Source organism: Chinchilla lanigera, unplaced genomic scaffold, assembly GCF_000276665.1.
Source record: "Chinchilla lanigera isolate Chin_1 unplaced genomic scaffold, ChiLan1.0 scaffold00009, whole genome shotgun sequence".
NCBI classification, from domain to species: Eukaryota; Metazoa; Chordata; class Mammalia; order Rodentia; family Chinchillidae; genus Chinchilla; species Chinchilla lanigera.
Genome location: NW_004955410.1, coordinates 2423449 through 2536661, shown reverse-complemented (window position 1 = coordinate 2536661; position 113213 = coordinate 2423449). Strand labels below are relative to the sequence as shown.

Genomic DNA, 113213 nt, shown 5'->3' with positions numbered 1-113213 from the left:
AATATTTAGTATTATTAGAAATTAAGGGAATAAGTAAATTGGAAAACAAGCATGGTGAGAGAGCTGAAATACATCTTTCTTGTTTTGTTCTCTGTGCTAGATGCTAGAGAGGGTTGATAATTTGGATATTGGAGACTTTACTTTGTTTCTAATTAAATGTTTGCTGACATTGAGGTCGTCATATAATGTAGAGGAGTTCAAATATAAAACTGCCGGTTGGATGATCTCTTGTTGGGGAGAAGTCAGGTCTTCCTTCTCAGATCCCTAAACTGTAAAGGATTCTGGGAATTCCTCTTATCCATCCCAGCACATATAAGTAAGCCTAGTGTCTGAGTCTGATTTTTTTTTTTAAATGTGAACTTTATTTTTTTTATTTTTAATTTTTTTTTCTTTTTTTTTCCAGTATCAGGAATCAAATGCATGACCTCGTGCTTGCTAGACAGGCACTGTGCCACTGAGCTAAATCCCCAGCCCTGTCTGAGTCTGATTTTAAAACCCTTCATGTGAAATACATATTCTTCATAAGGATCTGTTATGGTACATAGAGTGACAGAAAATTCCTCTCTCAGACTGAATAATGTTGAATGTTGGTTCAGCACTTTAAGTTCAACTAGCGGTGTAAAGTTATTGTTTGGATTTCAATGTTCCCCAAAGGTTCATGTGTCCAAGGCATGACTTTCAGCTCATCGTGCTTCTGGGGAATGGTGGAAACTTTAGTGGATGGGTGTAGTGGTTGATTGATTATGTCAACTTGAGAACTTTAGAAGCATAACTAAACTTGACTCAGCAACTGGCTCAGCAGTTGGCTCAGGTTGTAGAGGAGCCACCATAGGGTGTAGAAGAGCCATTCTAGGGTGGCTCATCACCTAGATAATATAAAAGGGAAATGAAGAAGGACAGAGGTACCTCCATTCCTTGTGGAGGAGCTCCAGGCTTCACCTTCAGCTTGGACTTCGTCTCCTGGCTTCTAGTGCAGACTCTTTGGCTTCCACCTTGGATCCTTCAGCCTTCCAATGCAGACTCATCGGCCTTCTGGTACAGACTTGCATGGAGCGCTGCAGAGAACTCCAGACCCTGGACTGATTCCTTTGGTCTTCAGTGTGCAGACACCCTCTGCACACTTCCCCATACAACTCTCTGGCTGACCGTCGTAAGCCAGTCTTGTACTTTCTTATGCATTTGTACATCTTGTGTTATATCTGTGTCTCCAACAAAACCCTGACTGATACAGTGGGGCTGTGTGTAAAGATACCAGATGTTTAGAGTCAGAGTGTAAAAGAGATACTGGGTGCCCCCTCCTCTCCTCTCTCTCTCTGCTTCTTGGTACCATGAGGTGAGTAGCTTTACTCTATCACGTGCTCACTCCGTGGTGTCGGCCTCACCGTGAACCGAGAAGCAGCGAATCAGCTGACCGTGGACTGAAGGTTGTGAAACTGAGGCAAAGTGGACCTTTCTTTGGTAAGTGTCCCCAGCAACCGAAACCTAAAATAGCAAACCAGGGTTTTTCCCTTGTCAGTTCTGATACAGGTAAGAAAGTCCTCTGCTGAATGACATATTTGCTGTAGCAAAGTTATTTTTAGCAAAATTCTTGCCTACTTTTGAAATTTAACGTTGCTTTCTATGTATTAAAATAGCATATTGTTTACATTAGTAATAATTTTGTATACACCTAATTTTGGTGCACATCATAAAGGATTTTTTTTTTAACTAGAGCATTCACATCCTTCAAAATAACACAAGGTTTTGTTTCTAGAAAAATTTCCTACTTTATTATTAAACTGTGTTGAGCTTTCTTCTGGCTTTTATTGGTGACAAAGACCTCATTCCAAAATTTTCAGTCAACAGTGATTAAATTTAAACATTAAATTCAAACACTGAAGAAGCTCTATTTTATTGACAGGTAAAATTCTGTTGGTGTCTAAGGTAGTTACAGACAGTGACAGGCCATAGTCCCTGAAATGTGCATGAACAGGTGGGTAAAGGGGTAGAGGAGCGAGGCAAACAGTGATGAATGGAAATAACCTTCATGTGCTTTCTGCCCTTTCATTGTTGGGCCTTTCCAGCAATGATTCTAACTATAGCACTGAAACCGCCTTCTCACAAGTACAGTGAAATTCTGCCTGCCCTGTGTTGCGGGCCTCAACCTGGTCAGTGACATTGGACTGTGGTTCCAGAGACCCTTCATCTTTCCAAAATCACCCTGCAGTCTGGCTGAGTTGCTCAGGCCTCCATCCTCTTATTTTTAGAAAAACACAGCAAAACAACAAAAATAAAAACCTAACAATAAGAATCCAGGCATAGCTTGCATTTCTAAAGCAGTTAATGGGACTGGGGATTTAGCTCAGCAGCAAAGCACCTGCCTGGCAAGCGTAAGGTCGTGAGTTTGATTCCTAATACCAGAAGAAAAACAAAAAACAAACAAACAAAAAAATAAAGCAGTTAGTGTGCCAAGAACTACATGAGAGTAATTTTGGGGAGGAAATGCTGAGCCCCAATGGCTATGCCCAGCATTAGCTACAAATCATAGTGAAGACTATTTGACCAGAAATCTTTACTTTTGCATCATTTTTCAACATATGTTAGAATTTCTATACAGCTTGAGTGAGATTTCAGCTCAGATTTATAGAGAAGACAGCTTGGTGTAGGATCAGAGAAGCATCTTTGATCATAGATAGATCCCCTGAGTTAGAACATGATGTGGGCACGGGGAGGAGAAGCTCACTGTTTTTCATCTGCTAGAGTAAGGAGGCTTTCTATCCGCACTTGTGATGGAAAGGACTACATCTTTGGCAGGGGTGACTGAGAAAAATCAGTCATAGGAGGGAACAGAAGGAGGAGGCCTCTGGTCTTTCAGGGAGCAGCGCTCCGCCATTTTCTTACTGGCCGGTTTTCTTGATCAAGAGAAAGTGACCCATTTATTGTTACTAAGGATGTGGTTTTGTCTTTAGGGTAGGAAGAACTTTCTTAATGGGCCATCGAGTGCCATAGTATAGGCAGAGCTAGGATGAACTGTGCGGTCTTTAGAGCATAAGGAAGAAGAAAGGAAGAACTCAGTTAAAGAGTGGGCCTGGGCACAGAAAAGGGGAGGGCACGGAAGCCTTGCTGAGCTCCCTGGGGAAGCCTGGTCCTGTAACAGGTGGTGGGAGTGAAAGCCCAGCAGGGTGCTGGGCCAGATGGCCGACTTGAAATCTGCTGACAGACCGCTAAGCCAGGTGCTGTCCTGTGAGCGCGCAGGACAGGCGGGGGTCTTCCTGTCTGCTAAGTGCCCAGCAGTCATGGTATCCTGTCTTACTGTGAGCCGTGGTGCCAGATTGTATTCTATCTAAAATGTTTGGGATGTCAGTATCTCTAGAAGAACAATAGAGTCCATGAGAGTCTCTCCCTGTGTCGTATATTGATTGAAAAGGCCATATAAACACCATGTCACTTTTGGACTTTTCTGTAGTGTTTGCAATAGTATATTAAAATATGTCAAAATGTAAGATGATCAAACAGCTAACTCCTCGGGGAACTATTAACAAATGGGTGGCCATATGTAATACATAGGGATGGATGTCTCCTAAAATGTGTGTGTGGTCTGTTCTTCCAGCGCTATTTTGCTAAAATGCAAGGAGTGCTAGGCTGGAGAAACTGAGTGCCTGTGTTTAAATTAAAATCGTGAGGTGCCACTGTCTCAGAAATAGATACTAACAAGCACATTTAGGCTTTCGTGATTCATTAATCTTGAACTGTGAGTGAGTTCATCGTTTGCAGCTGTCACAGGCAAAATTCCACTTCCGTTTCAACCAGCTACTGTAGTTAAATTCAGCACATCAGCTCCCAATTTAAGAACTTCGTCGTCAAATAGCTCTTATGATGAAGAGAAGAAGGCAGATCAGGCAGGTCTCCAAGCCTTGAGGAAATTATCTTTTATTGTTATATCATTCAGCTTAGGCTTTTGGAGTTACAGCTTTTCACTCTGGAAACAGCACAACGGTGCTTCCATCGAGACCATGTTTGTTTCATAAACTCTGTTTGTGCATCTGCGTCCCCAGAACCTCCAGGACAACTCAAGCCCTGCCGGCCCAGGTGTACAGTGGGACCCCCCCCAATATTGAGCTTTACTGGTTCGGTCCATGAACGAGGCCCTGGTCTCTGTCTGCTTTAGGGGAAACTTCTACATGGCCATGGCTCCTGGATGTACACCATTCAATCTGAAATTACAAGATTAAAGAGATCACATTTTATTTAAAATATTTCTTACCTCAAAATTCATTTTTTTTTTTTTTTTTTTTTGGTTTTTCTCCGGTACCGGGAACCGAACTCACGACCATGCGCTTGCCAGGCAGGCGCTTTTGCCGCTGAGCTAAATCCCCAGCCCCTTACCTCAAAATTCTGATAGGGTATATTTTATAATTTAAGGCTTATTTGTGGCGTATTTTGTTTTGGTTAGTTAGTAGGAGGCGAGCTCCTGTAGTTCATCTCACTGTAGTTTTCTTATGTTTAGGATTGATTTGTATGCAAACAAATTTTCTGAAATAGCGCAACGATGATTAAGAATCTCACACCAGTTATTTATTCTAGTTATTTATGCAAATCGTTCAATGTTACAATTCAGCACTGAAATTGTTATTGAAGAATTTTCTTTATGTAGTTATCAAAGAATGTTGCAGTCATGCAAGCAACTGGATTATTTATTGAATAAGAGACCAAATGCAATCTTTGAGCAGTTGTAGCATATGAAAAGACATCAAGTGATCTTTAGAATAAATCAAGTCCTTATTATTAAGATATGGCTCTCCAAATGATTTTTAATTGCCTTTCTTAGCATACTATAATTGAGATGAAAACTAATTGACATAATTTTAATGTGTTCCAATTCTACAACACTAATTTCCCATTAAATGCAATAACCACTCAGAAATCTAGCTAATTAAATCTACCCACTGTAGGATGGAGTTTCAGCCTTTGCTTAATTGAAAAGTCTTATGTAGTACTTAGAATATTATGGATGCTAAACATATAATTGTAAAAAGGTATGTGAATATTTCAACATTCATATTTATGAAAAACTATAAAATACTGGAATAAATAATAGATTGCATGTTTAGCTTTGGGTTCATATCTGTAATACAGAATCACTTTTATAGTTAATTTTCATATCTCTGTTGGGGGAAATGGTTTATCTAGATCCTTCTTGATATGGATTTAGATGAAAATCTTTCTGTTTTCAGAATATAGAGAGGTATTTTTGTCCTTCAATAGCAAGTATAAAAATAATATAAATAATCAATGTGTTGACTGATTAATTATTTCTTAATTTAGGCTTATCACATGTGATTCAAGAAAATACCTTGTTAGAAGCCTCCACTTTTAAAAAAGGTAATAGCATAAAAACTCAACTAGTTTTTGTTTAGGTTCATTGGAACTTTTTCTAAATAGGTATAGATTTGAGGGGGCAACTCTCCCAAATAGCACAGGCATCTCCTCCCCATGCACTGAGCAGTCATAATCCCAGAGCTCACAGAGGAGAAGCTCAGTGTCTCAAGGGAGATGATTATAGCGTTGAAGGTGACTCTTTTTTAACACTGAGCTCCCGTCTTTACAGGCCTTAGTAAAACCATGTAGAGGTGCTGAGGACTTGATCTTTTTACACTTGTATACATCAAATTCCACCATCACTGAATTGACACAAATTCCCTGGCAGTAATCCTTACTTCACAGTTTGTTCTACATAGCAAATGAGGGAGGGTATTATATTAGTTTCCTAGGGCTACTGTAACAAATTCCATCATACTGGGTGGCGTGGAACCGTGGGAGTATATCATCTCACAGTTCAGAGGGCCACAGCCCACAGTCAAGGGTTTGAAGGTGAGCTCCTTCCAAAGGCTCCGAGGGGCAAGCTGTTCCGTGTCTCTGTCCTGGCGCCAGTGGTCAGCACGGAAGCCTCCGCGTTCCTGGGCCCCCGGACCCATTGCTCCGATCCCGGTCTCCACGTGCACCTGCTTGCTTCCCTGTGTTCCTGCAGCCTTCTTCCGTCTTTGATAAGAACACATGCAGTGGATTTAGTGGAGTGCAACACAGCATTAACTCATCTCCACCCTTAATTCCATCAGCAAAAATTGTGTTTTAAAGTACAATCACATTCTCAGGTCCCCGCTGGACCTAAATTTGGGCAGCAGATGCACCATTCTGTCTACGATAGACAGAAACAGTTTTTTTCACTGGAAAATGTTATAGGGAAAGACCTCCTTCTGTCTCTAGGTATTAATGATATTGACAGTTTAGAAACCTTACAGGAAGCAGGCATCTCACTGATGTACTCACTTATTCAGTGCTAGGAAACCCTATGAAGTAATCCTGATCTTATCATCTCCAGTCCACACAGGAGGAGACGCAGAACGGGATTAAAGATGTCTGCCAGGTGCTGCGACACACGAAATAGCAGATGGGTGAGGCAGCTCTTGTCGTCGTTCCCCATTTTCCTGATGAAAGCCTGCAACTAAGAAATAGAAAATTCCCCGAGGGCTGTCGGCTAGTTAGGATTCAGACCCCGCAGGGGCTGCCCTCAGGCTCGTTGTGCGGGTGGCTTCCCTTGTGTGCGTGATAATGGGGTCCAGCGTTTGCAGACCGAGGGAGTGCACTGCGTACTTCTAGGTGAATTAACTTCCTGCTTCCTAAAAGGATCTGCTGTGGAATTGTTAAAAGAATCGACTCCGTGTCTTCTCAATTTATAAATGATTTAATCATATTTTCAAAATGCATCTGGCTATTAAATATTTTATGGAAAATATTGTCGTGCATTTCCAATATGCGTAAGAAGTGGAAAACAACAATGAATATTTTATAGACTGTGGGGAAATAGAAAATTAACAGATTCAGGAAAAATATGTAAAATTGGAATATTGTTACTATTATGTGCACGTGCACACATACATGTGTTTCTGAGGTCTGAAGATGTGTGCTTCAATTATAAGATTTCAAAGTAATGATTTAATTACACAGCAATGAAATAAGTGAACAGGCCATGGAGCCAGCTTCTTGCTTCACTCCCATGAACATAAGATTGGAAGTGAATGCTCACAGGTATTTCCAGCCTGAATAATTTAGAAACCAAATGGAAGTCATGACAGGTGAAACGTCTCATTTTTTGTACTGAGCACCTTATCAGGGAACACTGACAAATAGAAAATATTCTGCAATATTTAACTTTTAAAAGTTAGTACTTCGTAATTTAGAAGCACAAAACTCTGCTTTCAAATCACTCTAGGAAGGTTTCACCCTTCCGTGTACTTTATTTCCACATGGCATCACCACCACAGAGCGTATCCTGTCTTTGCATTCTTGGCATTAAAACACCTTTACATACTTTATGGAACATGGTATACTAATAGAAGCAGTGCAAATGTGAAAAAAAAATCATTAATTTTAGCTTGGAGGGGCTGGGGATTTAGCTCAGCGGCACAGCCCCTGCCTGGCAAGCACAAGGTCATGAGTTTGATTCCTGGTACCAGAAAAAAACCAAAAAAAATTTAGCTTGGAATTTCCTAACCAATCATGTCAATCACTACAAAAGGAATAAATGCCTATAAGGTATTTTTTTGGACATTGAATGAAAATAAAATAGAATGGTATATTTACAGTTCTTACTTGAGCTTGGACATTTACGAAATGCTGCAAATTGGAGACATGTTCTGAATAAACACTTTGTAATATATTCAGTTTAAGATTCAAACGTTGTGTTTCACTTATTTATACAAATTATAGAGATGTTCAAAGACTTTAGGGGAAATTAATACATCTACTGCAGTATTCTCACTGAGAAGACCTGGGTATAGTTACAGTTAAAGTTGTCTTTGTCACAGAAGGGCTTCAAAAAATCCATAGTGTTAAAAGATTTATAGCAGTACCTCCGAGGGAGTGAAGCCAGTCTTCTTGCCATTTCCCGGCTCCTTCCACTTCCCGGATCCAGTTCCTTGTTTACCCCCTTGGTGGTTGATGGCACATTCTTGGGCAGTTAGGCCAATATTACAATGAAACATTCGCCCCTGGAACAGTGCAGAATCACCAATTAAGGCAGATTTAACATTACAGTCTATACCTGAAGTTAAATAGTATTTATAATTAAATGTGTCAAAAATGTAATCACTCTAATCAAAACATAAAGTTAAAACATTTAATAATTACCATGGAAGGGAAGAATGTTCATAGCAAGAAAGAGAATTTTGATTTCCTGATGAAAACCGTGTTGTAATTTTAAAATTTGATTGGGAGTTTTATTTTAAATGTGCATATTAGTTGATAAATACTTAAAATTTCTGAAACTTCGCTCTTACCCCATGACAACAGAGTAATAAAAAGACTTTCAGAGGCTTGCTTAGGTTGAATTGCTCCCAAGGCGAGGCGGGAACCGTTTAGCTCCTGGTTCCCTCGTGAGGCTGTTTCCTTGGGATCAAACGCTCTGAAAGGGAGGGAGAGGATACAGGCTGAGCTGGTCTGAGGAGGAGGCTGCGCATCTTCCTGGGTACCCTGGCTGGTGCCAGGCGCACTGGAGCCAGAGCAGCCCGCAGGAGTCGAACATGAGATAAAGTTCTCAAAATGGTGGTCTGCAGAATAAGCCTGCTGATGGTAAGTTAGGTTTGCCTTTCTTCTCTTCCTATGCACTACAAATTCAATCAGTAGCTGTTTTCTACCTTTCTTGGCAAGAATTGCGTTTCATAACCCCATAGATCTTCATCTTGGCCATGAAATTGTTTGGGCATCTGAACTGTTACGGACTTGTTTCAAGAGTAAGAACTCTTGAATGCTTAGCTGCTTTCTCTTTCCTCTCAGCAGCAACTAACTCAGGCTGGAATTAGAACATGGTGGTGCAGATAAGAACCAGGACCAGCCGGGTGTGGTGGCACATGCCTGTATTCCCAGCCCTTGGAAGGTGGAGGCAAGAGGATTGTTGTGAGTTCAAGAACAGCGTGGGCTACAAAGTGAGCTGAAGGCCAGCCTGAACTGCATACTGAGATCCTGTCTCAAACAAACAAACAAACAAACAAAAGAACCAAGACCATAGCCAACCTGAGGTGTTCATCTACAGTGAACCAGAACAAACATTGTCCCACAAATAATTGGTTTCTTCATACTTTTACTACAGCATAAACTCATGTATTCTTATAGATTTGCAAACATTTTATAACATAAAACTATAATCTTCCCCTCATCAGAATATCAGATACTCTCAATTCCACCTGCAAATCAGTCAGAGTGCACCCTCCAATCCATCATGGTATCCACAGCCCTCTGCTCTGGGCCTGCCCTGCGCAGGAAACCATGCTTGCAGCTTTGCCCCAACACTAACCCTGTCGCTCCAAGCCCGGCGTTACACGTGAATTCCACCTGTGAGTGCACACGAGCACACGTGAATGTGTGCACCTACGGGCCTCAGTTATCACCTGACACATTTGAAGCTTTTCCATTAATTTTAGAAATACAACAAGTATGCCCCTCACTTACTATGTATCCATTTTCTAGGAATGTGAAGCAGTTCACAGACACATGAGGGACACGAACACTATAAAGGAATGTGCAAAATTCTTAAAATTTGCCAAAAACAACTGTACCAGTAAATTGCAGAAGATGTACTAGGATAGCTATTAAAACTAGTGTAAGATAATTTTTGTATACAATGAAATATACCATATTCTAATACATTCACAATATGTAATAATATAGTATGATAAAAAAATTAATTTCCAGTTGGGTGTGGTGGCACACACCTGTAATCCCAGCACTTGAGAGAATGAGGCAGGAGGATCGTTGTGAGTTCGAGGCCAGCCTGAAATGCATAGTGAGACCCTGTCTCAAAATAAAAAGAAAAATACGTTTCCAAAGAAAGTACTACAACTGGGCAGGATGGGCAGTGAGAGAGGATGGATGAAGGGTACAGGGGAACAGCTGAGTGTGAGGAGTAACTTCCCATGGGCCGCAGCACGGTCAGGTAACTGCAGTTCACAAAACTTCAGTGGACATTTCATACCAACTTTGGTAGTAAGGATTGTGAATGCTTTACATACAAAGAAATAACAAATGTTGAGGTGATACAGAGGCTAATTACCTCACAGATCATTGTAAATTATATAGACATGTATTGAAATATCAGTGTCATATAAACATGCTACGATTATGTGTCAGTTAAAAATAAAAAGAATTTAAGAAAAAAAATACGACATAAAGTTCCTTTGGAAAAAGGAAATATATCTTTTTTGTGAACTCCTCTAAATTATCCCTAGAGATATTGAAAAAACAGCTAAGGTATCCAATATTCTTAAATGACAAAATTCAATAATGTGAAAATAGAAATTATCAACAATTAATTTATATTTAATTATACTATAATAAAAGTTGAAAGATTATTTTAAGGTAGAAATGATAAAGTGATGCTAAAATTATACTGACATACTACGAAAACTGTAAAAATGAAAAACAAGGAAAATTATGATAAAAACATAAAATCAAAACATGTAAAAAAATTTAAACAAAATAAGGGTGGCACTATCTGAAAGACAGGAAGATCAATAAAAAAAGAAGAGAGATCCAGAAAAACAGAAGCATTTAATGGGAATTTTCCAAGTAGGATTTTTTAAATAATGGATGAAATGTGTAAGTATAGTTAGGATTATAAACCCACAGCTTGTCAGGAAAGAAGCCATGAAGATTAGATTCATAGAAACATAGACCCTTCAAAGCTTTAGGACAAAAGTACTAAAAACATAATTAAAAGAAAAACACTATGTAAAAGTGTTTATGTAAGAATGTTCATATTTTAAAAACAAAGGAATACTTTTAAACAAAATAAATGAAAAAGTCATACCCAGGAGAAGAAGAGACAACATGCATAATTGCAATAGTGTAGTGAAGAATCTTCATATTAATATAAAAATAACATAAATGAGCTTAAATAACATAAATGAGCTTAAAAATAACATAAACGAGCTTCCTTTCTATAAAGGAAGATACATTTGTCCATTTAACTGGAAAATTTCATTGTAACTGCATTCACTTGGCTAAACTATATTGCCTGTTATGATTTCAATTAAGAACACCCTCCAAAACCTCATGTGTTGAAATGTGGGGATTTTGGAGGGGTGGATCACGGTGTATACTCATCAGTGCAGTGTGTACTCAATACTGGTATGTTGGAAGCGTTTCACTTTCCTTTTGATTTTTACAAGAACTCAAAGCTGAGCTTGTCTTGAGTGTTAGAGAAGACTTTGTTGTTTTCAGCAATGTTGGAACTGTTGAGAGTTTGTGACTCTTAGAGATGGACAAGTGAACTATGCATCATGAAATGTATGTGAGTCTTTTGGGGGTCATGAATGGAATGTTATGATTTCAGTATAGAATGTCCCCCAAAAGCCCAAGTTGTGGATGTGGGGCTATTTTGTTGTAGTGACAAGAAAGTAAAGAAGAGAACATTTGAACTTTCTCTCTCTAATCTGTATTCCCATAGGTTGGCTTCAGCCATTGGGATGTTTCCAGAAACCATTTCCTCATGCTGGCAAGGGAGCTGCTGGTAACTTCAGGGAACAATACTACTTTCCTAGCTCTCCCTGGAAAGGCAGAGTTTCCCACAGTAGAAAGTCTCAAATAAGCTGTAACTGGTCTGACTGTGTCATGTGCTCATCCTGGATCAATCACGAACGGGAGGAGAGTTCCCATTGATCAAGCTGAGTCCCATGCATCCTCTCATGTGAGGTCAGTTCACCCAGCCAAGAGCACTGATTGACAAGAAGACCGGCTTCTCAAAGAAGAGTCTGTTCACAAAGACGTGAGGGTTGGGCCAGACTGCAAAGGGCTTCTCCAAGTGTGAATATGAGCAAGAATGACAGCTTAGGAGGAGCTTTCTTCATCTCAGTTTGTGGTAAGAGCAAAGGGGAAATAATCGCAAGGATGGAGGAATTCCCTGTGGAGGCCTTGGGTTCCGTGGATAAGGGCTCACGCATGGCAACCTGCCAGTCAGAGGGACGGTGGTTTCTGCTCCACGACTGGCCCGGCCCGGAGGAGACTCAGCGCCTGCACCGCGTAAGGTGCCCTGTGAGGAAGGCTCACTGCCCGGAGCTGCAGGGCCCGTGCTTTTTCCTTATTGTGCCTTGGCCTTTTGTTCGATAGACGAGGCCAAATATAAAATGCATCATTTCATAGATACCAAATGACAGAAGTGACAAAAAGGAGGTAACCAACTATAAATGAAAAATAATATGCACAAATAAAGAAGCAGTGATGAATTAATGAAACATTGAAAGATTTTTTTACTTGCAATGATTTAAAAATTTATGCTATTCTAACTGAGGAAACAGAATAGCTCCTTTTAGATACTATTAAATGCATTTTAAACTGTTGGTATTTCTGTAGTGCAACCAGGCATGAATTTATCATACTTTAAAAAGTAGTTTCCCCTTAAACCATTAATATTTATGTTACTAAAATATTATTTTTAATATAGGAGCATTTCTACTTATCAAAATGTATGACTACATATGTAATTGAAATAGGAAATGGATTATCAATGATGCATTAATTGATGAGAAAGTAGAATAGTGATATATTAAACACTTAATTGATATATATTTCCATGGAAGAGGTTGTACTATGAATTTTGAATCTGAATTTTTAAAGTTTTGATTGTTAATAATTAGAATTCACTTTGGAGAATGAGTGGTTATCTCTATTTTTACTTATTTTTAAAGTATTATTTTGAAAGGTCCTAGTTTTTTTAACATCCAGAAAATGCATATGTCCTTACTCAATTACAGTCACTATACTTTGAGAAAGGCTACACTGTCAAAATTCTAAGGGTGTATATTAAAAAAGTATATAGTTAGATTTCTTCATTTTGGAAAGAAAGCATTTGGCTAATACCACATGTTCCAATTTATAAATTTATGAGGTGATGTTGGAAATATAATTCATGGTCTGGTCCCCAAAATACTGGAATCACACATTCTAATGAAACACATATATTATATAATATAGTTCATGTATATTGTTTGGTACCTCACATTGTAAGACACAAAATCACCAGGTTTTTTTCAATATATTTAAAGGAAAGATACATTAAATTAATAGCCATTATGAAAACATTAACTCATAAAATCATAAAATTAAGTAGACAACGTCCTAACAGCAGCACTTTGCATGAAACATGCTGGCAAAGTCCAGGATGACCAAGAAACCCAGCCAAATAAAAACTAAAAAATTCACAGATGCGCATCAAGCATATATTTAGCAAACATCTGAAGTTGAAAAATTATAAATCTGAGATGAGTTTTTTAAGTGAAAGAAAAATATGAATTACTTTCTATTAAGTGACATTTTCTCACATTAATTTTACAGTAAGAAACAATAAGTCTGAGAATCCGGGGCCATGATATTTTTCCTCAAATATAGAAAAAATTTCCTTTTGTTTCTAGGAGGCCAGGGTATTTTGGCATATATTTTAAAGTAAAATAATTCAAATTATTTTTAAAATAATATTTCTAACCTGGATTAGAGATTAGATTTTGTTTTTGTTTTTTTTTTTTTCTTCTCGTACCAGGAATCAAACTCATGACCTTGCACTTGCCAGGCAGGTGCTGTGCCACTGAGCTAAATCCCCAGCCCTAGAGATTAAATTTTTAAAAAATTAAGTGTATTGGTACATTTAGAAATACATAATGATCGTATTCATCACAGGGAATTTGTACCTGTACATGATACATTTTGATCCCTCTTTTTTCCAATCCCCTCTCCTCTCTTCACCCCCTTTTCCTCCCTTTATTTACAAAGCTGTTTCCATTTTATCCTTTTTTTCTCACATTGATTTTCTTTTTCTTCCCATTCTCCCTCCTCCAAGTTCCCCTTTCCGTCTGAGCAGTTACTTCCCATCTCACGATACCCAATATGCTTTCAGTTTCTCACACCAGGCAGACGATGCAGTATTTACACGTATGCATCTGATTCATTTCACTTGAGAGTATGGTCTCAAGGTTCATCCATTTAATCATAAATGTCTCAGGTTTACCCTTCTTTATGGCTGAGTGGTACTCCTTTGTATTAAGAGCAAACCCACATCGTTTTTATCCATTCATCAGCTAATGGGCATTTGGGCTGTTTCCAAGATTTAGCTATTACAAACTGTGCTGCTATAAACATGGGTGTGCATGTATCACATTGGCATGGTGTTTTTGATTCTTTTGAGAAGATACCAAGAAGGGGAATATCTCAGGCAAATGGAGCCCCTAGTCCTATAGATTAGATCGTTACTACTAACTAATAAAGTTTTGCGAATTTTGTTCTCCTCTGCGTAATCATTGCAGTGATGGTCCTCAGGTTGGATTTTAACTGTGGGAAATGATGCTTTTTCCTGAGCAGTGAGGAGTGAAAAGCTTGAGTTATCTTCCTAGATACTGCTTCCACGTGCAGAACTAGTCTTGTTGACTGACTTACTGACTCAAGCATTGCCATGAAAGGTTTCCAGTACCACCGCCCATGCAGACCAAATGCCAGGGTTATTAAAGACCCGGGAAATGGCAAATCTGCTTTTCCTGCCATTCTCACTGGGAAGAGGCAAAAAACACCCAGCAATTGTAACATTTCCTGAACACATTATTCCCTAGCACTTTTAGTTCTGCACAGACATTGATGTTTTCATATGTACAACCAAAAAAGTGTAAATTTAGATACTAATAGGAATTTTTTCCATGAAACTTAATCTTAACAAAATTTACAATTCTCCTAAGTTCAGAATTAGAAAAGGGTTGAGTCACAGTTTTCACACATGGTCTGACTCCAGAGCCACTGCGCATGTCTAATGCGTTATATTTCCCTTGTTCGACAAATAACAATATTCTGTGTTTTAATTGATATTTATAGTGCTCTGGAAGAATAGATGAGGACACTGTGAATTCCTTTTTGGGAAATAATGCAAAATACATTTTATATTAAAAATGTATTTGTGTTCGGTGTGGTGGCACACACCTTCAATCCCAGCACTTGGGAGGCTGAGGCAGGAGAATTTCCACAAGTTCAAGGCCACCCTGGCCTTTAAACTGAGTTCAAGGCTAGCATGAACTGCAGAATAAAACCTTGCCTCAAAAAAAATTTCACTTGTGTGTAATTCACCCTGCTCCAACAGTTTCATAATAGTGATGAAATATGAATAGCATCTGAGGATAATTAGAATTGTAGCATATGGGATACAAGCCAGGGCAATTCTAGATAAACATGTATCAAGAGAAAAGATACATATGTGTTCGAGGAAGCACTGTTGCTGAGGGTGGGAAGCTAAGCTGTATCTGTACTGGGCTGTTGTAGCTCATGGTTTTTGCTTTCTCTGTCTCTGAGAACCCCAGCGTCTCATGCATTTAGGGATGACATATTCATAAATAAAATTATAATGTAATTTGATAATGCTAGAATAAGTGTGTTTAACATACAAATAAGATTACCACAGTAAAAGGCACTAACTCTTCCATTGCAGCATAATGAGATTCTGTGGATATTTGATTATTTCCTTACAGAAAATAGGGAAAAGGCCAGTATAATGCAGAGCCAGTCTCATAAACAAAGTCATAAAAGACCGAAGAAGCCCTTGCATAGAGAGCACGCCTTAAATAGCATATGTATTTAGACGAGATTTGGGTGTACGACCTGGGCTGAAGGAGACTGTCAGACAGGTAGACTTCTGTGCTAAGAAGCGCAGTGTCTGAAGGAAAGATACCCGATCTGCGTTCCGGGGGGCGTGGCAACGTGGTCTTTGCAGGGCAGGCAGGATGCGGAGCAGAGGAATGGGGTAGGGGAGCGTTAAGTCAGTAGCACAGATTTGAGACGGTGAATCTCAGCAAAGGGCATTGGTGAGGGGGTTGCAGGCTTGAGTTAGAAGTGCACGGGCAGGGTGGGGATCTTGGGGGGGGGCTGAGGAGTTCTTGGGTGCCACGGATGGACCAGCCACATGGGAACAGAGGAGGTGCCCAGAGCGCACTGCGGCACGTGGCCATGGCCAGCCTCAGGCAACCATGCAAAAGTTGTGCCAGCGGCTGGGGAGCACGGGGCCCCTGATGCTTGAGCCACACTACTCCACTCCAGCCCTGCTGGGAGGGCACCGCTTGCCTCCTGCTGCTGGCACCCTCCTCGGTGGCTTGTCAGTGCTGGGACCCCTTCAGCGTGTCACACCTTCTGACTGTGCTCCGTCCTCACTGGATTTACCGTCCATAACAAGCCCTTCGATGGGCACTGGACAGTCTTGGTCATCAGAAAATGACAAAGCAAATCTTGGATCCCCTGCGTGTGCAGAAAGAAAAGCCTGATTCCAACGTGGGTGCTCGGGAATTAATGCACCCAACTGGTCAACCCTTTCCCTGTGCTAAACCAAAGGAGGCGCACTCTCGTACCGAACTCCAGTAGGGATAGTCCCAGGGGAGGCTGGAGTAAGACCTCTCTCTCTACCTGGTATAGTTTTACTGAAGATCAAATATTGTATTTGTGAAGGCAAAGGTACTTTTCAGAATGATACAGACCAGTTTTTGTTATTATCACTGGAATTGCCATGGCTGCTGGTTTGTGGATCACACTGAGTTAAGGCCCTTTCCGTCCTGTGCCACTCAGCCTACCCCCTGCTTCACGGGTTCACCCTCTCTGACTGCTGCGTCATCCCAGGAAGACTGTCACTGGCTTTGGTGGCAAAATATCGTGGGATTGGAATAAATGAGGGAAAATGTGAAGGAAAACTTTGACTTCAAATGTCACTGCTGTGAATACTAAGTTGTACCATAAAGTACTCAAGGAAAATTTCTCTGACATTGCCAAGGAAATAAAGTGCTAGCACAACACCACTTCTGCTTTCCAAAGAGTGACACCTTACTATAAAATCCATCTCTAAGTTAGCAAATGAGCTTGTTTTGATTTTCTCTCTCGACAGGTTCTACGAGACGTTACTCACTGGCAAAGCAAGAGTTTAGGAATGGTTTGATCTCACCTCATTGCATTAATGACGAGGGTGTGGAAGTTAATTTTTATAGTTTATAGTTCAAAACATTTACAATTCTACTCTGAAGTCAAATTTCAATTTTCAGTAAAAATGAGACAAAAATGGATACCGCTTCATAATTCCAGGCCCAATGTCTTCTATGACACTAACGATGTGCTTTGACTCTGAATGCAGTTTAGGTTAACAATGTGCTTCTCTACTAGTAGTGAGTCTATACCTAAAGTATGTTCAGGTTAAGTCAGAGGTGAAAGATGATATACTCGCTCTCTATTCTTCAGTACACACACACACACACACACACACACACACACACACACTGCCCAGCGGCGCAAACATAGAAATAATTAACACTTGCATTCAGTTCGCAATTCCCCCATTTTCTATGCACATACACCAAGTTCCTATGCGGAATGATTTTTTATTTGTTTTTGTTTTTTCTTTTTGAGACAGATTTTTTTATTTGTTTTAGTTTTTTCTGGGTCTCGCTATGCAGTTCAGGCTGGCCTTGAACTCACTTTGTAGCCCAGGCTGGTCTCAAACTCTCAATGTTCCTCTTGCTTCAGCCTCCAGAGTGCTGGGATTACAAGCGTGCCACCATGCCTGGCTTCCTACACAGAATGTGATCATCACATACTAACAACATGTATAATAGAAATACATTATACACATGTTATACATATAAAATATATAACTATATATAAATGTTATGTATATGAAAGGGTCTGGGAGGGCAGGGAGCAAGGGGAGGACTTGAATAGGGCTTTGTGTTCCTTTTACTTTTCCACGTGTTCATTTGTCCTTGGTGTTTCTCCTTGACCTAGGGTCTTAATCTTTCATTTTATAGGAAAAAAAAAAAAAAGATGAATTGCCAAGCAGCTTATAAAAGACTTTAGTTGTGTAGTGGTTTACTTTTCAAACAGGACTTAAAATACTCTACTATTAGAAATTATACTTAAAACTTTAAAAAAGAATTAAGAAATGTCGCATACATATACCAGCTCCCTAAGATGAACATAATCATTACGTACTATAAACATGTACCAGTAAAATATATTAAAAATAACTTGGAATCAAAAATGGGAAGAGTGAAGACACACAGTGGGGAGTTTTACAGCCCCATGCGTGGGGGACAGGCGGTGCCCCTGCTGAGGTCTGGATTATTTCCTTGCAAGAAGCATTTTACTCATTTTCCTCGGCTCCTCCTTCCGTTCAAATGTGAATTCATCCGTCTTTCTTTCCCTTGGCCATAACTGAAGAGAGCGTTACAGCAGTAACTTTCCTGGGGCATGGAGTCCTCAGAGGTTGTCCAGGACTAGCGTGAAGCTCTGAGTTCTTAAGTCTCATCATTATTATTTGCTTATTTGCTTTAAATTTGAAATAATCAAAGGCTCCCGTAGTTCAAATATCTAGCTTTCTGGCAATTAAATTTCTCAAATCACCGGACTGCTGACTTGCTTTATTTTAATTTTGAATATACCAGTAATCGCACACCCAAAGTTCTTCTCCAGATGTAGTTCTCAAATTTCTTTATTTCACTGCTTTTCAGCAACTCGCTTCTATCTTAATTTAAAGGTAACGGCCTCCATGTGGCAAGTGAGTGGGAAGGCCATACATACCCTTAATGACTTTAGCCTTGATTTATTGGATCTCTCTGAGACATTTTAGTGGGTGTTTGTTGTTCAATACTTTAAAATTCTATCATCAACTGCAGCTGCTTTTTTCCAACTCCAGAAGGGTCATAGAATTTCAGTACTTTTTATTCCATTTTACTTCTTCCACAATGGCTTGTTTATTCTGGAGTTGCTCTCTTTGATGGTAATACCTTGTTAAATGTAGTCAATAATGTTCAATGTATAATAACATAGTGGGGTCCTCCTGGATGGGATTGAATTTAAAGACCCACCCCCTCTACCCTCATGCATTGCCATTGAAATGACTACATTTCCCCCAATTTCCTAAAGGAAAAACTTCTCCATTTTTCCTGGTGACATAAATTTTCATTTCTTTGCGTTCAGTCTGTCAACATTCTGTCTGAATATTTTCTTTGCTTATAGTTTGATCTCCTTGCATTGGGGGAAACAATATTTCACTGTTCTTTCTTTAGATTTTGCAAGTGGGAAAATTGCTAGGGAGAAAACACCTGTATATAAGTAGATTCTTTAAGGTCTTGGTCCTATTATTCTATTACAAGGAATAAGTAACAATAGCCGTAATAACTGATTGTACTTTCCTTAATTGTTTCTCATGACTGGGAGACCCAAAACCCAGAAGCTAAAGGATGAGGGGTTTATTCTGGGTCACAGTCTCACGATTTTCAGTCTACATTCACCAGGCTGGCACACAGAAACGGCACGGTGGAAGGGCTGGGCAGAGGAAACCTGCTCATGTCATGGCTGCCAGGAAGCAGAGAGAAGAGAGCAGGAAATAAACCCTTCTGGGTGGTGTGACCACCGCCTCTGGCCAAGTACCACTTCCTGACAGTAAGTCAGCTGTGTGGCTGCCATGATCCAATCACCAATCACCTCCCAAACACCCGCCTGCCGCATGGGGGGCCTTTCCAAGACACTGTGATCCAACCCATAACAGTACTGATTGGGCAAAGCCAGAGCAGGTGCTGGATAAGACCAGGCTCCGAGGCCTTGAGGAAGTGGGAGCACCTTTCTGGGATGATTGTTGTTGTCTGTCACTGCTGCTTAACTCTGAGCTTAACTCTGAGGTCTGAGAAGTGACAGGGAAGCAGTTGCTAACTAGTCAGGATTATAAGTAGGACTTGTGAGCCCTTGTCAGTGTCACAGTGCAGCAAAAGTACCCTGCAGAGGGTGAGTCTTTGTATTTACAGGTCTCCACGTCGTGTCAGTGCTTACCGCGGAGCTGTTCACAGAAGCAGGAGCACCATTCGGGCTCCAGATCTGCTCCAGCTTTCTTGTTTCTGTCGTGTGTTCTGGCCAACATTCCACGTTTAGATTTTGACTCGTGGAGCGGATACCTGAGACTTCTGTCTTTGTTTTGGTAGCACTTATGCCACGTCGAGGATTTGAATGATCCCGGTGGCACTGAGCTTGTTTCTCTCCCCAAAATTTCTGATTGTAGGACTTAATTATTGGAGATTGGTGCAAAAAATTGCCACTTCATTCTTACAAGAGGATTTTTTAAAAATGTCTTCAATTTGTGGACTCATAATTTTGAATATTTTTTCTTTCTTGGTTGGCATATCTGGTTTTAAGTACTGCATTTTTTAACCAATTCAGTAACTTTAATTTTAGTGTCAATCAGCAAAAATTCTCATTGGCTTTCCAATGTTGTGCCTAGAGTCACAATTATATTATTTTTAACCCCACGCACACATGTGCATACATAGGCACATGAACACATATGCACATACATGCACACATACACGCACACACATACATAAACATGCACATGCATGCACACATACACACATGCACATGTGCACCACACACACACACCTGTGTGAATAAACAATTTTTTGCTAACATTGAAAAATCAGTAAATGTACTCTCTCTTTAAATCTAAAATAGTCACTTTAGGCCTTAAATCCAAAAAGATTAGTCTCAAAATGTAGTAGCCATAAGCCAAATGATTCTATGATTCAGCTTGTTTAACATGTTAGGAAAAACTCTAAAAATAAACATCTGAAACAAGTAGAATTACTTACTAACATTTAAGAAAAATAGAAGAATCACTTCAACCCAGTTCTAAGAGAATCAGTACCTACACATTAAATTTTTGCATTTGTGATTTTATATTATCAAAACTAGAAAGTAATAAGATTTCTATTTTCACATTTTTAAGTAAAAGGTTTTCTTTTTCTATTTACTTCTGACCTTTATAATGTCTAATTCCTGTGATGTATTTCATTACATCATTTCATTTTTATTTTGAGAAGTTTTTATTAGTCCATGCTTGCAGTACATAATGATCACACTCATTATGGGGAGTTGGTACATGCACATAACAAGTCTCAATTCTGTTTTTCCCTTACATCATTTTATAGTGTAGGTAACTGAGACACTCATCCTGCTACTATAACAACTATCAGATCTAGTTTTATTAGAAGTCATAATATATTTAGTGTTCCAGAGTATTTCCTAAGAAATAAAATTCCTTATTCTTCGATAATAGTAAACTGTGTAGTGATTTTTTTAAAATTTTATTTTAAAGGAGAAAGAATGGAAGCAAAATAACAAAACTAAAGAAAAAAGTGAAACAATACAAAAACAATAAAAACAATACAGAATTTCAAAATAAGACGATAGGAAATGAACAATGGTGGTTGTATTATATACTATTTTCAAAGTAGTTGCGCAGATCAACAGATACAGGTATGCAAGACTGGTCGAACAACTAAACATTAACCGTTCCTCTCAATAAACTAGACATCGGATTGTCTCCTCAGTGTAGGAATCTGCAAGAGTAAATAAAATCTGAAAGGTGCAATAGATATTGTGAAAGGGGAAGAAACTGTTCAAAAAGAATAGCTGGGGTGAGGGAAGGGAGAGAGCAAGGAAAGAAGGAAGGAAAAAATGCATAGTGATTTTGCAAATGCCACTGAATGCATCAATTTATCTGCTAGGAAAGCTCACTCCCTTGTTAATACCCACTTTGCCAGATTAAAAGAAGAAAACAGCCAAAGAACCCAGGATCACAGAGCAGCAGACGTGGGCGGGCTTCTCCGTGCATGAGTTAACCGGCCAGCATCAACAGACAGGCGCTACGCGAGGCCTCCTTCCGCAGCATGAGCTCCACACCGGCTTCTCTTTCAGACCACTGAAAGTGGTTTTCAGTGTTGCCTGTGCTGCAGGTTGAGAAGAACTTGAACTCCAAAGGCAGCGTGCTCTGCAGGGGAATACCTTTCACCGGGCCTGTGTGGGCATGGCCCAGGAGTCAACATTAATATTATTCTTTCAAGGGTTTTTAGCGTATAAAAACATGACCTTTTATCGACTCATTTACGATTCTTAGTGGAAATCTTCTAGTTCATGTTACAATAACTGATCTTTGGGGATTTGAGTGGGCAATTACTCAGCTAAATAAAGCAATTGCTTTTCTAATCTGCTCATGTAATGTTTAGTTAACCTGTTCAAAACCAAGCATGGAGGGACGCTCTTGCTTGTTTCCTTTTCCTTATGAGTCGTAGGGGACTGTCAGTGCATTCCTGCAGTGCCTGTATAAACTGGATCTTAGCAATACATTATGTTTGAAGTTCTGTGCAAATATCACAAATGCGAAGTAGAGAACAAATTTGGAAAGTGTTATTTTAATATTCCAATTGGCAAAGCACATTTTTCAAGACTGAGCAGGAACATATTTCTCTCCTGATTTTAAATTTGTGATTAAATGGTACACTTTCCCTGTTACACCAAGGAAGAAAATACTCAATTTGGGAACTAAGTCAATATAGGAATTGTCCACATGTGTTGGAGACATAGACATCTTCTTGGAACTTCAGGAACTAGTACTGAATTTAAATCACTTGAAGTGAATGTTCTGAACAATATATCCCCACTGCTGCTGGAGATTTAATCTCAAGGTAGAGATATGAATTGGGTGAGAGGCTGGAAAGCTTTGGATTGCATGGCTGGAGCAGAAGAAACAACGGGAAGGTCATGAATGTGTCCTGACACTAGTTTGGTGACACAATAAACAAATCAAAACAGTGAATTTGGTGAATTGCAGACAGATGGGAGTGGAGATGAGGCATCGACAGAGCCAGGACAAACCGTGCGGCTCCGGAGACCAGGTGCTCACTCCTGGTGGCCCCGGGTAAGCTGTGAAGTTACACAGCCACACGTTTGCTTGCACACCAGGATCAAGGAGCCAGCTCTTAATGTTCTAGGGCACTGGGCTGTCTCATGAGAGCTCACTTGAGGACTCTCGCAGATGATGTGCTTTTTACCGTCATCTACAAGGGGCAATTTTCAAATCTTTCCCTTTTTCTGACTTCCAGACCCAATCATTTCTTTAGTACTTCATGATACACAACACGACTCTGCAGAAAGCTGACTTCCCCGTCACCTCATACGCATCTTGCCACACGTCTTACCACTCCCAGTGCCGAGATTTCTGCCTTGGCTCCAAAGGCAGTTACACAGTCACTTAAGTGCAAATCATGGAAATGAGTCAGGAGGAAGAAATATCAAGACTGCAGAAATCCAAGAAAGTGGATGTTTTGGTACATAATAAGGGTATATTGCTTACATTGAATGCAAGGCATTCAAAACTTACTGGTAGAGCAGAGATTTTAAGACAATATACACAGGATAATAGGTTGGCATGTTTTGGTACATAATAAGGGTATATTGCTTATATACGCAAGGCATTCAAAACTTACTGGTAGAGCAGAGATTTTAAGATAATATACACAGGATAATAGGTGGCAAACACTAAACAGTACACTCTAATTCCTACAGAAGCCTGTTCTTCAGAGTCTTCCCTCCAATACAAATCCCTGGCTGATGGACCCGTCACCTCTTTAGCTAGACCAAAAGCCTTTCATCTGCACTTCGTTTTCTCAGTCGATCGGTACCGCTCACCTTTCTCATTGCTGCAGTGCCTGGCATACACAGGTTGAGGAGCAGAGGCTTGATGTGGCTCCTGGTTTCAGAGGCTGCAGTCCATGGTGAGCAGGCACCAAGACAGGAACATCATGGCAGAACAGGATGCCAGAGCAAAGCTGCTTAGCTCGTAGTAGCTGGGAAGAGAGCGGGGAGAGAGCCAGGGAGGAATGGGCCAGGATCTGTCTGTAGGACTCCCATGTCCATGACCCACTCAGAGCGAGCTTCACTAACCCGTTCCAGGTTTCTTTCTCCCATCAAGCTGGCAAAGCAGGAGGAACACTTGCCCCGTTCTCCTTTCTTCTGGTATGTTTACAGCCAAGCCGGGAGGGGCAACTCAAAATGTTCTTCGACGTTACAGAAAAGATGCAGTTGAGTGCCAAGCTTTGTCTTCTATGTAGGACACTGGCTTTGAGTTGCTCAGGGACCCTTTTTGATTGTGGGAGGTGGTGAAGAAAGTAGGAGTAATGGAGAGATTGGGGAGATAGATACTCAGCAATCACACCCTTCTGTGTAAATACTTCTTTGTGCCTGTGTGTGAGTGTGGGAAGAGGCTGAGAAGAAGGCAAACTGTCACATGTCCCTTGGCATCTTGGGAAAATTGAGGCAGATTTGAATGGTTTGATCACGAGTCCCCTTGCACACTGTGCTCTTGTGGACAAGCCCCTCCCCTGCCACAATACTCTGCTGGACACAAGGGACCGGCTCGAGGCTGCTGATCTCTCAGTAGTGGACTTGGGTTTCTCTGCCAGTGTGCTGAATTATTCAAACCTGGCAATATTCTCCTGTGGGAATCAGGGGTCCCTCATCCGTGTGGTACCGAAAGCCTGCTTCCTCCTGACCCTGGCTAACCGCAGGCGGCCTACAGGAGTGTCATCTCTGCTCTCTGCAGGGTGTGGGTACACAGGACTGGAAGCCTACTGCCACCCTCATCTGTCCGGGGATGCTGTGTGTGTAGTCCTCCCGACGGCCCAAGGAAAGGGCTCTCTATCACCCCAGGGAGGACGAGGAGGAGGCAGTTGAAAGAAGGCATGGTGTGGACCAGTGTCCCAAGTGCTTGGAGAAGCAGATTCAGACACTCTTCTCATTTAGGGCTTGGAAAGACATCCCCGCAAGAAAGAGGAGCCAAGCACATGGGGAGACCTTGGAGGCAGAGGCAGTGGGGCGTGGAATCCCTGCGTGATGCAGGGGGACAGAGTTCTCTGTCCCCGACTGGGCTTCCTCAGCCAAAGTGTACCACACAAACATTATCGTCTGTGGAGTGGACAGCACGGATTGGTGCGGAGTCTAAAAGTGCGAGTCACAATCCGCCATTGCTATGATTTGTTTTCTGCTGTTTGCTGCTCTAAGCTGCCTCTTTCTTGATCTTCCATGAACCCATGCACTTCGTTTCTTTGTTTCTGTCTCTTTTCTTTTTGGCTTTTCCTCTCAGATTTAGCCCTTAAACGGTCAGACACATCGTGACTCTCTTCTGCTTATTTATCATCTTGTTCTAAAAGTTCTCACTCACTGCAGTGGCTTTAATTGCTCTAGTGGAAACATTTATCGTAAATTCGTATGTCTCAGGCCCAAATTCCTCTCCTGAGCTCCCCATCTTACACTCCAGGGCCCACAGAGTATATTCACTTAGATGCTCTACGGCCCATCAAATGCAGCATACTGTCTCTGAGTATTCCCAGACTCCCTTCTTACAGTTTCGGCTGCTCAGCTCTGAAATGCTCACTTACCTACTCTCTCCTACCTCCGCTGCGCAAGCCACAGAGCGCTCTTGCGCTGTGTATCAGCTCCTGTCTCCGCGGTCACCTGCACCTGCTGGTCCCCTCACTTCTCACTCGGGCCCGGGTTTGCCACCCTCACACTTTGGGGCGCCCCTGTGCGGCACCTGGGCCGGTGGCGGCCGTGCCCCTGATTTCTCCGCGTCCTGCCTGCAGTACTGCTCTGTAGTTACTCCACAGTACCCATTTTCTTCCCTTTTTTTTGTCCAGCCATTGTGAGTTTCTGTTAACTTGCTAGGCCAGTTCTCTCCTTCAAGGTATTTAGAGAGACTCGCACTCTCACCTTCTTCATGAGGGCTTCCCGCCGGGGCTCAGAGCAGCCTTCTGCTTGAGGCAGTGCCTCTGCTGCCGAGCCCGCGGGGCTGCCGCGTGGGACATCCTGGAGCTGCGCTGTCACCTGTGGGAGGCGTTTATGGCACGGGATGGTGTTCTCCTCCTCACCCTCAGCCTGTGCGCCCCAAGCCCTGAGAGCGGGCAGGGGGCTATTCCACCACTGTACCCACAGTGCCTCCCCCATACTAAATTTTCATTGTTTAATACTTTTAAATTAGCAATTAAAAGAATATATGAGATATTCTAAATAGAAAAGAACGGAAAGGTCAGGTGCTGCCGGTTTGGTAGTTCCCGGGGTGCAGGGGGTGCCTCGGGAAGGTGAAGGACGGAGGTCACGGACTGGCCTGGCGGGAGGCTGCGGGGTCAGGGACAGACGCGCGTGTGCCTCCACCCGCCGCCGCTTGCTCCTCTCTCTCTTCTTTGCAGTCTCAGTTCCTTTGCCTGATATCCTTGGAAACCGCGCGAGAAGGAAGCAAAACAGTCCCATTAAATCGTCTCTCTCCTGTTTCCCTTCCACCTTAAAGTTCTCCCGTTTGCTCGCCTCTTCCTCCGACCCCAGCCAGGAAAACTGAGAAGGTATGCTGGGAAAAGTCTCGGTTTACCGATTTAACTGATAACATTTCTTGTGAACTTATTGGGAGGGGGTGGCAGTTCCAGGTTATCTTATGTAAATTATTATTCATTACCCGTTTTAAATATAAGTGGATCAGATATGTGTTCACAGTAAAAAGCAGTTAAAATAATTTAGCTCCCTTACTGCTAACTTTTTAATGAATTTTAAATCAATTGTAGAGGTGTTGCTATGTAACTGTACTTAAAAATATAGTATAGTTGTTATTTCATCAGGATCTTGAGCATCTTAATGTGTAACTGTAAGCTGTGCTTTAAAGAATTAGATTTTTGTGGAAATCACATAGGAAATGTAGGGCAAGAGTGTCACAACTACAGGAGTGTTTGCACAGTCTGTGCTGCACGGCTTTCCAGACAACCCGAGGAAGGGGAGGGAATGTTTGCGTTTTCTGTACGGTGAAAGCCCTTTCGGCAACAGCCCCAGGTCACAGGCACACAAGGCTCCACCGCTAGGCTTGCTGCTCAGGAAGCTGATGTGTCCGTCCTCATGTCATGTCCCAGGTTCTCACCTTGAACCCAGTGCTACTCAGCCCATTAACCAGTTTTGCGTTTAATGGAAAGTTGGCGTGAGAAGTATATTTTTACATATATTTATAAACTTCGATAGTATCCCTTATTTTTTTCATGGAGAATTGTCAAAATTAGCTTTTTGGGGGAGTAAACTAAAACAATTGGCTAGGTATGCTATACCACAACCATGCAAGGCTCCTTTGTGTGTGTAGATAACACTTTCTCCTTCCAGATGACAAGTCCCTTCAGACAACCCCATATTCCCAAGTGCATTCTGGACAGAGGGAGGATTTTGGAAAAATCCATGGAGTATCTAATCACATGCCTTGGTAAGGGATCACTGTTTGTACACGTGTGTGTGTGTGTGTGTGTGTGTTAAGGCAGATGGGCACCTGTACCAAAGTGTTAACTGTAAAATTATTGTATGGAAAGCCATTTGCATCTAGGCACTGTCTTCGGGGTGCAGTCCTTGTCTGGTTATTTCCTAGATGACAGTATTTAGTACCTCACTGTCTTAGGATGCTCTTCATGCAGTGATTTTCTTGGCACAAGATAGATTCTCAATAAATATCTGTACTGAATTTGTTTTATAGATGTTGTGAGTTTGAAGCTGTGTTATTCCCAGATTTCTTTCTTTTTTTTTTTTTTTTGGTACCAGGAATTGAACTCAGGGTTTTGAGCTTTCCAGGCAGGTGCTGTGCCACTGAGCTGCATCCCAGCCCAATTGCTAGATTTCTGTTTCTCATAATGACAGAAAAAGAACAAGACCCCCCATCAATCACTTTAACCAGGGGACGAATGACCTGGTGCCGAGGAAGAAGAACTGCATTCCAGTGTAGTGATTCAAACTAGCTTGAAAATGGAAACAAACATTGTGGGGCATTTTATGTTGTGATTTACAGAGGCACTTATGTAGAGGGTTGTGACTTCTAGGTGCCATGTCCAGTAAGGAACTATTCTCTTTGGGTGATTTATATTAAAATATAATGTCATCTTTTAATTTGAATTGACAAGCTATTCAGATTCATTTACTTTATATGGTATTTTTATATTAATAGAAAAATAGTTGTAGAGGGCTTTATGTTGGTATTTGAAGAGATTTTATCAGCTAAGTGCTTTACTGATCAATTGCATAAATATTTCTAACTTGTTTTATAAATATTTTAAATACATCATAAAATTAGATTTTTAAAATCTTGAAGCTCGTATTATCATTTGGAAGAAACCTATACTCTTGGTCTTTAGTATCCTAGATGCCAAATGTATTATTATTCTTGCTATTTTTCCTTTCCTTAATTTCTAATATTCAGCAATAAGGCAATGAGCTAAAACAAATATGGATGAACAAAACTGAAAGGTTTTGGAACACTAAATTAATCACGATTGTAGTCATGGCAACACTTAATATGTCATTATTAGGCATAAAGAACGTCATGAAATCTCCCCTCAGTGCAGTCAGAAGGATTCATGAGTCTTATAAGGAAATATTTCTGAAAATAGAACTTTACTTCTGGGAAGAGAGACAATAAAGAAAAAAATAAGGCAGTGTTTCCCCATTTATTTCTTACTTTTTCCTTTCTTTTTAAGAAGTAGCTTTAAAATAGTGAGTGATTTTAAGAGAACAAACTAAGAGGGAAAAAATGGCATCGAGGCTGAAACATTTTGAATCTCCCCCAAAAGCTCTCTTATTCACATTTTTTGCCTTATATGGTGACCCCAGATTTAGCTACCGCACACGGAAAGAGGCCAAGGGAACCCAAGCGAACATCTCTTGCCCTCTTTCCTATAAGACCCAGCCTCGTCGATTGCAGCTGGAAGTTTCTCTGGGTTCTGTGGGGAGGGCTGGTTTCTGTTTCTCCTCCCTTTTCTTTGCTGCTCTCTTCACGTCTGTCCCCTGGTCCTCTTTGCAGGGACAGCGGGACTGCGTCTTTCCTCCTCCCCCGGCTCCCTGGGAGGACCTTGGGCAGGGGCCGCAGCCAGCCCCCGCTTGGGCAGTGCGGACTTGGCCTCAGGAGTTTGGCCCAATGGGTGCCAGTCCTGAGAGCACAGTGTCTCACCCTTCCACCTGCGAGCCAGCTCTCCTGGGTGTCTTGCTTTGGCCTTCCCAGTGTTTAGCCTCTGATCAAGAAAACCCCACAGACTGGATGGGAGGGGGCCCCAGCAGAGCTGAGCTCTCCCACGCCCAGCCCCTGCTCACGGCGCCTTGGTGGGAGCAGTCTTCGTGCAGGATGAGAGAGCCCCATTTCCTCTTGCCAGCCGAGTCCCTGTGGTCCCCTCTTCTGCAGGATGAGTGGAGCCCATCCCTGTGGACCCCGGGAGGCTGGGGAATGCTGTATATCCACACCCCCGACGGTCGGTTCTGCCTGTCGAGTTGGCACACACGCTGGCACAGATGTCTTTCTAGGTCTTCTGGGGGTGGAAAATCTCAGAACCTGAGTGTAATAGTTATTGGACCGATAGAAATTCAAATGCTGAGACCTCACAAAAGAATCTCATCTGAGAATGATCGTGGGAGACACGGAGAGTGACTGAAAGTTTTATTCTCCCATGCAGCTCAAGACAGCCAGACAAACAGACAAACAAACACAGACAAAGAGTGTGGTCAAGGGATCAATGAAAAAAGTTAATCACATATCTAAGGCAACACAATTGCTTTCTACTTATTTGGTCAAGTATTCTGACTTTTTGTTATTTCCTGAATTCTTAAGTAGTGAATTGTTATGACAAATGACTAACCCTTCAGTGAGTCTGGAGTATCTATCTGAAAACACTACCAAACACCATGCTTGTAATAAACTTGTGCAAATATGTGTATTCACGTGATCTCCTCCTTTGGTTCATGTACTAACTACCTGCAAGTCCCTGGACATGGAACTTAACGAAAATTCTAATCACGATCTTTATGTACTCAATTTCATGAACCAGAAAATGAGTTGACTTCCAGGGCCTTCACTTAATTACTGCCCTACACTAACACATGCTAATGTATTCATAGATTCAGTTTTTTTGGTCAGTGTTATCAAGCTACTCTCCATTGATGGCTATTTATGAAAATAAATAATACATCACATTAATGATAGTAAGTATTGCCTGTACCACCACAAATATGATTGATAATCTTTTACTCACTTTCCTGGAGCTCTGGTATACAGAGGATTTTTGTTCAGGGAGAGGAAACAGGTTCAGCATTCACAGTGATCCAGGTTTGGCCTGTGAAGATGACATGGGTGCAGATGAGGAGACCGAGGCTCAGAGGAGCAGAGAGGAAGCCAGGTTGCTCCCTGTGGGAAATGGGCAGGGGACAGGCAATCGCTGTGAGGTGATCACTGGACTGGAAGCCGGGGGTGTCTTTTTGCTGTGGACAGAGGAAAGGGGTGGGACGACACGCTCAGGAAAGATGCCAGAGAAGATTTTACAAAATGTACAAAGGGAATACTTGGGGCTAATTATGCCCCACCCCTGTCCAAATGCTCCTGCATGTTTGGTCATTTTGGTCTCTGGTTGTTACCCACAGTAAACGTATGAGCTACATAAATTATTTCCATGGTGCAAATGAGGAAAAAAGGATGAAGATGCCGCTCCCAGGGGTTCTGCAGAGCCCAACAGCAGGCTGGTGCCTGGAGCTCGGACACCTGACCTCCCTGCTGTTCAGGGTTTTCTTTTGGGAAAAGGAAATGGTTACATCCTGGGGTAAGGGTGGCACGTGATGGAAATAGATGCTATTCCCTTGGCACAAGTGTGCGTTGGTGGTGAGTATGTAGCAATTCAGAGGGAAGCTTTGTAGATGAGCTCTTGGTGTCTTACTTATTTAAGAAGTTTAATTCCATGCCAAACCGTCTGCTGCAAACTCAGTGACAAGCAGAGCACTGTCTCCTACAACAGCTCTCAACTCGCTTTTCGTCTCACAGTGCTGCTTTTGAAAAACTTGCAGAGTACATTCAGTACTCCTGCATCCGAGCACATACAACTTCTAGAGACAGCCGGTTACAGAGAGCTGAGAGCTTACCCATATCGTGTTTAGTTATTCATTAAATTAACTTATATTTGATCATAAATATATTGGAAACTTTTTGATATAGATTAATGATATAGATTAATATAGATTAACTTTTGATATAGATTAATGGTTACAACAGTTTATAATGTGTTGTTTTTTAATTTGAATCCTTACAATACTTGGAAAACAGATTAAATTTTTTTTCCTAATTTTTTCCATAACCCACTGTGTTTAGTCCACAAATATGTTTGCTTATGTGTTCTTTTCACTTTCCCTGGAGGTATTAAAAGAAAGTTAATCAGTAAATTTCCCACAATTGCCTCTTTCAGAAATAAACATCAGACTTTTATGGCTATGCTTAGAAAAAAGTAAGAGTATACTATAGGTTGTTATAATTTCTAAAGTTAAAGAGTCTTAGTTTTGCAGGTATTTTTCCTTTTATTACTTTGTCTTCTTCTCTCCCTTTCTGTGCTAGCTATCTGACTAAATTTGATATGACTCAGGGAAGTTAATCTACTCTGGTAGGAGACAAGTTTTCAGTTCCAATCTGAAGGGCATAGGCAGTTAGCACTGACTCACCCATGAGAGGAGCGTGAGGGATGCGGTCTCCGCAGAGCCAGCTGCTGAAGGGAGCCTGTGTGAGCACACGGCAGATGGAGAGTGAATCACGGCCAGAATCGCGGCCATGTCCATGTCGGCCACCTGAGTGCTCAGCTGCACCGGAGAGCCCTAAATTATGAGGGGTGCTGAAAAGTCTGTCAACGAAGTCGCACGCCTGGAGTGACCAAGCTTTCATCTTCCCTTAGATAAACAAAATGAAGATCGATCTTAATATGATTAGTAGCTTAAAGGGACTCCTTCAGGTCACGACTTAGAAAATAGATGGTGTTTGCCTTTATATCATTTTATAACTAAAAGATTCTTTGTCCCATAAAAATTGGCTAAATATCAATCTCATTCAAGCTAAGAGTTAAACATGTAAATAACTAGGATTTATAAAATAGTTCTTAGAAGTCAGATTAGTAGCCAGATTAAATGCATGTGATAGAGAAAAAAACAAAATACATTCACAAAATTCAAACTCGTGGAAGGAAAATACGAGCTCTACTCTTAAGTTAAAATGGGACAGTCCAGTTTGTTGATGATGTTATCTAATTCTTAACACCCTAAGGGCCCCCCAGGCCCTAGATGAATTTCCATGATACAACACAAAGAAATGGCATTCCTCCACCTTTTTTATTATTGGGAGCTTGTTTTCTATTTTTATAGCTTCAGACACCTGTGCTGCTCCTCACTTAGGTAAGTTTAATATATTACAGTCATAAAGTAATGCTGATGCTTGGAATTTGATTCCCGAGAGAAGATCTACACAGTGAGCTTCAGAATTTGGCTAGCAGGTTCAGCTGTCCCTGGGCCCAGCTCACCCTGCCCTCTTCCAGCACCTCTAGACTTGTTATGCTGGGATCACCCTCAAAGGCCCAATAACATCATCAAATTATATGCCAAGAGCAGGAAACTGTTCCAGCCATCAACTTTGCTTGAGATTGACCTTGCTTCTTTTTAGTGTTATACTGTTCCTGAAGGCTGCCCTACCAATGAGCAATGCCCCTAAGCCAGACAAATAATGCCTGTCCTTAGGTTAACAAAATTCTTCCTATGTTATTTTGTAGTAGAATTTATGCGCTGTGATTGGCTTGGCATTGGCCTCTCTTTCAACTCCTCACCGCACTCACCTTGCTTTGCCTCACAGTATAGTTATACTTTTACTTATTTTACTGAATCATTAAGTATTGAGATCATAGAGGGAAAGGAGCATATTTCACTCCCTTCTCTACCTTTTTGCATGCCCATCCCAGAGCCTGGATCAAATGCTTGTGACTTTCACTTAATGCTTGATTTGGTGAGTAAATTTTGAGAATTTCATCGTTTTTTGTTGTTTTAACTAGATAATTTTGCCCTTCCCCTTGCAATATGATTACATGTGTTATGGTTTGTGTCTGGATGTCCCCCCAAAGCCTTATGCAATCATGGGGTGTGCTTAGAGTTTATAATTGATCCATGATCCAATGCTGGGATTATGGGTGTGAGTGCTACATCCACCCTGGGGTGGATAGTTTGCATATGTAAGAGAGAGAAAGAGGCTGCTTGCCACCACTTCTTCCTTTTCTTTGGCTGTTTTTTTTTTTCTGTTTTCTGCTGCTATGAACTGTTGCCCTCCGCCATGTGCCACTCTGCCTTGGAGCCAGCCAAGTATGGACTGAAACCTCCACAAACTGTGAAATAAATAAACCTTTCCTTCCTTAATTCTGGGTGTCAGGTATTTTGTCTCAGCAATGAGAGGAAAGTAACTGAGACAACATGATTCCCTATTTTGGAGCCTAATATTTGTAAAAAGAGCCTGATCTAAATCAACCCAAGGTTCACATCCTGTCTGTGACTTTCTGGTCCTAGATGTGGAAATGAGCTCTTACTACTCTGTTCCTATTTTAAAGATTATTCTTTTTTTTGGTTTTGTTTTGTTTTTTGGTTTTTCTCCGGTACCAGGAACCGAACTCATGACCTTGCGCTTGCCAGGCAAACGCTTTTGCCACTGAGATAAATCCCCAGCCCCTTTAAAGATTATTCTAATGTTTTTCACAACAGTTGTGCAATAACCATGGCTATGTGTCATAAAATGAAGCAAATCATACACCATAGACTCAGGAGAGCAGCAGAAACCTGGTGTCTCACAAGAGATCAGGAAGAGGAACTCCTTGTCTATCGAAAAGAGGGATGGGTGCAGAATTAGCTCCTGAGAGAAGCTCTTAGTTTTGTTGAATGTTAAGAAGGCCTTTAATTTGGCTTCCATTTACTAAGAGAAGTATAGGAAGGTTAAATATACTCTCTTTCTCATCTAAAAATTGCTAGAGTAATGTGTACCTCTAAAAATTGCTACAGTGATTAAATCAGATGACACAGCCCACTTCCTGAGGTTCTGTTCCACGGCTGCCTCTACTTAGACTCCTATGTAAACAATTGTGGCCTGTTATGGGTCCAATCTGGGTTCAATTGATATGAAGCCAGAGAAAGCAGTGAAGGAAAACCAGAACATAGGAAACTTGGATGAGAGAAGTGAAACTCTTGTTCAAGCAATTTGCTTGAAGAGAATGTGAGGGCTGTCATTCAGTGGCTTTCCATAGTGGAAGCTAGCTTAGAAAACCTCTTTGGGTCAGTGTGTGTTAATTCTGAGAAAGGCCTTTCCAATAATTGGTGATCTCCAGGTTAGAAAAGCACACATGAGACTAGCTGTCCAACTATTTTTGATATTGCAAACATGGACTGTGTAGGGACTCGGTCTCTTGGTGTACCCTGGGGAGGAATGGCAGTGGGAAACATGGACAAGAGACAAGAGCTGGGTCAGTTGGAGGCGTCTTTCCCAGATGGGTAAGAGGACTTGAACAACAACAGTAGGACTTGAACAACAGCTGCCTTTGCAAAGATAGTATCACAAGACACAAGTTTGCCTAGCAACTAATGACTGAATTGTCTGGAGAGGATGCTTTTCTCCGGACTGAGGTAGCTTGACTGCTTTAGGCACTGTGGCTCTGTCCTGCCCTCATACATATGACCAATTTCAAGCTTCAGCCGCTCCCAACAGGAATGTTGGAAAATGAGCCCACAAATGTCATGAGGAAGAGTCTGTATGAGAACAGACACATGTACGTGCTCTACAGGGCTGTCCGGCACCAAGAACCAGTCCTGCAACTTTACACACACAGCTGGGTATCCAACAAGACAGTTCCGTCCCAACACCCTCTACCGAGAATCAGCACAGAGCTCACAGGGGGCCTGTAGACTGCTGCCACATCAGATCCCATTTGCAAGTCCCTGGCCTCCTGTGTCTCACACCGACTATAAACCAGGGTTTCTCGTGGCTTGCTCCTTGGGTTCAGTAATTTACTAGAACACTTCATAGAACTCAGGAAGACATTATTTAGATTACTTGTTCATTAGAAAGGATCTCATACAGGAACTAACTAATGTAATAGATCCACAAGGTGTGGTTTGTGGTGTGGGGCGATGAGACTTCCCTGGACTCTTTGGCTATGTTGCCTCCCAAATCTTGTTGTGTTCCCCAATCCAGAAGCTCAGGAACCCCATTGCTGAGGAGGTTTTGTGGGAGGTTCATTACACAGGAATGATAAACGATCACCTCAGGGTCTAACCCCTCTTGGCTCCCTAGGTGGGTGGGGCTGGTGGGGCTTGAAGCTGAAAGCTATGAGCCTCTAATAAAGATTGTTTTTCAGGAGATCAACCCCATCCTGCAGCTATCTAGATGCCTGCCAAACTCATCTCATTAGAACAAAAAGCTTACCTACCATCCAGGAAATTCCTAGGGATTTAGGAGCTTTGTGTCAGGAAGTAGGCACCAAGACCAAAGGCATAGTTTCTAGCATGCCATATCTACACGCACACTTGCGTGCTGCTCTTGCTGTTACAACAGGTCTAATGTTACAAATGTGCCAGAACCTCACCTGGGATTAAGAAAAGCCAGAATGAGTACGCAAAGAACAAAGACGTTTCTTACCATGGCTGCACAGGTAGGTATGGGTGACTGTATTTTCCTAAATGACTGCAATATTTCTCATCTACTTCTTACAACAGGACCTTGACAATCCTTCCACTCAGTGTGGGTCCCCATCCCTCCCTGTGAAATGGGGAGTATGAAGGACACTGCTCCCTGTTCCCGCAGCAGAGTGAGGGGAAGTGACATCATGTGATTCTGCAGTCAGCTCAAGAAAGGTTCAGCCTCTACCAGTCTTGCTCATTCAGTGATGCCACCACTGCGCTGTGCGGAAGCTCAAAGAAACCCAGGTGGAAGAAATCACAGACAGGCACCCACAGAGAGAGGAGCTGAGCCCAGCGGACAGCGAGCATAGATGGACTTGCAGATATTCCTGTGTCCTCTGGAGCTTGCATTTGAGATTTCAAATACCGGAGAGTACAGTGCAGCCATCCCTCCTGTGCCCTGTCTGAATTTCTGGTCTGTAGGGCCAGTAAGTGTAATAAATGGGGGTAAGGAGATGCTATCCAGTAAGTTCTAGGAACAATTATGTAATTTCAAAAATGCTTTATGTAAAAACAAAGTGCGATGAGTCTGAAGAATTACTAGCTAATGGCTAAAATTCAGGGAGGAGAAGAAGGTCAGCAGTCATATAGTAAGTGGAAGATGGTTGGATTAGTGACAGGAACTCATTCATGACTTCATTCGTGACTTCAACAGAAGCAGTTTTGGAAGACTGTGGTAGGTATAGTCTGAAGGACATGGATTAGAAAGAAGATAAGATGGATTAGAGAGGGTGAATCTGGATATTTCTAAAAGGGAGACACAAAAGGAGTCTGTAGGTGTGGGATAAAGTGATGTCAGAGAAAGCTCTGCTTACTTTCCATGATGGAGGTATACATCATGCTTGCACATGGAGGATTTTATAATGAGGATCTGGTAGATTCAGTGGAAAGGGAAATATTAGAAGCAGGCTGCTGGGAAGAGAATTCTAGTACCTCGACCTTGTGAGCAGAAGGGTAGGTAACACCACTGCAGAAATGAAAGGGTACACAGACAGCTCCTGCAGCAGTGAAAAATCTTTGCAAGCATTTTTTTTTATTTTAAAGAGGAAAAACAATAAAAATGATAGAGAATTTCAAAACAAGATGATAGGGCACTAATAATGGTTATTATATTGCATATTATTATCTTTAAAGTAGTTGCTCAGATTACCAGATACAGGCATGCAAAATTGATCAAACAGTATAGACACTAACTGTTCCTTTCAATGAACTAGTAGAAATTAGTAGTACAATTATCTTAGCTAGCTTCTGTGTGTATATATGTATGTATTTTTAAAATTTTTCCCTTCCTTGCTTTCTCTTTCACAATATCTATTGTACCTCTCAGATTTTATCTACTCTTTCAGTTTCTTACACTAGGAAAACAATATATCTTTACATATGCGATTCTGATTTATTTCTCTTATAAGTATGGTCTCTAGTTGCATCCATTTACCTGTAAAAGTCTAGAGTTTATCTGTTTTATAGCTGAGTAATACTCCCTTGTATAACCATACCACATCTTTTTCATCCATTCTTTGGTTGATGGGCATTTGGGTTGTTTCCAAAATTTATCTATTACAAATTATGCTGCTATAAACATGGGTGCACATATGTCACTGTGGTATGATGTTTTCATTTCTTCTGAAAAAAATACCCAGAAGGGGATTACCTGGGTTGAATGGGACCTCTAACCCTAGTTTTTTGAGAAATCTCCACACTGATTTCCACAGAGGTTGTAACAGTCTACACTCCCACCAGCAGTGGAGAAAGTGTTCCTTTTGCTCCATAGACCCACCAGCATTTGTTATTGGTCTATTGTTTGATGGTAACCATTCTTTCTGGGGTGAGATGGAATCTCAGTATTGTTTTAATTTGCATTTCTCAAATGACCATGATGTTGAACATGTTTTCCTATATTTATTTGCCATTTATATCTCTTTGTTTGAGAAGTTTGTATCCATCTCAGATGCCCATTTTTGGATTGGGTCTTTGAATTCTGCAGGTTTATTCCTTTTTTAATTCTTTATATGTTCTAGAGAGAAGTGCTTTGTCTGAGGGAAGGTTGGTTAATTTTTTTTCTAATTTTGTGGGTTTTCTTTTCACTCTGTTGGTGATTTCTTTTGCTGTGCAAAAACTTTTCAATAAGATGAGATCCCACTTGTTGATTCTTTGAAGTGTTTCCTGTGCAGTTTGGTTTTTGTTCATAAACTTTCTGCCTACACCTACGTCTTCGAGATTTTTACCTACTTCCTCTTCCAGTAGATTTAATGTTTCTATTTTAATATTTAGATCTTTGAGCTGTTTTGACTTTTGTTTAGTGCATAGTGATAGACATGGATCTAGTTTTAGTTTTTGGCATGTGGAAATTCACTTTTTCCAGCACCATTCATTAAAGAGGCTACCTTCCTTCCAGTGAACATGTTTGTCCCTTTTGTCAAAGATAAGGTGGCTGAGTGTGTTTGCAGTTATATCTGTATCTTCTAATCCATCCCACTGGTCCTCGGGTCTGTGTGTGTGTATTTTTTTTTTTTTTTTTTGCCAGTACCATGCTGATTTTATCAGAGTAGCTTTGTAGTATAATTTCAAGTCAAGGATTGTGATGCCTCCTGCCTTGCCTTTGTTGCCCAGGACTGCTTTTGCTATTCTAGATCTCTTCCAGTTCCAGATGAATTTTAGGCATGTTTTCTCTAGATCTGTTTTTATTTTTGATGAAAGATTTTATTATATGCATTGTTTTTTCTAAACTAATACTTCAGTAGTCAGGCTGAATTAGGGTGCTGGCATTCTGTGATGAATAAGTGGGTTTGGTTGCAGTTTGTTCCTTTGTCTCTACAAGGTTTGCCTCCACTGCTCTAGAACAATGGGAGGAAGGCAGGGCACACACAAAGAGAAATGAGCCTGGTGCAAGAGTCTGTGGGACCCCCCTCATGGGCTGAGGAAAGCAAGACCATTGTATGTGATGGGGCTGGGGTGGCAGCACAGGACAGTGTAATTTAAGTAGACTACTTCATGAATTAAAAAGAAAATCCCTGAAGCAGAACCCCCAGGTAGGAAAAGCACACTCTTCAGGTTGGTGGGCACAGGTATAAAGCAAGGGGCTCACTGCCGAGCCTGGCTTGGTTCTGTTTGTAGACCATGGAGAAAAAGAGAGACTAATGTAAACAGGCTTGTGAGCATTGCTGAATAAACATGAGAAATAGAACCTGAGAAAGTGAATTAGGAGTTTATGAAAGGGAAGGATTAAGAATTATGTAATGGAAAGCTTATAATGAGTGCTGTGGGATATATAGATTAAGAAGCTAGAGGCCAGGTTTGGTAGCATATGCCTATAATCTCAGCACTTGGGAGGCTGTGGCATAAGGCTCATCACAAGCTCGAAGCCAGCCTGAACTAGGTAGACCCTGTGTCAAAAATCCAAAACAAACTAACAAACAAACAGACAGAAGCAGGAGAAGGCATCATTGTGGGGGTGAGGGATGGTAGGATGGAGAAGTCCATGAACTGATGATGTTAGTGTTTTTGCAGGCAGGATATTAGTGGTGGTCACAGACTGAGAATGACAATGATTAAAGTATAAAGTGCAGAGCTGCCAGTAATAACACGCCCTAGGTCAGGACTGGAAATCAGTGGCTCAGATGCAACGGAGGAAGAGACTTGGGCAGAATTCAGGGGTGTGGCAGATAGTTATCTGTTAACTAAAAACATAACCTGTAGCAGTATTAAAACTACTCAGAAATGTAGCAGGTCATTTCCTTGGGAACTGCAACCATGAATGAAAAAAAATCTTCAAAGAATGAATGATGTCAGCCAGGAAGTCACTTGCTTGAAGTTTCCAGGAAATAGTTGAGTGCTTTTGTGTAAAGGAGTTCTGTGAGTGACTGTGGGGGGCTGTGATGGTAGGAGGGATAAAGGGAGACGGGAGAAGGACTCCGCCAGGGCTGTGCTTTGGGAGAGCAGGAGAGGCGCTCAGTGCTGGCCCGCAGGAGTTGGGAAGAGCTTAAATGTTTGAGTTGGGCTGTTTGTGGCTTGCTGTCCACTGAACTGTGTGACCCTGCCTCCTGTGGCCAGACACGGAGTGAAACCTACCAGATTCACACATGCACACCTGAAAAGGTAATCTCACAGTGTGGAGTCTTAGGAAGTGGCTCCTGCACATTTGGGTTGCCATAGGGGTGAATAGAGACTAACAGAAAGAAGGAAAAATTCAAATGGCATGGGAGCCAAGGGAGTGTGAGCCTCATAAATTCAAAGAAAATCTAGGAAGTGCTCTGGAGAGCTCGAGCTTGAAAAATCGGTGGGCTGAGAGTACCTGGAGAGCAGATACATCTCCTTGTCTTTCGGACTAAATGTCTGTGTATCCCATGCCATAGTGTAACTCTGACAATGTCTCACAAGCTTTTCATTTATTCATCAGCCTTTGTATGCAGCAAGGTATGGTGATGCGTAATTTCAACATTCGAGAGGCTGAGTCAGGAAAATTGCAAATTCTAGACTATCTTGGGCAACTTGGCAAGACTGTCTTAAAACATGAGCAAACAAAAACGAACAGACAAATAAGTAAATAAATAAATAAATAGGTCTGGGCATGTAGCTCAGCGGGAGGGCGCCTTGGAGTTCAGTGCCTTGTATTGCTAAACAACGGCAACAGCAAATCTTAGTATGCGTGCTCCCTCATTGCCCGCACCCTCTGGAATTTTAACTGTGCTGATATGCTGGTACCTGTGCACGTACTGAAGACCTTGGGAAGGTCACACATCCTTGTAGTATCTAAGATGTTTGATCCATCCAAGAACCAATTTTTGCCCCCTTGAGAGTGATATAGTCCCTCCAAGTATGCAAGATCTGGAGAAATAAATTTCCATGTGCTAAATTCTCCATGTCTGGTGTTCCTTTTCCAGTAATTGTGTTCTCTTCCTCAGGATAAATTCACAACTTTCTAGAAATATTTCTTTAAGGAGAATGCTCTGCCATGCATTTGTCAGAAATCCTGTCCTCTTGTGTGTTTTTTTTTCTTCTGACTCCATCCAGTGAGGACTTCCCAGTAGATTTTCCAAAGCAATTTGATTCCTTATTAGTGTTGCTGATTCATGCACTCTTCAGCAGGTTTCCACTTTCCTTGGGGGTCCAGGGATATGTTAAATGGTTTTGTATCATCTCCGTCTAACCCATGGTAATAAAACATGATCCAGGAACAGCTGCTTAAATGGCTTGGCCCCTTGGTGTATGCTTCAATTTTTCTAAGGCCATCAATCTTCAATCATTTGTAGCAAATATTCTCTATACTCACACCAGATGTGGGTGGGGAAGAGCAGGCGACCGAAGAGAAGAAAGGCAGAAAAACACCTATGTATCACTGGCCTCTTCAACCTGGTGTTCAACTCTAGGTACAGTTTATCTGTCCTTAGTTAAAGTAGGAACTTCTAAATTAAAGTAGGAACATTAACATCACAGTGTGACCATCCTGCTAAATAAAGTGATTTTATGTTACACAAACTTAAATCTTCTGAGCGTGTGTTGGACTCTAGAATGTTTATCAAATACATAGCAACATAAAAATGTATATATGTAAATACACGTGATAAGACTATATTACTTACCATTATTCACTAGTAAATATATATATACACATGCGTGTGTGAGCCTCTGTGTGTGTGTGTGTGTGTGTGTGGTACTCATCTGCTAAGGCTGCTGTAACAAATTATTACCGACTGGGTGGCTTGATCAGCAGAGCTTTACTGTCCCGTGTTCTGAAACCTGAAGTCCAGGACGGAGGCCTCCCAGGGCTGGTTTCTCCCGAAGCCTCTCCTTGGCGGGAGCACAGTTGTCTTCCCAGTGTCTTCTCCCCTAGCTTCTCTCTGCGCCTGAATCCCTGAGTCTCTGCACTTATAAAGACACCAGGAATACCGTGTCAGGGAGCCACTCTTGTTACCTCCGTTAACCTCATGGACCTCTGTGAAGGACCTGTCTCTAAATACAGGCCCACTGGGGTTAGTGCTTCAACACAAATTTGGGGGATAATGTAATGCAGTTCATAATATCTTACATAGGTTGCTGTTTGCTTTGTTTTTTGAGAGCAGATCTCTCTTTGTAGTTCAAGCTGGCCTAAAACGTGCTACATAGCCCAGGGTGATCTCCTGCCTCAGCCTCCTGAATGTGGAAATTACAAGTGTGGACAGCCATGTCTGGCTCACTAACTTCTTTGTTTACAGCCACAGAACACATAGTTACTCTGAGTTTGGTTATTGGTGCATCTTATCTAATGAGCTTCAAAATGACAAAACGATAACTTCCTGTGTTAGAATGATAAAATCAGTTTCTGTCTGGAATACACACATGATGACATGCCTTGTGTGAATAGGATCATCAGGAAGATCTGCAGTTATGGGCGCTTACTAGTTGTCCTGTGATTATCCTCATTCTCCATGACTGGGAAGCTTAGGAGGTAAAGGGGAGAGAAGGAACTGGGGTGCAGCTGACCCACTCTGCACGTTGTCCTTGCACCGTGTTCAGCTCCTGGTCCAGAACATCAGTGGAGAGAAGGAAACGCTTTGCGGGAAGTGAGCAGTGTAATTGAATTTTGGGAAAGACTTGTAATCACCGGGTACTATTTTAGCACTCGGGTTTATTTCCTCTTTTACAAACCAGTGTACTCACAGGGAATGGCTTACTCCTGTCTTTGTCTTCTCTAAAACAAATACTTAACAAACTGTCAGCTTGGCGGCAACATAAAGTGTTAAACCAGTCCAGATGTTTAGGTCTTTTTACATTTGACATCACTTAAACTAAAACCTAGCATCAGTCTGGACTTCCACGGCAGCCACGGATGCGCGTATGTATCATTCCAGGCTTGTTTTTACGGAACGGAGTAATTACCTTCTTCCTCCTGACTCTGCGCATTGCAAGGACCCGCTTTGCAAATTAGCTTCACAGCTCCAGCTCGCTTATTAACATAATAGCAGCACAAAGCGGGTATTGCCTGGCTTACTCAGTTTCTCTAACAATGATCATTGCTGTTTCTAGTAATATTTTTTACTAAAAATAACATGATAAACGCAATTTTGAGCTGATCTTGTTCACCATGGCCTTCATTCTGAGGAACAAGAATGAGGACTGCGATCTCCCCGTGTCCTCCCATATTTAGGAATCTGTGTTTGTGTGTTGCAGTTTGTTAATCAGCAAATATCTTTCCAGAAGTATTTCTGCAAACCTCACACACGTGTATAGCAGCAGCGTCTCAGAGGATCAGTCTCTCCCTCCACCCCACCACTTGGTATGACCAACTGTTGACAGACGTCTTCCTCTGACCAGGGTGTTGGAGCAGGTTGACATGTGCTCCTCTCTGGGTTGGCTATTGCTTCCTAGATTTATGATGCATTGGTAGCTTCTCTAAAACGATTTGTTGTAAAATCAGTTTTCTTATTGCAGCTTTTATTGCATAGTGAATACATAAACTCATGCATAGTTGGAATGGTTTATGAACTCTGCTCCACTGACTTATTTGTGGACTTGTGAATGCATATGTGTATGTGTCTGCTGGATGCTGTTTGGATTACAGTATATCTATGGTGTGTTTTAGAGACTGTTGTTTCTTTATTTATTTAAAGATTGGTATTTAATACTCCTCAATAAATAGCCTTACCCTGCCAAAATTAAGTAGCAAAAATTCCTTATTTATCTGGAAGCTTTATTTAAAATATGTTCACATTGTGGTCTCAGTTCCCAAGATAATTACCTTGAGGCTGCCTGTGCAGTGGTGGTGATATTCTCAGGATAAACAAGGACATCTTTTCCTCCACTGTTTACCATGATGGTGTACAAGCTACTATGATTTGTTTTATAAGTACAGTGTTATAATGCAATGCAAATAGGCTCATTTAAACTAAAAAACCCTCCATTTTCACAAAAAAATGCTCCCAAATTTAACTAGATTTGTTTAAAACAAATATGTGTATGATGAAACACAGTTTGAGAACCAAATATCCATCTCAGAATGATGGAAGTAGGAATGCGCCTCCTTTCCCAGGGAGAGCAGCTGTTGCGGTCCTCGACCCTGCTCTGGCAGGGGATCTGATGATGGCTTTCCAAACCTTGAGGCTTCTGAAGCTATTTAAATGTGATCTTTAATGACTCTGGAACGGATTAGCCCTTGACCTTTCTGTTCCCATGGTATTTTCCTCATCTAGCTTTGACATATGTAACAGAAAATTGTGCTCTTCAGATCACTTTGAAACTTCCAATTATGTCAAGAGGCTTAACTTGATTTTTGATTGACTGATAACGGCAGGAGCTCATGGGGGGAGCAGATGTAAATTAGTGTTCTTTGGGACTCTATCTTATTAGCTGTAATGGCACTAATACCAAAGGGAGACAGGCAAAAGTGATAAACTTATAACATGATTTATATATGGAGGCTTAGAAATACATAATTGATTTTTATAGAAATGAATATTAGATTATTTTATGTGACTCCTGTTCCCATATTACTTCTCACTGTGGCATAGTCACTAAAACTTCATACAGGAGTCCTAAAAATATGTGCAACCCACTGCATCCTAAAATTTGAGAGAATATAATTATAAGAGAAAAAAATCACGCACACTCCAAGCAAAGTCACAGGAAGACTCTATTAAAACGTTGGCAATTTAGAGACGAAGCTCTTACGAAGCACAGCTTCAGGTTCAAACAGAGAAAGTGGTGGCTGGCACAGAAGGCGAGGGCAGGCATGGGGAGGAGATGCACGAGGTCTTAAGATGATGACGAGAATAACAGAAATGAGCACTAACGTGCTGTGAAGTGCCTGAGCGAGAAGAATGTCAGCTCCAGATGAGCATCACCGAGGAATGCGATGAGCGTTTTATAACACGTGCAACGTCTGGCATTCTACGATGTATGCAAATGTATACAGGAAGAAGGTGCGGATGAGGAACAGTGGATACTGCCAGTTAGGAATGTGGAATTTCTCAGGTATTGCTTATGAATAGGATGTTCCTGTTCAGGCTTATAACTCCCGAGTGTGATTCTCAACGACGCATCCTAAGTGAAGTTCCGGTCTGAAGAAAGCCTAAGTATCATGCAATGAGAAAATTAGATGTTTAAGAAACTTGGAAAAAAACTACTTTTCTTTAAAAAAATTATTTTAGCCATGTAAAATCCCATTAGATCGTGATGGGATTTTGCTTTTAATTCCTGTATCCTAGCAATAAAATTCTTTTCTCATTTATTGGATTCACAAGGCAGGTATTAGATGAGGACATGGCAACTTTCAAGCTAAATTTATACATTCATTTAATTTCTCTATAAATTCTTGTACCCAAATATTGCTGCAGCTGCAGCTTAGTTTTTATAAGTAGTAGAAGCACTGTTTTATCAGTTTCATTTTTTTTTCATTTTTTTTTTTTTTTTTTGGTTTTTCTCCGGTACCGGGAACCGAACTCACGACCTTGCGCTTGTCAGGCAGACGCTTTGTCACTGAGCTAAATCCCCAGCCCCTGTCAGTTTCATGTTTTTACCAGTTGCCTATTACGGGGTGAATTGTGTTTTTGCCAAAATGCGTATGACGAAGTCCTGACCACCAGGACCTTGGAAACGGGGTCAGTGCAGATGTGAACAGGGTGAGACGAAGCCTCTGACGCAGTGTGGCTGGTGTCCTATGAAGGACACATGTGACCAGGAGGCGGATGTGGGGAGACCGACCAGCGGTAAAGAGGAAGGCAAAGATGAGGGCAGCGCTCCTCAGGCTGAGGGTGTCAGATTGCCAGCAGACGGCAGAGCTGGGAGAGGCCCAGACTGTGTTTAGATTTAAAAAGAAAATGATTACAGTAAAAGACACATTGCTCTTAATATTCCCTCAATACACTCCCTTGCTTCCAGCACATGTATCCCACCGTTCTTACCACTTTCTCAAGCAATTCTGGAAGTCCTCTTTCTTAAGTATCTTTACAAGGAGTGACACAAAATATTGAATGCTGCTGTGAGTGACACCAGCTGGAAGGTAGACTTGCAAAAACACAGCAGTGTGTCCTCGTCCACCCTCGTCCACCTGACCCACCAGTCTGGCACATGGGACTTCTGACTCTTCCTAAACGTCAAAGTAAAAATGGAAAGGAAACTAGGAACCAATTCAGGGCATTGAGGCGGTCATAATGGCACAAATAAAGAACCTCATGAAAGAGAGCTTCAGAGCTGCTTCAGAAAATGGCAAGAATAATGGGATAAATATCTTCAAAGGGAGGGGAGGCATTTTGAGGCAGATTAACGGTGATGTCTCTTTTACTGTAATATATTATTTTTAATTTTTACATGTACCATCTTTGTTGGTCACCTCTCTGAGATGGAATTAAACCTGTAAGGCCTTTGGCTGGGACTTCCAGCACCCAGCACTATGAGATGATACATTTCTGTTGTTCAAGCAACTCAGTGTGTGTGTAATTGATCTTTGTTAAAACAGCTTCTCTTAACCTATTTTATATCACTATACCATAATAGCTGGTAACCTATAGTGAACAGAAATTTATTGAACTAATAATTCTACAAGCCAAGAAGGCCCAGAGAGCAGGTTGTATCTAGGAGGACTTCCCAGCTGTGTTGTGCCAAGGCAGAAGAGAAAAGGCAAAGTGTGTGTGGAGGGAGCCCGAGTTATTTCTACCATAAGTGCTGCAAGATAGAGTTCTGTCATCCTGAAGGAAAGAAAGGAAAACAAGGAAGAAATAAAGTACAGGAAGGGGTTAAAGAAGGAGAGACAAAGAGAGGAAGGAAAGAAGGATGGAAGTTGAGGTCTTTGAATAAATAACCAAATTTGATTGAGCTCTTATGAAAAGGAAAATTTAATAGTGCCATCCCCACATCTTCGAAAGTACTTTAAAATAAAGCTGTATTTTGAGGACTTTATTAGATTCACCTGGCTATGTTCAGTTAAGAAGACTTGGGTTTAAATTTTTGCTTTAATTTTCCAGTGTGGAGGTAAGGAAATGAATGTGGCTAGCAAAATGTTAATAAAATTGAACAGATGAGATGCTGAAGCAATTCTACAATTAAACATTTTACATCGTTTACAAAGCCAGAACAAGTGGGCCTTGCTCCATAGGTCACTGGGTGCTGTACAGATATCCTGCTGACCCACTTGAATGCTGAAAAGCCAGAGTTCATCTTCTGGCAACTCAAGTCTTTTAGACACATGGAAGATATGTCATAGTGTATGTGGCAAGTAACTCCACGAAGATGAGAATGTCGACGTGAACAGCACTATAGTTGTATTACTTAGAAATATGTTTTCAGTATTTTTAAAGCTAAGAACAAAGAGGAATACAGAAACGAGAAGAACCTGGAGCATCGTTGTCTCTAGATTAGAACGTGCCTCACCCTCGCACCCTTGACAATCTACAGGTTCACTGGGGAAAGCCTGACTAAATCACACACGGAACAAGGACCACGTTCCACCGTTGTGTAATTTTAAAACTAAGAATAATTTTTAGGTTTTTAGAAAGAAGTATTGGGCTGAATAAGTACTGTGTTTATTTTGTTCCTCTTTACTGAAATCTCTTTATTTGAATTGTTGTCTAAGGACCTAATACTGAAAGTTCCCTGGTTTTCTGAATGAGTCTTTGCCCTCAGTAAAGTGGGCGGGACCTTGCCTTGTATAGTGAGAGGGTTATGAGGACCTCATGAGGTTTTGCTGTGATGCTCCCTTTTTGTCAGACACAGGCCAGCCTCAGCCTACACAGGTCAGGGCCACCAATATCACCGTCTTCTGTTAGAGTCTTGTCCCACTGGGAGCTCTTCAGGGGGAGTAGCTGTCCTCTCCTGTGAGGACCCTCTTCTTCCCCAATCCCCTGGGCCCTCTCCCTGAGGTGCTCTGTGAGGGCGTGTGTTCAGAAACAGGTCCACGGAGGTTTGCTTGGTTTATCACCCTAGATTTCCTTGATAGGAGCGTGCCCCGAGAATATTCCTCTGTAATACCGAAAACCATTAAGGATGGGGTCTGTGTTTTCAAGCTTGAAGATGCTTGCTGAGGTCTGCAAAAGCAATTGCTGCACCTGTTACTGTGAATTAGGTGGGAAGGGTCCTCTTTCTCCTCTCCTGCCTTTCCTTGTTTCTCGCACCCTGTTCAGCCTGCATTTCTGTTCCACTGGCACATGTGAGCAGAATGAAATTGTCTCCTTTAACTTGTGGCTGTTGGGCACTGTGTCCCACAGCCGGAAGGCTGACTAATACACATGTTCACCTTGACAAATCATCATCCAAGGGTGACAGGATCATCTAGCTGCTATGGTGACTAATGCTGACGCTCAGTGCCACACTACCGATGCTTTGATGTAAATAGGATTACCAACTTTTTTTCCAGTTTGACTGTTAACTAAATTGGGGCTGTTTTAAAAACAGAAGAGAATCCTGGCTCTTTTACACAAATAGATATAATATACGTGGAGGAATATTCAGGGCAGATGAGCTAAAATAAGTGCAGCGGTAGAGGGGCTCTGCGGTGAGGCTCAAGCTGAGAGTAAGAAACATGTTGACAGGTTGAGAGGGAAAGTGACAGGAGGAGCAGTGAAAGAAGAGGTGGTAACTTCAGTTCATGTCAAAATATTTGGCCAACACCAGTACTTTCAGTAAATGTTAATGTTACCTTAAGCACTTTTCATTCAGAAATTCTACATGTTATAGACTTTACTACTCTTGCTTAGGTGAGTGAAAGCGGCACATATTGAAAGTTATTTGTGATTGTTTGCAAAATTATTTTGCTCCCAGAAATGCTTTTACTTAACATGTGCACATTTTCCCCTAAAAACCTTTCAGTTTGAAACAAATACTTACCAAATACTCCCTAATCAACTGTATGACTTTCTATACATAGCTGTGACACTGCCTCCCTAAGATATTGAAAAAATGAACCATCCAGATGCACTGAAAACCTGATTTATAAAATGTTTGAATCAGTAGATGCTTTGAGAGTTTGAAGACATAAATTATTTGAATGAAAGTAATAAAAACTAAAAGCTAGAGAAAATACTAGTTGGTAAAAACTGGGTGCCTTCAATTAGATGTGACATTTTAATTCCCTACCACCTAAATTAATTACAGTGTCTGAAATTTACATAACATATTTCTTTGACTCTTAGATATGACTTGTTTAGCTATCATATATTCTTTGGACTGTATTTGTTTAGCATTTATTCTTTTATTTCAAAGGGAAAAGAACATAAACAAATTAACAAACAAAAAGACATAAACAAGCTAATACTAAAGCAATAAAAATGATATAGAATTTCAAACAAGGTGATAGGAAATTAACAATAGTTGTTGTATAACATATTGTTATCTTCAAATTGGTTACTCGGACAAACAAATATAGGCATGTAAAATTGATCAAATAATTAAGCATTAACTGGTCCTTTCAATAAAGCAATAGAAATTAGTAGTACAATTATCTTAGGTATCTTGTATGTATGTGTATATGTATATATTTTTTCCCTTCCTTCTTTTTTCTTTTCTTTTCCTTCATCACAGTTGTTCTTTCCATTTGAGCAGTTTCTATCCTTTCACAATATCTCATGTATCTTTTGGATCTTATTTACTCTTTCAGGTTCTTATACTAGGGAAACAATATGATGTTTACACATGTGCATCTGATTCATTTCACTTATGAGTATGGTCTCCAGTTGCATCCATTTACTTATAAAAGCCTCAAGTTTATCCTTCTGTATAGCAGAGTAATATTTCATTATATAAAAATACCACAAGTTTTAATCCATTCCTCAGTTGATACACACTTGTGTAGTTTCCAAGATTTAGCTATTATGGGGCTGGGGATTTAGCTCAGCAGCACAGCACCTGCCTGGAAAGTGCGATTCCTGGTACCAGAAAAAAAACAAAAAAAAAAAGATTTAGCTATTACAATTTGCACTGCTCTAAACATGGTTGCACACATATCACAGTGGTATGATGTTCTCAGTTCTTCTGGAAAAATACCCAAAAGGGAAATAGCTGTGTTGAATGGGACCTTAATCCTAGTTTACTGAGGAATCTCCAGATTGATATCCACAGTGGTTGCACCAGTCTACACTCCCACCAGCAGTGGAAAAGTGTTTCTTTTACCCCATAGACCCACCCACATTTGTTATTGGTTGATTTCTTGATGATAGCCATTCTTTCTGGAGTAAGATGGAATCTCAGTGTTGTTTTAATTTGCATTTCTTGACTGACTAATGATGTTGAACATTTTTTCATGTATTTACTTGCCATTTATAGTTTGGATTGTATTTAAATAAAAATCTCTTTAGATATTTAAATACATATAACAAATAAACAATTAAAACTTTTTCATTAAAATTGATTAGCCCTAGCCTGGCATGCGCAAGGTAGTGAGTTTTGTTCCCGGTACTGGAGAAAAACAAAAACAAAAAAAATTGATTAGCCCTAATAAGTTACCATTGGAAGTTTAAATGATGTTTGTATTTAGTAATAACCATTTGTGGTACAAAATTTGAAAACAATACTAAAATAATGGTGTGCTGCAGTTTGTTTTTAAATTGAAGTGTCTGCTCAAACTTTAACCTTTATACATATGGAAATCTCAGGCCCAAAACATAACGGTTTTGAAGTCATGCGTTTGTTACTTCCAAACAGTGCACTTATTTACTGGTGTTTTCTAGGTACTTTCCGTATAGCTGTTTTTTTTTTTTTTTTTTTTTTTAATCTCTGAAGAAATTGAACTTATTTTAAAACTGCAAATTAGGCTTCAAAACCTATGTTTTAAAATCAATACAGTTTACAGTAAAACAAACCTAGATTATTTGTGTTTTGGTTGGTCTAGGGACATGATGGTTTGGGTTTTTCCACTGTTACTTTCTAATTTTCAGTTTGAGCTAGGTTCTCCTGAGGATGTACAAGGATACACAGAAACTCTGCTCAGTTTGTAAAGAAAAGTTGATATTTCCTCTTTCTCCTCTTCGTATTGGTGCTAGAGATTGAATATGGGGACTTGCACACACGGGGGATGAACTCTGCTACCAAACAACAGCACATCCACAATATTTCATAAATGCAAGGTAGTTCTGTCAGTGATCCTTCACGTAGCTGAAAGGAAATGAAAAACAATAAATATTTAAAGGTTCTTTATTTAGATTTCAAGATCAGCATTTACTTCTCTAAAAGAACTGTTTCTCCTCCTCAGAAATGTATTCAAACTCATACAGTTCTTTTCAGAAGTGTTCAGTCTTATTAGGCCAGTGGGGGAACCCATTTTTGTTTCACTCTCCTATCCTGTTATAACTTACTCTAATCAAATTTTCATTAGCACCCGTCCACTGAAACGTGTCTTATAGAGGGAACCAATGGTCTTCATGCTATGTGATTCAATTGTCATTTCATAATCCTCATATTAATTGTCACACAGTTGACATTTTACTCAGAAGAACAGCTTGGATTCTTTTACACTCCACCTAGTGAGAGCTGGGGCAGTCTGTGTCCCCTTAGTATATGGCAGAGATCATATGACAGTTTTTGGATCCAAACAATAAACACACGCATCTTCTATTTCCTGTCTGCACGCATTCCACTTCCTGTCTTCATCTGGAAGTCCCGAGCCTGGGTATGGCAAGTCTGTGGGCACTAGATGCGCACTGGAGAGGCAGGGGTCTGGGGGGCAGTCTTCCTTGAGTTCAGCCGTCTGGACATCCCTCGGGGGAGAGCAGACATGCAGGGAAACCGTAATGGACCTTCCAGATTGTCCCTCTACCAGCTGACCGCCACCAGGGACCTAGGTCAGTGCTGCGAGAAGCAACGCGTTCATCTCAGTTGCTGTTGGTGTTGTCCCGGGCTACTTCTCCGTGAGGACCCCGGGCAGTGCGGAGGGAGGCCAGGCTGCGTGCAGTCTGATTTCGAGCTTCGGCTCCACAGCCGTCAGCGCCCAGCTTCAGGGCCCTGCGCACAGGACGCAAACATGCTTTCTTAGTTGCTCCAGTGAGGCATTTTTTGTCTTTACCATTTGACAGAAAACTTTCAAATAACGGTGCTCATTCTAAGCTTACTGAAACCCAAAGCTGCAGTATCGGGGTAACCCACTGTCCGTCCTGGACAGATGCTTTCTCTCAATAAATGCTTCCTGCTCTTAAAAAATAAACCAGACCGTCCTGTTTTTGAAGCTCAGTCGTCTCTGCGTGTGGGTAGGTATTTCCCGGGTCCGTCCCCGCCCCGGAGGTCCGCAGAGCCCTCCCCCGGCACTGTGTTTCCCACAGCAGGCGGACCAGCGTGGGGCGGGACACTGCCTAGGCCTCCATGCAGAGGGTCGCCCGTCCAAACGCACTGCTTGGGTCTGACTCAGCTTAATATATCTCTCATGCAGGAGGAAAGCCAGGGATTCGTTTATAAATGGGCAAATAATGTGGGCTTCACACTGTTTGCTTATTAATCTCTTAAATTTAAAAAAAAAATTGATAGAATTCATAAAATATATTTCTGGTACAGTGTAATTTTAACAGATTCCTAAAGAAGTTACTAAAAATAATAAATCAACAATGCACTTACCTTTCCTTTTATGTTACCCTTGGTTTTTTACAGTACCTACTGTGTACAGAGGTATTAATTAATTAATTAATTAATTAATTTTTTATTTTAAGGATAAAAGGAGGGAAACATTAACAGACATACAACATTTTACAACATATCACAAGCACAATACAGATAATACAGAGTTACAAACAAAGTGGTAGGGAATTAACAATGGTGGCTGTATTACATATTGATTTAGATTATTTACAATTTTTGTTTTTGAGACAGGTTCGTACTATGTAATTCAGACTGGTCTTGAACTCACTATGTAGCCCAGGCTGACCTTGAACTAAGAGGGATCCTCCTGCCTGAGCCTCCCGTGTGCTGGGATTGCAGGCGGGTGCCGCCAGTCTGGCTGGATTACTTTCGGCTCTGATAACAGGCTATGTTCAACTCTATCAAATTTAATTGATATTGTTATCTCCCCAGTAAAACTGAAACTCCTAAATACTTTGTTGCCATTGAAAAATTAAAAATAAATACATTGTTTTATCTACAATTAGGACTCACAAGGGAGAGATAAATTAGTATAGGGTTCTACTACTATGTGTGTGGTGACTATAAAAATATACTTGCCAAAATTCCAAAAACTCCACACAAAACACATGTAGACACACAAATATAGGCATAGCAAAATTGTCCAAGGTAGAAGGGGTGACAGACACCGCACACGGGGACACAAGTCCTGAGAGTGTGAGTGTGTGTGGTTTTGTGAAGGTGGAGTCACTGTGATCGGGAGGGAGGTCAGTGTCTGAAGGGCAGAGGGGCGTGGGGCCTCTTCCTAGGAAAGGCTGGGTCCAAAGCCATTTGTGTTACCTAATTGTAAACATGCATTAAAACTTGTAACATGCATATACTTAATTGTATGTAAATTTTCTCCAAACAGAACTAGAACCACTGGAACTTTTAGTTATAACGCACATGTTAAAATGTTATTAATGGTCAAGCAGAATTTTATGTAAGAATAGATTCTGACTATAAAACATCAGTGCTTGGTATATTTTATGTTGGGTTCCTTCCATCTTTTTCTTAAGGAAACTGATTTAGCTTTTTGGAATAGCATAAAAAAGAATTAGAATTCTTTTCTTGCCATGAATTTCCAAAAAAAACAAAAATTTGCAAAATAATCTCATAGTTTTTACTTCTTTCTCCTAGAAAACTACTGTTATGTATATTCCTAAAGTTGTGTCTTGGCCCAAGTGCATTACACAACAAGCGGTTCTTGTGCAAGTAGCTGGCTGGGAGGGGAATTCCAACTCCACTCCTTCTCCAGTCAGCACTGGCAGCCAGCTTGTGTCAGTGGAGGACAGTACTCGGCTTTGTTCTGACAAGCCTGGCTTGGTATCTCGTCTCTGACCAGAAAGAAAGCTCCCCGCTAAGTTATCGCTGTTGCTCAGGTTGTTCAAAAGCCCAGGGAAGGATAACTACTCCTACAGCTAACTAATCACTTACTTTCCTAGTGAGAGCAGATCTACATCAGGAAGCCGGTGACTGAGCCCAGCAGGCTGGTGAGAGGGTACACACGGATGTCAGATTAGCTAGGCTTGGGGGCAACGTGTGGGCAAACACCGGTCCAGATGTTGTTAGGAACCGGTTGTTTCTATGTGATTAACACTTACATCAACAGATTTTGCGTGAAACAGATTATACACCATAATGTGTGCAGGCCTCATCCAATTAATAGAGAGCAACCTTGCTCAGAATTTCCAACTTGTCGGCCCAGAAATCATGAGGGTGCATTCCTTAAAGTCATCTAAAATCTCTGTGCCTGTATCTATCTTCTCTTTCATGAACATCCTTACCTTTTCTCTGTTCTAACACAAATATTTATTATAAGACAAAGGATTGAAAACCCAAAACTAAACCACAGACAAAACCTCCTGTTCAGCATGCAAGAAGCAACACAGTGGCCTTTGACTACGGCCCTGAACTGGACACATTCTCTCTAACACATTGTTATAGGCAGCTGAATTAAATGGAAATATTAAAATTATTATAGGCAGTCAGACAGGATCAGGCCCTTGATGGAGCCAGGGCAAAGATTAGATGCCTTGCAAATGTAGGGGGAGACAAACACCTCCAGCTGTGGACAAAAGATTAAACAGATGTGCCCACATACATCCCTAGGGATGGACCTCAGGGACTGATATTCTAAATAGGTAGCAATCACCTTAAAAAGCCAGGAAGAGTCACTAGCCCAATACCCTACAGGAAAATCCCCTGTTCTGTATTCATGCCTGCTTGCTACGGGACTCGCTTCCCTATGTGATCCTAATTTAATCAGGTAATTTTACCTGAGCAATTATATTTGTAATCTTATTGGCTGACCATAGTTTTGTCCCACCCCATGCCCACCTCACGAGTTCCCATGTTTTCCACTTTGGACCTGCCTCACCTTGTGGCTTTGCTCTGTGAAAGTCCCTAGAAAAGACAGGTTCTGGGTCAACCCACTCGGGCCCCCTGTCCCTCTCTCGGGCAGAAGCTTTCTTTCCCTAAATAAATATGTTCTGCTCTTAACCTCCGTTATTCCTAAAATTCATTCTTCACTTTTAGAGAACACGAACTTATCTCAGATATCATTCCGGTTGGGAGTTTTTTGCCCTATATCAATGTGATGTTTAAAGTGTGGCTTTTCACATGTGGCGCTGGATTGCCAGCAAGGTAGAGCATGTAGGTGTCCAATCTGAGAAGCCCTCTTTAAAAAAATGGATATTTTTGTTTGTCTGTTGGCTTTCCACTGAGATGTACATGAATATCTTGTTTCTGTATGTGTATAAGGATGCTGAGTGCTGTATTTAAACAAAACACGCATCCATTCAGTATCTCAGACCAACCCAGGATTATTGTCGGCTCCTGCCTCTTCCAATATCCGAACTGACTCAGTAACAAGTTCTACCACTTTGCCTCCTAAATGCCCTTTGGATTCATCTCCCTCTCCCCTCCCCTGCCCTCCCCTCCCCCTCTCCTCCTCACCCCTAGTAGCTCTGCCCAGACTTAGGGAGCTCTGACCTGGCCTGGCCATGTGAGTACTTCGCTCCTCTGCCTTTGTCCTGGGCTCCAGTCTAGTTGCCCAGAGCCGCACTCCTCCCATGAGTCACATCTTTGCTACCGTCCCTTTGTCAGCCGTATTCTATTTCCGTATCTGAGGAAGCAGGCATTTTTAGTGTGCAATTTTCTACTGAATTACAAGATAATCTTGCTGATTGTGTTCTAAGTGGCAGCCTTGTTAGAATTAAAGGATGTGTGATCAGGACTAAGGAGCACATTTCAAAGCTCCTAGCTGGAGGGAGGGCCGTTTAGATTCAGAACCCATGAAGCTGCAGCTTTCTTGTCTCTAAATGCAGACTCCAAAGCCCCCTCAGGCTGTTTTGTGGGGACAGCGAATATTTGCCATTTTGTACCCTCTCCTGACACCCAGAAGGCAAGTGCCAGCCACTACTGAATACGTCATTTAGGGAGAGCTTCAATCTTAGTGAATTTCAACGTTTAAAGTTTTTACTTTGACCAATTTAAATACACTGATATAAAAAACCCTAACTTTAAGTATAGATATTCACCTCGTTTGGTGCCATCTTTAGATAAGTCTTTCATATTTGGACCCCAAAACTGATTTTAAAATGGGTTTAATTCACTTCTAAAATTCTTTCAGTAATAACAGACCTAAAGGGTAAAAATATGAAAATAACTGTACCGTATTATTCAATAAAATACTAGGTAATTTCACTTCATCATGATAACTTGGGAATCAGAGAATATATTTAAACTCAACTGTTTCACTTTTTGAATATGGACTTTTCAGTTGTTGTTTTTTTTTTTTTTTTTTTTTTTTGGTTTTTCTCCGCTACCGGGAACTGAACTCACGACTTTGCGCTTGCCAGGCAGGCGCTTTTGCCGCTGAGCTAAATCCCCAGCCCCCTTCAGTTGTTGTTTAAAGACAGCTTTGGAACTCACAGAAGGGGGCTGTGGTCTTTTCTCATATGAAGTTCATACAGGTACATAACATACCTAAAATAATATAGTTATAAAATTGCTGCAAAGAATAATTTTAAAAGAAATTATGATAATATTCCCTTTGGCTTTATTTACTCAGGAACATCAGAATTGAAATTGACACCAAGTATTTTTGATTTAGAAAGAGTTATGTTAAAAAGTAGGGACCAAATCTGTATAATTAAATCTGGAACATTTTTACTTAACATATAAAATGCATTTAAATTTTGAATTTTAATACTTGATGTCAAAAAGTTTTAAAATTTGGCAATCCTAGAAACCTAAGTGATTTCAAAACATAGAAAACTGTAATATTCTATAATTAAAAATCCATTTATTAAGGTTCATATTTTTATAAGATTACATTTAGTTTTTTAAAGTTTGTTCATATAAATGATAATAATTTGGTAAATTATATAGTTTTTCAACTGACCAGTACTTAAAATAATTTAATTCAAGTTTATTTCATGAGCAAACTTTGTCTTGTCTAATTATTTGTAGTAAGTTAAAATAATACAGTTTAAATAACAGTACAAATCAGAGTTGTTTATAGATGTCCTTTTAAAAGTTACCTCTGCATATATCCAGTTTATTCCCTCCAGCTACAATTGTGACTTTGTGAAAGCTTTTCAACTATAAAATTACAGGGAGATTTGTCCTATTACTTGCCTACCACTGAGACCTTTCATAAGTAATGCTTCTATGCTCTCTCCAGTGTTTAAATTTCAACAAGTTAATTATATGATCCATAGGAGAATACACCGTACAACCTGAGAGAGAGGATATTCCTCTTGGGAACAGTATTCCGAACAGTACATATAAAAATGTTAATGCAGAACACTATGGTAAGAGCAGTTTTTGTTAACTCATATTTAGCAGAGTGCTTGGATCTCAGAGTGATTTATCAAAGATTACAGCTGCCGAGATCCTTGTATTGTGTATTCCTTGTATTGCAACATGCCAGATGTTTTAGTAGATGAAGGACCAATTGATTGCTTAATTATTTTTGTTCCTTTGAAGAATATGAGCAGTGCACCTTTTAATATAAATCTTTAGTGTGGAGTTTTGCCAAGCTTATGGCCTATGAATTTCTATGTGGTGGAAATTTGTGATCTTTTTAACAGAATCAGTCAACTAGTTAGATTCTATATTTTGCTAAAGATTACAAGAAGTGAATCATATTTAAAATAGTTAATTCTGTTGCAACGGTTGATGGAGTATGTTTAAAATGACACATGTTAAGTTCTTTCTTTTCATAATGGATAATCACTGAATTGACTTCTACAAAATATATCCTAGCAGTCACTGACAAGGTTACAAGGAGCAAAGAAGGCACAAGTGTGAAGACAGATCAAAAGCGTGGAGTGCAGAGATGGGCTCGCCGGTTTCTTCAGTCATTTCGTGGCCTTGAGCAATTCCTTTTCTGTGTCAGAGTTTACTTCTCCTCGCTTGCAGAGTTGGCGTAGAAGGCACGCAGTATCGGAAGGTTTTTCTCAATTAAATAAAGTACCACTTCAATGCTTGAGGGACTAATCTCTCAGCAAACTTGACTTTTCTCTCCTTGGACTACAAACCAAAAGCAAAAAACAAAAATTTGCAAAGCAATAGGCAAACAAATATAGGAGTGTGAACAATTTTAGATAATTTTATCATTTAGTTACCATCAGAATAGGGCTTTTTCTGTTATAATTCCAAATTCTACTTATGTTTCATTCCTGGAACAAGCAAAGAGCAACTACTTTGAACAATGCCACTTGTTCAAAAGCAGTTCAGGAAGTGCTTAAGTTAATTATTTTGCAGCTGAGCTCAGACCTCCAGGGTGTGGCTGGCCTATCTGGTTATGCACTGTGTCTGCGGTTCTCTCCTTATGGAAACCAGCATCCTCAGATGCTCACATGCTGCGCTGCTCCATCATACAAAACGTGCGCGGGTGTGTAGGAACTCTGGTTTACTGTTAGCAATTCGGCATTTATATCCTTTGTGTTTGGGGGATAAAACCCTCGTAAGGCATTGGCGTTCTATTATTTACAGATTCATTAGACTTCACTGTCTTGATTTCTGTATTGTTGAGCAGTTTTAACACCTGTTTAGACTGAAAGGTGCCTTTTCCAACTTCCAGTCACAGGCTCTGTGATGCACCATCTCAGGGTCACACCGCAAGCTGTGCTGATTCTCATGAAGGTGAACAAGCTAGCATATGACTTGCTGCTGCACTAAGTGGGTTTCAAGTCAGTCCCTGGTTCTGAATAACAAACTGGGTGTGATGTATAAACTGCTGCCTCCTGCTGTGCCCGGGGCATTTGGATGCCGGAGCTTTCTGTCCTTCCGACCTGGTCTGCAGTCAGGTTCCTCTGAGAGTGGAGTCCAGGCCAGCAGGCAGTCTGCTTGGACCCTCAGATGACCGTCTCATTCTCTCCTCCTGCTGTTCATCCAAGTCAGTCTCCCTCATCACTTTCTTCTAACTCTTGGGATCCTTTAAAGAAACGAATGCATTGTCTGGCCCTCATCTTAGCTCTGCCCATTTTGCCAAACTCTACCTAACAAAAGAACCATGAGGCCACGTCTGTTCCCTGTGTGACTAGGAGCAGAGGTTCTTGAATTGGGCTGTGCAGGGGACCCACCAGGAAGATTTACAGTTTGCTCGTGTCTGGTCCACACTCAGGTGTTCCAGTGTTTTGGTATGCACTGGGCATGAACACTGCAGCTCTTTGAGCCCTTGACATCATTCTCATGGGCAGTCCAGACAGAACCACGGGCCCCAGGCTTTCCCGACAGCTGGCTCAGCTACACCATCGCCCTTCCCTGCCTTCTATCCTGGGGAGACCACTCGGTTTCACAGCCAGCTTCGCAGGAGCAAGGACAATAGTGAAGTGCTGGGTTTTGATCCTGTGGGGGAGTGCTTGTTTGCGTTCTGGTTGCTCACTTCTCTTTGAAAGCTTGTTGTGAGATGGCCAGAAAGGAGCAGTGGGATAAAATGTTCGCTGCTGTTGTCTAAACTGAAGATTAAAAAAATTAATTCTACCCATTGACAAGGAGATATGGCCGTGCATGGGAAGGAGATACGGCCACACAGGGTGCTGCATACCAGTAATCTCAGCACTCAGAAGGCTGAGGCAGGAGGACTGCAGTGAATTCGGGGCCATCCTGGGCTACACAGTGAGACCCTGATTCAAAACAGAAAAGCAAAAAAAAGAGATATGAAGAAATATTTGGGATCATTTCACCAGCAATTTCCAAATTAACATGTAAGGAAGTCCACAGGGTGAGCTAATAAGCATATAAATTATTAGAAATTCTAATTCTATTAATGTTTTGATAGAAAAAATGAAGCTTTAATAATACTCAGCACCAGGATTGATGTGAGTGTTCTCATTCAGTTCTTCATTTATTCGGTCTTGTGCCTTGCAGGTGTGGTAAGAGGCGGGGCCTGAAATGTCCTGCAGCCTTTGTGTGATTAGACAGGTAAGGCTCTAACACCTCCCGTTATGTCCTCAAAGATGAGCAGGGCTCACAAGAAATCATTTCAAGAAATTGCAGGTTACAAACTGTGGGATGAGGATGATGAAAGATTGGAATCAGAACAGGTCTAATTTTGACTTGTTCAAAGACTGTGATGGAAATAACTCCAACAAATCAGTATTCTGTTCCTCACTTTAGTTTATAAGAATAGCAAAATGAAGAGGTCTCATACAACTAAAAGTATTTAAAGGACTGAATTTAACATTCTAGTCCTCAAGACAAGAAAGAGTATTATTCACTGAACGCTCAGTAGTGAGCAGTCCTGTGGTAAGCATTTTGTATGAGATCTTGGCGTGCACATCCCGCTGCCGAAGATGAAGGGAATCCTTTGCCTTGGTGCTCTCAGTATTCTCTGAGGTAAACGGCACTGAGTTCCCTTCAATAACCCCAGCCTCCTAGGATTCACACCCTCTATTATCCGGGTTCATACTGTACTAGTGTTGTCCTGTGTCACTTCCTGACCTAGGTTCTGGAAGACTGTGGTGTCTGCCTTCGTCTCCTGGTTCGAGCGGCCACTGGGCTTCTGACACTGTCCATGCAGCAAGGTCCTGGCGTGGCTTCTGGCCATAGTCAGAGAAACCTAGGCCCTGAGTTTGACAAGCTAGGTGGAACTGAGCCTGCCTGGAACCACTCAGACGAGCCTGGCCATCGCTCAAGCCCGCAGGCAGCAGGATTACCACCTCCAGAGAGACCCTTGGCATGGCACGTGCTACTAGGCTCTTGTTTTTACTTTTTAAGAAATAAAACAATAGGTTTCGTGTTCTTAAAGAACTACTTGACCTTCGTCTATCTCCTTTTCTTGCTCAGCTGTACTGGAAGCCAGTGGGACCTGGGGACCTGGGACTTGGGACCTGGGGAAAGTTGCCTACTGTAACGGTTCCTACCTCCTCATTCCCTGGAAGGATCTCCTCGGCAGCCATTTACCAAGCAGTGCCTCTTCCTGAAGCAGCTACCGAGCGGTACTCATCTGCCCTCACAAGAAGGCTTAGGGCAGCTGTGATTTTGCCCAATTTTCATTTTTAGAGACCTGAGGGTTGGTGATTACTTCCTATGTGGCTAGTAAGTTGGGATCTAAACTCAGCCGAGTCTTGTTCCAAATGTCTCTTACAACATGTAATGTTCCTCACTCTGCCCTTATTACTGATATGTCAAGCATTTCATTCAGACCACTGCAGTAGTGAGTCAAGCTTGGCACTTTCCAAGAAGAGAACGTACTTCCTCCCCTCCAGAGGAGAGTGAGCAACTGTCAAACCTCGGTCAGATTGCTCAGGGACGGAACCTGTGATGACTGAGGTAATGAAACATCTTGTGCTTTTCTCATAGTGATAACATTTCCCACACGTGTGGTCACCGCTTCTTAGCGTCTTATAACCGTGAAGAGCGCTTTGGGGGTTCTCCTCCCCCAGCTGACCCGGCCTCTGTGGAGAGCCCTTCCTGGTCTTCCTCACGGCCCAGGAAGTTTATATTTTAATCCCATGAAAAAGTGATTGAAATAGTAGTGAGTTAATTCCAATCTACCACTTCCAGGGCAACCCACGGCGAGAATAAAGACACTAAGGCATATTTGTGGCTAAAAGGAGCCAAGGGGTCCTACGTTCCGCTATGATGATGGCTAACTGGAACAAAGGCCTTGGCCCGGAGCTGAAGCTGGGTTTTATTAATTCATGAAGAGAGGAGTGGCTCGAGGATGAGTGACTGTGAGAATTGAGGGAAGTAAGTGCTGTGAGCTGGGCTAAGGGAGGCCTGAAATCACCTCTGCAACGTGCAGAGAGAGGGATCTGCAGAAAAAATAATCTTCATAGCACAGTTGAGGTAGTATGTGATGTTTTGGGGTGCTTTAACTCTGATGTGTAGTCTTTTATTCCCTGGGAAGTCATAGTCTTTAATTTGAGGAGTGATCCCAGCTGACAGCGTGGAGTGCACCTCTCCATCCCGCCTGGCCCCAGCTCACACACGTTTATTTGGGAACCCTGCCCTGTCACCTTGCTTCAAAGACTACACATCAGCATCTTGGCCAGACCGATGTGCATTGCTTAAAGGTAATTGAAGGGATAGAGGAAAGTCCCAGCCAGCTCTGTGCACATCAATACACGGAATTGGGTCAGGCTCAGCTAGCATTGGAGACGATTGCTCCTCCTTCAAGGAGAGTCACCCCGGGCGTCCTCCACAGGTCCCTGAACTTCTCGCCCAGCACCTCTCTCATCCTTGCCTGTTACGAAGCAGCACATCCTGCTAGGGAGACTGCCTGGCCAGAGCTGGTCGAGTGTAGCTCTGAGTGCGCAGGCTGATTCTGTCTCAGACTCACGTTCCTCGTCTCCGAGGTGTGGCCGGCAGTCCTAGCATCCATTCTGAAGGTTAAATGGGGTTGTAACAAATAGAAAACCAATGTTGCGTAAAACGGTAAACATGACAAGTAACAACTCTGAAATTCAAAATGCTTTGAAAGTAATAGGTCTTTAAGGTGTGAATGATACAGAGAAAATAATATATTTGTCAAAGCAGGCATCTTGGTAAATTTAATTATCAAATACAGCCCAAGACTCCAAAGGAAATGTGGTATAAAATAAGGCATACACACCCTTTACCTTTTTCTAATCTCAAATTCTGAATAAAAAACAAAATCTGGCCCCAAAGTATATGGAATTATTATTATTATGAAGTGGAATTAAAGTTTGGGTTAAACTTTTTATACAAACGAAGGAACTCCTGTATGTAATGACACTATTCGTTAAATTTTACACTAAACTCTCAAGACTTATATTAAAACACTGTTGATTGAAGTGACAAAATTGTCTCTGTAAGTGGCAGTTGGAGAAATTAATATGACCTTTTAAAAGCTGATGAAATTGAATTACAGAAGGGTACGTGTAATTTAGGGGAAATGAAGTAGGAAATTAAGATCACAGTTGGGATTAAGAACCCTTAATTTACTCGCTCTGTTGCAGCTCCTTGATTAGGCGCTGTCTGGGTAAGGGGTCAGCTTCGCAAGAGGGTCTCTCTGGCAAGCAGAGCAGCAGGCTGTCCTTCCTGTGTGTTCTGACTGAGCCTGAGACCTCAGAGTAACCTTTCCGGGAGCAGTGTCCTTGTGTGACTCGTTTATTTGCTATTTGTTCGTATGTTTAAAAGTTACATGATAGACAAGAAAGTGTGAATGTCTGTGCACCTGTACGGATCTCTGCTGGCGATGAAGTAGATTAATGGCTAGATAGACATGATCTTAATACCGTGGAATATTTAGGGCTTAAATTATATGGTGCTTTTTAACTCTTACACGATCCATTCAGACGTGTTTGCAGTGGAAATTCACTTGTCAAATCTCCCGTTAATTTTTTGTTAATTCTGCCCGTTCAATTGACGTAGGCAAAATTTAAAACACTTACCAATTTCATTTATGTTCACAGAGTATAGATATTTCTGTCCATGGTAGACAAGTTTCAGTTTTTTCTCTGATGTTAGAGTATCTGCCTTTTTTTGTTACATTATTGTTACAAAACAAAAGGAAAACCTAAGGGCTATGAGGCTATGATATTTGAGCATAAGAGGGCAATAAGAAAGAATCACAGTGGAGTTTATGGGTATTCTCATCATCAGAATTCTTTTGTTTTGAAACAGAGTCTCACTCTAGTTCAGGTTGGCCTTGAACTCATGGTGTTCCTCCTGCCTCAGCCTCCTGAGTGCTGGGACTATATGTGCCACCACATCCCAGAATTCATAATATAGAAAAATCACTTACCTTACTGTAAAGTATGCTATGACTGCAATGTATATTGCAGCATCAAACAATCAGAGGTACAGTAAAATGTCAACCCTAACGAATGTTTGGGTTCTTTTCCATGTTGGAGCCCTTAGTCTCCTGCTGTGTCTGAGCTTACCTGTGTAAATTCTCTATGATCTTATTTGTTACTTAGTTTTTGCTTTATTAAGTTTTCTGTAGTTATATATATGTGCTTTTTAGTAACGTGCAGGGCCTATTTACTCAGAGATAGAAGGAGCTAGAAATACCATGCAATTTGATAAATTTCATTTGAGATTTGTCATTTTTTATAATTGTGGAGTAGCTACTTTAGCCCATCTATAAAAATTGTATTAACAATATGTTTGTATAGATGTTTATATAGATGCATAGGTTCTTATTTATTGATGAGATTAACTTATGTTTAAAGTTAAATAAAGTCAATATTGTGGCAAAATCTTCATTAATGTGAGCTAATAAAATGGAAGCTATTGGTTTACTCATTTCCAACCACATGGACCGTAAATGCAGAGTGCTGACTTACAAGCTGTCACCTGCGTCCTCCCCAGTGTCCCTGCAAATTCTGCAGGACACCGTGGCGCCCTGTGGGCAGTGAGACCCTGGGAGCCTCCCCTTGGGTGATGCGGTGTGGGGGCTTTGTCGCGACCTCACTGGGCGTTCTCCTCTTCACATGGGCACCCAGGCAGGGTTAATTACAAAGACTCAGATTCTAGGTAGAAAAGGAACTGAAATGTTTCTTGTATCCAGTTCCACCAATTGCTCCTGGCGCGTGTGGAGGGTCACCGCGCTGATGATCAAAGTACCTTCACCCCAGCTCTGCTAACTGAGGCAGCAGCAGAGCACAGTCCTGCCTCAGCAGCTCTGCGGTTTCTGATGAGCCGCACATGCTATCCTTGTCGATTTTCTACACTTGCATTAGTGTACGAGACAGACGTGTTTATTTTTAGGAATTTTCCATTTTCTTGGATAAACCATAATAGATGACCATCAAGGATTATTCTAGAATAGAAAGACATTCTATCTGCATTTTCAATTTTTCCTTTTTTAAGCATTATTCTTGGTTGTTAGGTTGTCAATACAGGTTGAAAAACAGATGTTTCTTTGCTGCCAATTAGGTGAGCAGGCGCCTGCAGTAGGAACATAGAGTTTTTCTTTCACATCCAGGCTCATGCGACCTTTATTGGTGTTTTTAAATAGCATAATGAGGATTGTTTTTTTCTTTTGTCTTTTTGAGACAGGGTCTCACTATGCAGTTCAGGCTGGTTTTGAATTCACTTTGTAGCCCAGGCTGGCCTTGAACTCTCAATGATCCTCCTGCCTCAGCCTTCCAAGTGCTGGGATTACAGGTGTGTGCCAGCGTGCCATCCATAAGGATTTTAGCGTTTATATCTCCATTCAGTTTGGATTTAAACATATAACAAATTCAAAAATTAGGAAGCCTTAGCTGTCTTTATTGGGATTTTTACATTTAAATGACTTAATTCTTCCACATGGAACTTGCACGCCATTTCGTGAGGTACTATTGCCTGCGAGGTAGTTGCATGAAGTAGACACTTGTGCTCATGCTTTGTAGGTGTCAGAGGGGCATTTGGCCAGAATTAGTTTGAGGTTTTAGAAAAAGGATACACAGGAGATAAGCTTCAAATGAAATGCTTTACTGAGGTCGGGCAAAACATGGCAGGCCCCTACCCTCCCAGCTGAACAAAAGCAGTTAAGCACTTAGAACTTCACCCAGAACGGGTGGACACAGCGCAGACAGGAATCCTTTTGGATGAACTCCCCTGCTTCTGTCAAAGTGTGATATTTTTTATCTAATTATGGAAACATTAAAGAATAAAGATGAGGCATTTTACAATAAATGAAGAATTTTATGGCAAAAGAAAAACACAACTCGGCGCCCCGTTGCAAGGACCTGGAACAGTTTTGCACACAATTCCAGCTGACACTGGGCGCATAGTGCTTGGCAGAAGGTGGATTGCAAGGTGTTCGGTGCTTTTCGGTGGAAGGACGGGCCCACCTTGCTGTCCGAGCACCTGAGCGCCCACCTCACGCTGAAAGCAGAGCCCACAGCCCTGCTCTGTGCTTCACACATCCTCTCCCCTTAAATGTGACAGTTCCACCAACTCTAAATGTGACAGCAGCATTTGGCGACAGACATCCGTGCTGTCCTTTGAGCATTAAAATAATCACTGCTCTGTTGGTTTTAACCAGCTTGCTTTTCCTGCTCTGATACCAACTGCGCTTTGCAGTCTGCTCAGAAAAGACGCTGCCGAGTCACGCGGGCATCCGTCCGCTTTTCTCCTTGCCGAGCTGAGCCGCTGGACACAGCCTCGTTGCGGTCTGCTGAAACAGATGACCTTCGGAGAAAGGCGTCGTGAGTGGGCGATCTCACGTGCGGACACACGGAATGCACAGAGGAAGCGGGCGCCTCGGCCACGCGGCTGTGCTGTGCCCTGCACATGCAGCTGGCTGCTCAGGGGGCTGCAGGAGGCGACTGTGGCTTAACCTGGCCCACTGTTCACAAGGAACTGTTTTTTTTGTTTTGTTTTGTTTTGTTTTACTATTATCTGGAGGAGCACACTAAAATGGTGATAAATATGCAGGTTAGTAAATTCAACAGCAAGTCATCGATTATTATCAAATACTATGTATGGTACATAACTGTGCTGTGTGATATTTCCTACCTCCGGTAGCACCTAGATTTGTTCATAACACCATCACCCCAAACCTGAGCTCTGCATTGTGCTGTGATGTCAGTCGGAAATAGGAATTTTTCAGCTCCATCACAAACTGATGGTACCCTATGGTGTATGTGGGCCCTGGCTTAGCTAACATTGCTCTGTGATGCATGACTGCATTGGGACCGTAGCAGAACTTGGTATGCACGGAAAGTGTGATCACCTTGATGATGTGCTGAGACAGGAGTGTCTGTGTGTTAGAAGACATGCTAGCTGTTTCTTTGGGGAGTCTGAAAATAATACAATTAAGTTGGTGTAAGTGATTAGGTTAATTATGTACCTTGTTACACAGTCAGTACCAGACCAGTGCTGGAAGTAAAAAGTAAGTTTTCCTTAATTAACTTATGCCTGGGGGACCTACAGTGGAAACAGAATATCTAAAACGGGAGCGGGGGAGAGGAACAAAATAAAGCATGATCCAGAGCATTCCTCAAGCTGAAGTTCACTTCTGCCCGCAGGAGAACGGTCCTGCTTGCAGGAGGCCTGGACAATGCAGATGTGTTCAGTATTTGCTGTTTCACAGAAAGATGTAAAGTGCTGCATGTTCATAAATTGCCCACTGAAATCATCGTATACTTAGGCTTACCTTGGTTGGAATTATATTTGCTCTATTTTTGTTTGTTTGTTTGTTTGTTTTCTGGTACCGGAAATCGAACTCACGACCTTGTGCTTGCCAGGCAGGCGCTGTGCTACTGAGCTAAATCCCCAGCCCCTTATTTGCTCTATTTAACAGGCAAACAGTGAATTTAAATTTCAACTTTGTGCTCTGTGGGTTGGAAATACTAAATAAGAGGCTTTGGAGTTTTACATCCAGTGGCTGGCACATGGTGAGTGCTTAGAATAGACTTTCAGTGCAATAATAATGTGGTGGTGTCAAATACAATACAATAGTGCATTCAAGATTAATTACAATGGATACAATTGCAGAACAGTATGGTAGAGGGTATTACATTATTTAATATTTTTTATTATAATAACTAGGCCTCACAGTCATTTAAAATGTATTACGTATACATTATAATACAATAATATATTATCATGTACTATAGATGCATAATATAAATTCAAATAGAATATTTCACATATGTTATAAAAATTCAATTATTAAAATGCAGTATGTATCTGATTATTTGTGAGATTAAATAGATGAAAGAAAGATGGAAAACAATACAATTAAGTTGGTGTAAGTGATTAGGTTAATTATGTACTTTGTTACACAGTCAGTACCAGACCAGTGCTGGAAGTAAGTAAGTTTTCCTTAATTAACTTATGCCTGGGGGACCTACAGTGGAAACAGAATATCTAAAATGGGAGCGGGGAAGAGGAACAAAATAAAGCATGATCCAGAGCATTCCTCAAGCTGAAGTTCACTTCTGCCCCCAGGAGAATGGTCTGGAGGGGCCCAGCAAGCCCAGGCTCAGGCAGGTTGGCAGGATCTCAAGTGCGTGGATGGTGAAGGGGAATTCACCTCCTCGGGAGAACTGGGCTGCCAGGTACAGTTGCGGGAAGAACAGATGTGCGCCTAGGTGGCTGCTTCCATTCTGTGAAGTCTGGAATTTCCCTTTGCGGTGTTAGTGTCTCGGCTGTTCATGTGAGCCTGCGTTTGACCTTCTTTGTAGTATTGATTTTACTAATTTTCCTCACTGCCTTCTGAACTCACAAACTATGGATTGGCACCGACTCCTGCACTAGGCAGGAGGAGGAAATGGACAGTGGTGGCCGTTGATGTGGCGGTGTTGTTCTTCTGGGTTTGCAGCATCGGTTGACATTGTCACAAGTCTTGGATTTTGATGCTGTCGTGTGAATACTGTCATATTAGAGCACTGTTTATATTAGGTATAGAAGAAAATCGAACATTTACTTCATTTTTAGTGAAATATGTAATTCTCCTGTAGTTTTGTTTTTCAAGTAAAAATGAACTTTCTCAGAACCCTGGGTTATTAGTATGGAACAGCGGTGAAGTCAGTGTCTGATGTTGTGGCCTGTTATCTAACGGTGACTCCTCCACACAGCTGCTCAGGGTGTAAGACTTGGGTTTGTTCTGGAAATGCACCTTCTCATCCACCCGAAAATAATGCAGTAACCGAAGGCTATTCCCATAATACCCTCACCCCAAATTCAGAGCAGTCAGCAAAGTGAACAGAGGCAGCAGGGACCTTGTGACCAGCTGAGAATCCCCTAGGGATTGAAGTTTAGAATGTAAAATTGGATTCTGGGAAGAATACTTAGAAGTCACTGCTGAGCAAGAATCTGTGAATGGATGAGCGGCTCAGGACCAGAGGTGTGGGGTGGAATTCCATAGGCTTGGGTCCGGTGCTCATCTGCAGCACTTGGACTAGGATTATGTCCATCTGCGGGATCACCCCGAGCTAGGGAAGTCGGTCAGCATCAAGAGCCTGCCCTGCAGATGATGGAAACTCACACATTGGTGGAAAAAGAAGCACTGTCTATGCCAAGGATTGTAGTAAATAGTATGTGATGTCTGCCATGCACTGAGAAAAGTGCTGTGTGTTATCCAGTTGTCTAATATTTATAATCTACTGAGTCTGGTAGAGGGTTAGTCCCCTCTATCCTTGAACTCTTCAATACTGCTGCTTAGCAAAGATTAAAACACTTCAAAGGAATAAACAGAAAACTCACAGAATACAGTAGTAGGAATTGTTTCTACAAGTGCTGTTCAACTTATGATAAGGTTATATTCTGATAAATCCATCACAAGTAGAAAGTGCCTGTGATACATCTACTTTTCCACCTTTCCTCTTTTGGCTGTGGGGTACACTGTAGAGTCATTTACCCTCATGACTGAGTGGCCAATTGACAGCATGCCCTCACTGCCTGGCAACACAGAAGAGCATCATTTTAAAATCACTGCCCAGGGAGAGGGCCGGGTTCACAATCTGCATGGGATTTTCTATAGACTGCATACCGTGTTTACACCGCTGTAGAACAAAGAATCGTAACTGAAACCATTGTAAGTTGAAGATGAACTGCGTGGTGTTAAAGGGCACCAAAAGGTGGATATCTCTAAACATACATGCTCGCAATGTTAGGGAGGGTTATTAAAACACAAAAGGTGAGGATTTTATGCATTTAGATCATGAAAACATGTTGGTCTGTCAAAATATTTCCTTCTCATTCTTGATTGGGATGAGGTTGCAGGATTTGCTAACAGAGCTATTGTGATGGGGTGGAGATGTGTCCTTTCCAAAAGCATTATTTAGATATATATATTCTATAAAACGATGATAAAATGTCCAACACAACCACAAGGAAAGTAAGCTAAAGACCGTTCAAGCTATGCACAGTTTAGAGCTTCGGTGTCTGCTCCATGTGGAAACTTTTCAAATTTACAAAATGTGGGCTATCTTACTGTGCTTTTATGATTCTGCAAAGAAACAGGAAATAAATGTCTGGATTAGGGAAGATTCAGGACAGCAATGGGCTGGGAAGGGACTCAAGAGGGTGAGCAGTCCCTTCGCACACTGCACAGAGCAGCAGAGCCCAGACCAGGAGGGTGGGGTTCCCAGGGCCAAGGCTCTGGAAGCAAGAACTGGGTAGGGGGGGTGGAGGGAGAGAAGGAGAGAGGGAGAGAGGGTCCTTCTGCCACCCTTTGTGCACTGTGCGGTCCCTTGGTGATATGTGGGTCTTCTTTACTCAGTGTTTTGACCGAACGCAAATGTCTTTTGGAAACATCCTTGGAGACACACCCGGGAAATATATTTTACCATCTAGCTGTGCTTGCCAGTCCAGTTGTCACATAAAGCTCACTGTTACGTTTAGCATTAAAGAGAAATGCTGCAATAGGAGAGCAATGTTTTCTTTTACTGCTGAAGAATTATGAGCTGTACAAACTATGCAACAGTAAAAAATGCAAGAAGCTGAATACACAAAAAGGCAGATTCATTTTTTGATTTCCTTTCCTAGAAATAACTTACAGTACTTAATAATGGGATTCCCTGTTAACAGTACCATGCAATTGTCATAACATAAAAATGTCACAATTTTGAAAGCTGTATAAGATATTCATTAAAATACAAAAAAGGTGAGGGTTTTATGGATTTGGATCATGAGAGCATGTTGGTCTGTTAAAATATTTCCTTCTCATTCCTGACTGTGATGGGGTGGAGATACGTCCTCATGTGGAGGTGAGTGACGTCAGAACTGGGAACCAGTATGTCTGAGGGCTTTTCCCTTGACATCCAGTCACAAGACCACTGTTAAGGTTTGGGGGATATTTTACAAGGGGAACAACATAATACAGGACACATATTTTATATGATTATTTATAGTAATCACCCAAAGAATGATATACAAGAGTGCAGGACATCCGTCCACACACTAAGACCAAGGAAACTAGCCGAGGGCCTGGGTCCCACAGAAATGTCCCACATGAGTCCAGCTAAAGACCTAGAGCCCATAAAAGTGCCTCCCACAAGTCCAACTGGAGGCCTAGAGTGCATATCAATATTTCATGCAGGCCTGTTTCACAGATCTGCACTGTGAAGGCCCAAAGGTCAGTGGTGGAATCCAGGAAGTCTGTGCCAGCGGGATGAAGGATCCATGCCAGCAGGCTGAGGGATCTGCACTGGAGCCAGGAAGCAATGTTCAAATTAGGACCAGAGCTCACCTGAAAAGTACCACAGCCATCCTCAGCAACAGTGAGGTCCCAAGTTGCTCCAGTGGTGAAGACAGCTGAATTCCCATCAGGAAAGCCAATGCAGCAAGCTTCTCCAGGAGACTGAGAGTATACCATCTTCCCCTCCAAAGCCAGGAAGTGAGGCTCAAAGGGAGGACCAGAGCTCCCCCATAGTGACTGAAGCTATTCTCAGTGCCAACAAGATCCTGAGCTCCTTAGAGGATGAAAACAGCTGAGTTCATCAGGAGCCAGCATGACAAGCTCTTCCAACAGAACTAACAGCTCCTTACAGCTTCTACCAGCTCCCAACAGCCTTTCTTGCTCCCAACAGCCTAACTTCTTCTTCTCCAGGTCTGCCTCTTATGCTGCCGGCAACAGTCCCCAGGTGGGCCTCCCACACCCAGAACCACACTTATTCAGTGCAGCTGGGGGTTATAAGTTGACCACCAGTTGTCAATCCACTATAGCCACATTTTTATCTTGATGTCCCACATAAGCTTTCCTACTCAGGAGTCAGCTGCCCCTAATCACATTGCATAAAGAATTTGGGCAGATCTTCATGTAAATTTAAAAGTTTAAAAAAATTACCCCTTCAGTTTTGATACTATGAATTCCAATTATGAATATAGTATATAAAAGTACACACACACACACACACACACACACTCACATACACACAGGAAACTTCCAAACGTAAGGCAAAACTTAAATGATCAAAAGAGACCATAAAAAGTAAATATCTTTTTCCTAATGAAATTTTAACACAAAAATTAACTAAACCAACTGTTGGTTAAACATATTTCAGAAAATGCCACAACAAAATGCACACACATAAAACATAACAAAAGATCTAAAAATACTAGTATAGAAGCCACATGTTTTCTACTTGTGAAAATCAATAATGAATTGCATTTTATTTTCCGTACATTGAGATGTTAATTCATTTTATAGTATGTTATTTTTATACTATACAAGGTGATTGTGTTATGGTCTTTGTTCATTTTCTTGCTGCTTCAATTAAATATTAACAGTTAGATCACAGGAATCAGTTGTATTCTCCTTTGTAACCTGCATATGAATTTACTGTAGCTGTACATGCCATCATCAAGTGCCTTGACTGTGGGAAGTATATATGGAGCTGTTCATTAAGCTACATATTATAGAAGATATTGAACAAACTGTTGTCCTGATAAAGAAGCAAAAATTTTGCATCATGCATTTACTAACTAGGGGAGTTTCTTATAAACTAATCAGACAACTTGATTAACTTCAGATATCTGCATAGCAACAGGTTAGACTGGTTTTTTTTTAATAAATGAACAACACCACTGAAAATAACTATTTGAACACTGTTCTATTAATCTCTTCTATGAATACATGTTTATATTAATATTAAATGCACTGTAGCAATTAAGTTTTTCACATTAGCAGCATCAGATTGTGATGTTACTAACGCTTTTTCCAAAGTTCTTTGAGGAATAATCATAGTTTATTACACCCTGAGAATTATTCACCGATATGTTATTTGGTGATTTGATGGATGGGAAAATAAAAGGCAAAGAGAGATGCAATCACGTCTGATGTAACTACACAGTTGCAAACACAGGGACTAAAATCAAGACGTTACAGATTGTTTATTATAAATTCTAACCCACATAACCATGACAGTTTTCTCCTAGATAATAACCACTCTAGTCATCCAAGTGTCTGACATTTATGAACCTTTTGTTCACTTTATTAATGATTCTGTGTTTGAAATTATGTCAGTCTTCATGGAAGTTTAGATATTTAAGGTTCCTTTAATTTTCTAACATACATTGTAACTTAAAAGTAGTGACTGCTTAAAAGTCGTAGGCTGTATCACTAGCGTCTGGTCTACACAGAGTCTGGTACACCACAGACCCTTGACAAATATTTGTGGGATTCATGCTTTTTAACATTAGTGCTGTCTTCCGCACTAATGACTTCTGTGCAAGTGGTTTTTAAGTTGCCTAGAGCCCCGTTCTTTTGGGGCTGCCTCGACTTTGTGCTGGCCCCTTGCCTCCAGCCCCCTTTCTCTCTCATTCTGTAACTAGCTTTCCGTGTTAATGGTGCTTGACACAAAACAGGAATATACATTAAGTAAAATGCTCCCTTAGAGTAATATGGACATCTGCATTTTTCTTAGTGGAACAATTTCTTTTTTTTTTTTTTTAATTATTTTTTATTTTAAAAAGTAAAAGAAGGATAACGTAATAATAAGCGGGCTTACCAAATTACAAAGTGGCAGGAAATTATCGATGATTATTGTTTTACATATTGTTATCTACAGGATGGTTTCTAAGGAAAACAAATAGACAAATAATAGTGAGTTAAAGACAAAAGCGGTAGGAGATTATCAATAGTTGTTATACTACACTTTGGTATCTTCAAAGTGGCTTCTAAAGAAAATAAATAGAGCTATACATGGGTGACCTATTGAATAATCATTACCTATTCTCAATGGTTGTTGTAGGAAACACATAATAATAAACATGCATCCATTTATGAAATAGGATAGGAACAATACAAACATTACAGAGTTATGGATAGATTAGTAGGAAAATATCAATGGCTGCTGTAATACATGGTGGTATCTTCAAAGTGGTTTCTGAAGAAGACAGAGATACGCAAGAAGGATCTAACAAGTAGTTACAGCCTAAGGGTTGTCAAAAATAGCATATTACCTCCTCACCAGTGACTCCTTTCACTGAGATATGATGGCTGGAAGGAAGGCCAGGATTGAAAAGAAGGACCAAGAGACTTGCACCTGTGTTTAGCAACAGGCTGTTTTCTTGTTCCTCCATAGTCGTGATTACTCAGGGCTCCTCCATGGAGATGATGGTCTGGCCAGAGGGAGAAGGCAGAGTATGCCCCGGGCCCTCTCATTCCTGTTAGACTAACTGGTAGCACGGGTCTGAGCTCTGGGGCCTCCGCTTCAGAGGGCAGACCGATATCCAGTGGTCACCTTTGCGTTAAGGGCATGGCTCAGGGGGTCCCTTAGGGCAGTTCCTCTTGAGGTGGCCTGGCTTTTAATAGTGGTAGCAGATGAATGCAGTTGTCAAGTTCTTCTTGGGGCCCCAGGAATCAGACTTAGGGTCTGTTTTTCTTAGTGCTGCAGCAAAAGCAGCTGCTTTTTCTCAGTCTCTTTCTTTTCTCTCCTTGGCCTCCTGCTCATCACAGGTATAGAATACTGAGGAGGCAATTCTTACTAACATCTGAAGTGAGCCATCTGGGGCAAAAGCCATTCTTTGTAGCTTTTTCTCTCCAGACTCCCATCACGTTGGGACCCCACAACCAGTTAGTGTCCTTTCCCCAACCATCAGCACAGGCAGCATGAATCTTTGTGCAGACCTCCCGGACCTCCACGCGCTCCTCCACCAGAGCATCTACTGTCAGGGGAAGAATGGCTTCCAGGGAGTCTCCCCAGATATTGCACAAGGTCCTCCTGGTTTACAGCTTCCGAGTGGCTCTCGTGACCCCAGTCCACTGGACCTCTGACTCCTTGGGCTTAGTCTACATTCTCATATTCTCTGAGTCCTTGTTCAGCAGCTGCTCCTCCGCTGACTCTGGACCTTTCTGGTTCTCAATGGCAGGGGCAAGAGCAACCTGTTGTATGGCATGTACTCCCCGGGGTTTCTCCATGTCGGAATGATACGTGCATGTCCACAGGTGGGCCTCCACAACCAGTGCGTGGTGGGCCAATTATGTCATTGCTTCTCTGTGCCATGATAGTTCTGAATTATGTGGCGGTGGTTGGCTTGAGGGCCTGTGCATGCCATCGCATACCGCCACTCTGCCTTCAAGGCTGGGGGCTGGCGCGAAGGCCAGCGCTCCCTGCCACATAGCTTCCTGGGCCCAGAGGGCCCTCCTCCCGGGTGCCTGAGAGGCTGGGGGATGCTTAGTGGAACAATTTCCTAGAAAGAACTGAAATCTTCTTTTAACCATGGAATCTTTTGCTCTGTTACTGAATATTAGATGATTTCCCCCATTTTGTTACTCATTGAAATGAGTTTGTGAGCAAAACACTCTTCTTCGGCCTCCTGTCCTCAGTAGTGACTTAGTAAAGTTAATGTGCTGTTGTCTCAGGGCCTGTTGTTGTCCCGAGGCTATCATCAGCAAGTTTAACCATAGCTGCTGAGAAGAAATCTACTCAGTGTTTCCATGTCATTGACAGTGACTTGTTCAAAGTTTGTAATCATCAGCACCACTGAAGCAGCCCACAGGCCTATGGAGCTCAGTTTAATGATATAAATGCAATAAGGTGACGCTCACCCTCAGAAGCTGAGTGGTAGCCATCAGCACGTTTGGAAAGGATGATGTTCAGTACTGCACCCCTCTTTTCCCAGGGCATGCCTATAAATGGTAAGTTTTCATGATTTGCATCACAAACACCTTTGCAAGCATTCCCACCCCATGAATTAGTGTCACATGTGCTGGGTGTCCTTCAGCTACCTGCAGGATTTGGAGAACAACTGTAAGGGATGAGCAACCTCAGATGAGAACACACTGCCCAAAAGGGTGGGCTCTGACACAGCACAACAAGAGTCACATCTGCCAGAGAGTCCTGCTGCTTTGCACAGGGCATTAAGTGAGACACCTGCGCTTTCCCTGTCTGTCAGCAGCAGATGATCACAGGACCTCAGTCTCAGGACTGTTCTGAGGCCTAGAGGCACATGACAGCATCTGTGTGGTGCATGGTAAGTGCGCACCAAGTGGAATCATTTTGACAAACAATCTATTTGTAGTTGTTACAAAGTACCAAGTGCAAGCAGAGGTGATCCTTCCAATAAATGTCTTGAGTTATTTTTCTCTAATAATCTTGTCCTCTAATTTCAACCACTGTGTCACTGCAGTGTCCAATATGGCAGACACATAAGCCCATTAATGTTTAATTTATGAAGAAAACTTTGAACAGAATTAGAATTTTGTTCTTCAGTCCTACCAACCACATTTCAGGTGCTCAGTAGCCACATGTAGGTAGGGGCTGTTACCTTAGCATGGAAAGGAGGTTATGGTTTCCATCTAGAATGACCCCCAAAGCTCATGTGTTCATGGCTCGTGCTTTGGGAAGGTGACTGGGTCCTGGGTGCTGTCCACATCGATCAGAGGGTCAGTGCATAGAGGAGTGCACAGCTGCAGGTGCAGTTAGGAAGCAGGCCCCAGTCAGAGGAGCTGGGTCCCTGGAGATGTGACTTGAGGGTCTGTTCTCGCTCTGGCTTTTCCTCTTCTCTTTGCCTGGTGTTTGGCTTCCACTGGTTGAGAAGCTTCTCCCACTGGGCCCTTCTGCCTTGCTGTTTCTGCCTTGGAACCAGAAAACCACGGTGTAAAACCTATGAAATGGTGAACCAGAATAAACTCTCCCTTCTAGTTGCAGTTGTTGGGCTTTTTTTCCCAGCAATGGGAAAGTCACTACGATAGATTTTTATCTCAGAAAATTCTACTGAAGAACACCAAAGTCACCCTTAGGTTAATAACTCTGAATGTTCTTTGACCTCAATTCTATGCATTCTAAGTGTCCTGTATATACTGAGTAATCATCCCTACTAACGATTTTGAAGTTTGCCATAGTAAGCCAAGAGACAGACTCAGGTAGTCCATGCTTTTTGTGTGAATTCTACTTCATTCTCTTTTTTTTTTTTTTTTTTTTTTGGTTTTTCTCCGGTATCAGGAACCAAACTCACGACCTTGCGCTTGCCAGGCAGGCACTTTGCCGCTGAGCTAAATCCCCAGCCCTACTTCATTCTCAATACATCCACATCCACAACATTAGTATTTTTTGTCACAGCTTAGGAAAATATAGGTATTTTTACCCATTGCTTATGAAGTGTAAGTTTTACATGGCTATAATTCCCATCTCACTGTTTTTCTACCATGTGATCTTTTGCAGAGATATTAACATATTATCTAAATAAAAAGTGCTTTGCTACTCCCTTTTCGACCAGCAATTATTCACAATCGGAGAGAGAATGCCCTCGCAATAAGTAGAGGAAGAATGAATTTTTGAATATATTATGTAGATGAGTGGACAGTTACAAATGTATTTTCCCCAACTAAAATATTGTTCATAGCATTTATGTTTCCTATTGTTTTTCCAATAAACTTATTTTTGTTATCTGGAACAAGTTGTTCCCTGATGCTTTCTGTGGCTTGAGCATTATGAATTTTATATTATTTTATGGGGTTCATTCCGAGGTGAAAACCATGCATCAAAAATATCTTCATTGACTTCAAAACAATGTTTGTTTGCCACATAAAAGAAATAATAATAAAAACCTGAAGAAGAATATGCAGTTTAATTCATTAATATAGTGATTCAGGGAAGCAATTTCTTTCGGATGGTAGCGGTAAGAACGGAGGTATATGGATGCTTATATTTACAAACGTTAGCATTCTTGAGTAGCACAATGTACACCACTTACCGAAGCACAGTGCCTTCCTCTGTACTCTAGTGATCCTCCTGGAGAGTAATGTACATCTTGTTTAATATAATTTAGACTTTCATCCTTATGATATTGAATCAAATTTAATTTTCCCTTACTGTTCCTGCTTTAAATTTGTAAGGTAAAATTCAATATCATCTTGGGGGAAAACCCTTAAAAGTAATGTGCTTAACATTTTAATAATTCTAGGAAAAGAAAGTTAGTTACATTCGGATTTTACTTTTAGTAAGGCTTGTCCTCTTGGGGAAAAATAAGGAACCTCCTCCTTAATTATTTTTTACTTACAAATACATGATCTTTGTATATGAACACACACACACGCATTTATATATTTTCTGAATAATGTACTTTCTAAACTTAAAAAAAAATTCATGATCCACTTGATAACTGTATTCATCTTCACTGCCATAATTATGTGAACAAATGCTGTTGTTCCCTGATGGGGAATAAACAAACAGAAATCATTTCTTTTATCCTAAATAAATGTACTGCCCTTTAAGGCCTCTATCCACAACATGGCCCATATCTTCCAGGGTGTAAATTATCCTCAATAAAATAAGGTGAACTTATGTTGAATCCAAACTAGGTTTCACTCTTAGTCACTTTCTGATCACGGAGACAAATGATTCACCAGTACCCTCAACTTCAAAAGGAGGAGAGATTTACTGTGGCTCGTGGTTTTGAGGCATTCAGCCCATGGTCAGCTGGGTCTAGGGCAGGAACATCAGGCTGGAAGGGTGTAGCAGAGAAGAGCTGCTCACTCCCTGGCAACCAGCATGTACAGAGAGGGGAGGAGGAGCGGAGTAAGAAAATATACCCTTGTAGGTTATGCCCCGGTAACTACCTCTTCTGATCAGGCCCAGGGCTTAGTCTTGAAAGAGGGTGATCTGTTTGACCTAACAGCATATGCAGTTATGGAGTCATCAGTGGATTAATACAGAAATGACCGAGCACCGCAGTGATCCAATCCCCTTCCCAAAACCCCACCTCCAACTGCGAGACTTCTGGGAATATTTTTACATCTAAACCCTGACAGCAGGTTGTTCTCTTTTCTTGCTTCTTAATGACATTCTTAGGATTACTTTTAAAACTGTAATATGAAAAAAAACTGTAATATGAAAAAAATGTAATATGTACACCTTCGTAGGGTAGTGCCACCTTTTTCACCATAAAACACTTGGTTTTCTTGTTTGACTTTTAAAAGAAATTCTTAGTGTTTTTTTAAAAAATAATCTACAGTATTAAGTTTATTTCATTTCCAGCCAGTGTTAGTAAACATGACAGATTCCTCCATGAGAAGGAGTTTGAATTCCTGGAATTTTCACTGATCTGATGTTCTTGCTGGTGGACAACTGCAGCAAAATACAGTCCTTTCTTGCTTGGGAGCATAATCCTTGGACATGGAATTCCACAAACTCACATAGTTGTTCACCTACTCACTCTAGGAAATGAAGGTCTTTTGGGTCTGTTAAGATTCATCTGCGTAAACCTTAAAAATAAGTTTTAAACCATGAATTTAAATTTACTGTTTATAGGAACAAATGGATAGTCTATTCAAATAGTCTATTGAACAAATGGATAGTCTATTCAAATAGTCTATTGAAGCACATACACTTATGAGTGTTTTTTTTTTTTTTTTTTTCCAGTACCGGGAATCGAACTCATGACGTTGAGCCTACCAGGCAGGCACTGTGTCACTGAGCTAAATCCCCAGCCCCCAACTTATGAGTCTTAACAGGAACTTATCAAAATGTCCTTATAAATTATTATGCTATCACAATGTAGAGAATTAATAAAATTTAGAAGCAACATATAAGCTGTATTTGAATCCCAAGTAGATAAAAGCGAATGAGAACAGGCCCAGGTGTACTGGTTGAAGCGTACGTGGAAGTGTGCATACAGACCTAGACGCCTCTTCTGACGCTGAGAGTACAAATGAGAATGCCTTGGAAGACAGCAGCCAGGAAGAGGAGGTGCCTCCCCTCACTCACACGCCTTTCCTCGGGTTCCTCCCGCAGCTGCCTTGAGGTCAGTGGCACAGACACATGGAAGAGGAAGAAATTCAAATGTAACGCAACACGGAGGGCATGAGGATGCTGAGGAATGCAATGACCATGTCCAAACGCATACTGTGCCAGCTGTGCCTGGTGCTGTGGAGACATGCTCTTGACAGTTCTGGGGCTCCCAGGCTCCCATTTGGAAAGTACGGTTATTAATCTGACTCAGATTATTGTAAAATAAAAATGAAGTGTCTGCAAAGCACTCAAGCTCTTCCCGGTAAACAGCCTGAGGGAAGTGACTCAAGACTCTGTATGCTGGAAACCCCGAGTAATGGAGAGAACAATGTCCTCAAGAACATCTCTGATAAATAAATAAGCTCCAGGTGCCACTCATGTGTTCCATGGGACACGCCCAGGACACAGTGCTTCATGGAAAGAATCCCTCCAGGGAGCCCAGGCCTTGTTGGGAGAGGCTGCATTCTGGCATTTCTAGCCAGGCTCAAAGAGCAGAGCTGAACAATCAAAGCATGGACAGCCTTGGACTAAGTCCTCGGGGCCGTCAGGACCTTGGTGGAGGGAACTTGGGGGCAACAACGTGAGCTGCCACACAGGTTGCTCAGCTGAGGGCTCCGGCAGGAGGTGACTGGGGCCTCGTTACATATTTTGTGTGAAGTGCTGACGGAACCTAGGTGAGATGACCGTTTACTCCTAATTATGTAGAAAGCAAGGGACCACAGCCAAACTGTGGCACCAGCCTAGACACCCAGATGAATGGAAAATGAATCTGCGATCTGCATGCCCAGTGAATATATTCAGGCATAAAGCAGATATCATGAATCCCTCAGCTGTGAGAGAAATTAAGATGGTTACAGACAACAATTATCATCCCTCATTGTAAAAACGTTGGGGAATTATAAACATATTCAACAGTGATGCCCAGTGTGGTCAAAACTATCGCTATTTTTTGTTTTATTCTGTTCTTTACTCATACTTAACTGATTTTTCATATATTTATGTTTGCAACTATGCCAGGCAAGTGCGTTTATAAGGTCTTAATGCACACTATCCAGAACAGGACAAGTTCTTAATGAACAGGGCCTTTGCGACCACCTCCTCCACACCGCTGGTCAGGCTGCTGCGGGAGGAAGCAGTCAAGGAGTTCTGTAACTTTCAGTTCCCACTGGGTGGCAAGATTGCTTCCCCTGACTGTCAGCAGGCCGTGATCCCCTGAGATGAATGTGAACCGAAAGTAACCACAGTGTGGGGAGGCAACCTTCCTTCCGTGAGTGAGAAGTGGGTCTCCTGGAGTTCTAAGGAAGTGTGAACTCATTATGGCTGTTTCTCAAAAGGAATTTAATTTCTTTCTGTTGTTTCTATAAAAATATTGCAAATATTTGGTTTTCTTATTTGTTATTTTTCAAATTTTTATTATGACAATTTTTAAAATACACAAATGCTTAAATGGCAATACAGTGTATGCTTATGCAGTTTTGCATAGATTCAAATATTATTAACATTGTGTTGTATTTGCTTTTTTGTTTTTTAAATATTTTATTTTTATTAGTATGTGTTTGCAGCCCACAAAGATTACATACATTCTGGGGAGATAGTACATGTTCACAACACACCTTAATTCTTTTTATGTCCCTTTCCCTGGTTTCCTTCCCCCTCCCTCCATCTCTTGGTCCTCTTCCCTTTTGCAAAAAATCCATTTCCCTGTTTCCTATTATCTTTTATTTCCTCTTTAATTTTATTTATACTTTGGGTTTCTCATGAGAAACCTGACAGACTTAAACATATGTCTAATCTATTGTACTTAACATTATCGTCTCCAGGAGCATCCATTCTCCTACAAATGACTCAAGTTTATCATTCTTTATACCAGAGTAGACTCTGTTATGTGTAAATGGCACATTTTCTTTATTTGTTCATCGTTTATGGACATATAGGCTGCTTCCAAGTTTCAGCATTATGAACTGTGCTGCTAGAAATATGGGTATGTATGTATCAATGTAATATGATATCTTTAACTCTTCTGGGAAGATACCTATATGGGAAATAGCCAGGTTTAATAAAATTCTATTTTTAATTTTTTGAGAAACCTACATACTGATTTCCATAGTACCAGTTCACATGCCCACCAACACTGTGCAAGTGTGACTTTCTCTTTGCACCCTCACCAGCCTTTGCTATTATTTAATGATGACCACTCTTTCTGGAGTGAGATGGAATCTCAGTATTGTTTTAATTTGCATTTTTTTCTAATTGGAAGCAGTGTTGAGCATTTCATCATGTATTTATTGGCCATTTGTACTTCTGAGAAGTGTCTACTCATTCCAGGTGTCCATTTTTCAATTGGGCCTTTTTATTTGGGGAGGTCAAATTTTTTTAAAATTCACATATTCTAGACATTATTTCTCCAAATACTTTGGTGAAAATCAATGCATTCAGCTTTGAATCAATTACTTTAAATGTATAACATTCATAAAAGTTAGTAAATACAGTAATAAAGTGTGCACCACCCAGATTTGGGTGTCAGCACTACAAATCCCTTCATCTCTTGTGCCCACCTCCTTGGGCTTGCCTGTTCCACTCTAGTGCCTGACCTCAGACTCCAACCCTGTTCTTTTTTTTTCTTTCAGTCTTTTTGAGGCAGGGTCTCACTGTTCAGTTCAGGCTGGCATTGAGCTCACATTGTAGCCCAACTCCTCTCAGACTTGCAGCGATCCTCCTGCCTCAGCCTCCCGAGTGCTGGGATTACAGGAGTGCACCACCATGCCCCACTACAACCCTGTCCTGAACTTGGGCCTGGTCATTTCCCTCCAGCCTCCCTTCCTCTTCTTTGCTTTAAATGCTTCTATCACTGCATTCATGAATACACAAGTTGTATGTTATTAGATGTCACTTGTATCTGAGGGCATTAAAACATTATCTCGACCTTTGGGCTGTCAGTCAGAAGCACTGCAGGGAGCTGAGCTGTAGCTGGGACAGCTTCGGGAACTCCGGTGAGCTGCTGCCGCCCCCCACCCCCGAGCTTGGGAGCCAGGCAGAAACCCGGACAGCTTTAGGGGCCTGGGGTCCACTCCCCACCCCTCTCCACCCCACCTCCCCCGTTGGAGCTGAGCTGTACCTCGGGAAGCTTTGGGAACTCTGGTGAGCCGGCCCCACCTCTGCCCCACCAGCTTGGGAGCCCAGGGGAGCCCCAGACAACCTCAAGGGCCTTGGGTGCTCCTCCCTGACACCTCCCTGCACCCTCAGGGGAGCTAAGCTGAAACTCAGACAGCTTCAGGGGCCTCAGTGACTGTGCACTTACCCCCCACATTGGTGTGGGAACCAGGTGTGGTAGTGGCAGTGTATGGAGACACGGTGACCACGACCCACCCAATACCACACCCCAGTGGAAACAGGGCTGAAACCTGGACAGCTTTGGGAACCCCCGGGTGGGAGCCAAGCTGAGCCACAGACAGCTGTGGGAGCATTGGGGATCGCATCCTGCCTGCACACACACATCACTGAGGGAGTCACACCGAGCACCGGGACGTTTGGGTCCTTGCCCTGCTACTATAACATCATCCTGGGAGTGAAGCTGAGCTCCAGGGAACCTCTGCATCTCTGAAAATGACAAAATGAAGGAGCAAAATGCAATCTCAGACCTCTACCCCACCCAGAACAAGTCCAGGAGGTATAGACACAGACGAGCTTGGAAGTCATACACCTGAAATTTCTGAAATGATAGCAGCTGAAGTAAAGAAATAACTCCATCAGGCCATAGAAGACATCAGATCAGAAATAATCTCTGAGGTAAAAAAAAGAAATGAAAACAATAATGAAAGAATTGCTTAGCATATCTAAAGGAGACATAGAAAAAAAATAGAGGAGCATAGTAAAGGGTCTCACTGTACAGTTCAGGCTGGCCTTGAGCTTGCTTTGTAGACCAGGCTAGTCTTGAACTTGCAATGATTAAAGACAAAAAAAAAAAAATCAATAGGTATCAATGGAACAGCAGGTATAAGCACAAATCACATAAAAAGACTATTTGTGGAAGTAATAACAAAATTTCCCAAGCATGAACAGACTGAGAGAGAAATGAGTGAAACCACACCTTTCATAATAGCATCAAAAAAAAAAAAAAATGAAATACTTAGGAGTTGATCAAAACAAGAAGTAAAATATCTATACAGTGAAAATTGTAGTACTCTGAAAAGAGATTGAAGAGGATTTCTCAAAATGAAAAGATATTCTTTGCTCACAGATAGGAAGAACCAACACTGTGAAAATGACCATACTCCAAAAATTGTTGTATAGATTCAATGCAATCCATTAAAATTCCATTAGTCTACCTCACAGATCTAGAGAAAACATTCCTAAAATTCATCTGGAACCAGAAGAGGCCAAGAATAGCAAAAGCAATCCTGGGCAACAAAGGAAAGGCAGGAGGCGACACAATCCCTGACTTGAAATTATACTACAAAGCTACTGGGATAAAATCAGCATGGTACTGGCAAAAAAACAGACCTGAAGATCAATGGAACAGATTAGAAGATGCAGACACAGCTACAAACACACTCAGCCACGTTATGTTTGATGAAGGGGCCAAACATGTTCACTGAAAGAAAGATAGCCTGTTTAACAAATGGTGCTGGAAAAACTGGCTTTCCACATGCTGAAGACTAAAACTAGACCCATGTCTATCACCATGCACTAAACTAAAGTCTAAATGGATCAAAGATCTAAATATCAAAACAGAAACACTAAATCTGCTGGAAGAGAAAGTAGGTAAAACTCTCAAAGACATAGGGGTAGAGAGTTCATGAACAAAAACCAAACTGCATGGGAAATACTTCAAAAAATCAACAATTGGGATCTCATCTTGTTGAAAAGTTTCTGCACATCAAAAGAAATCACCAACAGAGTAAAAAGAAAACCCATGAATTGAGAAAAAATTATATCCAACTGCCCTTAAGACAAAGGACTCCTATCTAGAGCATATAAAGAATTAAAAAAAAAAATCTGGCCCCCAAAATTCAAAGACCCAATCCAAAAATGGGCATCTGAGATGAACACATACTTCTCTAATGAAGAAATACTAATGGTGAATAAATATATGAAAAAGTATTCAACATCATTAGTCATTCAAGAAATGCAAATTAAAATAACACTGAGATTTCATCTCACGCCACAAAGAATGGCTATCAATAAGAAATCAACCAATGACAAATGCTGGAGAGGCTGTGGGGAAAAAGGAACACTTCTCCACTGCTGGTGGGAGTGTCCATTGCTGAAACCACTGTGGAAATCAGTCTGGAGATTCCTCACAAAACTAGGATTAGAAGTCCCACTTAATCCAGCTATTCCACTTGTAGGTTTTTCTCCAGAAGAATTAAAAACATCATACCACAGCATGTTTATAGCAATGCAATTTGTCATAGCTAAATCTTGGAAACAACCCAAATGCCAGTCAACTGAGGAATGGATAAAAAAGATGTGGTATTTCTATACAAAGGAGCATTACTCCACTATCAAAAAGATAAACCTGAGGCTTTTACAGGTAAATGGATGCAACTAGAGACCATTCTCATAAGTGAAATAAATTAGACCACATGTGTAAACATCACATAGTCTCCCTGGTGTGAGAACATGAAAGAGTAAGTAAAACCCAAAGTGTACAATAGATGATAAGAAAGGGAAAGAAACTAATCATAAAAGGAACAACTGGGATGAGGGAAAGAAGAAAAAGAAAGTGCTAAGACATCACATACGTATATATGGATTGGTGGCATACTGATGTCTGATGGTTTGTGGAGGGGAACAGTTAATGATTAAAAGTTTTTCTTGGGAAAAAATTATCTCATTTCTTATAATAAAACTTCACTGCAATTTGTTTCTGTAATATTTTCTTTGCTGTCACAGACAGCAACAGTTAAATTATTTTCATTGAATACTTTCAGTAAAGCCTGTACAAGACTCCGCTATGAAAAGTACAGCATACAAATACAACATACAATACACAAAATACAAAAATTCCTCCAACACATGTCAGCTCTTTCTTAATTCAGCTTTTTCAGTATCTAAGTACTTATATCCTGGCACATCTGATTATAAGTAGAATCTTTGGGTTTTGCAAAATGCGTATGCTCCTTTCTGTAAGGCAATGGCACGTTGTCCTTCAAAGGATTTGTGTGAGGACCCCCCCCCCACTAACTGTGGCCAAAGGCTCCGTAGATCCACAGTGCCACAGGAGGCAGAGATCCCAGGTGACTTCATGTGTGCCAGGGTATTCGGTATGCATGGAAATAGCAACTAACTGCAGGCTGAGTTTTACATCCTTGGTAACTATCAAGGAGTGGTAATTTTCCTGCTTCTGCAGAGCAATGCGTACTCATTACTTACAAAACACAGATCTTATGTATCAGAGCATCTGTATGTTCACAGCAAAAGTAAACAGAAGCCATGGATCTCTCTGCACCCTCCCTTACACACACAGCTTCTTTTGCTATCAGCATTCTCTGAGTTCGTAGACTTTGTACACTCCTCCAGGGATTGCCGTGAGTTCTTTTTGGATAGTCACCTAGTTCCTAGTTCTGGGCTTATCTTTTCACTGTTGTAAGGTATTTTCTGAGAAGCAGAAGGTCTTTACATACTTAGCTTACTAGTCTTCTTTATTGTGATCTTTCTGTTTTCTTTGCAAACCCTATTCTACCCCAAGGCTGTGAAAAATCTTTCTACATATTCTTGAAATTTTTTTTCTAGTTTTTCCTTTTACATATGAGTCCTTAATGCACCTGGAATGAATTATTGTGTATATAATGTAAAACACCAAAAATGTATTTTCATGCTAATAATATAGTTAAAGTATAATCATTATGTTAAATCCACTCAAAATACAAAGGCTTTCCTAAACTTTAATTCTTATTACCCCTTCCTTATTTACCATGGAAATAACATGCTCTATTCTTCCTCATTTCTTTAGTTCCACCATTATTTTCAAACTACAAATTGAGCATTTTCTCTTTGGATAAAATTTCATTTGTTTACAGCTTGCTTTTCATAAAAAATATTTCTTTTTTTCCTGAAGACCATATAGGAGAGAGTTGGCTATGTTAAAAATATTTGGTCTCTCTCTGAGTGAAATGCGACGTCTCCATCAGTTTTCACTAGAGAAATGGAGTGGCCAACCCTAACCCTAACCCTAACCCTAACCATCTCAGTAGGGCCGTGCTGACCTCTCTGTGGCCGCAGAAGCTCTGAGCACCCCAAGGTCAGCAGGTGACCAGGCTCCAGGGCACCGCGCCCTCCAAGAGAGAAGTGTTCTGGCTTAGACAAGGTGAAGAAGAGCAGGGCTGGGGAGAAGTGGGTGCAGTTGGAGGTAGAAACTACAGAGTTAAACATTGCACTGCTGTGTTTTCAAACTGCTATATAATATGATATAAAAACATGTCCAGAATGAGTTGGGAAAGTTAACATTCAACAAACACAGCATAGGCTTTTTTTTAGTAGAAAAGTATTTAGTGAGAATATTGCTGTATCTTTATGTCTTAGCAGTCCAAAAAATAATAATTCATCATTTTGTATGCCTGGTCTATCTCTTGGCTTTATATTAATCTGTTTCATTTTTAGATGTTATCCTATTTGCATTATATTAGATAAAAAAACTCTGCCTTGAATAATTTTTGATCATGGCCCACTTGTTGTATAATTTTGAACCTCAGATGTCTTGAATATTTAATATTTTGAAATATGAATGTAGCTTTCACCAAGCCCATGAGCTTAAAATTTCACAAATACAGTAGATTTATTTCAGTAAATACAGTATATTTTTACTTTTATACAATAAAATTTCAAAAATACAGTAATATTAGTTTTAGGGCAAAACTATCAGCTGTCTTGACTAGGGATGGAGATGACAACTGTGCTTGTCCAGTAGCGTGGGTGTTCTATGTTTTAGCAAATAGGGAGCTTCCAGAGAGAAGTGGCTGAGTAAATGGAAAGAACAGAACAGAGCCTCAGAGTAGATGAGCATGAAGGGTAACAAAGTCACAACCAACATTTAAAAATTTAAACAAAGACACTTCAGTTCCTAAACTAGGAGAGATGAAAAAATTCTACTCTCTGTTCATGTCAGAAAAGTGTGCCCGCATTTATACAGATGGGCGGAAATGAAAGCAGAGGAAGTCTGCGGAAGTATCACCTTCACATTCTTTGTCTAAGTTTCTTCAGAGTTGCATTGTTTCCATTGATGCTAAAGGAGACCACTGTGGACTTTGCGAGCTTGGTTTCACTGTAGCATTCTCAAGCATTCCGGGGAAGCCCATACTGAAGGGTATTCCATGGTTTCATCATTAGAAATGATACAAAACCGTTTCCCTTAATTACAGATATGTCCATCTCTGGACTTCAGGATTTCAACACTTGACCTGTGCAAAAGAGTAGCTTAAAAATGGTAAATGGCTTGACCATTATAGGTGCTGACCAAATATTTTAAAGTGTTAGAGTTAAAGTTGAATGCTGTAATATAACCAGTTGAAGACTATGTGTTATTGATCAACAGAAGACTGATAGGAAGAAAAGAACAAAGGAAGGAAGCACTGTCAAATTACAAATGCATAATAACTTCGCCCAGGGTTTCCTCTAGTAAGACACATTTGCATCTGTGTGAAAAGAATGTTACTCATTATAAAGCAGTTATTGTTTGTAATGTCTGGGGAGGGGCTGACACCACACTATGCATGCTGCGCCATGCCACGCCATGCCACGCCACACCATGCCATGCCACGCCATGCCACTACTCTGCTGAGCATACAGCTCCCAGCAATCCTAAACCTAATATCAGTAAAAGAACCAAAGAAACAGAGTTTAAGATTAAAGCAGACCATTTATTTGAAGGTGGGGAAAGAAGAGAGAGACAGAAAGAAAGAGAGAGGGAGCTGCTCTTGAGGAGTAGGGAGTATTTGAAATGGAGATATTGATGGATTCTTGTTTGCAGCTCCTTTTCATTGAGATCCTCCTCCTGTGAAGGCTGCTGGAAGCTGATTGGCTCAGTGGCTGTCTTCGGTCCTCCCCTTGAGTTTTTCCAGTCATATGACCTTTCCTGTTCTTTGGGGGAGGAGAGGATTATGAGTGGGGATTTAGGGACAAGTAGTCTAGGTTTAAGTATTAAGTAAAAGGGTTTATGTTGATCACACTACTTGGGACCTTTCTGATCTTAGTTTCTTGGCCTTTGTCTTTCTAATCGCTTGAGCCCACTCTGCAGAGCAGAGGCTGCCACTCTTGGTAAGTCTGTCCATTAACTTTTAACAAAACTCAACGAGGCCTTCATCTTATCTTTTCCCTACCTGAGGACCCTGTCCCTGCAAAGGGAGGAAAAGAATATGCTCTGAGGAGTGGCCAAAGGTGCTGAGAAGGTTCCAGGAGGCCATGAGGGTGATGGTGGGGTCTTTTGTATCTCCTGTCTCGGGATTGCATCTCTCCCAAGCCAGCCCAGCACTGGGGACAGTTGTCCTATCAGAAACTCACTTGGCCTGAGGTCAGATCTAAACTGTCCTATCAAAGGCCAACTAGATATTTGTGGTCTGGGTCTCCATGCTCAATAGGACGCACCCACGTGCTTTACCAGTTTGGCCCTGCCCTAGTACCCTATCCCAGTAGTGCTCACATAAAACTGACAAAAACTCATTTAAAAATAGTCTCCACTTAGGAGTAGTGCAATAATTTTTAACCTTTTACAATAAAAAAAAAATGCAAGTTAAAATCACATAGTGATACCATTTTTCATCTAGCAGGTAGGAAAAGTCCAAGATGTGATAATTCATTGTATTGAGGAGGCCTGGTCTGCCACCATGGTAGGTTATCCTGACTTATTTAATTTCTTTTTCTTACTAGGAGACAGACATCCTTTCTCAGTAGAATTGAAAAATATAAGCTACTTGCTTTCCCTCCAACTGGCTCACACACATCCATGAAAACTAGTACAAACAAACAGAACCTAGAAGGATAGCTGGAATATATTCACTCATTTGTCTGCTTATTTCTAACAGAAATGAGAAACTCTTCACTCCACGGGATGCTTTGGCTCTAGCAACTATCTTGCAACATCCAGAGATGAGCTGAGAGTATGCTGCATGCTGATTTTGAATGAGGTGAAGATGTCATCTGTCCTTTTAGCCACTTTTACTTGTGTGGTCTATTTTTGCAGTTGTGAGCACTGTGAGACATACACGTTAAAGACAACAGACCAAATGTAAGGCATCGAGCAACTTCAGTTACAGCAGCATTAACTGCTGTTCACAGGTTGCCAGGAGAAATGTGAAAGCTGTAAAGGCTGGAGAGGACTGGAGAGAGACAACAGTGCTGCTCGTTGTGTGTGTTTTGCTTTGGTTTAGCGACAGTGTTTCTTTTGTTTTCCAGTACCGGGAATAGAACTCACGACCTCGCGCTTGCCAAGCAGGCGCTGTGCTGCTGAGCTAAATCCCCAGCCCCACCGATAGTGTTTCTTATAAGTACCTATGGATTTAATCTCATTCAAATGCAATTTGTGTGCACGACAAATGTCAATGTAGTTTCCTGAATGAAAGCAGAATTCAAGAAGACTGTCCCTCAGTGAACAGGGATAATGCTGGTGGTGGTCTCTGTTCCATCTTCGCTGATTTTATCTATTTCATATATGAGCACTTTATTTGGACCCTTAAAGTAGTGATCAGGGGCAGCAGTGTCACGTTGCTTGCTCTCCAAAGCTGCCCAGTGACCAGCGACTGGCTTAGGAACACCTGATCCAGCCATGGTTTTATGCAACCTCTGGAAAATTGCAGTTCCTTTAAAAACACCAATAATTTTACCTTCCCAGCAATATTATTTATTTTCTACAAATCAAGTAACTTAAACAATTGATGAAATGTTAAGGTACTTTTATATAACAAATCAGCAGATTTTACAAAAGGAATTCGAGTAGAAATTTCTATTAGTAGTGACTAAACCAATTCTAATCAAAGAGCTGATTGGAATTATTAATTTCCTATACTTCTTGAACACATTTTATATCCTACAAATGCTCATTTGCAAGGAAAACATTAGCATTCTCCTGAAACTGAGAAATTTTACCTAAGCTAATATCCAAAACAGAAATATAATATTTTAGGCTTAGGAATGTTCAAGGATTATTGATTTCTTCATTGCTGTTATATCTGTGAAAAAATCAAATTTCTTATAAAAGTTGGTTTTCATGTTTAATATGTTATTGTGAAATTTGATATTAATTTTTCCAAAGCCTTATGAAATCTAAATTGAGTCACGACTATTCTGTTTGCAAGAGAAATCTGAGAAATTAGAAAACTTCAGAAGTCATTATAGATTTAATTTCTCAACATTACATGGTTAGTTAACACAGAATTTAAGAAATAAATTCTTTGTTAAACATTAAATTCTAAGTCACCCATTCAAAACATTTTACATGATTATTTGAGTTTCTTTCCTTTGTGCTTAAGTGTTTAAATAAGTGTGCAGTGAATTTCCCTGGTGTTCTGTTTCAAGGAAATGAAAATTGCACCTTGTCTCTAAAGGCATTTAAGGAGGAAGGGTCCGTGATGGGATTCTGGGTGTGACAGGACCTCTGCGATCTGACCAGCCAGAGTCATACTTGATGGGGAACAAAAAACACCAGGAAAGGAAGATGGAGATTTCTCTGCCTAATTCCTGGAATATCAGGGCTGGCGCTCTCCTGCTCCACCACCGGGCACAAAGCAAGTCTTCCGAAAGCCTTCCTAGGCAGATGCATTCACCACGGTCTAACCCTAAGGCAGGAGACACCTGCTTCACACAGAACACATTGTTCTGTTCTCGTCTCCCAATGTTTTCTCTTCATAGCGCCCTCCCACCAACTCCGTTTTCTTTCCTCCTTCATTCTGTCCTTATTTGTGCTTTTTGTCTTACAGCAAAATCTGGCTTAGCCATGAGCCCAATTTAGACAGTATTTTTCCTCTAACAAGGTTTTAACAAGAAGGAAGTCCTAATTCTTTCTGTTTATATAATATTTTATACATGTCTTTTATAAGATATGTATGTTTTATAATATCGTGTGCATTCTCTCTCTCAGTATATATGCATATTATTGCATCTCTCCATGTATCATTGCACTATGCCAGGCAGCACTGAGGCGGACAACAGGGATTCCCAGATCTGGATACCCACACATCTGACATACATACACACAAACACATTATCACCTCCCCTTTCCATTTAGGTAGGACTAATGTTGAGGGACACAGACCATATGCTGCCCATGTGACTTCACGTCCCCTTTTAACATTGCTTTGGTACAGTTTTTAAATAATTTAATTGGTACCCTTGAGCACCTCATCCACATCCACACAACTCTTACTTTCTCCAGGTTCCGCTTGTTGCTGCCTCATGTACCTCACCAGGGTCACGTGGAGATGAACCTCCACAGAGTCGGGTGCAAAGGCAGAGAATCTGAGAAGCGACATGTGCCAGTGCCACCTGGGCGGCTCCCCTTTCATTCAGCCCTCTGTCCCTCTGTCTGCTGAGCAACAGTGTCATGGTGGTCCTGCTTTGATTGCCGTCTGTAGCAACATCTCACCTTCTCCACCCCATTTAACTTCCTCTTCCTGTAAACGTTCTTTGGTTTCACAATGGCAGCAGAAGAAATGGTCAGACTTGTTTCTTCCAAACTCTTCCCATTCTTTTTAATTTTGAAGTAGCAAAGAAACAAAGGCATGTATTTATCATGTACATGATATGCTGAAATGTGTACACATTTGTGGAATGAGGTAATCAGCATGCTACTTCTTATGGAGGAAGGAAATCATTTGCAACACCATAGATGAACATTTACAAGCTTTGGTGAGTGAAAAAAATCAGGCAGAGCAGGACAGCATCACAAGACCACTCTTCTATGGGTATAGAAAATAGTTAAATTCAGAAGCAGAATGGTGGTAACTAAGGGCCAGGGGAAGCATTGGTCAAAGATGTAAATTTTCCATTAGACAGTAGGACCATGTTCAAGAAATCTGTTGTGCCATAGCATTGTGATGACCTTATGAGCTTTCGTGTCTAGTTCTATGTGACCCTCTTTGCTGGAGGTAGAAAACATAAATTGATAACCTATTCTTAGGCAGAATAAAAATAGTCACATTCCATTCTTACCTCAACTAAAATCATCATACATTCATTTTTTGTATCTGTTTGATTTTATCCCAAACCATCTCTATCCACTAAAAAGTGTGTTTCAGCTGAATGCAGCTAATTGCACTTTGGTAGATTATTACAGTGCGATGTCTCACCTTTTCTTTCCTTTTTTTTTTTTTTTTTTGGTTTTTCTCCAGTACCGGGAACCGAACTCACGACCTTGCGCTTGCCAGGCAGGTGCTTTGCCGCTGAGCTAAATCCCCAGCCCCTCACCTTTTCTTTCCATTTTGCCTACATTTTCAGAGATACATAATGCAGAAAGCACCCAAACTTGTCTAATTTTAAACCACTGCTGGTGTACATGGGCATTTAATGAAATCTACTCGCTCTCATGAATCCACACCTCCCATCAGATAGCGCTGAAGAGCTCTGCACAGGTCGGTCCATTGACCTACATACACAAAGCAGTAGTGTGCTCCAGATGAGCAGAACACAGCAGCACAGCAAGGCTTTGTTTCATTTTCCTGACAGGAACAATAGGCTTCCTCAACATCAGCAGGTGGTTTTTAAAATATGTATATCACTCATCTCCTCCAATTAGAAACATTAGGAAAATAGGATGTGCACTCTCTTTGAGCTCTAAACTTCTAAATAAGTTTAAGCTTCCTCGAGTTTATGGAATGGCTGGAAAGAAAGCCTTTTATTTATACCTCAGTGAAAATTACAAAGGATCTTACAATAGATCTGTGCAGAGACACACCTGACCATGGTGTTTGCATCAAGAATTGGCAATACCACTAATGACTACAGCTATTTTCAGCTCTTTCCCTCATTAGCACTAATGGATCTGAGAGGTTCACAGATGGTGGTGTGGGAAGAAACTCAAATGGGTATCATTTGATGGCATACTCTCTTAGAATGAGTGAGTTTTCTGCCCCAAATAGCTAGGTCTCAGTGCTGAGGAAGTGAAAATTCATTAATACTCATATCTACTTTCTTGAGGTAGAGAAAGGCTCCTTAGAGAACCACTATGAGTAATGGTAGACCCGGAATCCATGGCACCCTAGGAAAAAAGATCGTTAAAGTGATCAGCAATCACTTAGAAGAGCGTCCTCTGTGCTGTGTATTTGTGATATGTACGTACGTATCAGTCACAAAGAGCAACGTGGGTCCGAGCTTATCGCTTCACACACAGCCGTGCTGTTTCCCAGTGTGTTATTTGGTATTCAGTCATTATATTGCCTGACATGAAGCCGCACAATCTCTTTTCGGGGCTTTCTAGTATTTCCCATTGCTCCCTCCATTTCCGTGTCTGTTGGCACAGTACTTATAATTTAGATATTATAAAATATTTTTGTATCTGCTCAGCTAGTGTAAGCTCACTGCTCTTTGTTAAAGCATACTCCTCCCTCCTTGACTGTACTTACACCTTGCTATTCAATTTTACAATGTGAAATTATGTTATATGATATACAGTCACCGACATTTACACTGGGAAGATGAATATGATATAAAATGACTAAACAGAAATTTACATACAAATTCATGGAGATCTGTAGTAGCTTTTTCTTTTCTTACTGGCATGGGCTGAATACTTACGTTCTTCTAACATTCCTATATGGAAGCCTAGTCACTAGCATAAGCATATTTGGAGGTGGGGCCTCTGGAGAGAATAAAGGCCCTAGAAATGGGACCAGTGTATGTGTTAGAAATGACAGAGGGAGGTGACATCCCCACAGGCATGTGCGAATACAGCAAGGAGCCCTTCTACAGACCTGGAAGAGACCCTCACTCAGAACCAAAACCTGCCCTGGTCTTTCTGACTTCCAGAAGGGTGGGAAAGAAGAATTTTCTGTTGAAATTACTGTCTATGGTATTTTCAATAGCAGCCCTACATAACTAAGATACCTATACAATGTTTTGAATTTTGGTAGGAGGTTTTAAGCTTACATAACACTTTTTCACCTCTACAAGGGCACAGCTGAGTTTAAGTTGATACCACTGCAGTCATGGAAGTCACAGAAGTCTGGGGTGGGCTCCTGAGCACCGCTTAGAAAGCGGGTCGACCATGGGGTCCATGATGAGTGTGACTTCAAGGCTACAGGAGAAGTAAGAGCAGAAAGTCCATGCTACATAATAAATGCATGTACACACATCACCCATGAGGAAGGGTAACATGAAGGGCCACGCTCAGGTTTTACGTCACTTTCCTGAGCTTGTCTGGAAACATTTTCTGCTATTGTTGATGCTTTCTGATGTTTCCTGTGCTGTGTCTCCCTGAGGAGAGCCAAAATGAGCTGAGTCAAAACTACAATTAATGTTTGGTTTCTTTCCAAGATCGCATGCTTTGTAAGAGGCTTCTTAGAACAGAATTCTCTGTATTGACCATTTTTGGGAATCTCGGCTGGTTTTACTATACAATAGCTGGGACTCAGTAAATGTGCAGTGAATTGATTTGATTAGCGGTACTAGGTACTTGGAACATCCAGACGCAAGCTTGCCAAGCCGCTATCCTCCTCATTTGAAAATTAAACCTCACAAAAGTTTCGATTTCACTTCCAGATGTGACAGAAGAGAGCGCTCAGTTGTCCTACTGATATCCTTGCTTCTCCTCACAAGTTGGGAGACGTCTCTTCAGCTATGTGCATATCGTGAAATAGACAACGCATCTTTCATTGCAGTGTGCATTTTGTAAAGGTTTTATTATCTATTAATTTCCTTCTTTAGGGTGAGTGAATGAACTCATATCACTATGCCTATAAACCATTGTAAACTCGTAGAGGAGCCTAGAGCTGATCAAGTAGCATTTTATCCTACATTGCCATGTGCAGTCATAAAGTTAATGAATAATTTTAGGCGACATTGTAATATGATAAAGTAAGATTTTCCCCTGATCTATTGCCCGTGAAGTTTGTTTCTGTTTTAGAAAAGACATGACATTACTTGCCATCAATGTAGAATTAGATAAAAAACTAGGATTCTCTTTCTCATGTGTATTTTCTTAATTTCTATCTGCATGGGTAACTTAAGGGAAATTTAATGCACATGGTTTCATTCATTTTTACTCAAGTTGTGAAAATGTTCACTCTAAGAGCTCTTTGAAGCTCGAGAATATTTTTAATAGCCCATTTAAGCCCTTATATCTTTAAACTAGGATTGTATTTCGCCAAGAATAAACAAAGACAGACACCTAAAGGCTAGGGTTCAGCTAGAAATTCCAAAATCTCATGTTTCCCCCCACATGTTCTAAACTAAAAAATTTCAAAACAGTTTCCCTTCTGTGGACTAAATAGGAAATGAGCAAGTGGGAGGAAGTAAGTGCCCTCTTTCTTCAACTCTATTCACTGAGTTTGAGTTCTTAAAGATCTGGCTTGCTTACTTATATGAGATACTGCTTTTTTATTAATTACTAGGTGTAATGGCATTTTATCTTCCACACCGACCTGACTGAAGGGAATAGTTGGTATGATTTTGTTTGTCTTATTACACTGTGTGTGTGGTACTGATTTAACTTATTTTTATACAAAGTAAGTGTTATCATTTTCATGGTATTAAGATCCAAGAATAAAGAGGAAAAATCCACTAGAGTCAAGAAATAACACCTAAAGAAGACTGAATGGAGTGGAAGAGCCCCGTGAGACAGGGCCCGATGTTTGTGTAGGTCGTAGACATTTAACCAGTTACCTGCAAAGTGAGTAGTGGAGATGTGCCTTAAGGTGCAGCACGCATACTCACCTCCCGTTCGCTCCTGCCTGCTCTTTCACTCACGCCCCATCCATATGCCCCACCAAGCTGTTTCTTGTTTTCCTCCCAGTTAGTCTGGAAAAGGCAATGGCAGCTCATGCGTGCGTGGCTCCTCCGTGCTAGAGGCAACTGAATGGCTGGATTCATTGACAGATAGGATGAGTTACCCCCCAGGTGTGTAGGGAAGTACACAGTAAGACAACCGTCTAGCTATTTGACTGTGCAATTGGTATAGGAATAAAATGATTCATTCACCACAAGCAAGTAAACTGTGCGTAGCTCCATGTATCCTTGATTAACAATGCAGTGTGAAGAGCAAGTTCTACAACTCTTTAACTAACAATGGGTTTACCACATTCTGTAATAGACAAATAATTATGTAATCAATGGGAATTATCAATCATAATCCTTCTACCATATCTACAATGTGCTCAGTAATAAATGTTAACTCCCATTGATACACCATGCCTGAGGTTTATAATAAGATTTGGCAACCTTTAACAAAAAATATTAGTGAAAAATATAACAGCAGGCAGATATGGCACATTTCTAATGTGGTATATTGAAACATATACTTTTCTTTAATGATTTTGAGACAATATATATTACAAATTATACAAACACTGAAATCCTATAATTTTTATAAGGGGAAGTTACCAATAAAAGCATTTTTTCTAATTATTTTCCATTATAAAAGTGGCAAAGTAGTGTGTTTTAAAAATAAGGCTTATTTCTAAAATGTAAGGTAATTATACTTTCACCTACAAATAATACATCATACTATGTAATCACCGTGTATGTTTCTATTATTAGAGAAGCAGTAAATTATAGTGCAGTATGCATCAAGATTTGCTGTTAAGAAAAGCACATATGACAAACATTGAACCACGTGTTTGGACGCAATCCACAGTGTGCTTTGGTGGGACAGCTTGTGTTGTCTCCTGTTTGTCATCTGCCTGTTTCTGGCCTACCTGGGTGAAGAGCTTGGATTGGAGCAAGCAAGCTGCTCCCTATGAACCTGTATTTGAAACTTAAGCAAGGAGAAAAAGTTATCCCTTGTTATGGTTTGTGTCTAGATGTACCCCAAAGCCTCATACGATCATAGAGTTTTTCTGGAGGTGGCTGGATCTAGAGTGTGATTCATTCTAGTGAAATACTGAGATTAAGGTGCTGGGATTAAGTGTGCGTGATTGCTGGATCAGTCCACTGACTGGATTGGCACCATCCTAATCCCAGTAGACTATATAAAACATAAGGGACAGAAAGAGGTTTGTCTCATGCCCTGTCTCTGCAGGTGTTTTTGCTGTCTTCTGCTGCCATGAACTGTTGCCCTCTCTACCATGTGCCACTCTGCCTTGGAGCCAGCGAATTATGGACTGAAACCTCCACAAACTGTGAACTAAATAAATCTTTCCCCACTTTAACTTTTGGTGTCAGGTGTTTTGTCTCAGCGAGAGAAAAGAAACCAGACACCCCACTTGAACACGAGTGTGGAGTAGCCCTTTCTCAGCTACGAAAACTGAGCAATTTAATGACCTCAGAGGAAAGCCCACGAGACACTTTGCACTGGTTGTCCTTGAGTAGGCCGATTCAATTCTATAAACTGAAAAGTCTGGTCCATTAGAAGATTCATGAAAAATTTTCCATTCAAATCGGATTTTCCTCAGCCCTGCTTATCTAGTACACTAAGACCACAGATTATACATTCAAAAAAAGACAACCATTCATTTCAAGGATAGGTATTTAAAAACACAGTAACAGCTATTAACCTCTGAGGCATTTTAGGGTCTTAAGGATTAGAAGTAGCAGATCGAAAGAGGAACATCAGAAAGGGTTTTCAAAGAAAGCTGCCGTCCTGCTGTGCCCCTCACCACTGTCCTTCTTCACCACTGGAAGAGCAGCCACACAGGCTGCAGGCAGCACGGACAGAGCTTGCTGAGTGTGCTTGGGTCAGAGATGAGGTGTGGGACTTGGCCCGATAACTGCGCACAGCACTCCAGGGTGAGAAACAAGCTTGTTCCTGCTCCAGTGTCCACTACAGGGTGTGTAGTGAGGGTGCTGGTCACTCTGTCAGGGCTGCCTGGAGGTGAAGCCCTGCCCTGATTCTACTGGAAGAAGGTGGGCTGGTGAGGGCGTGCAGAGGATGACCTCAAGACGTTTCTGGGTGAGACTTTTTTTTTTTGGTTTTTCTGAGACAGGGTCTCACTATGTAATTCAGGCTGGCCTTGAACTCACAATGCAGCCCAGGCTGGCCTCAAATTCATGGCTATCCTCCTGTGTCAGCCTCCCAACTGCTGGGATTACAAGCCTGTGACACCATGCCTGGTTTGAGATTTGTTTGAAGTGATACAGAGAAATCAGGCAAAGGAAATGGGCCAGTGGGAAATGGATTTTTATTTTTTAAAATGTGATCTCTCATAATATATACATATTTTTATGAGAATGATTTGGGGGAATAAAATACTGATTCAGAAAAGAGAGGGCTCGTGTTTATAGGAGCCGAGTGTTCATAGGCAGGGCAGCCCCAGTGCATTTGCATGGAGCCTGGCCTTACTGACCACCAGGGTACTCATTGTTGGAAGGAAGCAAGGAGGTAGAGGCATTCAGGTCAAATGACATCAAATGATCCTGCCATGTCTCTGGCCTCAGGTGTCCCATTGTTTCTTTGCCTCTGTACAGATGAGGGTTAGGGTTAGGTTGCAGTTTTGGCTCCTTCTGTGGTGCCTCTTTGTTCCGTCCTGGGGTCTACACACACGTTCCCACTGCTTGGACCTCTCTCCATCCAGATGCACCTCTCTGCCACCTCCATCACGCTACTCGTCCAGCTAATTCTAACATGTGTTTTAGGACTAGGCTTACATAGCACTTTCTGAGGCACATCTCTCTGAAATACAGACTAGGCTACGAGCTCTAGCTATGCGAATGCACATAACTCTCTGTGTAAGTCTGAAATTTTTCCCTACAGTGCTGCATGTATCTGTTTGCTTTCCTACTTCCTGGTGAGTGCACGTGGACAGCAATGAGTCTTCCTTCTTTAGGACACTGCTGCATCCTATGATCATTGCTGTACAAGGGCTTAATGAATTTGTGAACTGACTGAAGGTATTGCTCACATGACCGAAATCCTATCCTTAGTTACTCCTTTCATCAAGTCTCTAAATCCAGCGAGATCTGTGAAACACTCACAGAATATAAGGGAGGCTGTGATCCTGCTTCCCCTTACCACAATATTTCCAGGGAGCCGCTTAGCGGAGCACGGAGCAAGGGCGGAACCCAACAAGGTCTAATAAGCTCAGCGGGGACAGAAGGAATCGGTAAAGATCTGAAGTACTGGCTAAGAATTTGGCACAGAATTGACTTAATGGAAGGAAGAAAGTCATTCTGTTTCTGGAAGAGAAAACCAAATTTCCCCACATTCTGTTTTCAATTCACTGAGGAAAACACTGGTCTTTTCTCTTTTGTTAACTTGATCGTGCTTCAGACTTATGCTCCATTTAGAGAAGTTGATTACTCTTAAACATGGTTTGGCAATAGCTTTTTCCAGCTCACTCCCATCAATGGAGTATCTGCTTTACATTATATATTTTTTCCAAATTTATTTTGAGAAGTTGAATGCCAACTAGTTTTCCAACTTATATATTAAGTTTTTGTTTTCTTTCTCTGTTTCTAATGTGGCTACCTTTTTCAGTTGTCCTTGAGGAATCATTAAATGCTCAATGTGTATTTTGAGATTATAATAAATATTTATTCAGAACTTTTTATATAACAGAAACTGTTCTTAGGGCAGAGGGGTATGCTTGGTGATTCATCCCTAAACAGTGACAGAAATATGTATATAACTGTTGTGGTTTGTGTCGGGGTGTCCCCCCAAAGCCTCATGCAGTCGTGGGGCAGGCTTTTACAGTTTATGACTGATTCACGGTCCAATGCTGGAATTATGGATGTGAGTGCTACACCTGCCCTGGGTTGGTAGTTTGTTTTTGCTTTTTGTTTTTTGTTTTTTTCTCTTTTTGAGACAGGCTGTTCAGGCTGTTCAGGCTGGCCTTGAGCTCACTTTGTAGCTCAGGCTTGCCTCAGACTCTCAACAATCCTCCTGCCTCAGCCTCCCAAGTGCTGGGATTAAAGGCATGTGCCACCATGTCAGGCAGCTGTGTGAGCTTCAGAAGGTTCTTGAGCTACACTGTTCCCCTGCCCTCAGGTGTAATGAGGAAGGTATGCAGTGCTGCCCACCTCGGAGCTGTACTAGGTGATTAGAGGAGTTAATACTGACCTGGCACTTACACTAGTACCTTGATTGCATCATCAATACTATGCAAGTGGTATAGCAGCCCAAACCTCAGTGAGAGCAGTTAATTCCATGAAACAAAATTATAAGTGAGGAGGGAATGAAACTTCTCCATCTGTGTTCAGCCTTCATTAACTTCCAGCCCGGCTGCTTGCGTGTGCACGAGGCCATGTGGATTTACGCCTAGGAGAAGAACAGCGCACCCACGTGGGGAAGTTCCCGTCTGCTGCTGCTCCCCGGTTTCCTCTTCCTGGAGGACCAAGGCCCGAGCCTCTGCTCATCCTGGTTCAAGAAGAGCCACTGTAGCGTGGGAAGAGGCCACTTGTCCACCTGCCCAAAGGTTTTTTTTTTTTTTTAATTTATTTTAAAAATAAAAGAAGGAAAACATATTAACAAACAGACACCCATTTACAGAATAGCATAAGAACAATACAAACAATACAGAGTTACAGACAAAGTGGTAGGACAATGGTTGTTGTATTATGTACTGATATCTTCAAAGTGGTTGCTCAGGAAAACAGAGACATGCAAGACTGATCAAATAAGTAATCATTAACTGTTCCTTTTAGTAAAGCGATGGAAGTCAGTTGTACATCTATGTTAGCTATCCTGTATACACATACATACATAGTCTCCCCTTCTTTCTTTTCTCTTTTCCCTCACCCCGGTTGCTCTTTTCTTTTGAGCACTTTCTTTTTGTTTCACAATGTCTGTCATACCTCCTAATTTTTATTCACTCTTTCAGATTGCCCAGAGGTTTTCAGTGGCCACTTCGGGAGAAGTGTTGTTTTCCACAGCTCAGCAATAAGGATCTGCAGTTTATGCAGTTCTCTTTCATAAAATGAGCTGAATAGAGTCATACAAATTCTGTTAAAAATGGAAAGTCTAGGAACTTTTATTTCATAAACTACATAGCTGAGCTTGTCCCAGTTGCTCTATATTTGGAGAAATACTCACAGCCATGAAATAGCCTAAAAGATTTTAAGCAGAACTTTTGCCCCAGAAAGAATATCTTTTGACTTTCACTCAACTTATTCAGCATTTTATTTACTGTCTTAAGAACAAATACCTAATCCTATTTTAAGGTGAATGCCTGCATTATATTTGCATGTAATAATTTTAGAATATATTACCCAAATTAGTATAAATGCAGTAAATCAAGTATGAAGCAGTCTTTGTTTTGAATTAGGCTGAAATTCATTGGGGCAGAGTTTGCATGCTCAGTTTCACAGTATTTGGATTAGCTCTCAATAGCACCCTGCTTGTTTTTCTCCCAAGTGGTCCCCTTCCTAAATAAAGCTCACTTTGGATTTGTAAATCAGTCTGGCAAGAAAACTTTGTAGGGGTCCAGGGCAGACCCCAAGTAGCTTAGAAGAGTCCCGAGAGGACGATAAAGTGGCCACTAAAATCCTCTGGGCAGGCGGACACGTGGCCTCCTCCCTCACTAGAGAGAATGCTGTGTTCCTGATTTGGGTCTCACAGCCGTGTCTGGTGGCTGCTTACTAGAATATATCTCAAGTCACGGATATGCTCATGAATTAGTAATCGTATGATTTTTATGTGAGGCAGGCATTGGATAATATTTTTATTCAGAACTTTGAAAAGAGCGTTATTTACTTAGTTCTTTAGCATTGTCTCTTTTTTTTTGCCCACTTTTAATTTTTTATATACATGTTTGTGGAACAGTGATTTTGCTCCCTATGGGGAGCTGGGGCATGTGCACCGCATACCTTAATTGCACTCTCATCCCCTGTGCTCCTCACCCTCCCCTCCCTCCACCTCTTGGCCCCCCTTCCATTTGCAAAAATCTATCTCCACATTTCTTATTATGCATGTTTTATTTTGGCCTTTGTTTATATTTTGGGCTTTTCATAGAAGCCAAACTATTTAGTGCTTAAACTTGTGTGTCTAATTTGTTTTACATAACACTATGATATCAATATGCATCAATTTTTTCTATTAATGGCTCTAGTTTATCCTTCTTTATGGCAGAGTGGTTCTCTATTTTGTATAAATACTATATTTTCTTTACCCATTCATCTGTCGATAAACATATAGGTCACTTCGGTAATTTAATAATTGTGAGTTGCGCTGCTACAAATGTGGGTATGCATGTATTATTGTGATGTAATGTCTTTAATTCATCTGGAAAGATACCTGGAGGAGGAATATCTGGGTCCAGAAGAACTTTTAGTATTAGCTGTTTGAGAAATCTTCATATTGATTTCTATAGTGGTTGTACTAGTTTACAATTCTACCAAAAATGTAGAAAGGTTCTTTCTTCCCTGCAGCCTGTCCAGAATTTGTTATTATTTGGTTTTTTGATCATTGGCATTCCTTCTGAGATAAGATGGAATCTCAGTGCTGCTTCAGAAATGTTGGATATTTTTTCATGTACTTATTGGCCATATGTACTTTCTCTGAAAAGTGTCTACTCCTCTCAGCTGCTCATTTTTTGATTGGATCTTTATTTTGGAGGGTTTTTTTTTATATATATTCTGCATATTAATCTTCTGTCTGAGGAATAGTTGGCCAAAATTGTTCCCATTCTGTAGGTTGTCTCTTTCACTCTGCTAGTGGTTTCCTTTGCTGTGCGGAAGCATTTTAAACTGACACAATGGCATGTATTGATTCCTGGTGTTACTTCTTTTTTGTTTCTTTGTTTGTTTTCCAGTACCTGGAATTGAACTCATGACCTTGTGCTTGCCAGGCAGGTGCTGTGCCGCTGAGCTAAATCCCCAGCCTTTTGGTGTTATTTCTTATGCCACTGGAGTTCTGTTCGGAAGGTCCTTGCCTATGCCTATGACTTCAAGAGTTTTATCAATTTTATCTTCCAGCAGATTGAATGTTTTTGGTGTAACATTTAGTTCCTTGACTCATTTTGATTTTAGTTTAGAATGTGGTGAAATATATGCACGTAGGGTCAATCATTTGCATGTGGATAGTCAGTTTTCCCAGCACCATTTATTAAAGAGGATTTCTTTCCTTCAGCTTATACTTTTGGCCTTTTTGTCAAAGATCAGATGAGTGAGTGTGCATCAGGTTACCCTGGGTCAGTGGAACAGAGTAGAAGATGGATAATAGTTTCAGAACACCCAGAAGAGGTGATGTCACATTCCTCTGCAATTGTCCTGGAGAAGGGAGTCCTACTCTGCATTGTCACAACATCTCCACTTCAATTAAAACATTTATATATATAGTGAAGTTGACACTTTTTATATAAAATGTTGAAAATGTTTTTCTCCAAACATTAATTTTGAGTGTACATTTCTTTAAAACATCCTGTTGTGTGAGATCTTCTGAGAAACAGATTTTGAAAACTTACTGTTGAATCTTCTTTTAAAGGAATCAGCCTTCACTAAGGCATTAAGACATTAAGCTAATGTCTCAGTCAATGTTTTACTAGAGAAACAGTTACACAAATGTGTAAGAAATTACAAGATTTGCTTACAATGGTCACCTACAGAGTTGGATGAGGAAAGGTGCAGAGGGTGTCTGCATGCTGGAGGCTGAAGGATTCAGTCCAAGATCAGGAGTTCACTGCAGTGTCTATGCGAGCCTGTATCAGGAGTCCAGTGAGTCTATGCTGGAAGGATAAAAAGTCTAGGCTGGAAGGTGAAGGATCCAAGACAGAAACTGAAGAGTCTGAGCTGGAATCCAGGAGATAAGGTACAAGTTGAAGGAGAAGACTGGAGCTCCTCCGAAGAAGAGAAGCCAGTCCATCCTTCCTCATTTACCCTGTATACTATCCATGAGACGAGCTGTCCTAGGGCGGGTCCTTTATACTCTAGGGTGTAGTATTGCTGACCTGACTTATTTAAGCCTCTAAACTTCTCCAAGTTGACACAGTCAATTAACCATTACAGTTGACATGGATAGATTCTGATTTGTGTTCTTTATTACAATCAGAACAACTGATTATTTTGAAGCAAAACATTAGGGAGTTTTATTTTCACCAGTGCAAAAAATTTGAGAGCTGTAATTATATATATATATATATTATAAGGAATTTCTACTCTGCAGGCTCTGCCCTTGGAGGGTGGGTGGGTTCCAAGATTTCTGGTGAGAGAGGCAGGCCAGTGAACAGGTTGCAAACTCCAGAGCCCGGGACAGGCGTGACTAACTGCACGGAGAGAACTGGCCAGGGCAAACACAGACAGGACCAGGGAGAACTCAGCATGCAGTGGCATTGAAAAAATTCCAGGAAGGGTTAGGGCTGCAGATAGAAAAAGATACCAAAGAGATGTAGCAACTGCAATGATAAGTGGGATGTTTGCAAAACAGTGTTTTCAATGAGGTTATGATGTTTTATTTTATTAGTGCTTTAAAACTCCCTTTTAACAAAATCTTCAAAAAAATCTTCATTCAATTATAACATTGTAATCTAAAAAATTTATTCTCTGGCCATTGGAATGTAAACACTTCCTCCTAGTTTTTATTAAAGTGTTGTCTGTAAAAGTAATATTTACTCATTTAAGTGTATAGATGGGAGTGATGTTGGTTTTATTAAAAACCCAAAGGAAACAAAAGGGATCTATGGTGGACCTTCTGTGCATTACCAACTTTTTTCCTTCAGGGCTGAGGCAGTCATCTTTCCACTGTCTAGGTTGGCTGGTGCTGTACTTCTGTCTGGAAATTGCCCTTGGTTGGACATCTGTACCTCGTCCAAATTAAGGCTTCTTTTTATGGGACAGTTCGCATCATGACACAGCCATGGGCCTGTATGTGCTGGGAAGGACATGGAGGTGATCAAAGCTCAGCCCCATTCACTTGATTTGAAAGGAACACACTACTGGTAGCTCCAGCTCCCTGTGCAATTATCTGAAGTATTGCAGCTGCATTAGTATTGCAACTTATTTCTCTACCCATTCTGTTTTTTTAATCTCTGCCTAATTCTTGGGTCCAAATAACCCTCCTATATATATAAATCCCATTTCCAATTTTATTTTCAGGACTCCTGGACTAAGAGATTAGGCAACATGAGCATTCTAGGAAACAGAGTCTAAAATGAGTGTAGGGAGTTGGATTACCTGCCTATCACACAATAGTGAATACTCAGCTCTTGAAGTTCTCTAGTGATGCTGTTGAGAAAGCTCTCCCTGGAAGCAAAGGGGTGAGATTCCTGTGGGATTAATGGCAAGATGGAATTTCTCAAGCTCCTGAGACATAGGGAAGAGACAGCAATTTTAAGGAGTGTTGAATTAGAGAAATATTTCTGGGAGAAATTGATGTTTTAAAGTAAAAAGAACTGAAAGGCTAGAATGAGTGATCCTCAGTTAAGGTGACATACGAAAAGTCAGAATGTTTGTTTGGCTGTAGTAAAGGGACTCCAATGTTTGATAAGAAAGAACCCTCCCATATTGTGCAGTTGATCACCCTGGTGGGCATTTATCAGACAAAGTTCACATCCTACTAGGGTTGCTTTGGAAGTACAGAGGAGGTGATGGCTTAAGGTGTGTGTATAGAAAGGTGTAAAAACTCCAGCAGGTGTGCTTGATGGAACAACCACCTCAAGTAAGGCTGAGAAATTGACAGCCAACCTTGTTCCACGTAAGGGCCCAAAGGACATGGTGTTGTTCAAAGATACCTGTGAGTAAGAGGATGCCAGGTCACTGAGAAGCATGGAAGTGCTTGCCCTCTGTAGGCCAAGCTCGCCAAAGAAAGTGCTGATTCAGAACTGAGCAGCAGAAGAGCAGTAAGGATGCTGAGGTGGCAGTGACCGGCCGGCAGCACTCACTTGGCAGAGTTCAGGTGGGAGAAATGACCACAGTGAGCTGCAAGCCCTGATTGGCAGGTGGTCCTGACTCATGGGCAAGTACTGAGAAAATGGAGCAGTCTGAGCTTCAGCCCCAGAGGAGAGAGGGGTATCGGGGACTGATTGCCACCCCAACCCCCAAAGAATGAGTTACAGCCAGGGCTTAAATAAAAGGAGACAAGCGGTATGGTTTGAGGGAGTCCAGGGAGGTCAGAACTCTCTCAGAAGATGGCTCTGTAGGCCAAGCTCACCAAAGAAAATACTGATTCAGAACAGAGGTGGGAATAAGGACAAGGACTCTTCCAAACCTTATTGTATCTTTGGGTTTTCACAGCTTGGGGGAGGTGCAGGAAGAGGAGGGCACACGAGAGGCAGAAGCCTGTGAAAATGAGCAGGGTCTTCAGAAACAAAGGTATGAATCCTTCCAATTAAGAGAACTGTTGGATCTCTAAGGTTAGTCTCTTCATTGCTCTGGAATAGGGAGGGTCAGCTGCCCGTGTCCTTGGCTTCCTCTGCTGTGGTGTCATCTTGACTTCAGAGCACTGTGAGTATGAGCTTTGCCAACACAGCCGAAGGTCCCTTAGTTGTAGGCAATTTAACCCTTACATAGCCTGGTCTCTGACAGTGGGGCCAACATGAATATTGCTTAATCTACACAGTCAAAGAGATAAAAACTGGATGATAAGGAAGCTGAAGACAACCTCTAAAGTGAAGTATCACATTTTTATTCCTGGTTTCCAGGCCCAAGACAGCTCCAGGGCTGGAATCCATTGGCTGTAGGAGAGGCGAAGACCAGCAATTCTAACTGGAAATGTGTAAAGAAATGCTACACAATCTAAATGGACTCAGGCCTATCTGCTTGTTAGCTCTTGGGAAGAGGAAAACAGGGATTTTGGACATAGGACGTGAGTTCTGAGTTGATTCAGAAAACCTAAGCCCTACTATCACAGTGGTGTGAAGTGGAGGTACATGGGGACTTAGTAATAATAAAGTCCTGACCGTCCAGCTCACACCATTTCCACTAGGTCCACAAATCCACCAACCACTTTCTTATTCCTGATCCATGACTGTCCTAGAAGTTTTAGACACATAGACTTGAGGGCTGAAGGTGATCTTTTGAAGGTACAACTGCAGGACTAATTTAGAGAAGATTCTCTTCAAGACGGGGCACCATTCTCCATGAAGACAGAGCAGATATTTGACTACATCTGCTCAGTATGTATATAAATGGTGAAATGTATGGACCTCGGAACCAAGGATAGAAGAACCATCTCTCCCAGGGACCTGGTTAGAGAAGTTTTGCTTCCATTTTGTTCAGTTGCAGGCTGTGAGTCCTCAGCAATTGGAGACAACCGCTCCATCCTCACTGAAGCTGTCCAGCAATGTTTGTAGCTATTTTTGTTTTCCACAACTGGAGAGTGCTACTAGAAATTAGTGGTTAGAAACCAGGGATACTTCTTGCGAGAACCAAATACCCTATGCAAAAAATACAAAAACCGAAAAACACAGAAAGATTACCTGGCCCCAGATGTGAATAGGGCCCGAGTGGGGAAATGCTGATCCTATGTGTTCTGGGTCCTAAAGGAGAAAAATATTCCAGCCAAGGTACAGAGTAAGACTTCAGCTGAAAGTGAAGCCATGATTGTCACTCAACCACTGCAGGACTTCTGAGCACAGAGTGGAGCATGAGAAAGGACTCCAGGTTCCTGCTGGGGCAACTCGCCCTGATCGTCAGGAGGGGTGGCTGGTGGTACTCCGTGGGGCAGGAAGGCTAACCTGGCCCTTGGCTGATCCAGCGCAGTACCGAGTGGTGCTCTCTTGACCAGCGTGGAATGTACATGGAGCACTACAGCTCACATAGACAGATGAAGACCTCAGGGCTGGATCGCCTCATCCTTCAGCAGCTGCGCCACACAGAACACAGGTTCTCCTCATGGGTACGGGAACTCTCAGGAGACAGATGCTGAGATTTTGGATGAACTGCCTCAGTGAAATGGAACTTGTAATGTGCTCCTCTAAACTCAATTTTCAAGTTGCTTTTTTCCTGGAAATAAGACAAATGAGAACCCTGAAAAGTTGTCCTCAGATATATCGAAGTTATAAGTAAACGACTTACATAGATGCAAGCAGGTCTTTTGGTGCACTGTCTGGACAGGACTAAACTACTTCTTCCGTCTGATAAAGCCTCGGAACTTCATCACTCAGGAGAAGTGTCCCCGCTTATTAATACCCAAAGCGGGTGGCAGTGCACAGCCTGGCCCTCGGCCTGCAATGCCCTTGCCCCACAGCAGCGTGAGCTCACGAGGCCTCTCGTCAACACCCTGCAATCAGCGGCTTCTTTGCCTAATCCTCCTTCCGCACATCCACAGAAGTGCTGCTTCTGAGTGCGCTGCTTTGTACACCTCTACCTGAAAATTTCCTCTGCTTGAGAATTTCAGAGTCCATTTGCAGAAACCCAGAGTAAATCAGAATCAAATCCTCTAACAAATTAAGGTAAAAAATAATTACTCTAAGAGGTACATCAAATAATATTTTCCTAGATGAAATAAGAAAAAATTAGAACATGTTTTCATTGCAAAAAATAGTAAAACACACTCAGTATACAAGCTAAAAAAGGTGATTATGCAAATAAATGAACGTAGAGGAGCTGAGAATGAAGTGGGCCATGTAGAAGGGGGCAGCGGAGAGTCACACAAGGGTTGGAAACAGGGACACAGGAGTCCAATGAGCTGTTCAAGAGCCAGGTGAATGGGGCTGCAGTGTGTGCAGTGGAGCAAACGAGGGCTTCTTGCTCTTTAAATAAAGATTTATACGCTGTAGTACGGCAAGTACAGGTACGCTGGGATCTAAATTTTTTCTGTTTTGTGGAACACATTTTAATTCTATGTAAAACTAGTTAGAACAATAAAATCAAACATGTGCATCATTCAACCAGCTTCAATAATCGTCGAAACACAGCCTATCTTACTTCTTGTACTGCTTATTATTTTTAGGTAATTCTAGATATCATTTCATCAATAATGTTTCAGTATTCACATTTTATAATAATTAAAGACTCATCATAATTGAATTTTAAAAATATATATGTACAATAGTAGAAGACTATGTACACAACAGTTAATCAAGGTGGTAGCATTACACCTTCTATTTTCTCTTATATTAAATGCTCATGATTATTAGTAAAGTGCTATGGAATAATACTGGACTATGTCATATTAGTGTTTTTTAAATTCGAATGATACTTTGTGTATAAAGTAGATTAATAACATGAGGAAAAACGTCTTACATCATAAATTTTAAGAAAATAAGCAGAAATGTAAGGAAACATGTAGAGGCCCCTTCAGAATGACCAGTGTTAAGGCACACTGGGAAGGGAGCAGCTGGTTCTCAGAGCCATGGTGAGGCCTGTCCCTTACGCTGATGCAGACATGGAAGATGAGCACAAGCCACTCAGTTTCCCTGAGCAGCACACAGCCGGCCCAGGCCACAGCCGCAGTGAGGAGAGGAGCACATTCTCTGGGGATACCAGAGAGGATGGCCCTGTACACTGCCCAGCCAGGGAGGGGCAGATCCCAGGGCTGTGGAGAATCCAGGGCCACAGTGTGGGCTGGCTTCAGACAGGGGCACCTAAGGGCTCAGACTTAGACTGCCCTCGCCCTTGCTACCAGCCTGATAGTCGCTGTTCTTAGAGGGCAGTGGAGCATTTTACAGGAACTGCTGTTGCAGACTGAGAAGAGATACGCAAACAGGAGCGATACAAAACACGGTGGTGGAGAAAGCCACAGAGCATCTTCTGCATACAACTTAGATGTTAATGTCGGTCCAGAGGGTGGCAGGAAGAGGCTACAGCATGCTAGGAAAGACGTGTAGATAAACAGCGGCATAGAAGATATGTGCACGGCCAGTAGGGAGATCGTTTTCAAATGGGTGGGGGAACAGGAGACGGAGGGAGGGGAGGGTGGAGGGAAAGTGAATGGGAAAGAGAAGGAATGGAAGAAAGAATTAAAGTAGAGCTTTCGCAAATGGAAAAGGTGCCAGGAGTTGCAGAGAGCAAGCAGCACGGGTTGAGAGGGGAGTGCATGACAACTCCACTCCCAACGGTAAATTATCACTACATACTGCGAACACAAACGAACAGAATAAATGCCATTATGTACTGCAAACACCTACTCATAAACTAGCTCACAGAGAACAGGTCAAGCCACGTCTTGTGTTAAAATACTTTTTGCTTCAACTCATAGTGAGGCTTTGGGCAGGTACATTAGCTTTTCCAAATCTCTGTGCCCGGATCTGTAGACTAGGGATAATAATAGTAACCGCGTCATGGCACTCATGTAAGGATTAGATAAAATAAAAGCTGTAAAGTTCTTGGTACAATCCTGACCCACATTTTACTGCAATCTCTTAGCTCTGCACAGCTAAGCGGGAGGCGTTGCCTTCTGATCCGGCTTCTGTCTTGAGAGTCCCACTCCTGAGGCCCTTCTTCCCAGGCTTGGCAGAAAAGAGGGTGGAACGGTTCCTGAGGAAACCGGCACCATGACAGCACAGCCCTTTATATTCTGTCTCAAGAGCCATAACTTCATAGCGCACTGGAATTTATGGAGGAATTTAAGAAGATTTTAATTTCCGCGGGGATCCTGATTTTGAAAATGAGGAACAGAGCGGCAGAATCTGGATCCTAAGCTTCTTCTCTGCTTCTTTTCTATTCCAGAGCTCGGAGTTTGGAAAACCAGCCTGGCACCCCTGAGAGAACTGTAAAAAACGAGACCCTCAGGTTGCAGCGGAGTCCATCCGATTCAGACTCTGCATTTTGGTGAGAACCTCGGTAGATTCACAAACATCTACATCATTTACAAACATGGCAACCGGTGTCTAAGGCACAGGACAGTGCGCAGGCCCGTAGCCTGACGGAGGAAGGTCCCCAAAGGCCTGCTGAGAGGCCCGCATCATTTCCACACCTGGATTGTTCTTGTCTCAAACATATATAATCTGTGAACCATTATATCAGGGTACTCTGACATAATTAATTTTCAATAATATTTCTTAATCAAAAGTCTAAGCTCTAGAACAAAAGCCTATCATAGCCTGGATATCACACAGTTGTACACAATTCATTTCTTTAAGATATTCAGGACCACATATAATATGGAAATATTCACAGAGCTGCTGGAGTGAATGAAAGAGGAGAGGCTGAATTACGACACCAACAAAAACGATTAGGACATAATTCAGGCCTTTGATGTATTTGGCAGAAGTAGCAGCCATAAAATCAAGTTGGTTGGAGGCTCTTTGTATCTCACAGATTAAAAAGACAGGGAAGCCAAGAGCAACAGAATTTGAACGTTAGGCAATCAATTCTGATAAGGTCTATTCTTGTTAATACACTGTTAAAAGAAACATTTGTCTCATATCCCCACATCTGACCCACACCATAAGCCCTATCTGCTATTGTAGACTAGCAGGGAAGACAATAGAATGAGTGTGATCAAATCAGTTTTAAAATCCTTTCAATAGGATCAGATTTTGTTATTGCATGATCAAAGCCTGGCATCTCTCGGGAGAATAATCACACAATCCGTCCAGATCTGATAGAACAGTATTATAAAAACGCAACTGGAACCTTGCTGGAAGGATGAGGAGAAAGGCAAGGAATTCAATTGCTTAAAAGTTGTGCCTGCCTCATAAAAAGGTTTAAAGGTCAATCTCAGTTAAATCTGGAGGCAAATAACTCTAAATCTTCTTGTACATCAAGACATGTTCCGGTGTTCAAGATTCCTAATTACTGCTGTCATATAATTTATTGACACAGAGATGATTGAAGGTTGATTTGTTTTTCTATCTCACACTAAAGAATATGCATTTCCCCAAGGGAAAATAAAATAATAGTGAGCTGTGTGGCCCGTGACCTAAGGAAGCTATTTTGCTCTCTCTGGCTGCTTTGGCAGCCAGTGGTGCAATAGCTGGGAGGGAATAAAGGAATCATTTTGTTAGAAAATTTGCTGAAAACCCTAGGAGAAATGACCAACAGAGCGAAGCATGGTTGATTCAGGCCTGGTGTGAGTGTCTCTGGCAGGCACAATGTCATTTTGCAAGTCTGTTTATTATGAACAACCACAGAAAGACTTTTAAAAAGTAGTATAGGAAACAACATATTCGGAAAGAAACCGTGTGACATCAATGTGTAAGATAAGCAAGAAAGGCAACCACAATAGTAATAGTTTCATGCTATTTAGATCTGACTTTTGAGAAGTTATGCTTTTTTAATAAAAAATTAGGCCAACATACACAATTGATATCAATGCATTTATTAATACAGTTAATAATAACTTCTAGTCAGATGCCACTGCTGGGTATTTAAAACTGCTGTAGAATTTTGAGCTTTAAGTGGATTCTTCTCTGCAACGACCTGGAACACAAGTCCTTTATATCACTAAATTGTTACAGGCCACAGAGACAACCCTCAGCTGCAGACGCAGTTCTAATCTTGGACATGCTCTGTTCCACTGGGGAGCTTGGGGGAGTCTGAAGAGACACCGACCCCGGGCCCCGTTCATCCCAGAGCTGCTGATCTCGCTGGCTTGGGACCCAGAGCCGGTGCTGGGGTTTTAAAAACCATCTCCAGGCGATTCACCTAGAAGCCCAAAACGAATCATTTTGAATGCTGATGTGAACAGTTCTGATGCCGCTTAGAATTCTCTTCTTTTACCAAACACGCCAGGAGTCTCTGCTCTCTCACCCAGAGTTTCATCAGCTTTTCACCTCATTTGGAATTCTTTAGTTGCAAACACACAAAACAAAACAAAGCCAAGAAGAATGCCAGTGGAACACTGCTGGACTCAGCCCTGGGGTCAGGCTGGCTGGGGCTGCCCTGTCCTCGCGGGCCTTACCTGTGCCACCTGCTCTCAACCGCTCAATTCCCGTGGGTCGGTCTCAGCATCATCGTCGCAAGGTGACAACCATGAAAGCTAACAAATTAGCTCTCTGTGTGTTTTGGGGTCAGTTCCTAAGACCAAAGGCCAGAAGCCACTTAATTACATACGTGACTGTTCTGAAGAGGAGCACATATTTTTTTTTTTATTTTAAAGAATAAAAGAAGGATAACACAATAATAGGGGGACTTAGCAAATTACAGACAAAATGGTAGGAAATTATCAATGGTTATCGTTTTACATATTATTATCTACAAAATAGTTTCTCAGGAAAACAAATAGACAAATAATAGTGAGTTAGAGACAAAAGAGGTAGG

General features: G+C 41.4%; 2 long non-coding RNA genes across 3 annotated transcripts in view; both read left to right on the top strand.

Moving 5' to 3' along the window:
- Positions 1-6528, top strand: part of LOC106147754 — a 12948-nt gene extending 6420 nt beyond the window's left edge. Inside the window, exons 2-3 of the long non-coding RNA XR_001232697.1 lie at positions 5305-5361; positions 6359-6528. This is a non-coding gene — a long non-coding RNA (uncharacterized LOC106147754). The remainder of the gene's footprint in view (positions 1-5304; positions 5362-6358) is intronic.
- Positions 6529-26144: 19616 nt separating this feature from the next.
- On the top strand, positions 26145-89187 carry LOC102030051. 2 transcript variants are annotated; one of them, XR_001232698.1, is made up of 3 exons: positions 26145-26252; positions 27049-27145; positions 89081-89187. It is a non-coding gene; the product is annotated as an uncharacterized LOC102030051 (long non-coding RNA). The 2 variants fall into 2 exon arrangements; XR_259818.2 differs by lacking the exon at positions 89081-89187 and adding an exon at positions 35458-36283.
- The last annotated feature ends 24026 nt before the right edge of the window (positions 89188-113213 follow it).